The sequence below is a fragment of the Cryptomeria japonica genome, chromosome 2 (genome assembly GCF_030272615.1).
Source record: "Cryptomeria japonica chromosome 2, Sugi_1.0, whole genome shotgun sequence".
NCBI classification, from domain to species: domain Eukaryota; kingdom Viridiplantae; phylum Streptophyta; class Pinopsida; order Cupressales; family Cupressaceae; genus Cryptomeria; species Cryptomeria japonica.
Window position 1 is genome coordinate 427770983 of NC_081406.1, and position 144179 is coordinate 427915161.

Genomic DNA, 144179 nt, shown 5'->3' on the forward strand with positions numbered 1-144179 from the left:
TGAATATTTGTCATCACAAGTTTTTTAGGGTTGCTGGGGCAAGCCTTAGCCCAGTGAGCTGGTAACATGTTAATGTTACTATTAATCAATATATATATTCTATGTGATAAATAAATAAATAAATATATATATATATATATATATATATATATATATATATATATATTGCTTGCTTCAATCCAAATGAGGCTACATCCTTAACACTCCCTCTTAGAAAAAGAGGATTGAATTTCATAATTAAGTTTAAGGAACAACATTCTAGATATATATTCATTTGGCATGATCATATACATTCACTCAGTAATTCTTACCAGTGAGATACTTCATATCTCAGGGAGATATGAATTATCTGATATCTAGCACTCTGGGACAACAACTACATGAAGTCTTATCAAATAACAACCTTGATCCTAGTGACAACTATAAAATTGTCATTATCACAGGTGCAATAATTTTAGTATCATGACATCCAGCACATTCTAGGACAACAAATTAATGTAGTCAATCATGATATGATTTTTATCATAATTTCCAACACATTTTAGAACAACACTTAATGACAACAAATCAATAACTCAAACTAACAAATTTAGTATCAATATTTTTATCACATTTTGGGACAATAACTTAATGTAGTCAATCTTGATAATAGATCAGGCTATTGTGGAGGTCGTCACCTTACAATAATGATCTTTACTCATACATCACATGATTGACCGTCACCTTTCATGACATAACACATACATGCAATATTGCATCCAAGATATTCATGAATATATCAAATTACATATGACTAAGATTCAATATTAGAAATTTCAATTATAATTTTGTCATACCAAGTTTACCTCTAAAGTACTCCACTTTCAACTTTGCAAGAGGTTTGGTGAATATGTCGACACTTTGCTCTTCAGTGCTAATGTAGGTCAATTTGATAAAATCTCTGTCTACCATATCTCTTATGTAATGGTAAGGGATTTCTATATGCTTGGATCGACTATGAAAAATTGAATTTATAGAAATTTTGATGCAGCTTTGATTATCACAGTGAATCATAGTGGGGTTCAGGGGCTTCCCAAATATTCCAACTAGCAATTTCCTTAACCACACTAATTCACGAGCTCCCATGGAGGTAGCCATACATTCGGCTTTAGTGGAACTCTAAGCAACTATTGACTATTTTCTACTAAACCAGGATATCATAGCTGATCCAAGACTAAAACAACACCTCGTTGTACTTTTACAATCAATGGAAATGCCTGCCCAGTCGGAATCAGAATACCCTTGGAGTTTTATCTCAACATTTTTATACTTCAGGCTAAGTCCAATAGTACCATGAATCTTCTTGGGTTCATACATGAAATGACTTAACACATTAGTAGCATAACAAATATCAGGGCAAGTGTTTACCAGGTACATAAGAGATCCAATAGTTTGTCTATAGTATGTAGGATATGTAGGTTTTGAATCTAGTGCTTCACTTTTGAGCTTATGAAGATTTGTTTCCATTGGAGTGGATAGAGGTTTACAATCCATCATACCAAATTTGGTCAAGATATCATTGGTGTATTTTCCTTGATCTAGGAAAATATAATTCTCTTTTTTCCATATTTCTAGACCCAGAAAATATTACAGAAGACATAGATCCTTCATATCAAATTCAGCCACAAGGTCTTGTTTACATTTTGCAATAAGATGATCTTCTCCTGTTATCAACAAGTCATTAACATAGAGAACAAGTATTAACATGTCACCATCCAATATTTTGAAGTATATGTTAGAATTTGCTTCATTTTTGGAATATCATAGCTTGGAGAGGTAACTATCTATCCTTTCATACCATGCCCTGGGAGCTTGCTTAAGGTCGTAGAGATTTTTTTTTAATTTACACATATAGAGGTTTCTATCATGTGTAGCAAGGCCTTCAGGTTGTTCTATATATACTTATTCCTCAATAAAACCATTCAAAAATGTGGTCTTTATGTCCATTTGATGTATCTTCCACCCTTTAGATGCTACAATGGCAATAATGGTTCTTACAGAAGCATATCAAGCAACTGGAGCAAATATCTCTTCGTAATCAATTCTAGCCTTTTGAGAAAAACCCCTGGCAATGAATCTGGCTTTTTGTTTTTCAATACTACCATCTGGTGCATATTTGATTTTGAATAACCACTTTGAAGAGACAACTGATTTGTCTTTTGGTCTAGGTACAATATCTCAGACATCATTTTTTTAAGAAAGATTGGTATTCCTCAATCATTGCATCTTTCCAAGCTTTTATTGTTAAAGCCTCTTCAACATTTTATGGTTCATATTTTGTAAGCTCGATCATGAGTGCAACATAGCATGATTGACTTCTTGTTTTCTTAATTTCTCTGAAGATTTCATCAGGTTCCACATTATTTTATTCAATCATCTTTCTTGCACATAGTGGTCTTTTCTTGTTGTCATGATTTTCATCATTCTCAAAATTAGATGATTGAGGTTCATGATCTTCTATGTTTTTCTCCCTCTAATTCTCAATTGTAAGATTTTCATCTAATTATGTGGTTTGATCATCTTCTGCACTTAGAGAGAGTTTATAAGTAGCATCTTCTTCAAATTTGACATCTCTACTTATTTCAATAGATCTTTGTCCTGGAATATAGACTCTGTATCCTTTAGTGGTTTCACTGTAGCCAACAAATGTGCCTTTCTTCCTAGAGGGTTCTATTTTGGTCCTCTTTTCTTTAGGAACGTGAATATACACGTGACAACCAAAGATTCTTAGATGGCTTAGATATGGTTTATTCCCTATAAAGGCTTCTTCAGGTGTTATATTCTCTAAGATTGAATGAGGGCATCTCTTTTAAATGTACATAGTTGTATTTGAGGCTTCAACCTAGAATGAGATATGTATATTTTGATCATGCATCATGGCTTTAGTGGCTTCAATGATGGTTCTATTTTTCCTTTCTGTGACTCCATTCTATTGAGGATTATAAGGTATTGTACACTCCCTCTTAATCCCAACAGAAATGCAGAATTCTTTAATTTTTTTAGAGATATATTCACCCCCATTATCTAATCTTAGAGTCTTTATTTTCTTCCTTGTTTGATTTTCCACTAAGGCTTTAAATTCTTTGAATTTCAAGTTAGAATTTTTAGGCCAGAGTAGAAATTTATCTTCATTGAAGGTGACACGATATCCTTGATTAACTAGTCTTGAAATAGAGACCAAATTCCTTTTGATACATGGTATAAAAAGAACATCTTTCAATTGTAATGTAACTCATGTTCTTAATTGAATTGAGCAGGTCCCAATTCCTTTCACTGGATAGGTATAATTATTGCCTATTGTAACTTCTTTAGTTGAGTTCCCTTCAAAGGTTTCTAATTGATCTCTAAATCTGGTTATGTGTCGTGATGCTCCTCTATCGATTATCCACATATGTTTGTTTGAATTTAGTTTGCTTGATAAGGCTAAGAAGAATAGAGGATTCTCTACTTCCTTGAATTCAGCTATGGTTTCTTGGGCTTTCTTTCTTTCTTTCTGGGGAGAACCTATGAGTGTAAAAAACTACATATATGAGACCTAATCTTGACCAAGTCTTGGTACCTCTGCGAACTCAAACCCACGACCGATATAGGTCTGAAACTTGAGAAGAGAAAAGATGCAACATGCGTTCATTATCTAATTATATACCCACTGCCAATGTACTATCTTTCTTCTTTTCTTGGGCCTCCATAGATCGATCACCAACCAAAAATTGTGTGCCAGGGAAGCACCAGTCAAGCAGTGTATACACTAGACAAATCATTGCTACAGTCAAGAATGACAGAGAGACCACTTGATACAATAGTTGAATCGGTCTTCTGTTGTACCGTCACCAATAGAAAAGAAGCCATCGTAAAACAACACTTATTCCATGCCAAGTTTGGTTCATATGTCACAGTCGCCTCAAGTTGAATGGATGTCATGGTTCAATGCAAAGTCAGAAAAGCGATCGAGCCTATCATGAACAACTTGACTCAAGCATGGAATACATGTGATCCAATAAAGGGATCTAAAGCTACCAATTCTACAAACATAAGGAGCTATCCAATAAAAAAATGCCTCTATTCTATCTCACTTTTCTCTACTATTATCTTATCCTTGCTCTGATACCATGTTAAGGAATTTAGATCAAAGATAGAGAAAACAATAGTCTAATACTATATAGTAAGAACAAACTTTCAATGAGATCACTGATATAAATATATTGACCACTGATATATATATATATGATTTTGTCAATTAATATTTGATGAATATTATCGATCACTTGTTGTATCATGAAATTGCCATTTTTATTGATATCATCCCAACATGTGTTGATGTCATTGTATGTGTATAATGGTGAAAGCTCATGTCTACGTAGGGGCATGACTTCTATGTGGCTTATGCCACGTAGAGTCATGAACCTATGTAAACATAACTCTTCGTATGCATTGGTCATAATTCATTAGTTATTATTTATGAATCAAAACATTTACGGTGCTAGATACTATTAGGTTTAATAATACTTCGACTTTGATAGTCATCGGATAATGCAACGATGATAGTCATTAATATGTCGTAAGCAATCGGTAACATGTTGATGTTACTATCAATCAAAATATATATGTAATGTGATAAATATATATATATATATATGTGTGTGTGTGTGTGTGTGTGTGTGTGTGTGTGTGTGTGTGTGTGTGTGTGTGTGTGTGTACACACACACACACACACACACACACACACACACACACACACATATATATATATATAAATATATATATATATATATGTGTGTGTGTGTATATATATAGTGCTTTCTTCAATCTGAATGAGGCTACATCCTTAATAGAGAAGAACTTTGTTGAAGACATCTAAGGAGAAAGACATCAGCCAAAGGGGGAGTCTATTCAGGACCACATGTAAGTGCAGAGGTAAGGTAGTTAAGGTAGTAATAGTTTATGGTTCAATAGATAATATGGTGTCTAGGGAAACAATGGATAAACTGAACCTAGAAATAATTCCTCATCAAAACCATTACAAAGCATCTTGGTTGAGTGATACTCAATCACTTTTAATAGATGAATAATAATATGTTGATTTTCAGATTGGGGAGTATAAGGATAAGGTCTTATAAGATATTTTTCTCATGGATTGTTGTAACCTACTTTTAGGAAGGCCATGGCAATTTCATAGGCAATCATTATCTGATGGATATTATAACACATACACCATCAAGAAGGATGGAAGAAATTTTATGTTGACACCATTGCAGGAGGATGCTGAAGCAAAGAAGGTAGGGAAGATCATCTTGCTGGGTAAGAAAGAGTTTGTGAACACAAATGAAGAAGAAACAAGTAAGGTTGCTACTATTCCCATGATTGGGGGTACAAAATTAGAGGTTTTGCAAGTTGGTATAGTAAAAAAAGATATAGATCAGATGGTGGTGCCTAAGATGGATCAGAAGAAGGTCAAAGAGTAGGTTTACAAGCTATACAAATGTTGTGAGCAATGGTATGTTGATGTGAAACTCCATTTTGTGTAGATATAGTGTTGGTTTATGAGACACTATACATGTTATTGATCAATGTTTGCCACACACCAGGTCATGGGATAGTTCGGACAATAGCAGGATATTATCGGTGAGGATAAATTGCATCCTCAGATCATTGGGAGACAACTACCTGGGGTGATTCTATAGGTCCATTTGAGGGCTAGCTTTGTTGGATAGGGATGTCTACTATGATATGGAATGAGAGGTAAAGCATTATAGATCTAGGTTGTATAGGAGCATATGAATCTTGGTGGGATGCTCATCGACCGATTCCTCTCACCATTATAGGAGTTTTGGTTGTAGATGAGATAGCACCATTAGTGGATCAAGTGGTTGTTAGGGATCGAGATGGTGTAGGAGATGCATGAGGGGGGAGGAGATAGAGGTGGGTAGAGGGGAGGAAGGGTCCCAAGGAGAGGAGGATAGGTTTTTGGGGCATAGGTACAGGTACCTTATAAGTATAGCTTCTAGTTTGTGGCATTATCACCCATGCTACCATAGCCATAGCCATAGCCACAACCACAACTATAGAGACCAAAAATATAGGGACCATATGATTAGATGGTACCTTAGGCCACCCTTGATTAGGTTATTTTGGAGTGATACATGGAGAGGGATCAAGTAGCAGGCATGATGATGAGGTGGTGTAGGAGAGGGGTGGGGTTGAGGTGGAGAGGGATCAATAAGAGATCTTTCAAGATGAGGTTGAGAGAGAGAAAGCCTAGGTAGATGGGCTCTGGATTGAGAGGGATACTTTGTGGGTTTCTTTGGAGGCCATGAATGCGAAGCGGGATTCTTTCAGGATAGAGGAAAACACCACTATAGATATGCTACAACCAGTTAGAGGCAAATAGATGGAGGACATGAGGCAGATGGATGAGGAGATGGATTGGTTGAGGGCATGGTTAGTACGTGTAGAGGCAAATGTTACCTACCTCCAGAGTGAGAGGGATGTTGTGAGGCGGATATTGATATTAACGTAGATTATGCAATTATTTACTAAGGCTATAGATGAATACTAAGCTATAGAGAGGGCCCTCCAAGATGTACAATAATATAGAGAAGTGTATTAAGATGCTATCCCACCTTACCATTAAGTACCATCATTCGCGGAGAGGACCCAAACATGCCAGACACAATTACAAGCATCTGGGGAGTCATTTGGTATGTGAGTGTTGTAGCCACCTCTAGTAGGACCATCCAGGGGATGGGAAAACCTAGGGGCTGGTGATAGGGAGAGTACTGGCTAGTGCCATTATGGTGACTTTTTTGACCCTTCAGGGATGATTATTCAATGTATTATGACTGGACACATCATGTTTTGGCAGAGATTCATTGTTATGCTGTATTGATGGACATTTATTAGGGACTTTGATATATGTGATGATGATGATTCATGATTATGCATGTTTATTTTGTATGATGATGATGATGATGATCTATCTAACTTTTTTGTGATGTAAGGTGGATGGACACATGACTACATGATGCATGCTTATGTTTATAATTGGTTTTTTTATGATTTTGCATATGAGATGTTCCTATAATGTTATGGATGCGGGATGGATGCATTTATGATGTTTATGTGATGTATGTGCTATGATGACATAGATGATATGAATGTATTATGGGGATGCCTAGCTTATTATGTGTGCAGGATGTGTTATGGATCATATGAACTATTATTAGATGCATGGTGTGAAAAATGAAATGATGATTGAAATGATGTATTATGCATGATCTATATATTATGGATGAAAATATAATGATTATGGATGAATTCTATCTAAGAAGATGGATCCTAAAATGGTGATGATATGCAATCTAAAATGATTTATGAACAAAAAATAATTATGATATGCATAGTATAATGTTTGATAAGATATGCAAATGAAAAAGGAAGTAAAAATGAATCCTAATAAGATGCAAATAATAATGGATTGTAATGATATGCAAATGAAATGAATTATAACGATATTAAAATGACCCTTGATAGATGATTAATGAAATGGATTAATGATTATCAATTTTAAAACAAATATGCAAACTTATGTAATATGTAATGTATCCTAAATTGATAATGCAAAGAACCTAATTATGTATGCAATATTCAACTATAGGAAAATGAATATAAATGAGAATGGATTCTAATGTGCAATAGCTTTATTTATGCAAATGAATCTTTAAGATGAGATAAAATGCAATGTAATCTTAATGTTTATATGATCCTAAAAATGATAAGCCAAATTCATCTTAAAGTGTTGATGGTATGTACATGTTAATGAAATAATGTTGATGATGGAGATGAAATTGAAATGCATTAATGGATATGATTATGAAAAATGGAGATGGGAAAGTTTTTGTGATTTGCCAAACATAATACAATGAAATAGAATAGGGAGAAGAAAGAGAGGAGAGGAAAAATGAATAAATCAGAGTCTCCAAGGGAAGCAAATAAAATTGAATGAGTGGGTGGATCTAATTTCATTGTGTAGATGTGGAGAAAACCTAGTTTTGATATTGGTAGAGATCATTGACATCATTGATTAGAGGAATCAAGATGTTGTGAATATCCAAGGCATGGACTAGACTCTTAAACAATAGGTTATCTCACTGTATATGGGTTCGCAAGCACCAATGATGGTTTAAATGTGAGACTGTTGGATCATATATATTGGAGTTGAGAAATACAATACCACAGGAGCCTGAAGATCTTCTGCAAGTTGAAAAACCTGTTACAAGGAGAAGCAAAGAAGCAATAATATGAAGAACACACAAAACACAGGAAAAATATTCTCAAAAGATGAGAGCTCCAATTCACCAAAAATGTATTGTGAAATAATTATACAATGAAAAGAAAAATTAACCTCTAATAGGTCAATAAACCCTAAAAAGGGAAAACCCTAGGCTTGCACATAATAATTAATAAAATAATTAATTAATATGCACCTAATGTTAGCTTAAGTGTAAAAGATAATAGGGAACTTAAAGAATTAAACAAATATTGTTTAATTAATCAAGTAAAGACCCAATTACTCTAACAATATAGGAGAAACCATCAAACACACCATGCCACAAAAATATGCCCTAGTGTACACCAATCCAAGACATACTAAGATATAGAATGATCAAGGTAGCCCTAAAGAGGTATAGGTATAGGACACAAAATGAAAATCAAAGCGAAAAGATCAATCATGTAAACAAAATACATATGGTCAAATAATATCTCTTTCCAAGAGTAGGAGATGGATCTGAATAGAGTACCAGACATAGGAGGGATGCATCTCGATGGGAAAAGATGATGGATATGATTGAAAAGGTGACAACAAATCAAATGGAAGCACAAGCATATGTAGATAGGGACATCATCGCTAATATTTTCTTATCATAGTATGGATGAGTGTTTGGCTAACATGCAAGTCAAGAAGAAGCTCAAATTAATGGGAATAGGTCAAAATACAAGGGAAAGCTCAGTGTGATGAGATAAAAAAAGGATGATCCTTAATCATGATTTGGAGTATAGCTCATCATCTTAACAAGAGGGAGTAGGCTGGAGGACCAATGAAAGGATACTGGAGGAACAACCAAGGTGAAGAGTACCTACATGGATGGGAGAATGGTGAGGGGTATAATGGGAATGAATGATAGAAAATGATATGGATGTGAGATGTAAGTGATGCAATTAGGCACGATGAGTGTCTAAACAGATGTTGGATCCTACTTATTTACCTTGATGCCTTAAATTTTTTTTTCACTTAGGTACTTGATTATAGCACCACAAAGTGGTTTTCACTGATGGACAAAATGATTTTTATAATTTTTCTTTATTTTTGTATTTTTATGATTTTGGAAAACTGGCATAATTTGAAGACTAGGCATAGAATCTCTTTAGATGTGTGATGTTCATAGGCTCATCTAAAGGGCCACTTTAGGTGTGGCCAACTTATAAGATTTGAATCCATACTTTTTAATGATGACATAAGGCCCAAGCCAAATAGGCTCAAAATTGCCTTTTTTCCATTGTCCTAAAGATTTCTCTGATTCTCCATAAGTACAAGGTCACTAATATCAAATTCTCAGGTCCTAACTTTCTTATTGTAGTTGAGTCAGAGGAGATTCTAATAAACCTAGAGATGAGTCAATGCCTTGAGACATCATTCATCTACCAATTCCAACTCTTGTAGCCTGGCCACTCTATATTCTTCATTAGGGAGGATATTCTAGAATGAAACCTCAAGTGAAGGGATCTTGATCTCAAGGGGGAGGATGACTTCAAAACCAAAGATTAGGGAGTATGGTGTAGCACCTATAGGGGTACAAATGTTGGTGTGGTAGGACCAAAGGGTAGGATGAAGTTGCAAGTACCAATCATAGCCAGCTTCATTGACTGTCTTTTTAAGGATTTTGATAAGAGTTTTATTAGAAGCCTCAGCTTGACCATTACCTTGCAGGCACTATAGAGTGAAAAATAAGTGTTGGATGGTCAATTTTTGGGATAGCTCTTTGACATATTATTTCTTGAAAGGCTTTATTTTGTCTATAATGATAACCTAAGGGATTCCATATTGACAAATTAAGTAGTTTATAATAAATTTAGCAATTTGTTTTCTAGTGGTGAAGGTGAGTGGTATGGCTTGCACCACCTTAATGAAGTACTCTATGGTGATGATTATAAATTTATGGTCATTAGATGAGATGAGATTGATTTTTCCTATGAGATCAAGCCCCCACTACGAGAATGGGCCAGGGTGTAATGGATGGTTGTAGATCTTGAGACAATGCATGTATCTTATCACTAGTTTTCTAACAAGGTAAAAATTTCTTGACATAGTGATATGCATCCTATTCCATTGTGGGTTATTAGTATCTAATGCACAATATCTTCTTATCTAGAGTGAATTTTCTTGAGTGAGTCCCAAAAATACCTTCGTGTACCTCACATAGTGCTCATTCAGCCTCTTCTTTGTCCAAAAATCTTAGGAGGGTTCTATTGAAGTACCTTCAAAATAGGGTATCTCCAAGGATTGTATAATAGGTGGATCAACAAATGAAGGTTTGTTGTTGTATTTTAGTTAGGTGAGGGGGAATGGTACTATCACAAAGGTACTCGTAGGTTTCTTGATACTAGGGAGTGTTGGGACCAACAAGGACAGACACCATGTTGGACTTCAGGGCGTCATATGCTAGGACAAGAAGATGCTCAGCCAAGAGTTCACACTTCTAATTGTTTTCCATCATCTACAAGAGGGATTCAATAGTAGCCATGGCATCTACCACTCTATTGTTGGTCCTAGGAATCTTCTCAAACTAAATGGTAGTGAAGTTTTGTTTGAAGCTTTCTACCATACGATGATAAGGAAGCAACTTGTCATATTTGGTTTAGTACTCATCATTGACTTTCTTAATGACAAGTTGGGAGTCTCCATAGACTTGTAGATTAGTGATCTTGTTAGGTCCTAGAGAAAACTGAGAGGGGGGGGGGGGGGGGTGAATCAGTTGTCCAATAAATTCAACTAAAATTAACTTAACCAAAACTTAATGCTTAATACCGATAAACCAAACTTTATGCTGGTAGACAGTCTTAACAGTTAATTGCAGTACCGGTAAAGATTAATGTATGAAACAGAAAGACAATAACATCCACAACACATAACACAATTATTTGTACGTGGAAACCCTGTAAGGGGAAAAACCATGGTGGGAAGCCTTACCCACAATCAAATGATACTACTGCAGATAGTATGTGTGTACAATATAGAATCTACACAAGTAGAAAGGCCAATTGCCTAGAGCTCACTACTCAATCACAAAATGAGAGTCACATTGACTACAATTGGATGGTTAAATCCAATGATAATGTACTGCATAAAATAGCATCTTCATATGCTGGATTCAGTACCGGTTTAGTTTTGATTGCCTTCACAAAATCCTTCCTTCAACCTTCAAATGATGTCTGCATGTATAGCTCTGCTTATTTTTGTATATACCTTATTGCAATCCTTTTCACATTCACATATTAATCTCACAAATGGGATCTTACATTTATACCATAACCTAAGACCAATTGAATAGGTCTACTCACTAAAAGATATTACAATAAAATCAATTACAAGTAAATCAATATCCGATGCATGATGTTGGCTCAATGCATTTACAATAATAATAGATCATCTCAATAACATGTCGTGCTGATCTAGAATAGATATACCTATTGGTGCTTATCCTAGACCTATTTGCCGATAACAAAAAATATGCAAACCCGAATAAACAATTAACCAAATCACCAAAACCAAGTGATCGAAGAATGTCTTCAACATAACCAAGTAGTCTCCAAGTTATTCTAAGTGTCGGCGAACAATATAATCTGCTAGTGAACCAAATACCAGTGACTTTGCATAAGTCTCTGACTTGCTGGTGAACATAACCAAAACCTCCAAGTGTTGATAAGTGTTGAAAAGTGATGACAAGTGTTGACATCAATGACAAAACCATATCAACATATCCAAAATGCCAACAATCTCCCCCTTTGACATTGATGGCAACACAAGATGGAAAAACCATCAAAGTGCCAAAATAGAAATGCCAAAAACCAAAAACCAACAATCTCCCAAAGAGATCATTACCCAGAAATAAAAAATACATAATATCTCTCCCCAAAAGAAAAAGATAATGTGTTTTTCCCATATCAATCTCTCCCCCTTTGATGCTAAATGCCAAAGCAATACAAAACCAAATACAATTAGTTCAAAGAACTTATCACAAAATACCAACTCATTAAACCAACTACTCCCCCTGAGAAGTATCTCTCCTCATCAAAGCCGGAATAAAGATTTCTCTCTTAATTCTACCGGTTGATGACAAACATCAACTGTCTAAGTCTCTACCAGTGGGGGTAGGACTCCAAGTTGCTCTCTGAGATACTCAAATGTTTCCTTAGGAAAAGGCTTTGTAAAAATATCTGCAATCTGCTCTTTAGTATTCACATAAACCAATTTCAATTCTTTTGCTTCAACATTCTCCTTTAGAAAGTTCAGTTTGATAGAAACATGATTAGTTTTAGAGTGAAGTATCGGGTTCTTAGATATATCAATTGCTGTTGTATTATCATAGTAAATAGTTATAGGTTCCTTGCATTTTACCTTTATGTCCTTCAACATTTGCTTGATCCATAATACCTCTGTATAATTAGTTGTTGTTGCAACATATTCTGGTTCAGTTGTTGATACACTTGTACAACTTTGTTTCTTGCTCAACCATGAAATTAGTCTACTGCCAAGAAAAAATGCTCCGCTGGTGGTGCTTTTTCTGTCATCCACATCTCATGCCCAATTAGCATCTGTGTATGTACATAAGTCAAAAATTTCATCTCTAGGATACCATAAACCAAGAATTGTAGTGCCTTGTAGGTACCGGAAAATCCTTTTCACTGCTAATTCATGTTTTTCTTTAGGATTACTCTGAAATATTGAAATAATACATACTACATTCATAATATCAGGTCTTGTTTGTGTTAAAAATAGTAAACCTCCTATCATAGACTTGTATCTAGTCTAATTAACAAGTGTTGATTCATCCTTCAAAGATAATTTATCATTTGTAGTCATAGGTGTGCTTACCGGTTTACAATTTTCCATGACAATTTTTTTAGTAATTCCTTTAAGTACTTACATTGACATAGGAATACACCTTTATTAGTCTGTGAAATCTGCAATCCTAAAAAGAATTTTATCTTTTCAATCATAGACATTTCAAATTCTTGTTGCATTTTGTTAGAAAAGTCTTTACACAACCCATCTTCTCCTCCAAAGATTATATCATCAACAAAAAATTCAATAACCAAGATGTCATCATTAGTCACTTTGTATTATAGATTGTCGTTAGCATTACCTTTAGTGTATCCAAGCTTCAAAAGATATTTGTCCAATCTAGCATATAGAGCTCTAGGAGCTTGTTTCAATCCATATAAAGCTTTCCTTAACCTACAAACCATGTCTTTGTTGTCTGTCAAAGAAAATCCATCAGGTTGTTCAATATAAACTTCTTCTTCAAGATCTCCATTTAGAAATGCACATTTAACATCCATTTGATATACTTTATAGTTCTTGTGTGCTGCAAAATCCAATAAAAGTCTGACTACCTCAATTCTAGCTACCGGTGCAAAGGTTTCATTATAATCAATTTCTTCTTTTTGAGAATATCCCTTACACACTAATCTTGCTTTGTTTCTAATTACCATTCCATCTTCATTAAGTTTATTTCTGAAAACCCATTTAGTTCCAATTACATTTTTATCTTTAGGTTGGGGAACTAATGACCAAGTGTTATTCCTTTCAATTTGTTCCAATTCATCTTCCATAGCTTTAATCCAATATTTATCTTCACATGCCTCATTAATTGATGTAGGTTCAATTTTAGAAATAAGACATACCTCCTCATTTACCAATTTTCTTCTAGTCATAACTCGAAATTTGTTTCCAATTATCTGATCTTTAGAATGATTCAATCTTACATACTGGGGTGTTTTTACTTGTTGTTGTTCTTCAGTGACTATTGAATCTCCAGATGATGCTAGTGTAATTAGATCACCATTCTATACCAGTGTATTCATAATAGGTTCATTTGTGATTATCTCTATTGTCAGTTCAGAGCTTGTGTACATTGAATTTCCTCTAAACTGTTCATCAATCTTCACATTTGCACTCTCAACAATTTTCTATAATCTCTTGTTAAAACATCTATATGCCTTGCTCTTAGATGAATAACCAACAAATATTCCTTCATCACTTCTAGGATCAAATTTTCCAATATACTCATCTCTTCTAATATAGCATTTACTTCCAAATATTTTGAAATATTTAAGAGTAGGAGTATTACCAAACTATAGTTTGTGGGGTCTTACCGATTTCACCTCTAGTGTGAACTTTGTTGAATGCATAAACAGTTGTATTGACCGCTTCTCTCTAGTATATATGAGGTAGATTTGCTTCTAATATCATATTTCTGGCTGCATCCAAGATAGTTTTGTTTTTTCTTTCCACAACTCCATTCTGCCGGGGTGTCTGGGGTGCTGATAACTATCTTCTGATCCCATTCACTTAATAGAATGTATTAAATTCCTTAGATGTGAACTCACCTCCTTGATCTAATCTCAAACATTTGATTTTCTTGTTAGTTTCGTTTTCTACCATTACCTTGAATAGTTGAATTTCTCAAATGCTTCAGATTTCTCCCTGAGAAAAGTAACCCAACACATTCTAGAATAGTCATCAATGATTAGCATTAAATATCTATCACCTTGTATACTTCTAGTTCTTGTTGGACCACATAAATCAATATGAATTAAATCAAGAACATTGTTAGACTTCTCTGGAACACTCTTGAAATTTTCTCTAACTTGCTTTCCAAATTGACATTCCTTACATACCGGATTGTGAGGTTTAACAATCTTAGGTAAATTTCTAACTGCCTTAGTAGTACTAATTTTCACAATGCAATCAAAATTTATGACAAAGTCTCTTATGCCATAACCAACTTTCATCAATATGAGAAGTCAAACATGCTTTCTCATTATTGTTCAAATGAAAGATATTACCTCTAGTCTGATTACTAGTTGCAATTTCCAAACCAGTTCTGTTTAAGATTTTGCATTTACCATTCTTGAATTGTAACTGAAATCCTTTCTCAACTAATTGACCAACACTCAAAATATTATGCTTCAAACCTTCAACATAGTAAACATTATCAGTATTGTGCTTACCATCAAAATATATAGTGCCTTTTCCTTTGATCAAGCAAGCTTTATCATCTCCAAATCTTACTAGACCTCCATTGTAATCCTGAAAGGTTAAGAATTTACTCTTATCTCCAGTCATATGATGTGAACATCCTTAATCAATAATCCATTCATCCTTATCTTCAACTTTAGCTACCAGGGCCTGCTCTACCGGTTGAACAGTAGGTGTCGATTGATCTTTTGTTATAGCAACAAAAGACCATCCATTGTCTGCCAGATCCTCATCAGAATCATCAATAACTCCTTCATTAGCATAAGAACAGGATTTGTCTCTATTCTTCTTAAACTTGTATTTCTGATAGTCAGGGTTAGGCTTATATGTTCTTTTAGCTTCTTCTCTTAATCTTGCATGTCTATCAGGACATCTAGAAGCCATATGACCAATCTTATTACAGTTAAAACATTTAAAGGGTGCTTTACCTTCATACTTACTTTCAATTGGACCTTTAGGCATTTTCCTTGCAAATAGTGCTTCAAGTTCTTTAAGTTCTTCATTTTGGCTCCTGCTTTCTTCAAGTTCTCTTGCATAGAAGGCTTTCCAATTAGATTTATCATGTGAGGATTATGATGTTGTAGTTGATGATGATGCCTTAAAAGATAGATCTTCCTTGATAGTAGTAACATGACCAAATTCCTCAAGCTCAAAAGATGAAAGTTTTCCAACCAAAGTGTCTCTAGATACTGATGCATTAGGCATTGTTCTTAATTCATTTATAGCAGTAAATTTCATTTTATATGCCGGTGATGAAGCTCTTAAAACTTTAGAAAAAATCTCATCTTCACTTAAGGTTCCTCCACAACATTGTATACCCAGAACAATTTCATTTACTCTTTCCATAAAAGCAGAAATAATCTTCTTCCATTTTTAGACTTTCATACCTGACCCGGAAGCATTTGAGTTTTGCAATTTTGATTTTGGAATATCCTTCATTTCATGTTTCCAATTTATCCCAAATAGCTTTAACAGTAGATCTATCTAACAATCCCATGACTTGTTGATCTGACAATGTGCTCAAAAGTGCTTCTCTTGCTTTGCAATCATTTTCCTCATCTTTAACCAAGTTAGGTGGAATAGGTTGACCCTGAGTAGGAGCAATATAACCATTCTTTGTAACATCCCATATGTCCTTTCCAATGCAATTCAAATGTGTCTCCATCCTGATCTTCCATATGCCATAGTTAGTTCCATCAAGTTTTAGATTGTCCTTCCTGAAATAGTTAGAAGACATTGGATCTCCTCAAGCTGTTAAACTTCTGCAAAAAGAGGACTAAGCTCTGATACCAATTGTTAGGTCCTAGAGACAACTGAGAGGGGGTGTGAATTAGTTGTCCAATAAATTCAACCAAAATTAACTTAACCAAAACTTAATGCTTCATACCGATAAACCAAACTTTATGCCGATAGACAGTCTTAATAGTTAATTGCAGTACCGGTAAAGATTAATGTATGAAACAGAAAGACAATAACATCCACAACACATAAAACAATTATTTGTACGTGGAAACCCTGTAAGGGGAAAAACCACGGTAGGAAGTCTTACCCACAATCAAATGATACTATTGCAGATAGTATGTGTATACAATATGGATTCTGCACATGCAAAAAGGCCAGCTACCTAGAGCTCACTGCTCAATCACAAAATGAGAGTCACACTGTCAAAAAAAATGGAACAACAAATTTTTTTTTTTGACAACATGAACTCGCAACATATCCTACATTATAATAACTTTATTAGAGTTTTGTCTTATCTAGGATGTAAATAAAATTGTTTACTAAGTTTGGGATTAATTAGCCAACTCGAACGAGCAACTTTATTTGGTGGAGATTAATTAGTGTCACGGATTAGTTAGCTAGCTCAATTACCTTAATTAAGTTGTCGCTAATTAAAAACGAGGGTTAATTGGTTATCTAAATGTATTAAATCATTCCCAACCATAAAATGATAATGTTATAAATTAATTGATGCACACGCAAATTTATTATTTAAATCCAACCGATAAGGGTTCGAATTCCTATAATGCCATTTGCCCACTAAATCCGATATTAAGCTAAAGCTAGTTCTAATTTCCCTAAACCCTTAATTTTGACAATTTAATTAATCCGGCCAATGCCGGTCTCAAAGGCTTATGGTTCATAAAAATTAATTTACAATCTCCCCTATTAAATTTTCCCCATTTACAATATAAGCTAACACCCACAATTAAATCGAGGAAAATCTATTGACTAATTAAATAAATTAATTTGATTTAGTGTATAGTGTTTCCAACTATATTAACTCTTCATTTTTAAACCCCTTTGAATTAACTATATTAAAATTTTAATTCTCTAAAGAATATAAGCATATAATAATTCAATTATTTAAATAACCCTAATTATTAATTAAAATATTAAAACTTAAAATCAAATTTCAAAATTCTTTTTAAAAGAAATTCCTTAATTCATAAAATGCTAACCCTAACCCAAAATTGGGTTAGGGTTGCATTTCTATTTATTTCCCACTTTTATTTTATTTTCTTAAAAATTTATACCCTAACCCGAAATGGTTTAGGGTTTATTATACCACTTTTTGTTTAGAGTGTGTGTGTGTGTATGTGTGATTGCAGGTACGGGGACGGATTAGGGCACGACGGCCATGGACAGCGGAGGGGTTTCGAAGAGGGAAGGAGCAGTGGTAGAGGCGCAGGCTCCCCCGGATGCCATTGTGCATACACACAGTGGCGGGCAGCATTACCGCCACCCACTGTGTATACACACAGTGGCGGGGCACCGCTCACTATGTGTAGCACAGTGGCGGCCGCGGCTATTCCACTATGTCTACACACAGTGCAGTGCCTCCTGCGTCGCCCACTGTGTGTAAACATAGTGGCTCAGCCGTGAGCCATCCACTGTGTTAACACACAATGGCTCGGCCGATACCCCTGATTTCCCTTATTTTATTTTTTTTATATTTATATGTATATATATATATATATATATATATATATATCAACCTAATAGGGTTAGGATTAGGAAGCTTATTTTGAATAATTTTTAACACATAAGCACGCAACCCCTATAGTTTTTGTAACAGAAATACACAGATCCATGATATTTATATATATTTTTTTGTTTTACAACTTGCAGGAGTGGGTTAAATACTAGCACATTCACTGAGTTTAAATCACATTTCCTAGGTGTGATTTATCTTAATATACAACATTCAGGAGTTATTAATATTTTTAATTTTTTTTTCAAAATAGCTATGCAACATGTTTTCTACAGCAATGTTTAAATACTAGTTCTTTTTCAGCTATGCCTAAACAGAGTTAAAAGTAACAAAATAACAGTAAATAAACTTTGCAAGTAAATACTCAAACATAATGCATTCTTCTCTTTTTTTCTATTTCCTTAACTTAAATTTGCAGAAATAAACATGGCAAAAGAAATATTTTTTTTTTTTTTTGAGATAGAATTTGATACAATTTACAACAACATAATAAATGTTCAGAACTTAAATAAAATTTACTTTGCTTACAGAATATTTAATTACAATGGCCCATATTTAAAATGGGTGAAATAATCCAACCAGTCTCTCATTCTTAATGATGAGGACTTGATTAAAAGAACACATTTCTTTAAACAGAAATAAAAGAAAACATCTTAAAACTCTTTCTAATATTTTTCCTGGAACAAACACATGGTATCATTTAGTTTTGATTTTCTGCATCTGAATAAAAATCTGTATCTGAATAAAATCTGCAACCAAACAAATCTGCAACTCCTAGATTCTTTTCCCAGCAACCTGCATATAAAATTTTAGGGCTGTGACCATGAGGTGCTCACCTCCCAGCCTAGGCTTACTAGAAACCACCCCCGAGCTTGGAGAATCAAGACCTAGACGGGGTTACAACCAAGCAACACAACAAGCAAAGGGGAAAAATCAACACAATAGACACATCCCTTCCCAAACTGAAATTCCATCACACAATGTGATGTCTTACTAGGGTGGAAGTGGACCAAGTACCCTAGGGGAGAAATCTGCTAGATAGAACTTACAGCCAACTCATGGCATCCATGAAAGAATAACCAAAAATCATCCTTAATCCCTACACCCTTATGATCCCCAAAAAGGCAACCATGCCATATTTGCACCCCCTTATGACCCCGAAGTGAAATAACACAAACAAAAAGCAGCAAGGGTCTCATGGACAGACCCTTGAGATCACTCTCAAAATGAGAGCCTCTCACCCTAATGGTTGTCAAGCTCCTTCCACCCCCAAGACCAATCTTTCCTCCCAAGGAAAGGATGGTCTTGAACACTCCCCAAACACAGCAATACATAAAACAGAAATAAGCAAGAAATCACATAGATTTTTACAAGTACAACACAAATAAAGAAATAAAACAATTTCCATTCAAGCATTCTAGAACATTTTTAAATTTACATAAGAGGGAAAAGTAACACCAACCTTGACCTGCCAAGGAAAATCTAGGGGAAAGCGTGATGAAGAGCTGCCCAATCCTCAATCTTTTTCTGCAATTCCTTAGCCCCAAATTTACTATTCCTAAAACTGGTTTTCCTCCAAAATTTCTCCAAAAATCTCCAAGGATGGAGAGTGGGTGATTAGCTCACTAAGCTTCCATTCCTAGCCTAAGAAGGTCTCTCTCACTCCTTCCAACCTCTTGGATGGAGTGAGGGATCCCCCATTGGATTGGTCTTCCCTAGGTCTTACACACTCCCTAACCTAGGTACCTAGAGAAGGGAAATGGAATGGGGAAGAGGGATTACTCCCTTCAAGAAGGTTATCCTACCAAGGATGGCACTCCTATAGATGGAATTCGTCCATCTTGGGAAAACCACTTTTTTGGGTGGTTAAACAAGTCTTAAGGGAAAGACACATGGCCAATTTTGGCCTTCACCCATAGGTACCCCATGAGGCCTAATAGAAATGCTCTAAAATTGACTCTAGGAGTTGATTTGACCCTCAAAAAGTCCACCTAAAGTTAACCTACGGGTCAACTCTGAGTTGACCCTCCTTGTGGCTCACTAACCTAGATTTCTTGGTTCCTTCAAGGATAATTAGGAGATATAACAATTAACAAAAATAAAACTCTCCAAAAAGGTGACATGACAAATTGCCAACACAACATACTACATAGGTGTCAAGTGACACTACAAAATAATTCCACATCATAATACACACGTGGCAATTGTCCCTTAAACGATTTAAACAATTCAATAAATACAATTTACACTCATGCAACATTTTACATTTACGAATAAAATACAACACATACGGGGTGTTGCCTCTCCAAATAGACAACCCCTGGTTTTACGTACGCACATAGGCCTAGGCTTGATTCTCCATAATATTTCCATGGTCACATAGATAATTTCCTACACATCTCAATTTAAACATTAGTACTTCCCAATAGCCTCATATAATATAAAACACATAATTAGAATACAATACATTCATTCTGCAAAGACTTGTCATTATAAAATACGATTTGTCACAAATCAAAGCAATTCATCATAATCCTCAAAATTTGATCCATCTATAAGATATGCAAACATATTTCTAGCATTGTAACAAATCTTGAAATTCAGATAATAACATACATCATCACAAAGTTACCCTAATCTAGAATCATATAATATTCTATAACCACAAGGCATAGAAATGAAGCATCAATATATATCAATATTACCAAAATCGTGGGACCATATAAATTTCTATATCCATAGTGTGTCAAAACTAGCATCCAAAATATTTCCAATATGAAAATAACTGAAGAGATAGGATGGGTCGGGGTAGGGCCTCACACCCTCCCCCTCTAGGCATGAACGTCCTCTTGGAGTTCATCAAAAAGATGAGGGTACTGTGATCTCATACGTGCTGCATCCTCCCATGAAGCTATAACCTCATCATAGCAATCCCATTGGACCCTAACCTAGTCCAGCTCTTGACCTCGAAGGGCCAACATCCGGTGAGCCAAAATGTGAATAGACTCCAAATCTAGCTGCCTGTCTGACTCCACCTGCAAGGCATCCCAATCTAAAATATGAGACTCATCATAGATATACTTTCTCAAAACTGACACATGAAACACATCGTGGATGCATGACAGGCTAGGTGGCAAAGCTAGGTGATAAGCAACTGGTCCTATCCTCTCAAGGATCTCAAAAGGTCCGACAAAGCGAGGTGTGAGCTTAGAACCCTTTCCATAGCAGATCGGACTCTTATGCGGTTGTACTCTCAGAAAAACTCTGTCCCCAACCATGTAACTCCAGTCTATCCTCTTTGCATATACATATTTCTTCTACCTATCCTGTGCCTCTCTAAGGAGCTATCTAATCAAAATTACCTGCTGCTCCATATGATGGACCATCTCAGGGCCTATGGCCACTCTATCCTCAATACGGTCCCAACTCAAAGGTGTCCTGCATGGTCTGCCGTACAAAGCCTGAAAAGGTGGCATCCCCAAAAAAGTGTGATGCCCATTATTATAGGCAAATTCTACTAAATGCAGGTACTCCTCCCATCGGTTCTGATGATCCATGACGTACATGTGGAGCATATCCTCTAACACCTGGTTAACCCACTCTGTCTGTCCATCCGTCTCTGGATGATAGGTTGTGCTGAAATTGAGCTTGGTGCCCAACGCCGCCTGTAATGCCTTCCAAAAGGAAGAAGTAAAGAGGGAATCCCTATCAGAAATAATCTTGCGTGGAACACAATGAAGCCTGACAATGTCTTGCAAGAACACCTATGCCACTACTGGGGCTATGAAGGTAGTTTGGACTGGTGAGAAGTGGGCCACTTTGGTCAATTTGTCAACTATCACCAAGATAGCATCATGACGACGAGATGACATGGGAAGACCAATGATGAAGTCTATGGATATAGTATCCCACTTCCACTCTGGTATAGCATGGGACTGGAGTAACCCACCTAGATGGCAGTGCTCCGCCTTGACTCTTTGACACTCAAGGCATCGGGCTACTAACTCGGCGATAAGCTGCCACATTCCTGGCCAATGATATAACTGCCTCAAGTCAACATGCATCTTCTTAATCCCGGGATGCACTGCATAAGGAGCTCTATGAGCCTCCATGATAATGAAATCTTGCAAACCCCTAGGAGAGGGTACATAGATGCGCCCTCTATGGCGTAATAAACCATCGGACTCTAAAGAGTAGTCCACAAACTTCCCCTCCAGGGCCTCCTGAGTTCGGATCCTCTGACAAACCTCTAGATACCATCCATCCTCTGGTAATCACTGCAAAATATGGTCTCTCAAATCTGTGCTCATGGATATGGTGTAAACCTCATGTCGTCTCCTACTTAGGGCATCTGCGACCATGTTCTCCTTCCCTTTGATGTAGTGGACATCAAAATCATACTCACAAAGGAACTCCATCCATCTCCTCTGACGTGCATTAAGGTTAGGCTGGGTAAAGATGTACTGCAAACTCTAATGGTCTGAATGAAGCTTGAAGTGATGACCTAAAAGGAAGTGTCTCCACCTCACAAGTGCATGTACAACTGCTGCAAGCTCTAGGTCATGTGTAGGGTAGTTAAGCTCATGAGTCTTAAGTTTCCTAGACTCGTATGCTATAACCGTACCCTCCTACATAAGAACTGCTCCCAATCCATCTAAGGAAGCATCTGTGCATACCATGAAGTCGGCCATGGGGTCTGGCACAATAACAATAGGTGCACTAGTAAGTGCCCTTTTCAGATCCTAAAAAGCCCTCTCACACTTCTCTGTCCACTCGAATTTCTTCCCTTTTTGCTAGAGGGATGTGATGGGGTGTGCAACTCTGGAAAATCCCTCAACAAAGCGTCTGTAGTATCCTACTAAACCCATGAAGCTCTTGACCTCTGTCACACTGGTAGGTGCTAGCCAATCCATAATGGCTCTGATCTTTGATGGGTCAACTAAGATCCCATCACCGGAAATAACATGCCCTATGTACTTGACCTCTGATCTAAAGAAAGCACACTTTGACAAACTGCCGAACAACTGGTTGTCCCTCAAACACTGCAAAACCTGCCTCAAATGCTCCTCATGCTCCTTCTCATTCCGGGAATAGATCAATATGTCATCGAGGAACACTATCACAAATCGGTCGAGGAAGGTGCAGAATACCCCATTCATGAGACTCATGAATATAGCTGGAGCATTCGTAAGACCGAATGGGACCACAGTGAACTCGTAGTGGCCATATTTGGTGCGAAACACGGTCTTGTGGATATCACTTTCCACAATCCTCAACTGATGATATCCTGACTTCAGGTCTATTTTGGAAAACACTTTGGCACCCTGAAGCTGATCAAACAAGTCATCGATCCTCGGTAAGGGATAGCGGTTCTTGATGGTTACTTTATTCAGTTGCTTGTAATCCATGCACAACCGAAGGGATCCATCCTTCTTCTTCACAAAGATGACTGGTGCAGCCCAAGGGGAGATGCTAGGATGAATGTGACCCTTCTCTAAGAGTTCCTCTAGCTGCATCTTGAACTCATTAAGCTCATGAGTGGTCATCCTATAAGGTGCTCTCAAAACTGGCTCGACTCCCGGTACCAAATCTATGTGGAAGTCAATCTCTTTGCTAGGCGGCATACTAGGTAGCTCAGCTGGAAACACATCTGCAAATGCCTCAAGGATGGGATGATCATCTATAGAAGGCTCCTTCTCATTTTCTTCCTCTCTATCACTGATCATGATAGCAAACAACTGGCATCCCTTCTGCATGCTCCGCTTAAGCTGCATTGCGGATATCATACGAAGAGACACGGGTCTCTGAATCCCAGTGATTACTATGGGAGCACCATGATCATCCTCACACTCGACCTTTTTCAAGCGACAATCCATCTTGGCTCTGTGGGCGTAAAGCCAATCCATGCCAAGTATGACACCATAAGATCTGAGTGGCGTAACTCTAAGGTCTACTAAGGTGTTGGTATTACCAATCTGGAGCGGACATCCCCTAACCTCTGAATCCACTGACACTCTAGCCCTTGAAGCTAACTCCACTTCCCAGCTGACACTTTGCCTTACTGCCACTAGCTCGCAACGCTCCACAACCAATGGAGATATAAAGGAGTCAGTCGCTCCTGAGTCAAATAATATAGAAATACTACTACCTCTGATCTTACTTGCAGCCTCGATGACTGTGGCCTGATGCTCTGCCTGGTGGTTGTCAACCACTGCGAAGACTCTATGGGACTTGCCCATATCCCCAACTGTAGGCTCTGATGTTGCCATCCTCTGATTTTCTGTCATCTGACCCTGTGGACACTCTCTTGCCATGTGCCCCATGGCTCCACACGTGAAGTAAGCACTATGTGCCTGGAACTATGCGCCCTGAGGCCTGGAAAAAGGATGCCCACCCGTCTGGCTAGAACCACTGTACCCACCCCTAGAGGACTGCTAAGCCCGTGCCGAGGGTGTGTATGTACCCTGTGCTCTTTGGTCACGCCTAGGACCCTGTGACTGCCACTGCTTAGGCCTGGAGCCCTGCTGTCCCTGAGGGGGCCTCTATCTCTGACTCTGCTGTGACTACTGCGGAGGAGGGGGTTTATAGGACCTCGAAACATTTCTGTGGTTGACTTTCCAATGGGGGTTCTGAAACCCAAAAGACTGGGGAGCCGGGTTCCGGTTCTAAAACTGATCCCTCGTGTCTTGTGGCCTGATCTGAATCTCCTCAGCTATAAGGGCCTTCTCTACGACAACCCGAAGGCTTCCTGGAGTAGCCATCCTCACTAGTCCCGCTATCCCAGCATTAAGTCCCCTGACAAATCGGTTGACGAGCAGCTTCTCGTCCTTCAGGTAATCTACATAAGGTAGGAGCTCAATAAACTTACTCTCATACTAGGTCACTGAGAGACCCTTCTGCTAGAGGTCGTGGAACTCATCGATCCTATGCTGCCTGAAGTGCTCTGACAAGTACCTCTCTCTGAACCTCTCTGTGAAGATTTCCCATGTGATGGTATCTGCAGTGAGTCTGCACTTGAATTCCTCCTGTTTCCACCCTGTGGAGGCTGTCGATCTCAGAAGGTGGGCTGCAACTCGTGCCTTCAGATTGCTTTCATAAGATCGCAATGTGAAGCACCGATCTAGGCTCAAAAGCCATGCCTCAGCCTCTACTCCATCAGTAGATCCTCCAAAAGATGGTGGTTGGAGGTGCAAAACCTCTCTAATCAGATCTCCTGGTTCCTGATGTGCTCTCTCAAAGTACACAGGTGCTGCTACTGGAGGTGGTCCGGGCAAGTGAATGGACTCCAGCTCATGCTCTGCCTCGCCCTCTATGGGATTAGGAGGTGGACTCCTACTCCTTTCCCTATCTACTGACCTATGACTCCCTGAGTTCTGATTGTCTGCATGACGGTCCACTGCTAGAAGCCTATCCTGCACGATCCCAATCAAGTTCTGAAGAGCTAGCAAGATGTCTCGGTTAGGGTCAACTGGTGGTTCGAGAGGCACTTTTGGGTTCCCTTCTGGAACCGGTTCCTCCCTATCAACATCCTCACGTGCCATACGTATACGCTTAGGACCCCTTCCGCGCTTGCGATCTTGTCGCATAGTCAGATGCATCCTAATGAGAAAATAAGAATAAAATAAATAAATAAATAATTTAATTTTTTTATATTTTTTTTGGGAAAATTTTTGATTAATTTAGATAATTAAAGCAAAACGTAATGGAGAAAGGTTCCTAGTGTTGGAAACTTGGCTCTGATACCAAAATGTCATGCCCAACTTTCGGGCAAAAAAAATGGAACAACAAAAAAAAAATTTTGACAACATGAACTCGCAACATATCCTACATTATAATAACTTTATTAGAGTTTTGTCTTATCTAGGATGTAAATAAAATTGTTTACTAAGTTTGGGATTAATTAGCCAACTCGAACGAGCGACTTTATTTGGTGGAGATTAATTAGTGTCACGGATTAGTTAGCTAGCTCAATTACCTTAATTAAGTTGTCGCTAATTAAAAACGAGGGTTAATTGGTTATCTAAATGTATTAAATCATTCCCGACCATAAAATGATAATGTTATAAATTAATTGATGCACACGCAAATTTATTATTTAAATCCAACAGATAAGGGTTCGAATTCCTATAATGCCATTTGCCCACTAAATCCGATATTAAGCTAAAGCCAGTTCTAATTTCCCTAAACCCTTAATTTTGACAATTTAATTAATCCGGCCAATGCCGGTCTCAAAGGCTTATGGTTCATAAAAATTAATTTACAATCTCCCCTATTAAATTTTCCCCATTTACAATATAACCTAACGCCCACAATTAAATCAAGGAAAATCTATTGACTAATTAAATAAATTAATTTGATTTAGTGTATAGTGTTTCCAACTATATTAACTCTTCATTTTTAAACCCCTTTGAATTAACTATATTAAAATTTTAATTCTCTAAAGAATATAAGCATATAACAATTCAATTATTTAAATAACCCTAATTATTAATTAAAATATTAAAACTTAAAATCAAATTTCAAAATTCTTTTTAAAAAGAAATTCCTTAATTCATAAAATGCTAACCCTAACCCGAAATTGGGTTAGGGTTGCATTTCTATTTATTTTCCACTTTTATTTTATTTTCTTAATAATTTATACCCTAACCTGAAATGGGTTAGAGTTTATTATACCACTTTTTATTTAGAGTGTGTGTGTGTGTGTGATTGCAGATACGGGGACGGATTAGGGCACGACGGCCATGGACGGCGGAGGGGTTTCGAAGAGGGAAGGAGCGGTGGTAGAGGCGCGGGCTCCCCTGGATGCCACTCTATGGCAGGTAGTGCCGCCCACTGTGTGCACACATAGTGATGGATGGCATTACCGCCGCCCACTATGTATACACACAGTGGCGGGGCACCGCTCACTGTGTGTAGCACAGTGGTGGGGCACCGCTCACTGTGTGTAGCACAGTGGTGGGGCGCCGCTCACTATGTGTAGCACAGTGGTGGCCACGGTCGTTCCACTATGTCTACACATAGTGTGGTGCCTTCTACGTCGCCCACTGCGTGTAAACACAGTGGCTCGGCCAGTACCCCCGATTTCCCTTATTTTTTTTTTCTTAGTTTTATTTTTATATGATATTTTTTTTTTTTAAATATAAAAGTATATAAATATATATATATATATGTATATATATATGTATATATATTTATATGTATATGTATATATATTTATTTATATGTATATGTATATATATTTATATATATATATATGTATATATATATTTATATATAAATGTATATATATATTTATATATATATATATATAACTATATATTTATATGTTTATATTTATATATATATATATATATATACACTGCCATGACCAGAATATATACATATATCCTTTTTTTTAAAGGTATCCATTGAGTATGTTTTCAGATGCAGGGATATATATATCAACCTAATAGGGTTAGGATTAGGAAGCTTATTTCGAATAATTTTTAACACATAAGCATGCAACCCCTATATTTTTTGTAACAGAAATACACAGGTCCATGATATTTATATTTATTTTTTTTGTTTTACAACTTGCAGGAGTGGGTTAAATACTAGCATATTCACTGATTTTAAATCACATTTCCTAGGTGTGATTTATCTTAATATACAACATTCAGGAGTTATTAATATATATATATATATATATATATATATATATTTCAAACTACAGCAAAGTTTAAATACTAGTTCTTTTTCAGCTATGCCTAAATAGAGTTAAAAGTAACAAAATAACAGTAAATAAACTTACAGAATATTTAATTACAATGGCCCATATTTAAAATGGGTGAAATAATCCAACCAGTCTCTCATTCTTAATGATGAGGACTTGATTAAAAGAACACATTTCTTTAAACAGAAATAAAAGAAAACATCTTAAAACTCTTTCTAATATTTTTCCTGGAACAAACACATGGTATCATTTCTTTTTGCTTTTTTGCATCTGAATAAAAATCTGTATCTGAATAAAATTTGCAACCAAACAAATCTGCATCTCCTAGATTCTTTTCGCAGCAACCTGCATATAAAATTTTAAGGCTATGACCATGGGGTGCTCACCTCCCAGCCTAGGCTTACCAGAAGCCACCCCCGAGCTTGGAGAATCAAGACCTAGACGGGGTTACAACCAAGCAACACAATAAGCAAAGGGGAAAAATCAACACAACAGACACATCCCTTCCCAAGCTGAAACTCCATCACAAAATGTGATGTCTTACTAGGGTGGAAGTGGACCAAGTACCCTAGGGGAGAAATCTGCTAGATAGAACTTACAGCCAACTCATGGCATCCATGAAAGCATAACCAAAAATCATCCTTAATACCTACACCCTTATGACCCCCAAAAAGGCAACCATGCCATATTTGCACCCCCTTATGACCCCGAAGTGAAATAACACAAACGAAATGCAGCAAGGGTCTCATGGACAGACCCTTGAGATCACTCTCAAAATGAGAGCCTCTCACCCTAATGGTTGTCAAGCTCCTTCCACCCCCAAGACCAATCTTTCCTCCCAAGGAAAGGATGGTCTTGAACACTCCCCAAACATAGCAATACATAAAACAGAAATAAGCAAGAAATCACATAGATTTTTACAAGTACAACACAAATAAAGAAATAAAACAATTTCCATTCAAGCATTCTAGAACATTTTTACATTTACATAAGAGGGAAAAGTAACACCAACCTTGACCTGCCAAGGAAAATCTAGGGGAAAGCTTGATGAAGAGCTGCCCAATCCTCAATCTTTTTCTACAATTCCTTAGCCCCAAATTTACTATTCCTAAAACTGGTTTTCCTCCAAAATTTCTCCAAGGATGGAGAGTGGGTGATTAGCACACTAAGCTTCCATTCCTAGCCTAAGAAGGCCTCTCTCACTCCTTCCAACCTCTTGGATAGAGTGAGGGATCCCCCATTGGATTGGTCTTCCCTAGGTCTTACACACTCCCTAACCTAGGTACCTAGAGAAGGGAAATGGAATGGGGAAGAGGGATTACTCCCTTCAAGAAGGTTATCCTACCAAGGATGGCACTCCTATAGATGGAATTCGTCCATCTTGGGAAAACCACTTTTTTTGGGTGGTTAAACAAGTCCTAAGGGAAAGACACATGGCCAATTTTGGCCTTCACCCATAGGTACCCCATGAGGCCTAATAGAAATGCTCTAAAATTGACTCTAGGAGTTGATTTGACCCTCAGAAAGTCCACCTAAAGTTAACCTATGGGTCAACTCTGAGTTGACCCTCCTTGTGGCTCACTAACCTAGATTTCTTGGTTCCTTCAAGGATAATTAGGAGATATAACAATTAACAAAAATAAAACTCTCCAAAAAGGTGACATGACAAATTGTCAACACAACATACTACATAGGTGTCAAGTGACACTACAAAATAATTCCACATCATAATACACACATGGCAATTGTCCCTTAAATGATTTAAACAATTCAATAAATACAATTTACACTCATGCAACATTTTACATTTACGAATAAAATACAACACATACGAGGTGTTGCCTCTCCAAATAGACAACCCCTGGTTTTATGTACGCACATAGGCCTAGGCTTGATTCTCCATAATATTTCCATGGTCACATGGATAATTTCCTGCACATCTCAATTTAAACATTAGTACTTCCCAATAGCCTCATATAATATAAAACACATAATTAGAATACAATACATTCATTCTACAAAGACTTGTCATTATAAAATACGATTTGTCACAAATCAAAGCAATTCATCATAATCCTCAAAATTTGATCCATCTATAAGATATGCAAACATATTTCTAGCATTATAACAAATCCTGAAATTCAGATAATAACATACATCATCACAATGTTACCCTAATGTAGAATCATATAATATTCTATAACCACAAGGCATAGAAATGAAGCATCAATATATATCAATATTACCAAAATCATGGGACCATATAAAGTTCTATATCCATAGTGTGTCAAAACTAGCATCCAAAATAGTTCCAATATGAAAATAACTGAAGAGATAGGATGGGTTGGGGTAGGGCCTCACACACACTGACTACAATTGGATGGTTAAATCCAATGATAATGTATTGCATAAAATAGCTTCTTCATATGTTGGATTCAGTACCGGTTTAGTTCTGATTGCCTTCACAAAATCCTTCCTTCAAACTTCAAATGATGTATGCGTTTATAGCTCTACTTATTTTTGCATATACCTTATTGCAATCCTTTTTGCATTCAAATATTAATCTCACAAATAAGATCTTACATTTATACCATAACCTAAGACCAATTGAATAGGTCGGCTCACTAAAAGATATTACAATAAAATCATTTGCAAGTAAATCAATATCCGATGCATGATGTCGGCTCAATGCATTTACAATAATAATAAATCATCTCAATAGCATGTTGTGCTGATCTAGAATAGATATACCTATCGATGCTTATCTTGGACCTATTTGCCGGTAACAACAAATATGCAAACCTGAATAAACAATTAACCAAATCGCCAAAACCAAGTGATCGAAGAATGTCTTCAACATAACCAAGTAGTCTCCAAGTTATTCCAAGTGCCAGTGAATAATATAATCTGTCGATGAACCAAATACCGGTGACTTTGCATAAGTTTCTAGCTTGCTGGTGAACATAACCAAAATCTCCAAGTGCTTATAGGTATTGTCAAGTGATGACAAGTGTTGACATCAATGACAAAACCATATCAACATATCCAAAATGCCAATAGATCTTCTATTGGATAGGCACGTAGAGTCTAGTAATGAGAGATTCATACTCCATGATGTTATGTGTGCATACAAAGGCTATCTTGTAGGACTTAGATATGTGTTCACCTTGAGGGGTGACCAATAAAATGCCTAACCCTGATCCATGTTGCATGCAAGAGTCATAAAAGTACAACTTCAATTTAGTAGATTGTGCAAGTGTCATGATATAATCATCCAAAAGAAAATCAATGAGGAAATGATCTTCTTGTAGAGGAGCGTTGACCAACTAATCATCTATTACATGGCCTTTGATTGCTTTTTGGTGTACATACTCAATGTCAAATTCGCTTAGTACCATAACCCACTTATTAGTGCATCCTGTGAGGGTAGCCCTTGATAACAAGTACTTGAGGGGGTCAATCTTCACAATGAGCTTGGTCTTATGGTTGAGCATGTAATGGAAAATATTATAAGTATTAAAAACCACTACAAGGTGTGCTCGTTCTATTGGAGTATAATCAATCTCATAACCTACTAGTGTTTGGTTGATGTAGTAGATGTCACGCTCTTTACCTTGGTCATCAGGTTGTAAAAATAATGTCCCCAAGGCTACTGAAGTAGTTGATATGTACAAAAGAAGTGGTTGTCACAGAATAGGAAGCATTAAGATTGGATGGTATTCCAAGTACTTTTTAAGTTTGTCGAAAGATTTCTGGCACAAACAATCCCACTAAAACTTTGTATCCTTGCATAGGAGATGGGCAAACTTATGGAACTTGTCTACAAGTTATGCTCTAAACTGGTAGATGGATTGAAGCTTACCCTATAGAATGTGAATCTACTTGATTATACTAGGAGGAGGCATTTTCATGATAGCTTTTACCTTTCCTAGATCTACTTCTATTCCTCTGCATGACATAATGAATCCCATCAGTTTTCCCGATGTGACTCCAAAGATAGATTTCTTGGGGTTGAGTTGTAGCTTTTACTTTTCCAATCTCTCAAAGATTAGTCTTAAGATGGGGATGTGTTTTCACGTGTTTTTGATTTGCCCAGTAGATCATCCACAGTCTTCCATGATGTCATGCAAGAGATCATAGAAAATGGTCGTCATTGCTCTTTGATAGGTGGCACCTACATTTTTTAGTCCAAAGGGCATGACCTAATAGAAAAATGTTCCCCATGGAGTAGTAAAGGATATTTTATGTTGATCTTCCTTAAAAATTTTGATTTGGTTGTACCCAAATAAACTATCCATTAAGGAAAGAATCCCATGCCAAGCTATAAGATCAATAATAATGTCAATGTTTGGTAGGGGAAAAACATCCTTAGGACATGCTTTGTTGAGATCCTAGAAGTATGTACAAATGTGTATGCCCCCATTAGGCTTGCCAATAGGTACAATAAGGAGACCTGGTATGGATAATTGATGGATTTGATGATGCCAACATTGAGTATCTTCTAGAATTCTGCTTTGATAAGTAAGGAAATCTAAGGGTGCATCTTATAAAGTTTCTATTTACCGACTTTGCATCTGGTCGGACTACAAGCTTGTGCACTACCAGCTTTGGATCTAGGCTAGGCATGCCAATGTAAGACCAAGCAAAGTTGATTTGTGTCTCCTTAAGAAAGTTTATAGTGTTCTACTTTTCCTGATTTGTGAGGGTCTTAGCAATAAGCACATTCTTTGAATTATCTTCAGGACTCATATTGATTGTGTCAATCTCTTCAATGAGGAGTGATTATCTTTTTGGCAATGTGGGAACATAGCAAGCAAGTCAAGTCTCTCATTTTCTAGTGCTTGATCCAAGTTTTCACTAGAAGATACATCTTTGTTTTTACTTTTTCTACATCTAAAGGTGCCTCAGAGAGGTTTCCACTAGGGGAGTTTTGATTTTTCTTTTTGTTTTCACTTTTCTAACTAAGAGAGTTGATCTGACAACCAAATTAAGCCTCCTTAATGAGTTGGATTCCATTCATAGTTGTGTGATCTTCAAGGTCTTGTATGCTTAGCAATGCCAAGAGGGCATTATCATTAGCACAAATGTATAGAGTTGGTGGCCCTTGCTAGTCCCAATGAATGAATTTTGGGTATATAGTTTGTACATCTAATGAGGTGGAGGGAGTGATAGGCATGATGATGTTTAAAAAAGTAATGAGCAGAAAGCTTCTAACTCATCCCAAAATTGGTATTAATCACTATCCTCTTTACTTCCCTACACAACAAAGATAACCCTTACTTCGTGGAAGTACTCATGATGATTTATAGAAGCATCAAGCTTATCCTCTTTCTCAACCTTGGGATCTTCCTCATATTCACATGATCCACTATGCTCTTCAACATTTTCTTGCTTCTTTAAAACTTCTCCTACTATATAAATGGAAAACCTTCTTCCTCATAGTTGATAAAGCAAGGAAGTTCATCAAATTAGAGGATTAAATCCTCTTCTTCACTTTTCTCCCTTATTCGGTTCATACCTTGTTGCTGCAGTTTCTCACCTTCATTTTTGTTTGGTGCTAAGGCCAATTCTTCAACCTTGTAAGCATATAGAAGCTCACAACCAGCACATTGTTCCTCTTCTTTTGTCAATTTTTAAGACCAATCGACCATCCAAACAACAGGTCCACCCTTGAAAAGTGAAATGGTATCAGGGATAGAGAGCCAAGGGGGAAAGCTTTTTTGCAAAAGAGCTTGAGGGGGATCATTAGAAGGCATTGTTGGACACAAGAAGTCACTGAGAGGGTGGGTGAATCAGTGATTTCCAAATTTAGCCCTTTTCTAACCCATGTATATAAACTAGTTAACATTTCTAACATAAAGTAGACATACCAGTTAGAAGGGAGAATGACACAAATGCAACCACACATAGAATGGATACCACATAACACCATATGTATGAGGAAAACCCAAGATGGGAGAAACCTGGGTGAGAAATGTTGTTGGAGGTTACTGCTCCAATCCAACCTCACAATAAAAATATGATTACAATGTTTAGGGCACCAACCCAATGAGCACCAACCCCTGATTTAGGGCACAAACCCCTGCACTAAGCTCCAACTCAGTGAACTTCAATGAACATAATCAATTACAAAAGTAATAGCCTTGTTACAAAAGGAGCTTTTAAACTCTTATGCAAATCTCTCCACTGGTTCTCCTCTCTCCAATTCTCTATCGGTTCTCTACTCACCTCTTCACTGCAACCCTATCTCTTGATGCAACTTACTCTCTATTGCACCTTCATCGGTTCAGTCTCTTCTTCTTCTTCTTTGTCGGTTCTTCTCTCTGCTGGATCTATTTTCTCTCTGCCACACTGCTGCTATCCACCACTGGTCTTTATAACTTAGTCAGATGTCTACCATCTGATTCCTACTGGTTCTCATCTTTCCTTCTTTGCAATCTTCTGCAACTCTTCTCTACTGGTTTGGTCAACACCAGTTTACTCCTCTATCAGACTCAATGGTCATCTACCAGTTGCTTCATTGTTGCCAATTGAACTCTTCAACCCATTTCTCACTCACACACTTAGTCTCTTTTCTGATTCCCGTTGAGTACTTGACTAATTTTTTCTCTCATGCAGTAGCCACACTCTATCATTCAGCATCACACTTTATCGATTTTGACTTGCATATTTATCAACAAGCCTTCCCACCAAAAACCAATTTAAACTTCAGGTGGTTAGGTTTTCTTCATCGACCTTGAGGCAAACCAAATTTAATCAGATCTTGTTCCAAAGATTTACCTCCCACAATGGATCAATCAACTCCACCAATCATGCTTCCTTCAGCACACATTTTCTATATTTTGCAAACATGACAACCTGCATCCTCATATGTCATCCTTTTATTTTGCCGATTATCATGCATGATGCAGTTTCCTTCACCTACTCTAATATGCTCGATCAGTGCTTCCTAGATCTCCCATGTTCATTTGATCTCGAGCCACAAACCTCTGCTGCACATCCCATGAATCATGCAATCAACATAAATGTTGACCTACCACCATCTAACTCACCGACAAATGCTTCATAGACACACCACGTTGACCTGTGTATGCATGCTAGCCACTTCAACTTCACGTGGTCACTTTGTTGACATCCACCTTTGTTAGGTTGGTTATGTCAGTTTGGATAGGATCACCGACCAACTGACACAACTGGGTTCATCTACAGGTTCACAGAACCTACTGGTTATACCCTAACCAGTCTTCTATCATGCACCTTTCTTCTCTTCTGATGGAACATCTTTACTGGTCATCACTCTTGCCAAAACACCTCATGCACATCTTCATTAGATGAGGGATTAATATTTCTACACCTTGTCAACTCTACTTATGGACATACTTACCGATAATCACCTTGATGACACCTATGTCATCAACCTTCAACAAAAACTCCATCTTTAATCCAACAATGTCCTCTGTCTGTAGTTGTTCCAACTTTTCCTTCTTCATCATTTGACCGGTTCTCCTCTTAACTAGTTTGTCAAGGTGGTAGACTCATTTGTCTAAGTGACAAACTCATCATTCTTCATCTGTCTCAGAAACCCATCATGCCTTCTCTGTCGGTTCAGTGCATATCTTTGATTTCATGCTCTTGAGGCATCTTTGTGATTCATCAATAGATTTGGTGTGAGCCTTCAATCACCTGCCTTTAACTCTTTTGTCTTATCTCGGAGAACTATGATGTACCCCTTGCATAATAGGAGATAAGCTCCACTTACCGATGGGAGTGGATCCTTGTCATCTGCATCTTGCATTACACCAATGTTTGAGAAGCATATCTTCAAATAGGCACATGTGATCCTGTTTGGGCACACTCACTGTCAGTCTTCTCTTCATCTAGTGGGAGTCCTTTAGATTGACATCCAATAGTATACCGGTGAACTACACATACTTCTCCTCTAGTGTTGATGTGATTCTTAACAACATTCCCCCTCTTCATCACAATCAATAACCCAACATTGCCAACCTGTCACTTACTGATCTGGGGTCCATATCTTCAACATAGGTCAAAACTAACTTGTATACTTGTGATTCCAATGACCATTCTGCTAGATGACATCAATGGCACTATATCTGGTATTCATCAATGACAACATTGCTCATCAATCTCCCATACCGGTTTCCATCCTATACTGATTGACATCAATGACAACACAATGACAACAGGCATCTCCTGTATGATGCTTGGGATTTCTAGTTGAGGAGTTCTAGTGGTTAATCTATCATTTTGCACGAGTTGCTTTTTCATGGTCACTAGTCATGTAATCTCTTCTTCCCTAGCAGAAGCTTGCATTGCAAGAAACTACTCTTATTGTTTACTCAGAGCCTTTGCCCGCTATTGCTGAAGCTGGGCCTAGTAAGAAAGCTAACCTTGTTGTAGGAAATATTCTTTCTTCAAATCAATAGCCTTCAACTATTTTTTAAAACTCATCATTATTTCTGCAATGCTAACAATTTTCATTTTTCACATTTTGATGTTGGGGAAGGGGTTGACATGTTGATGGGAGACATAATAAGCCTCTACCCACTGCTGGTGGGAATATGTAGGCTACCAAAAAAGCTATGCAAGGGTGGGTGGGAGGAAAGCATTGGGAAAGTGCTCATAACTTGTTGTAGTAGGGGAATATGAAGCAAAACTGGAAGCATGGCCAACTTGATATTGTTGATAGGGAGCTGGAATGCTTGTATTTTTGTGGAAGGGAGGTGGAAATATGCACTATTCATAATATTCCTCCATACTAAAGCATAAGGAAAATAGAGCATCTGCAGATAATGTTCTAAACAGGAGAAAAAGGTTTGCTCAAAATAGAGAATCAGGTACACCAATTAGAATCACCCAAATGATTCAAACCTGCAGAGTCGCTAGGTGCTTGTAGAATACCTCCTCAAGGCTGAAAATGTTGAATAATGCACCAAATATCTAGCAAGCGATGTAAAACATGAAATTCGGTCCCACTGGGCATGCTAGGAAAAACTGTTGATCCCCAAAATCAACTTTCGCCAACTTTCAAGGGTAATTCGGGAAGTTCATAACTGTGGGACCATATGTGACTTGTGAAATGACCCCTGGGATTTGAGAAGTTGGCTCTTTGAATTTTAGAGGGGATGGAAAGGGGAAGAGGAGATACATAAGTAGGTCTAACCTAAGGTGATGTGCCAAAGGTTTTACAACACTTTAAATCCCATTTATAAATAACATGAACATGTGATCCCAAAGGATTGAGTGCAGAATGCCATAGACTCTTAATTGGTAGAAAGAGAACATAATGCACAAAGTGACATAGACATAGGGATAAAAATTTAGATATTTCCACGAGAAGCACCCGCTAAGGCTCGTAGGGGGTATTCCTATTATCTCGCTATGTAACTATTATTCCCCATGGATTTTTCTTACCAAATGGCATAGTATAACTTAAAACCATAAATTATTACAAATGATAGAAAGAGTAAAATGTGATTCAACAACCCATGCATCTATGATAAAATTATAAAAGCCAAAAACCATAACAATTAATAGCTACATTCATTTGAAATGACACAGAGCTACACATTCATCCATAAAATAGAAATAAACATGCAATAAAGGAAAAATGAGGACAATCTGATATATTCTCTCTTTATATCAATTGACCAAATTGCAATGCCAAGGTCTGAACTAAATTAGTAGCTATTTTCTGAGTGTTCTTCTTCTTTAATTGGTAAAACAACTTGGACCTCTTTTACAATACGCCCATAGTCTTATATAGTGAAAATATATTTGATTAGAAATCATGATTTGAGCCAAATAGGCTTCTGCATGCTCGTCTCGTGTCCACCAACATCATGGAGTTTGTTGCAACTATCATGAGCTTGATCTTTGCATCACTATTTTGTTTGATGTGCGTGGCATGGTTGCCACCTGGAAATTCACTTTTTCTATTGCAACCACTAGATCACGTGAGTTTTTTTATTTTTCTTCATTCGCACCCTCTTATGTTGCCACATGATGCCTCCTGCAACCTTCCACCATTGAAACAAACAATGGTGTGCTTTTGAAATCTCCTCGGGCTCAAAATATCTATGGGCCTACGCTTTGTCGATACATGACATGCTAGTGGAGTTTTTAGATACTCCCCTCCCTTTTTTCTTAGAGAACCTCATGATACTGACACGTGTTTCTATCGTGTGCCTTTGGAAGAGAAGGAATCTGTGGACCTGCTAGAAACTGTGCCATGCTGACATGTGACACACTCATACCTACTCTATGTGAATAGCAACAAATTGGTATTGACTTGTAGGGATCATAGCTTTCTGCTTGGTGCTTGAATTATTAAGCTACTTACATAGTTGCAAATTTATTCAATTGATATTAGTTTAAGTCACTCAACATCATGCCTTTGGCCCAAATTTTACTCCGAAGGCCTGCAAAAATGCAAAATACTGAAACATAGGAGAAAAACCAAAAAATAGATTTTCAGTTTTTCGCACCTCTGATTGGTCTGGATCTCTGTCGGGCTGATTTTGACATGTTCCCATAAATTCCTTGATCATAAACCCATGAAAGTGTAGATATTATCTATAGTTCTTGGTGGCTCATGGGGGATCTCTGCCTATGAAGGTTGAACTCTAAATATTTGGTTTCATAGACCAAAATGCCTTATACATACCAAAAGGGAGCTTCCACCTTGCTGATTCATTCCAGATATCTCAAATCGACTTTCAATGATGAATCATAAGGGTGCATAAATGTCAACATTAGAAAACTAGTAGCCTTAACTATCCATTGGGAATAGAGTCACAAAAAGGGTCCACAAAACATGTGCACTATTGCATTTGGAGGAAACTAGAAATTAAAACATTCATGCATTATCTTAAGGAGAATGTAGAATGAGAAACCACACTTCTTAGAAAGGAAAAAAATCTAACAATTATTTACATGATCTCCAAACTCTATAAGGAAATCAAAAAAAGCCATTAACTGGCTTATGAAAGTTCCTTCCCCTTCTGACCAACTTCTGATGCTTCACATTTTCTTGGGAAATCAAGCAGAATGGAAAAAATAATAAGCATCCTACAAACTGTTAGAATGCCTCCCACAATTCAGGAACAAATAATCTCACTCATTCTCAAATACTATCTTCCTATAGTGAATAAGGGAGCTGAAACTGCTCTTCTTGGTACTCATCTTCATGCTAAGAGGCAAGCATGACAAGGGGCAACTTGTAACTCTTGAACTGAGCTAGATATCCGATGGGGCATCCTCGTGAAGGTATCAAGACCAGAAAATCAATGTTGGACTTGCAGTCATGCTCTGCTTCCTTCAGGTCTTGTTGACTAACAAGGTTCAATCCTGATGGTTCATCTGATAGTATGAAAACCTTCTCTTGTTGTGCATGCTCATAATGATCCTCATGCTTAAGAGAGGATGGATTGATTTTAATAGATGAGTAGAAAGTTGCTAACTCATGCCAAAATAGGTATTAATCACTCTCATCTTTTCTTCCCTCCACGATAGAGATCACCCTTACTTCATGGGAATACTCATGATGATCTATAGAATCATCACTCTTGTCCTCCTTCTTGATGAATACTAAGAGGGGGGGTGAATTAGTATACCAAAAAATACTGTACTCAAACTCTTAAACAATTTAGCAGATAACCGGTACAACAAATTCACTAATAAACTGGTTAAGATAAATGCAAAACCAAATAGCAAACAATGCATTCACCCACAAGAGCATAATCACCATAACACAAGATGTTTTGACGTGAAAACCCAAATGGTAAAAACCATGGTGAGCAGAAACTCACAAGTAACTATCTGCATAATAGAAACCAAACCAGTTAAGGTTGGACCGGTTAAGGTCATACAATGTTCTCCACCAGAACAGATCCTGTTAGGAATATTGATCTTTGTTAGGAGATAAGTCCTGTTAAAGACTACCTTGTGAGAGGATTTCAGATCCACAGTTGTGAACCACCTTGTTAGAGGATTTACAAAGGCTTTTCTGGGCCTACCCGGTTAAGGGTTTCAGACTTATCGAAGATGTGAGTAATCAACAAGTGAGTGATCTAGTTACTAGCACAATATGCTTGGTTAGATCCTTGATATCTCATTGTTAATGTATTTCAGAATTACTTCAGTCTTCAATATCTCCACACTCTAACTCTTCACACAGACCTAATCTTCTCTTCTATGATTTCACATACAAACCCTCATCATCATCTAAAACCTTAGACATGATGTCCTTATAAAGGAGTCTGATTTCATGTCGGTCCAATAGGATTAAATTACAAGTTCCTAGGTTCAGTGCATCTAGACACATTTGGTAACACGACACAAAATCACCGCCAAAGTGTCGGTGGATGATAACTCATCACAGAAATACTAGTTGGTAACTCATCACAGAGTAATACCAGTTCATACAATTTACCGATTACTCGTTGTCAAAAATGAAGACTGGAAAATGTTAACTACCATTTTGTTCCTTCGTACCACTTGAGATCCTCAAACCTCTTGAAGTCTTCATACCGCTTGAGATCTTCAGTCAATTTGTGACCGTAAACATTTTCTGCAAAACATTGATAGTCTAAAGACTATAATACATAATACCGGTTGGAACAAATACCAGTTGAGCATAACTCATACATCAAGAAAGTATACACAAAGCAAGTGTGTGTCCATCAATGACAATCACAACATCATCAAAATGCCAACAATCTCCCCCTTTGGAATTGATGGCAACACTTAGGAAAATTTTGACATCTAAGTGTTTTTACAACAAAAATATGCCAAAAACAAAATTACTCCCCCTAAGCATATACACTATCCCTTTTGTAGAAATTACAATGTATACTACTCCCTTAAAGAGGTAACATGAAAGTATACATGAAATGGTAACATTCACCAAAATTTTAAATACTACTCCCCCTTTGCCAATAATGACAAAGTACTGCAAAATAACCCATGTTTCTCATTATCATTAAAATTGAGTAAATGTCTATGACAATAAGGAATGAAACTTGTCAAAAACAGATTTAAAATCCTACATAAAAGTCTTCATGGCCAATGCCCATGACTCAAGTAATGAGGTAGCAACCTCACTTTCAGTCTGCATCTGAGATACCTATTCTTCCATGGCATCAATGGTACTCATCTCTTGAGTTACCATTAAGGCTTCCAGATTGAGAAAGCACTTCTGAAGAATTTGTAGTCTGGGTAATAAGACCAGTTGAAGCTCCTGCAAATCTCTTGACCGGTTGTTGATCTCCAATTCTATCCTGGCAATCTGAAGATGATAAAGATGAACTGTTTGCCCATATGTAGTGAAGGAATCATATGGCATCTTGAAGTTGCTTATATATGCCTGCAAATCCGATTGGAGTTTATCTTTTTGTGTGAGCACATCATCACAAAATAGATGGGGTTGGTTAATTTTTCTCAATAGTAGTTTTCCTTCATCCATAAAAACACTTATATCCTTTTGTTGTTTCAAAAGTTGAGACCAAAGCTCATTCAATTTCTTAACTAAGGCAGTGTTGAGTTCCTTTTCATGCTTCTTCTTTGCATTTTCTTTAGTAACTTCTTCCAGGCATTGTACCTGGTCTTCTACAATGGTACACAAAAGTTTAAGTTTAGATAGAGAGGAATCGGTACTGGGGAGGTTAGTACCGAGAATCAAACTAGTAAGGGTGTCAACTACATTTTGAATGACATCTTGTTCCTTCTTCCTCCTTAATACTTCCAATCTTTCCTGTGCAAGCTTTATGCTTTGAAGCAGCTCTGATTCATCTGTGGATTGGAGATCAATAGGACTGGCAATGTCAACCGGTTTGGCTTGACCACCGGTTGCCTTGGGAGTCTTCACTTGTTTAGCTTTCTCTACTTCCTTCTCCTCTACTGCTTTTTTCTTTTCCTCCTCTTTCTTCTTTTGTTCCTCTTCTTGTTTCTTCTTCAGTTCTTCCTTCTTCTTGTTTTCTTCCTGCTTTTTCTTTTCTTCCTCGTTTCTTTCTTCTCCTCTTCTTTCCTTTTCTCCTCTTCTTCCCTCTTCACCTCTTATTTCCTTTTCTCTTCCTCTTTTCTCTTCTCCTCTTGTTTCCTCTTCTCCTCTTGTTTCCTCTTCTCCTCTTCTTTCCTTTTCTCCTCTTCTTTCCTCTTCACCTCTTCTTTCCTTTTCTCTTCCTTTTCTCTTCTCCTCTTGTTTCCTCTTGTCTTCCTCTTTCTTTTTCTCTTCCTCTTTCTCTGCTTTCTCTTTATCAGCCTTTTCCTTGTCCTGTTTCTCCTTCTCTACTTTTTGCTTAACCTATTTTTCCTTCTCTATGTCCGGAGTGACATCTTCAACATCCAATGCATCCACATCAATAGTGTCAACCTAATCTATAACTCTTTCTCCTTCACTATTAAATGCCTCATCCGGTTTGGCTGATGATAGGTCAGGTTCTTTTTCGGCCTTCGTGTTAGCCTCAGACACTTGATGTAACCAGACAACATCTTTTGCATGTAGATGGGTGTCCTTCTCCACTTCAGAAATTTTGCCTTCTAGCAGCCTGAGTCTTCTTCTTCTCATGAAGAAGATACCTTTATTCTTGTCCATTATCTCAAACAATTCAGAATTAGAGGCATCGGGAAAGTATTGAGCAAAAACTTTTTCCCTTATTTCCTGTTCTTTCTCAATGGCAATGCACCATTTATTGTCCAAAAAATTGTATAAAGAATCAGGTGTGACCAATCTGATTTCAGATGGTGACCAGTCATTGACACACAAATATCTAATAACTTCTTGTTCTAATTTTTCTTTCTCATTATCAGAAAAATCATCAAAATATTATTTTATGTCATCAAGCACCTTTCTCTTAATATTCTTAAAAATTTCTTTGACAATGTGTTATAGGCTTATAAGAAGAGATGTCAATATTTACCGGTGTTAACGTTGTAGGTGCACTACCGGTAGATTTTGCCTTCTTTCTTGATTGCCTGGTTTTCTTAGGCTGTACTTCCGGTTCAGTATCCTTTGACTCCAGTGAGTTGTTTTTGGTCTTTCGCTTCCTTTCAAATACTTTAGCGGGAGAAACTTCTGGTTTCTTCTTGGCAGGTGACTGCTTGGTAAATTTTGGACTTGCTGAGGTAACCAGTGCCGATACCGATGGCACCGCCTTGCCCTTTTTCAGTGTAGGATCTTCAACTGGTGTTACTCTCTCCAAGTAGGTGTCATTTCAATTTTCTTAGCATCTAGAGGTGAGGCAATCAGGGTAGAGGCATACCCATCCAGCATGTCATACATCACTTCATACCCCATAGGTTATACCACTTCCTTTCTTGGCTCTATCACTTCCATTATGAATTCATCTACCTTTATGATAAAGCAGATGTCATCTTCATATTTCTTTACAATATCTCCATAAATCCTCATCCTATGGTTCATTTTTTGCTTGAATTCATCAAAATATTTATTCAGAACCTCAGGATATCCGGTTCCCACCACTTGGAGACTTTCCTTGATTTACTTAGTGACCGGTTGGTCAGCAGACCATTGAATATCACCTACTCTAGGAAAATAGCCTTGAAAGTAGAAAAATAGGCTGATCAAAAGTTGTCCAAACCTCAACCTTAGAGCATTATCTTGTTTGATGGATTTCAGGTTCAATAGCAGTTGCTTCTGCAAACAGGTACATAAATCAAAGGAGGTGTCTTCCTTAATCATTCTATAGGCGATATTCACCGCAACAGCAGGGATAGAGTTTAATCTATTGGCATAAAACACCCAATAGTAAATCACCATGCAAGTATACTTAACCAAATCATCTTTGATGGTGTTGATAGTCATTCCCTGTTGGTCACTCAGAGAACCAGTGAGTTTTGTCATTTCAATTTTAATGACCTTCCTTAGAGCTGGCACCTCTCCAGTGTTATAGAAATCGGTGACGACATGAATTGCTTCTAGTGTAATATCATGCGACCTCTCGAGATACATTTTGTCACCATGTATTCTGCTTAGGATGATGCAGATGTGATCTTTAGTGAACTCTTCAAGAAAATAAATAGCATTGTGCAGTTTCTTCCTCTCTAGGATGCTATATTCCTGTTTGATTTTCTTGTCATCCCCGTAGAATAGACCTAGCTGAGAATGGATCACTAGGGATCCTAGGTCTTCCAATTTGCAATTGATATATCCTGAAATATCTTCCTCAACTATAACTCTAGCGGGTATCTAGGATAGGGCATTGTATTTCATCTTCTTTTGATTAAAATCCACTGAGTCTATAGGTGCACTAGAACTAGAGTGCGATGCAGAAGCCATGATTAAATGATAGATAAAAAAATTTGAGAAATACCTTCACACTTCGAAATTTAGGGTTTTTTAATGTCGCTCACAACACACCACTTTAGTTGCTGGATTACCGCTTGGTTTTCTTCACTTGATTGATTGAAAACAATCTTTGGATTCTTCTATAAGATTTTGAATTCACTTTGAATCTCTAGATGAATCGCTCTTGTCGCTTTGCACTTGAAAATTCTTCGCTCGAAAACAGATAAGTGAAAATGGCATCGAAAATCCCTTTTAAACAATCTTTCACCTACCATAATAAATGCTCCACCACTAGGGTACAAACCCTAATTTTGCCTTTTACCACTTCAAAATTTTCTGTCGATTGACAGGTAATGTATACCGGTTAAGGTCTTTACTAATATAAATTGGGGGTTCAAATATTTCACCAATATGCTCCCCCTAAGATTTTCTGAAGCTCAGTTTGTCAGTTCAGAGACTTCCACACTAGGTGCAAAAACCGGTTCATCTTGTGACACTTCTTCAGATTTCTTTTTTCGGGTTTTATTCATTCCTGTTTGAATAGTTTCAACATCATTCTTCCCTTCTGGAGTGATCGGTATATCATCTGATAGGTTCTTTCTCACTCTGCAGGTTCTGGTAGTGTGTCCCAGTTTGTTGCAATGATAGCATACCATTCCAGGTGTTCTCCATGGTCCATTGTTCATACTACCATTCTTCCTTCTGCATGCTACAGCAGTGTGACCACTACCATGAAAGATCAAACAGGTTGCTCTCCAACCAGTTGCCACTTGATAACCACCTGAACGATGGTCATAGGTATTGTACTGGTTGGGATTCCTGTTCATAGAGGGTTCCAGAACAACTCCTTGAGTTCTTGGAGGATAGCTCCCAATGTTGTGTAAAATAGACCCGCATTCAAATTCTCTATGCCCAAACTTGTTGTATGCATAGCAATTTCCATTGAATCTAGTGGATCTAGGCTTATTGTTTAGAAAATAAGGAAAATTATTGTAGGCCTTTCTTCTACATACATTAGTAGTATGTCCTTCCTTGACACAATTAAAGCAAACAGGTTTAAACTTTTTCTTACCTTTATCCTTGGATATTGGTTTCTTCTTTGATGCTTCAGGTTTTGTTCCAGAGGTCTCACCTTCCTCATACCCAGAGAAACCAAGTCCAGTGGTATTCTTTACTAGTTTTGTTGATTCAAGCTTTTGCTCTTGCTTAGCAGTACTCTGATTGAATTTGGCAAGTATCTTTTTTGACTCAGTGAGTTCTTTATAAATAGCAGCATTGGATTCCTTCAAGGTTGCATTCTCAGAAATAGCCATGTTTAGTTCACCTTGCATTTCTTCTTTTTCCACTTTACTCTCTTGGAGATGAGCGGTAAGTGTACTGATTTCTTGCTTCAGCTTGGAGATCTCAGTATCTTTGTCTTTTACCAAATCTTCATCTTTCCTTCAGTTCTCAAGCTATTGACACATTTTGATAGTCAGTCCTTCCAGTTCCCTTCTCAGATTGGCATTAGATTCATTCAGTTTTTCAACTTCTTCAACTAGGGCATCCATGTCTGCTTCATCAAAAGAACTATTTTCAGTAAGCTCCATTAGTTTCTCAGCATGCTCTCTTCTTTTGGCCAGAGAGGCTTTATACTTGACTTTGAGTTCATCATAGGCTCTCTCGGTCTGAGTGAGATGATGAGTAAGTTCTCTCATAGTGTATTCCCCCATACCTCCTTACAAGTGGTTAGACTTATAGAAAGGTTGGCTCCGATACCAATTGATGAATACTAAGAGGGGGGGGTGAATTAGTATACCAAAAAATACTGTACTCAAACTCTTAAACAATTTTGCAGATAACTGGTACAACATATTCACTAATAAACCAGTTAAGATAAATGCAAACCAAATAGAAAACAAAGCATTAACCCACAAGATCACAATCACCATAACACAAGATGTTTTGATGTGGAAACCCAAATGGGAAAAACCACGGTGAGAAGAAACTCACAAGTAACTATTTGTAGAATAGAAATGAGACCGGTTAAGGTCATACAATGTTCTTCACCAGAATAGATCCTGTTAGGAATCTAGATCTATGTTAGGAGATGTCCTATTAAAGAATACCTTGTGAGAGAATTTTAGATCCACAGTTCTGAACCACCTTGTTAGAGGATTTACAAAGGCTTTTCTAGGCCTACCCGGTTAAGGGTTTCAGACTTGTTGAAGATGTGAGTGATCTAGATACTAGCATAGTATGCTTGGTTAGATCCTTGATAGCTCATTTTTAATGCATTTCAGCATTACTTCAGTCTTCAATATCTCCACACTCTAACTCTTGACACATACCTAATCTTCTCTTCTATGATCGCACATACAAACCCTCATCATCATCTAAAACCCTAGACATGATGTCCTTATAAAGGAGTCTGATTTCATGTCGGTCCAATAGGATTAAATTACAAGTTCTTAGGTTCAGTGCATCTAGACACACTTGGTAACATGACACAAAATCACCACCAAAGTGTCAGTGGATGATAACTCATCACAGAAATACCAGTTGGTAACTCATCACAGAGTAATACCGATTCATACAATTTACTGATTACCGGTTGTCAAAAATGAAGACTAGAAAATGTTAACTACCACTTTGTTCCTTCGTACCGCTTGATATCCTCAAACTACTTGAGGTCTTCATACCACTTGAGATCTTCAGTCAATTTGTTATCAGTAAACATTTTCTGCAAAACACTGATAGTCTAAAGACTATAATACATAATACCGGTTGGAACAAATACCAGTTGAGCATAACTCATACATCAAGAAAGTGTACACAAAGCAAGTGTGTGTCCATCAATGACAATCATAATATCATCAAAATTCCAACACTTCTCAACCTCAGGAGCTTCCTCGTATTCATGTGATCCATGTGAGGCCTCACCTCGACTCAGTTTGACATTCAGTGGATTTTATATTTTTTAGACTACTATGGATACTTTGTTTTGATGCATTTTGAGACTTAGAACTTATATGATTTCAGGATATTGGATAACATTGCTATGAATTGATGTTTTACTTACATGCTTTATGAGATAGAACACTACATGATTATTAGATAGAATGATATTGTAGTGATAGATGTCATTAATGAATTTGCAGGACTTTACTTTGAATATAGAACTATGATGTATGTTTAGTTTATGTGAATTGGGATGAAAATTGTTTATGTGAATTTGCTTGACAAAAGATGTATTCAATCTATGCAGATGAAAATTGTATGCAAGTAATGATGTGCATTGTTGTATTATTGAATTATATTTTATATGAATATTTGGGAGTACTAATGTGTAAATTGAGATGCGCAGGAAATTTACCATGTGACCATGGAAAATTACGGAGAATCAAACCTAGACTTATGTATGTTCGTAAAGCCAGGGTTTGTCTATTTGGAGAGACAACACCCCGTTTGTGTTGTATTTTATTCGTATCAGTATATGCTGCATGTGTGTTATGTGTTATTTAAATTTATTGTGTAAAAACCTCAAGAGACAATTTCATGTTTATTTTTGTAAAAGTATTTTATTAGTGTCACTTGACACATGTGTGGATTTAAATTTAAATATTTTATCTTGTCTCTTGATGGGAAAGTGTTAATTATTATTAATTTTAAATAAAATAATGTGTTGTCAAAAAGATATTTTGAGAATATAATATTTGGAGTGGTCAACTTATGTTTGACCCGAAAATAAACTTCAGAGGGGTTTAAAATGGGTTAAATAAACACCTAGGGGTAGTTTATTAGGGTTTCCTGAAGCCCATAAGGTATACCTAGGGGTTAGGGGTAATTTTAGGCAAGTTTCTACTTTATAATGATCTTTTTAATGCTTTAAAAATTGGTTTTTTTGAGTTGAGCGAAAATTGGAAATTGAAGTGAAAATCAAATCAAGATTTTCCCTCTTGGAAGGAAAGTCTTTTTGCATTTTTGCTTTCTTCCTTCTTTTTGTTGATTTTTTTAGAATCCTGTGAGAACTCAGAGAGTGAGCTTCTTAAGGAAGATTTTTGGGAATAGCTGGTTAATCACCCACTCTCCATTTTTGGAGACAGAATAAAATTTGGAAGAAAAATAATGTTATGGGATAAAGAAATTGATTAAGGAAAATAAAGAATTGTGGATTGGGCAGCTCTTCTTCAGATATCATTATAACCTTTGGGCAGAATAAGGTTGGTTTCATTTTTACTTTTAATGTCTAGTTTTTGTTTATTTCTGAAAGTTGTTAAATAAGAAAATCTGTATTCTTGAAAATGAATGTTTGAAAATCTTTTGGTTTTGTTTTATGAATGAATGTGTTTTGGGAGTTTTCTCAAGATCTCTCTTTCTCTTGGGAGAGAAGAGGATCTTGAGGGTGGTAGCAGTGACAACCCTCGAGTGAGAGACTCTCTTTAGAGAGCGAACACAAGGGATCTTTGTGTGACCCTTGCTGCATGGCCTGTTTGTGCAATGGGGGTCATAAGGAGGGTTATAAGGCTAGAATGCCTTTGGGGGGCATAAGGAATTTATGGGGTTGAGATTTTGATAGGTTATTTGTGCCATGAGGTGGCTTCTTGTTATTACATACTTGCAGATTCTCCTCAGGGTATTTGGTCCACTACCACCCTTTGAAAATGTACACCACCAGAGTGTGGTGCTGTGAAAGCCAGGTTGGGAATGTGTCTGGAATATTTGTATGTTTTGTGTTTCTTTGTGTTTGCCTGTTTGTTACCCGTCTAGGAATTGGTTCTCCGAGCTCGGGGGTGGCTACCAGTTAGCCTAGGCTGGGAGGTGAGCACTCCATGGTCAGTTTTGTGTTTTCTATTATGCAGGAAATCCAGAGCAAAGAGGATAGAAATTCATGAAAGTTATTCAGAAGATGGAATTTGAAGATATTTGAATTCAGTTGCAGATGTTGTTTTAAAGTTGTTGTGAATAAATGCCTCATTCAAAAGAAAGGAGAAGCAAGTTGTAATTTTGTAATAATAGATTTGAAGTCTTATTGTTGTGACTGTTCAGAGAAAACATTGCTGTAAATTTGGTAGTATATATTAGAGATGTTTTAAAGAAAGAGAAAAGGCTTGATTTTACTCCTAGAATAATTGAAAAAGAAAAGTAAATTAGTGATGCATGCAAAGCTTCTTGTTTTATGAAAGAAATAAAAAGTCTGATTTCATTTAGATTTTTACCTATATTTTAATTGAGTCAAATTAGAAGTTTATTTAAGCTGAAAGCTTTATAAGTATTTTAGTTGGAAAGAAAAATTGTTTTATGTGAATAATCTAATTAAAACAAATATTAATGGATTTCTTATTACAAAAAAAAGGAAACGTATAATGTATCTTTGTGAAATACTATAAATTGTATTTTTTGTTAAACATTGATTTAGAAGCTCGTTTTATAGATGCACTTAAATATATATATATATATATATATATATATATATATATATATTATTGATTTAACTTAAGGTTATCTTTTCCTTTATTATATTAGCTTAAAAATTTGCATGTAATAATTCTCTTTTAAAATGTATATAAATTTTATTTGGAATTAAATTTATCTTTTTATCTATGCATGTTAATTTATGTAAATACCACATATATATATATATATACATATATATAAATATATATACTTATATATTTATATATATATATATATTATTAAATGTTATTGTTTTAAAAAAAAAAAATAATAATAATTTGGGGACCCCGCGGGCTCCACTATGTGTTCACACAGTGGACGACCGCGCGGCGCCCACTGTGTGCACACAGTGGTACCGCCAGCGGCGCCCACTGTGTGGGCACACAGTGGTGCCGCGGCGCCACTGTGCGCTCACACAGTGGTGCGCGCGGCCAGCCGCCACATGAAACCTCCGCGACCTGCAAGTAAATATGGACATGGCCGCCGTAGAGTCTTCGGCCCGGCATGAATCCTCACCTGTTAAAAAAAAAGGATATGGGTTAAACCCTAGCCCGATAGGGGCTAGGGAAGTTTAGTTTTTAAAATATTAAAAAAAAAAAAATGTATTTTGGGTTTAGGTAATGGTTAAATAAGAATTTAGAACCCTAATTAGGGTTGAGGAATTAAGAGATGATATTTAGAAAGTTGCAATGGATTTAGGAGGTTAGGATTAAAATATTGGTATATAAGTAGAATATATATATATATATATATAAATATATATGTTTTCATATATATATATATGGGAATATATATATGTATATATATGTATGCTTTTTGAGCTTTATTGATTTAATAAATTAAATTATTGATATACAAAATATATGCATAATCTATATGTATATATGTGCATTTTATATGTACACAATATTGATTTGGAAAAAAAAAATTGTAAAGAAGAAATTAATTAAATTGCTAAGACTATATAGTCATAGTGGGAAATAAATTAAGATATCTCTCCTAATACTTTTAGTTTGTTTAATATAATAGAGCTATTAACTAAATATCTTTTGGAGATAGAATCTAAACCAGTAGGTTTTCCCGCAATTAAAATATAACTTTTTAACGAAGCTTAGTTCGTTCAAAATTAGTCAGAATTTAATAATGAAATTTTCTTTAACGCTTGTCGCAAGAGTGTGTTTATTAATTAAATTAGTATCTTTAAAAAAAAAAATTTGTTCCGTTTTGCCCTAAATTTTGGGCATGACAATCCACTATGCTCTTCAATGTCTTCTTGCTTCTTTAAGATTTCTCCCACTGTATAAATGGAAAATCCTTCTTCCTCATGGTCAATAAAAAAAGGATGTTCATCAAATGAGGAATAAATCCTCTTCTTTATTTTGCTCCCTTATCTAGTTGATGCCTTGTTGTTGTAGCTACTCACCTTCATTTTTCTTTGGTGCCAAGGTCGATTCTTCAACCTTGCAAGCATATAGAAGCTCACAACCAACACACTATTCCTCTTTTTTTATCTAATCATAAGACCAATTGGCCCTCCAAACAACAGGTCCACCCTTGAAAAGTGAAATGGTATCAGGGACAAAGAGTTGATGGGGAAAGATGTTTTGCAAAAGAGCTTGAGGGGGCTTGTAGAAGGCATCCCCTATATGATGATTGCAATTTCTAGTTTAGGAGTTCCGGTGGTTGATCTATCCTTTTGCATGAGCTACTTTTTTATGGCCACTAGTCATCTAATCTCTTCTTCCCTAGTAGAAGCTTGCATTGCAAGAAATTGCTCTTGTTGTTTCCTCGGAGCCTCTACCCATTGTTGGTGAAGTTGGGCCTGGTAAGAAAGATAACCTTGTTGCAAGAAATATTCTTGCTCCAAATTAATAGACTTCAATTATTCTTGGAAAATCATCATTATTTCTCCAACAATAACATTTTCCAAGGTTTTCACATTTTGATGCTTGCGAAGGGGTTGACATGTTGATGGAAGACATAATAAGCCTCTGCCAACTATTGGTGAGAATATGCAGGCTACCAAAAAGGTTGCACATGTGTGGGTGGGAGGAAAGCATTGGGAAAATACTCATTACTTGTTGTAGCAGGGGAATATGAAGCAAAATTGGAAGCATGGTCAGCTTGATATTGTTGATAGGGAGTTGGAATGCTTGTATTTTTGTGGAAGGGAGGTGGAAATATGCACTGTTCATAATGTTCCTCCATACTAAAGCATAAGGAAAATAGTGCATGTGCAGATAATGTTCTAAACAGGAGAAAAAGGTCTGCTCGAAATAGAGAATCAGGTACATACCAATTAGAATCAATCAAATGATTCGAACCTGCAGAGTTGCCAGGTTCTTGTAGAATACCTCCTCAAGGCCAAAAATGTTGAAGAATGTACCAAATCTCTAGCAAGCGATGTAAAACATGAAATTCGGTCCCACTGGGTGTGCCATAAAAAGATGTTGATCCCCAAAATTGACTTTCACCAACTTTTAAGGGCAGTTTGGGAAGTTCACAAGTGTGGGACCAGATACGACTTGTGAAACGACCTCCAGGATTTGAGAAGCTAGCTCTTCAAATTTTAGAGGGGATGGAAAGGGGAAGAGGAGATACATAAGTAAGTATAACCTAAGGCGATGTGCCAAAGGTTTTACAACACTTAAAATCCCCTTTAAAAATAACAGGAACATGTGACCCCAATGGATTGAGCACAGAACACCACAAACTCATCATTTGTGGAAAGAGAACATAATGCATAAAGTGACATAGACATAGGGATAAATATTCAGATCTTTCTACGAGAAGCATCTGCTAAGGCTCGTAGGGGACATTCCTATTATCTCACTATGCAACTATTATTCCCCATGGATTTTGCTTACCAAATGACATAGTATAACTCCAAACCATAAATTACTACAGATGATTGAAAGAGTAAAACATGATTCAATGACCCATGCATCTATGATAAAATTATAAAATCCAAAAACAATAAAAATTAATAGCTACATTCATTTTAAATGACATGGAGCTACAAATTCATCCATAAAACATAAATAAACATGCAACGGAGGCAAACTGAGGATAATTTGATATATTTTCTTTCTAGAAATTGACTGAATTACAATGCTAAGGTCTGAACTGAATTAGTAGCTATTTTTAGAGTGTTCTTCTTATTTAATTGGTAAAACAACTTGGACCCCTTTTACAATACGCCCACATGCTTATATAGTGAAAATATCTTTGATCTAAAACAATGATTGCAGCCAAATAGGCTTCTACATACTCGTCATGTGTCCACCGTCATCATGGAGTTTGTTGCAATTGTCGTAAGCTTGATCTTTGCATCACTATTTTCTTCCATGTGCACGACATTGTTGCCACCTGGAAATTCACTTTTTCTATTGCAACCACTAGATCACAAGAGATTTTGCTTTTTCTTCATTTGTGCCCTCTAGTTTTGCCATGCGATGCCTAATGTGGCCTACCACCCTTGAAAGAAATAATAACATGATTTTAAAATCTCCTCAGGCTCAAAACATCTCTGGGCCCACCCTTTGTCCTCATGTGGCATGTTGGGGGACCTTTTAGGGCCTCCTCTCCCTTTTTCCTTAGAGAACCTCATGATGTTGACACATGTCTCTCTCGCACGCCTTCAGAAGAAAAGGAAGCTGTGGACCTTCTAGAAATTATGCCATCCTAACATGTGGCATGCTCATACGTACTCTACACGAATAACAACAAATCATTCTTCACTTGGCGAGATCATAACTTATTGCTTGGTGCTCAAAATATTAAGCTGCTTACACCTTTGGAAAGTCTTCAAAAGATATAGTTTCAGTCTGTTAACACCATGCCTTTAGCTATTGAGTTAAGGGATTGAGAATAATTTTGACCCAAAATTTCTCTCTGAAGGCCTCCAAAAATGCAAAATACTGAAACATAGGAGAAATATTAAAATTTGGATTTTTGGTTTTTGTCACCTCTAATCGGTCTAGATCTCCTTCAGGCTGATTTTGACATGTTTACATCAATGCCTTGATCATAGACCCATGAAAGTGTAGATATTATCTACAGTTCTTGGCGACTCATGGGGGACCTCTGCCTACAGAGGTTGAACCCTAAATCTTTGGTTTCACAGAACATAATGCCTTGTGCCAAAAAAGAGCTTCCACCTTGTTGATTCATTCCAGATATCTCAGATCAGCTTTAAATGACAAATCATAAGGGCACACAAATGTCAACATTAGAAAACTCGTAGCCTGAGCTATTCATTGAGAATAGAGTCACAATAAGGGTCCACTAAACATGTGTGCTATTGCACTTGAAGGAAAACTAGAAACTAAAACATACATGCATTATCTGAAGGAGAATGCAGCATGTGCAATCACGCTTCTTGAAAAGGGTAGATATCTAGCTATTATTTCATGATATCTAAAATTTGTAAGGAAATCAAATAAAGCCATTAACTGGCTTATCAAAGTAGCTTCCCCTTTTGACCAACTTGTGATGCTTCGCATGTTCTTGAGCAATCAATAAGAATGGAAAAACTAATAAGCATCCCACAAACTATTGTAATGCCTCCCATAGCTCAAGAACAAATAATTTCACCCATTCTCAAATGCTATCTTCCAGTAGTGAATGAGTGAGTTGAACCTCCTCTCCTTGGTACTCATCTTCATGCTTAGAGGCAAGCATGGCCAATGGTGACTTGTAGCTCTCAATCTGAACTAGATGTCAGATGGGGCATCCTCGTGAAAGTATTAAGTCCAAGAAATCAACATTAGACTTTCAGTCATGCTCTACTTCCTTAAGGTCTTGTTGACTAACAGGGTTCGGTCCTGATGGCTCATATGATAATATGGAAACCTCCTCTTATTGTGCATGCTCATAATGATCTTCCTACTTAAGAAATGATGGATTGATGTCAATAGATGCAAAAAGAGTGTCTAAATCATCCCAAAATAGGTATTCATCACTCTCCTCTTTGCTTCCCTCCAAGACACAGATCACCCTTACTTTATGGCAGTACTCATGATGATCTATAGAAGCATCAAGCTTCTCCTCTTGCTCAGCCTTTGGAGCTTCCTAATATTCACGTGATCCACTATTCTCTTCAATGTCGGCCTACTTCTTTAAGACTTCTCCCACTATATAAATGGAAAATCCTTCTTCCTCATGGTCAATAAAGTAAGGAAGTTCATCAAATGAGATGAATAAATTCTCTCATTCAATTTTCTCCCTTATCTATTTGATGCCTTGTTGTTGCAACTACTCACCTTCATTTTCCTTTAGTGACAAGGCCAATTATTCAACCTTGAATGCATATAGAAGCTCACAACCAACACACTACTCCTCTTCTTTTGTCTATTTGTATGACCAATTGACCCTCCAAACAATAGGTCCACCCTTGAAAAGTGAAATGATATCAGGGATAGAGAGTTAAGGAGGAAAGATTTTTTTCAAAAGAGTTTGAGTGGGCTCATTAGAAGGCATCCCCTGTATGATGCTTATGATTTCTAGTTTAGGAGTTCTAGTGGCAAATCTCTCCTCTTGCACGAGCTTATTTTCCATGGTTGCTAGTTGTCTAATCTCTTCTTCCCTAGAAGAAATGTGGATTACAAGGAACTACTCTTGTGGTTTCCTTGGACCCTCTACCCATTGTTCCTAAAGTTGGGCCTGGTAAGAAAGTTGGCCTTATTGCAGACAATATTCTTGCTCCAAATCAATAGCCTTCAACTATTCTTGGAAACTCATCATTATTTCTCCAACGCTAACATTTTCCAAGTTTTTCACATTTTGATGCTAGGGGAAGGGGTTGACATGCTGATGGGAGATATAATAAACCTCTACCAGTTGTTGTTGAGAATATTTAGGCTGCCAAAAAGGTTGCACAGGGGTGGGCAAGAGGAAACTGTTGAGAAAATGCTCATAACTTATTGTAGCAGGGGAATATGAAGTAAAATGGGAAGCATGGCCAGCTTGATATTGTTGATAGGGAGCTGGAATGCTTGTATTTTTTTGGATGGGAGGTGGAAATATGCAACGTTCATAATATTCCTCCATACTAAAGCATAAGGAAAACATAACATCTGCAGATAATGTTCTAAACAAGAGAAAAAGGTCTTCTCACAACAGAGAACCAAATACAAACCAATTAGAATCACCCAAATGATTCGAACCTACAAAGTCGCTAGGTGCTTGTAGAATGCCTCCTCAAGGATGAAAATGCTAAAGAATACACCAAGTCACTAGCAAGTGATGTAAAACTCAAGAAATTTGGTCCCACTGTGCGTGTCAGAAAAAACTGTTGATCCTCAAAATCAGCTTTTACCAACTTTCAAGGGTAGTTCGGGAAGTTCACAGGCATGGGACCATATGCGACTTGTGAAATGACCTCCGAGATTTTAGAAGTCGGCTCTTCAAATTTTAGAGGAGATGGAAAGGGAAAGAGGAGATATATAAGTAAGTCTAACCTAAGGCGATGTGTTAAAGCTTTTATAACACTTTAAATCCCCTTTATAAATAACAAGAACATGTGACCCTAAAGGATTGAACACAGAACACCACAGACTCTTCATTGGTGGAAAGAGAACCAGATGCACAAAGTGACATAGACATAGGGAAAAATATTTAGATCTTTTCATGAGAAGCAGCCACTAAGGCTCATGGGGGACATTCCTATTATCTTGCTACAACTATTATTCCCCATGGATTTTGCTTACCAAATGGCACGGTATAACTCCAAACCACAAATTACTATAGATGATTGAAAGAGTAAAGCATGATTCAACAACCCATGCATCTATGATGAAATTATTAAAGATAAAAACCATAACAATTAATAGCTACCTTTATTTGAAATGACACAGAGCTAAAAATTTGTCCATAAAATATAAATAAACATGCATCAAAGGCAAACTGTGCACAATCTGATATGTTTTCTCTTTCTATCATTGATCGAATTACATTGCTAAGGTCTAAACTGAATCCCTAGCCATTTTTTGAGTGTTCTTCTTCTTTAATTGGTAAAATAACTTGGACCCCTTTTACAATATGCCCAAAGGCTTATATAGTGAAAATATCTTTGATATGAAATGATGATTGCAGCCAAATAGGCTTTTGCATACTCGCCACATGTCCACTATCATCATGGAGTTTGTTGAAACTATCATGAGCTTGATCTTTGCATCATTATTTTCTTTTATGTGCATGGCATGGTTGCAACCTAGAAATTCACTTTTTCTGTTCCATCTCCTAGATCACGCGGGCTTTTGCTTTTTCTTAATTTGCACCCTCTGTTTTTGCCACGTGATACTTCTTGTGGCCTTCCACCCTTGAAATAAATAATAGAATGCTTTTGAAATCTCTCGGGCTCAAAACATCTATGGGCCCACGCTTTGTCGACACATGGTATGCTAGTGGAGATTTTAAAGCCCCCCCTCCCTTTTTCCTTAGAGAACCTCGCAACACTGGCACGTATCGCTCTCGCACGCCTTAAAAAGAGAAGGAATTTGTAGACCTACTAGAAACCATGCCATTCTAACACATTGTACACTCATACCTACTCTGCATGAACAACAAAAAATTGGTATTTACTTGGCAGGATCATAACTTTCCACTCGGTGCTCAAAATCTTAAGCTACTTACACCATTGGAAAGGTCTTGAAAATATATATTGTTAGTTGGTTAACACCATGCCTTCGGCTATTGAGTTAAGCGACTACTCAAATAATTTTGACCCCAAATTTTTCTCTGAAGGCCTCAAAAAATGAAAATTACTTAAACATAGGAGGAATACTGGAAATTGGATTTTTGGTTTTTCTCACCTTTGTTCGGTCGGTATCTCCTTCGGGCTGATTTTGACATTGTTCTATTAATGTCATGCCCAAAATTTAGGGCAAGAACGGGATAATTTTTTTTTTTAAATTCCAACGTAATAACATTAAATTACCATTATGAAATGTACTATCAAGTTTGTCTTAACTAAGTGTGAGTTAACTCTAACCACTACTCGAGTAATAAATATAATTTAAAACAAATGCGGAAAACTAAAGTATTTAATTTATGAATTCATCGATTTTAGTCATTACCTAAATTAAAACAATTAATTAATGAAGATAGAATTAATCTCCCATAACCAATATCTGATTGGAGAAACTAATTAATTTAATTCTAGCATATAGTCTATGAACTAAGTTGTTAACCTTCCTTTTTGAATGAGAGTTCCCTTTCCCATTCTCTCCTACCTTTCCTTTTTAGTTTTTAGAAACTTGTGAGAACTCTCACTAGGGTCTTCTTAAGCAAGAATGAGAGATTTTGGGGGTAATCACCCACTCTTCATTTTTGGAGACAAAGAATTTTGAAAAGAAAAAGATAGATTTGGGATTTAGAATTTGGCTAAGTGTAGAAAGAAAAGACTTGTGGAATTGGGCTGCTCATCCTCAACAAAACTAGCATACCTTTGGGCAGTTTAAGGTTGGTTCTACCTTTCTTGTAACATTTTCTTATTGCATGTTGTTTTGAAAAAAATGCTTGTGTAAAAGACTAGTTTTCTTGCATGTATTTCTTGGAAATTTATTTGGTGTTTGGTGCTTATGTAATGTATGTGTTTTGGGAGTAATCAAGACCTCCTACTTTTGGGAGAGAGGATGGTTTTGTGGGTGGTAGAAGTGACAGCCCTCAAGTGAGAGGCTCTCTTATGAGAGTGATCACAAGGGATTTTATGGGACCCTTGTTGCATGGCTTGTTTATGCATTGGGGGTCATAAGGAGGGAAATAAGGCATGAATGCCTTGGGGGGCATAAGGAATATGGGGTTGTTATACTTGATGTATTTGGTTTTCCATGAGGTGGCTATATGTTTTACCATACTTGCAGTCTCCTCAGGGTACTTGGTCCACTACCACCCTTGAAAAGACATCACAATGTGTGGTGCAGTGTAGCCTTGGTTGGGAATGTGATTGTGGTTGTTTCCCTTGTTTGTTTGTGTCTGCATGTGTGTTACTTGTCTAGGGCTTGGTTCTTCAAGCTCAGGGGTGGCTACTAGTTAGCCTAGGCTGGGAGGTGAGCTCTCCATGGTCATAGCTTTTGATGTAATTGCAGATTGTTAGAAGAAAATAGCAGGACAAGTAGATGTGGCTAGAATTTAGTTGTTTCAGAAAAATATTTGGATATGTATTTATTACTTTCCTCATTTATTAGAAATGAGAGTCCTAATTGTAAAGAGACAAGAGTATCTTGGAGATAAGTTTTAAAGTTTTGTAATAGTCATTTAAGTTATATTGGAGAAAAGAAAATGATTACTTCTTATTTTAGTTCCTAAAAGTTTTGAAATAAATATTTGTGGTGTATAGGATGTGATGATAAGAAAGAAATGTATTCATTCCCTTTTTGCATTTAAAATAAAAAATATTTGAAAAGAAATGAATTAGATTGCATGCATGCAAGAGGCTGAAAATAAAAGCATTTAGATCTGCACATGGAAATGTAAAAGTTATCTTATTTAAATCCGTGTCTTTATTTTATTTGCAATTTTATATTATTTGCAGAAAATAAAATCAAATATTTTATAGCCATCTCTAAGGTTTTAAATTAATAGATTATAGATTTATCTAGTTGCTGCTATTTTTTTTTTATTAAAATTTGTCATGTAAATAGTTGCTGTAGAATTCTCAAACTCTGTCATTTATTTATTTCAGAAATAAATTCTATAGTTAATCAGATTTAATGGAAATAAATAAATTCTAAAGATGTTGTTCTAAATATATCTAATGGTGTAAATTTTCTTTATTTTTTTTTACAGAAAGAAAATCTATATTTAGTTAGCCAAATTATTTCCTTTAGCAACTAGGAAATTAATGAAAGGAAATAAATTAAAAGAGATAGTATATCTTTGATTTATGATAATTTATATACTTAAAAAAAAAAAAAAGAGGTTGACCTAGATTTATTATGCAACAAAAATAAATTTATACGAATAAATTTATATACATATAAATTTATGTTTATTGTTTTCATCCTTAAAATATAACTATTATATAATATAAATATATATATATTATATTATAATTAAAACTTACCAAAAAAAAAAATTAATTAAACAATTTTTTTTTTAAAAAATAAATAAAAAATTAAACTTAAATTTTTGGGGGACTCGGCCCCCCCCGCACCGTGGGCAGCGACCGCAGCCGCTACTGTGGGCCACAACCCATAGTGGGGAAGGCTTTGCCCCCCCCCCCTCTGTGGGCGGTGCCCCTCAACAGCGGTGCTGCCGGGCTGCGGGCCATGTCCCACAGCGGCGACCAAGGCTGCCACTATGGGCCGAGACCTACAGGCTCGACAGTAGCCACCCTGCGGGGAGCCCCCACCGTTCTCCTTCATCATGACCTGTAACATGAAACCCTCCACCGTCGTTGACATGGTCATCGCTCCTCTTCACCCCTGCATAATGCAAACATACAATCACAAGAAAATAAAACCCTAGCCGGTTAGGGCTAGGGTAAAAGAAAGGAAAAAAAATAAAAAAATAACAAAAAAGGAAAGATTTTAAAGAATTGAAAAGAAAAGGAATGAGGGGGTATGTTTTATAATAAATAAAGAATTAGGGTTTTCATGGTAATTTTTGATATGGAAAATTTTATATATATATATATGGAGAGAGAGAGAGAGAGAGTTAAGTTATTATTAACTAAGTTAGGTATATTGTAATAATATTTGTAAGGAAAAATATATATAAATAAATTATATATATATTATAGATTTTTTATAAATTAACATACATAGTGATGTTTATTTTAAATTATACATTTACTAATAATGTTGTTTAAAGGCAAATTTTAGATTAATTATTTAACCCTTTAGCCGAATTTGGTTAAAATAGTAGTGGTTAGAGTTAACTCACACTTAGTTAAGACAAACTTGTTAGTACATTTCATAATGGCAATTTAATGTTATTACGTTGGAATTTAAAAAAAAAAAATTATCCCGTTCTTGCCCTAAATTTTGGGCATGACAATTAATGCCTTGATCATAAACCTTTGAAAGTGTAGATATTATCTACAACAGTCTTAGTTTTGCCATGTGATTTACCAAGTTTTCTCAATTCAAAAGCAACAAGGTTGCCAACTAGCATATCTCTTGTCATAGTTGTCATAGTCCAAATTTCATCAATAGAAACAACCTTGTGCTTATAAGCAGGAGGAAAAGATCTCAACACTTTAGCCATAATATGATCCTCTTCAAGGATTCCACCAACACATCTGATGTTCAGAACAAGATCATTCACTTTAGCCATTAAAGATAAAATATTCTCATCTTCTCCCATTCTCAGCAACTCATACTTTCCTTTCAAGCTCTGTAGTTTAGCAACTTTCACATGTTTATCTCCTTCATACAGGGTGTTTATCTTCTCCCAAATCTCATGAGAAGTCTTCTATCCCATCACATTAGTCATCTCTGCATCAGTCAGGGAACTCAACAATGCTTCTTTATCTCTTATTTTATGTTCAACATCTTTGATCTCAGCTGCAGTAACATGAGCATTCGAAGGAACAATGTATGCATTCTTTGTGATCTTCCAATAATCTTCTCCAAAAAAATTCAAGTGAACTTCCATTTGGTTCTTTCATATAGAGTAATTATTTCCATCAAATATCAAACTCTTCTTCTTGAAAATACAAGCTGCCATCCCAGATGGTGCTTTGAACTAGGGAATCTTGCCCTTAAAGAAAATCAAAGAAACCTAGCAGAATGAGAATGACCAGGGAGATTTGAACCTAACTAGCTGGGACCTTTCATGATAACAAGTGTTGTTGGCAATGAAGTCTATGGTTTAAGCACAATGGCGGTCAAGCTCCTTCCAAAGGATCTAGCTCTAATACCAATTGTTGGTAGCAACAATGCAGTAAAACTGAGTGGGGGGGTTGATTCAGTTTTCATAAAACTCAACCAAATTAATATCAACTTTAGATCTTATCAAGAAAAAACAATAGAAAAGATAAACACCATATCAACAACACACATAACACATGGATTTTTGATATGGAAAACCTAGTCAAGGGAAAAACCACGGTGGGAACCTACCCACAATATGATGATACTCTGCAATAGTATGTGTAAATATCACATTGAGAAATGCATATTCATTCAAGCACACTACCTAGATCTCATTGCTCAAAACAACAAAGGGCAACAACCCTAGGAAGGATCACTACCTTATAAATATCGAACAATAATCCAGATTACATGAACTAAAAGAATAGCATCTCCAAATGCCTAATTACACTTTTGATTAAGCACACTGTCTGCACAACAACACTTATTTTCTCTTCTCCACTACCAAAAGATAAATTCTCTTGTTTTCACATACAATGCTCTTATAGATCATAGATACCACCATAAACAAACATCTTATATGATTACAACACTTATTTATACAATTATCAATCTTAACCTTAAGGTTGGCTTAACATATAAGACCTAATTACAAAATTATACCACAAAATATATAAATCCATATGCAGACCAATACAATATTGACAAGGACATAGCATGGACCTAAATCAAATCTTGGAACATGCAACACCACCAAATAATTTGCCAAGATCATCTGCAACACATTAAACCACTGAATATGTCACATAACACGAAGAATACCACCAGACCAATAAAATCTTCAATAACTCACACCACAATCAATGCGGACCTCCAAAATGCATAGAACACAATCAGAAAACATCAATAAGCAATGTGAATTCCACCACAGTAACTACAATAGCTTGGATAACTAGAATCACCATTATTTCATCATCAAACCTCAAGAACACCAATTGACAAACTAAAAGATATGCTTGTGAGGTTCCAAATCATGAACCACCTAAACTGAGGATACACATGAATGTCCCAAACACTTCAAAATCCACACAACATAAGGAATCAATTCTGGAGCAACACAATCTAGAAATCACAACTCTGCAATAAAGAACTAATAGAAAAACCAATCACCACACCAGATCACATAAGTTGACCAAATCACCTTCTAGAACACTGAAACTCATACTGAATCAACTAGAGATAAATATATCAAAACCCATTAATTTGCATCAACACATCTACAACCAATCCAACTCAACTCTCTACAACAAACTAATTCTCTGTAATACAAGAATATGTTGGCATCAATTACAACACATTCCAACAACTCTAATATCCAACAGAAAGATGTTCTACTCTAACTAGATTGTTTGTATAGCACAAAGACTTTACTTATTATCCTTTAAATGAAACTCAATAGATAACTTGTAAAAGCTCAAAGACTTAAAGCAATCTTATCTCAAATAATTCCCAATTTCTAAATTTCCAAAGAAATTCAAAGATTACTTGTAAACAATCAAAAGTTCTTCAATATTCAACACCAATGACTATAACCAACTTTAATCATTCAAGAAAATATGATACCAATGACATAAGAACATCCATACCACATAAATTATTGAACTCAAAACAAAGTTTGAATGCCAAGCTTATCTCCTTGATTAAATTTCAAATTAACAAAAAGAATACAAAGTCTCAATTTTTTTTCACTTGGGCAGAGTTTTGTTGCATAAACATAGATAGAAAAAAAGATCCTTTTTACAATAATAACCCTCATATATATAGAAGAGGGATGCAACATGAAAATAGGAAATTATAACTAATTCTAAGAATAAGTCAAAAGAAGAGTTCAGATTGACTTAGGACTTGTGAACTCAACAGGTGCACAAGAGTAATTACATAAAGACACTTGAGGCTGATGGTTAAAATGAAATGTCACTGGGAAAAACATGAAAATGACTAAGTGTCATTTTCCCTTAAGCTGAATTTCACTTATGGAACTCCTCAAACTTCTAAAAAGCATTCTTCATTTTAATTCCATCAGAGCCCTGGGTATTGCTAGTTATGACCTTGACCTCGGTGATGGAATCTTCCAATTCGATGCAACACTTCTTGTGCTTTCTAAAAATAGTATCTAGTAATCCAAAAAGAACTAGAGATCAACCAATTTATCAATTGAGGATAAAGATAAATCCTCCATATCAAACTCAATAGTCATGAGCAAGCTGAATTCTTTGATGATTTCATCCACATCAAGTACTTTTCATTCTCATCAAGGAAGGAACATGTAATCTCAAAGATTTTTACTGCAATATCTTTCTTCTTATCCACACATTCTTTTAGGGCCTTCCTCATATCCTTGACTAGGTGCTCAAGAATATTCATCTAGTGTTCCAAGGCCTCTTTTTTCTCAATGTACATGCATCATGAATGGAGGTCACTATTTTAGATGATATCATATGAATCATAATCTTCAAACTTCAACTAGGCTTCAAAATCCTTCTCTTGTGTTTCAAGCTCTTGGGAAAAGACTTCTATGGTGTTATCTATCTCTACCCTCAATGCATCAAGGTTACTGAGGATGGTGTAGGCTTAACCTAAGAGTCATGTGCCCTAACTAAAAAAATGATACATCCATTCTCCTATAGCTCTGCTTTGTGATGTTGCTTTCTCAAAATTTTTAACAACCTATTCATCCAAGGATGAAGCTACTGGTTCAACAACTTCTGAAGACTTAGTTACATTAATATGAATTAAGGTGAGTTGATCAATTCATGCTTTGTATTGATCTTTCTTGACCTTATCTTTCTCATACCTTGCAACAAGAGCTTCTAAATCTGAAATGACATCACCTGAAGTAGAATCATGAGTTTGTTTTCCCAACTCAATCATTTGAATGATATAGTCTACATCTTAGATTTGACTATTAACTACATCTGGAGGAGGAACAACCTCAACATACTTGTTCTTATTCTTGTTAACTTTTACCCTTGACAAAGTTTTATCTTTCTTAACAATCTTGGGTTTGAGAAGAACAAGCTGGTTGAAATCAAGATCTTTAGGAGAGACAACTTTCTTCTTTTTCTTTGGTGCATTAGAAATAAACCAAGGTGGTAAAGTCAAATCATCATTCTCACCTATTACCACATTCTGAGAGGGATTGATAAAATCCTAAATGATGGTGGTTACTATAGGTGATGTCATTGTAACAACATGGGAAGGATTTTCAAGGGATGTGACTCATTGGATCTAGGAGCTGACTCATTCATGAATTTATCAAAAACATCCATTATAGTTGCAAATACTTCAAACAAAGAAGGAAAAGCTGAGAAGAAATTCTCAATATTGTCATGGGGTGTGTCTAAAGCAGACTCACTAGCACTAGTGAAGAATACATGAATATTTATGGGAGAAACACAAGTAACCACTAGAGGCTCGAGTATAGAGGTAAAAACAAGAACCTATAACATAGATGAAGTAGGAAATACCTAAGGTAAAGATTCAACTGCTTGTAACGACTCTTCTTCATTAAGTCCACCTTGTTCTTTATTATCTTCTTTCTCTTCTTCTAATTTATGAATGTCAATCAGTTCTTCATTAGGATGATCATCCTCCTCTTGTTCATTTGGTGCTTCAGACTCTTGTATCTCATGAACATTAGAGGTTGATGGCTCTTGTCATGCCCAAACTTTTGGGCAAAAATGGAACAACAAATTGTTTAAAAAAAAAAACATAAATTCATTAAGTAATCTACATTAAAATGGAATAAATAAGTTTTGTCTTAACTATGGGTTAACTCTGGGTTAAAGAATGGTTTACTAAAGTTGATTTAATTAACTGAATCAATATGGCGACAATAATTAGAGAAGACTAATTATTCCCTAAAAGGGGTCATCACAACTTAATTAATTTAATTAACTAAATTAATTAATAACCCCTAATTGAAATTTTCTAACAAGAATCGAGAATTATTAATTACCTCATTAGTATTTAAAATACTCAAGGCTAAATAAAATAATGATAATGTTATCTCATATTATAATTAATTAATTGAATGTATGCTATTTCACTTTTAAATTATAACTAATAAAGTTAACTAATTCATTTATGATATTTGCCAAATAAATATATTTTATATTAAAGTCAAATTTAAATCCCCTAAGACATTTAAATTTCAACTATTAAATATTTGGCTAATAATGACTTCATAGGCTAGAATTTTACATAAAACAACTAATAAATTTCATTAATAAAAATCCCCCAAAAGAATTTTAACCTAGCATCCATATTTAATTAAATATGAAAAATAACTATATGATATTCTCATTAATAACCCTTGTTAGTAAAATTTAATCAATTATGCGAATAATATAACTATATAAAAATTAATCCCCAATTTTAAATAGACCTAGATAATAAAGACTATATTAAAAAAAAATCAATTTTCACCCTAGTCAATATTAGGAGTTAATTAATCCCACATATTGACTATAGTTAAATGGGGGAGGAAATTCTTTTTTTTTTTCAATTTTTAAAAACGAATTCCCCCTCATTTCATTTTAATATAATTTAATTATAAACCCTAACGAGGGTTAATCTATTCCTATAACTTAACCTATTCTTTTTAAATGTTAACCCTAACCCGAATATGGGCTAGGGTTGCATATCTTAACACATCTTTTATTTTAAATGCTAACCCTAACCCGAAAATGGGTAAGGGTTGCTTATTTTATCATATCTTATTATTTATTTTTTTTACTTTGCTTTTGGTGTGTGTGTATTTTTGCAGGGTTTCATGGCGGTGATGGAGGGAGGCCGAAAGCCATGGAGGAGGATGGAGGGTCAGAAGGCATGGCGACGACAACCATATGACATGGTGGTGGCACCGCTGAGGAGGCCACCACTAGGGGTTGCGGCCCGCAGTGACGTCGCGGCGTCCCTGTGGGACATGGCCCGTAGTGGTGCCATGGGTGCCCCTGTGGGTCTCGGCCCACAGAGGGGGCTCGAGCCACCCAACTGCAAGCTCGCAAGGGCTTCGGCTCCAGGGGGTTTGAGCTCCCTCTCTTTTTTTTAATCAATTTTTTTTTTAAATTTTTTTTTTTGTTAGATAAAAGATGAACTTTATATATATATATATATAAAATCTATGTAGACATGCATGATTTTCATATAACTCAGAAAATTAAAATGACAGATTATAAGTATATTTCATTTCCAAATTTTACGTATACTTATTATAGGTTTATCATATATATATATATATATATATATGATATGCCTATACTCATGCACAACCTATTTATTATGTTTTGAATACTCTGATATATATTTAACTTGAATGTATAATTGTTACAGAATATATACTATTTCTTTTTTTTTTCAAATGACATATAGCTAACATTTAATTTAAATAACTATAAGTAGATTTATTTACTGCTTTTACAGAATGTACAAAAATGACAGAATAGTAAATGACAGAATAGTACATTACAGAATAGTAAATTTTCTTTTGATTTAATAACTCTATATCTAGGTTTATATTCTTTTCACTAACATGCTATTACAGAATAGAAGAAGATTAGCAAAATTTTAATTTATTTACAGCTGCAACTATTTTTTTTTTTTAAAAGAACATTTAATACAATAAGCTGCAAGATCTAATGCATTTCTTTTTTTCTTTTTAAAAAAATACACTTAAAGATAGAATATTATATCATTCTAAATCTTTCTTTTCTAGCAACTATATCAACACAGAAATATTCAACAAATGTAATTCCCTTTTTTCTTTATTGAAATAAATATAATAATACTTCAAATTTAAAATAAATTTTTTTTTACATGGAAAAATCTATTCCAATAGTTCATTTACTTTTCTGCAACTAAATACAATGAGACATTTCTTTTTCTTTTCTTTGATGCTACTAAAATACAATAAGAAATCCTTTTGCAAATAGGTAGATACAAAACCTAGCCTCTCATTTCTATTAAATGAGGACTTCCCAAATACATATATTTTCATAATACAAATAGAGATAGGATCCACTCAAAGCTTTTCCTTCCAATCCTTTCCAAAACAACCTGCAATAAAAAGCTTGAGGTTGTGACCATGGAAGCTCACCTCCCAACCTAGGCTTACTAGAAGCCACCCTCGAGCTAGGAGAATCAAGGCTAGACGGGAAACACACAATCAAACACATATAAGAAGAAAACTCATGACAACAAAAGACACTCTCACTCTAAGGATTACACAACAAAACATATGTGACTTTTCAAGTGGGGTGAAGGTAGACTATGTACCTTGAGGAGAATTCTGCATATATAAAACATAATGCCATAACAAGGCTGCAAATAACACATCCACAAGTTCCAAACTTGTCCCAATAATCCCTTATGCCCCCAAGGCATACAAGCCAACAAAACTCCCCTTATGACCCCCATTGCATAAACAAATCATAATGCATCAAGGGTCACAAAATTCCTTGAGATTCACTCTCTTCCAAAGAGAGCCTCTCACTCAAAGGCTTTCAAACAACCCTTCACCCCAAGGCCACTCTACCCTCCCAAGGGTGAGTTTGGCCTTGAAAAATCCCAAAAATAAAAACATAAAAACTCAACCAAAACACATAAGGAAGAACTCTACTTCTTCCTACACATAAAAAAAACCAGTTATGGAAAAACAATTACAACCATAATCTTTTCAAAAGAAAACAACATCATACAAGAGATAGGAGTTCAACCAACCTTAAATCTACAAAAAGGGTAAGAGAAGTTGTAGGAGATATTCCCAAATCCACAACCTTTTCCTCTCAAGACTTAGCCAAAAATACTCCAAAACTTACAAAAAATTGCTCAAAAATCTAAGTTTCCAAAATGGAGAGTGGGTGATCAAACTTCTCCCTCCCAAACTATTCCCTATGAAGACACTCCTCACTCTTTCCAACCCACTTGGGAAGGGTGAAGGATGCTCATTAGTTTGTCTTCCCAATACTTTACACACTCTCTAATCAAGGCACCTCAAAAAGGGGAAATGGAATGGGGAAGAGAAATGACACTCATGAGGTGGGTTGGCTAACCTAGGAAGGCTCTTCTAAAGATGAAATTCAGCCAAATTAGGAAACTAAATTTTTGGGGAGGTTAAATAGGCCCTAGGGAGTGGACACATAGCTAAATTTGGCCTTCATCCATAGGTACATCATATGGACCACTAAAAATGCTCCTAAACTTACTTTAGGAGTTGGTTTAACCCCTTGAAAGTCCACCCAAAGTTTACCTACGGGTCAACCTTGAGTTGACCTTACTTATGGCACCCTAACCAAGACATTCTTGGGACCATTTAGAATAATTGAAAATATATGCATTGGTAAAATAAATTTCCTCAAAAAGAGACATGACAATGCCAACTCATCCTACAACATGTGTCAAGTGACACTACAAAAAGAATTACACATCACTAAATCACACATGGCAAATGTCCCCTTTTTTTTTGGAATTTATAAATTAAACAATTTTCAAATTAAACACACATCCAAGCATAACATTTACAAATTAAAACACATTTACAAACGAGGGGTTGTCTCTCCAAATAGAAAACCCCTGGCTTCACAATCGCACATAATCCTAGGCTTGATTCTCCGAATAATTTCCATGGTCACATGGAATAATTTTCCTGCACATCTCACTTGCACATTAGTAATTCCAAAAATCACATATAATATAATAAAAAAGAATACAATTTAGACATCGCATAAAATTTCAATTATAAAATCAAGTATCCAATTATCTAATAACATCCACATCCAATCATCTACTAAATGGCATCATCCTCATAAACATGGAATTAAATCATTTATAGAGCATGCATCCATAATTTCTAGTATAAAAATGAAGTACTGCAAATCAAAGTAAATGACATAATCATATCAATGTTCTGATTGAATGAAAAACAGGTTTTACGGACCCGAAACCATTACAACATAGTTAAAATAAAAAGCTGAGAAAATAGAGTCCTCATACAAAGCGACTAGTCCAAAAAATCAGCGAATAGAAAAAACAGCTAAAAAACAAAAAACAACTAAGAACCCAAGGAGACACTACATAGTAATTTTCTTCAGTAGATCCTCTGCCTTAGTCACCAGCTCGTCATAGGTCGCCCCAACTGCTTTTAGCTCCTCCAGGTCCTTATTCACTTTCTTTTCCTTCCTCTTTCAACAGGTGCGAGTTCTGGGACCTTGGGCTTCCCCGGTTCTTTATGCATCCAGGTCAATTTCCTGGGTTTCCTTTTCATCATCGAGCTTGCTGATGAGGGTATGGGTGTTGTTGGCTGAGATTTTCAGAATGCTGAGACTCTGCTCCGCAATGTTCTTGAGGCACTCCTCTATCTTGTCCACTTTGGCAACTGTATCCAAGAGCATTTTTTTGTTAGTTTCCTCCAGGGCTTTTCTATCCTGTATCTCCTTTTCAATTTTCTCAAACCAGGGATTAAAGGCATCTCTGATGTCTTCCACTTTGGCAATTGTGCTCTTCAAATCTTCAATATAATTGGCCATAGTGTTCCCCTCTCCAATATTAATGGTCTCCAGGATCATGACTCTATTGCAGAGTTTTTTGTATTCATCCACAGTATTCTTATTCCCATAATAAGCCATTCAATGGTTTTCATAAAACCCTTCAAGGCCTCGGGGTGAGGACCAGGAGAAGGAGTAACTTTACCAGGGGTTATCTATTCATCTTTAGCAATATGGAGGGCACAAATAGTGTTAACGGCCCTGAGGGTCTCCTCCATAGTCTCCATCTCCAGGCTTTGTTCAGCTTCCAGGGTTCTTTTTTGCTTGTCCTCTTCCGGTTCCTTGCCTGTGTCCTCTGGATCTTTGCCAATCTCCTCTATTTTCTTTTGCTTCTTCCTAGGTTGGGCTTGGATTTTACTTTTTTCCTTCAGCACTCCCTTAGGGTTCTTCTTCTCCTCAGGGAAATCAGAGTCCTCTTCTTCCGAAGAAATACTAATCAAGGGTTTGCTTTGGGGTTTTTTACTCTTAGAAGAAGAGGGTCTTGATTTCCTCTTCTTGCTCCTCTCATACTCTGAGTCGTCAGAGCTTTCCTCATTTTCAATCGAGGAATCATTATCTGAATCCTCCTCCTTTGAGAAATCAAAATCAGACATTTCTTTTTCCGAATCCATAGAGAGTTGCATTCGATTGATTTTACTGGCCTTTAGATGATCATAAATGAGGACCATAAGTCCCTGGTGCATTGCAGTGTCACCCTGAGCATTTTCTTTATATGCTTTTAGGGATGCATTCATAGAACAGAGCAAGAAATAAGGGAAATTCACCTTATCATTATGCCTAAAATGATTTAAGAGGACAAAGTGATATCCATATACTTTTGTAAACCTACCATCTAGAGTTATATACCTCATTAAAACAAAGAGAATTTCTCGCCAGGGCTTTGCAAAAGCCCTAGGCAGGTAATAGGTTTTGCTCAACTTTACCAGTCTTTTCTTCTCTTTCTCTGTGACCAGGTACCTTTCAATGGCTTCCCTACTGACCTTCTTGTCTCTGTAGAAATTGCAGCCCTCCCTTTTGAGTCCTGTAGCTTTAGCTATTAACTCTTCATCAATTTCCACCATTTGGTCACCCATTTTAAGCTTGCCCTTCTTCCAATTTTTTTAGAAGAAGCTGGTTATCTTTCCATCACGACCATGGAGTCTCTCAAGGAAGCTCGAAAGACCACCCTTCTGCAAAATTTCCCACACCTCTTCTTTCTGTTTCCACTCCTTACAACTTCCTGGCTCATATCTTCTCCTATTTCCGCCCATGGTGTCGTTTCTCATAGTCAAGTTCAGGTTACAGAGTTGGTGAAACAAAAAGCTTTTCGAAGCTAAAACAAAAGCCCAGAAAGCATGCATAGCATTATTGATTTGACAAGTTATAATGCACGTTCTGCTAACTTTGATGTTATAATGAATAATTCCCTCATTATCGAAGTAACTCAAAGAGCTTACTTCAGTACATATAATAATTGCCTTGTCAATCAAAATTCTTTGGGGTACTTCAATATCTTTCATTTATTATGATTTGTCTTACATCTCTGGGAAGACCACTCTCACCTGTCCACATGGTTATTATATCATTCTTCACTGCCACGTTTGCAGCCCAATCAACAGAACAGTTGGCCTCCTGATATATATGGGATATGTGGCATTTTTTGAAGGTTCTGATGATGTCAATGGCAGAAAAAATTATATTGTGGATCGACCAAGAGGGCTGAGAGGTCCCATTGAGACACTTAATAATATTGTTGGAATCCCCTTCGATCCAAAGATGGATACAGTTCCATTTTTTGGCTAGAATAATGCCTTGAAGGGCTGCCATAGCTTCCACCTTATGATTGGTTTGAATGCCAATAGGGATAGCAACCATACCTTTGCAAATGCCTCTGTCATCTCTGAGAATAGCTCCATAGCCTGAAGGACCTAGATTTCCTTTGGCTGCTCCATCAAAATTGATTTTAAGCCAACCATGGGGAGGGGTTTGCCATTTAACTTCAAGCCTTTTATTGTGGCTGATATTATGACCATCAGTGATCTTTATATTCCAGGCTCTTAAGATATTTGACTCCAAAGAGTTGTTTGAGTAACAAGAGACCTCCATAGTTCCCATATTTTCCTGAATAGCCCTTTGAATTTTCTGAAAAACAATGTCTTGATTTAAGGACATATTCCTAAAAATTTGGTTGTTTCTTTCCTTCCAGAGACCCCACAGAATGTGAGGCAGAGAGAGCTGCCACATACACCTCAGAAAAGAGTTGGTCCAATGAATTTGCTAGGAAGAGAACAAATCTCTGATGTTACTAGGAAACACCCAAGCAAGACTAAAGCTTTTGAGGAAGCTTTCCCAAACAGAGGTTGAGAAAGAACAGTGGAGGGCAAGATGGTCCACTGAATCTTCCTCTTGAAAGCACAACACACACCTATTTGGAAGGACAAAACCTCTGCATTTAAGGTTGTCAACAGTAAGGATCTTATTCTGGAGAATAGTCTAGAAGAACATATTGATTTTAGGAGTTAGCCCTTTTAACCAAGCTTTAGACCAGAAAGGATTCATAGGAGGGGAGGGGGAGAGGATAAAATACATCGCAGATACAGTAAAGGTACCTTTGGGGTTATATCTCCAGATCAGGGAATCCTCTTCCTTATTCAGCCAGATAGCAAATAGCTGGGTTTTGAGCTTGGAGAGACTGGGATGAATACTATCAATGTTCTGCTAGTTGTTCCCATCCCAGTAATCTGCCACTAAGGTACCAAAAGAGTCAATACAAGAGGGGGCATGGGAAGCCCACTCATAGAAATCCATCAGGGGTTTATCAAAAAGCCAGGGATCCTCTTAGAATCTCACTTTTCTACCATTTCCAAGTTTCCATGTCACACCTTTAGCAAACACCTCTTTACATTTAGAAACATGGTTCCAGATATGAGATCCATTTATACTAAGATCCGAATTAAGAAAATAAGATAGAGAAGAGGATAGAAGAGAATACTTACTTCTCCAAATTTTGCACCATTTAGAATCAGAGTTGAACCATCTCCAAACTTGTTTTGACAAGAGAGCTTCATTTAAAGTGTGAATCCTCCTAAGCCCCAACATAATCATATCAATGTTATTCACAACACGAGATCATATAAAATCTATCCAAAATGCATCACAATATAGTATCAATAATAGGTCCAACATGAAAATAACCGAAATTCTATGATGGCTCAGGGTAGGGCCTCACAGCTCTCCTTGAGATTTTCCTTTCTTAGTTCCAACTGTGAACTTGAATTGGGAGATTTGGCTAGAGTAGTGGGATCCTGTCTATTCTTGGTTCTATTTTTTTATCTTTTTCCCATTGGGCCAGCAATGTCTCATCAGAACTAGAAGAGAAGGATTTCATTGGAACACCATGCAGGGTCAACCATATATTGGTATTTGTAAGAATAATTAGGAACCAATCCCTGATGGAAGTACATTCCTTTCACGATCATTGAATGAGATGAAAAGGAGTACAAGAAACTTTGTTCTTCTCATATGTAGGATCTAAGACATCCCTATATTCCTCAAGATCATGGGGAAGATTAGTGAGACCAATATTTTCAATATGCTTAACTGTCAACCGAGAAGAGTCAAGTTTTCTCACATCATGCTCAGATTTGCAATCAACCCAAACATCCTCAATTTGATACACATGAACATATGCCTTCTTGAACTTATTTCTCATTCCTTTGTAATTGAAGTCCTTCCTACCCTTGAAGAACCTCATGGTAACTCTCCTCATCTCCTCTTCCATTGCTCTATCTTTAAAGATGGAATTAATGGAATATCTACCAATGGTAAGGGAGAATTTCAAACCTATTTTATGAGAACTTGTTTGAGCCTCATGTACTACATTCATTTGATGAGCTAACTCCATCAATACAATCTTATCAGAGAGATACCTAGGGAGCATGAAAGTCTCACCAGTGAAGCAACCAATGCTAAGGTATGTGAAGGCTAGGAATTGAAGGAACATGCATCCATATTGGCTCACCACCTCTCAAGCATGATCAGATACCCTTTTTTGTACAAGTTACTATTCAACATAACCATGTAATAATCAAAGAATGTATCATTTACTCTCCAGAAATGACTATGACTATTTTGAAGAACCAACCAGGAATAATATTTTTGTACCTCAATTTGCCTCCTATCACCAGTTGTAGACAATCTAGGGAAATGTCTCATTAAATTCTCAATGTACACCAATTATGAATTCATATAAAACTTGAGTTTGGTAGGTACCTTGGTGAGCTTCTCGCAGATACCATCACTGATTTGTTTTCCCCAAAATATCTTCGTTATTTTTCCTGATCACATAAATGTATTGATACATACATTTATAGAAGGTATTGGAGGTGGGAAGTCCTGTAAATCTACTCAAGAGAGTTATCAAATCATTGAATTTTTCAATGAAGTCACATCTGGGAAGAGTTTCCGACCATCTTGCAATGGTAGGTCTTGGGGTCTTCAACCAATTATCATTCATGTTCTCTCTACACTTGTCAAAATTTCTATCAAAATAAGCTATGGATGATTGTATTGTAATATTTTGAATATTCCTCAATATTGGGACACTTAAAGACTGAATCAAAGAATTACTCATCAAGTGTGATCAATATCTTCCCAATTTTGTCCTTTACAATTTTACTGACTGGATCAAAATGGTTTGCAATTGCCACAACAAACTCAAGATCTTGAGCAGACATTGGAAAAGAAACAACCAAATGAATTCCATTGTTGATAACAACTTTTATATTACAATATGAAGGTGGTTTATCAATTCTCTTAAGAAACTCGGCTAGGTCAACATGACCTATCTTTGTATCTCTTATATGATCAATGTTTGAACCGACTGAAGAGGATGGAAAGATCAGATGAGGATTTTGCTTCTTGAATTTCATCCCTCTCTTGTTTGGAGAAGCTTCTATCATTGATATAATAATCACACTAAGAAAAAGACATTCATCAGTATTGTTGGCATATTGGCATAATTGATAGAGATGATGATGTACCGGTAAAGGATGTGGATGATATATTAAAGGATTGTTGGTGATGATATATTGATGGACTGTTGGTGATGATATAACTGTGATATGATGTTCTATGATCAGTTATTTGTGTTGCCATTGATGGCAACCATGTTTGTTTATATTTGGTATATCATCTAATTTATCTAAGTTATCTATCCTAACCAGTAATGGAATGTTTTCTAAGTTGACAGTGAACTGGTAAGCAGGAATAGTGAAGGAGATGATTGCGCTAGAGATCAATGTTGAGTTAAGCGTTAGGGCTTGGAATATATTCTTATGACATTATAATGAGTCTATGAATGGAACCACATCATGTTTGGAGAACTGGAAGTCATGTTTGTAATTAGCTATTGTTTATTCAGTGTAGGGTTTGAGAACTGGTGTCAAGATCTTTGACCGATGATGTTTTATGGTTTGGTTGTGAATCTTATCATGAACTTATCTTAGTGATGATGTGTCAGAAATCATGGGTGATGATAAGATTGCATTTAAGTGCCTACAAGGATTTAATTTCTTAGCAAACAATGAAGTGCTTAGCAGAATGTGTTAAGGGTTTGACAACTTATCAAATCGATGTGCAGTGATGTGCTATGATCATTCAACAATTGTAATTGTCTTGAAATTTGTTATAATGATCTATAATAATTTGTAATGATATGATATGATTTATGATGTAAATTCAATGTATTTTGAATTTGGTTAGGATTTGTAACTGACCTAATTGTAAAGTGTATATAGGTCAAGTTTGAGAAGGTTTAGTGTGTCAGTGATCAGAGAAGGAGAGTTTGTCGAACTAGATTGAGATGTATGCATGTGTGAAGAAGATTGGAGCTGAAATGGATTGGTACTAGAAAGAAGAGAGTGCATTGATCAAATTACTTAGCTGTTGTTTCCTAACAATTGCAACAGTATTTAAATCCCTTAACCAGGTAGGTCCTAATAGGCCTGATCTTGTAAATCCCTTCACCGGGTGGCTCATTAATTTGGGTTTATATCTTTTAGCAAGGTTACTCCTAATAGGGTAGATCTCCCAATAGAGCTAAGGTTAAAATCCCTTCACTAGGTGACTCCTAACAGGGTCTTCCTTTAATCAAACATTATTGTAAAGCTCCTAACTAGGTTAGGCCTTTAACAGTGTGCATTCCAAAAGAGTACAAATATTTTCTGGGTACCAATTCCCACCATGGTTTTTCCCATTTGGGTTTCCACATGAAAAATCTATGTGTTTATGTTCTGGATGGATGAGTTATTCATTTGATGTCTTTACTATATTTACTTAATGATGAACACTTAAGTAGCTACTGATATTGTTTTGGTAAATATGATTTGAAGACATATTGATCAGCTACCAGTACTGGTTATGAACTATTTTTGTGAAGTGTTTTCAGATTGGTGAAAGATTGTAGTTTATTATTGTTAGTGATTCACCCCTTTGCTCTCAATAACAACTGGATCCTCACATTAACAATTGGTATCAGAAAATTAGGTCCTCTTTGTGTACAAGCTTAACTGCTTGAGGTAAAGATCCTTGAGGATAACATGGGGGTAGGTTCAATGAGTAAACGAGATCTTTCAAACAAGCTTGCAAAATCTAAAGAAGATTATGATGAACTAAAAGTCAAGTACAAAGCTTCACTAGTTAAGAGAAGAGAGTTGGTTGAGCAGTTGATGGAATTCATTGAAAGCAGTTCATCTGATGAAGCAAACATTGATGCTTTGGTTAATGAGGTAGATAAGCTGAATGATGATAAGGAAAATCTAAGGAGAGAAATGGAAGCCCTTACCATCAAGATAAGTCAAGAGTCGGAAGATAGAAGGACAACTGAAGACAAAATAAAAGATAAGGAGCATGAGATCTTAAAGTTGAACTAGGAGATTGGTACTTTGCATGCACAACTTCGTGAGGAAAAAGAAGAGAAGGAGGAAATACAAGCTGATTTAGACATGGCTATGTCTCTTAGAGAAAGTCTTACAAATAAGAATGAAGATATTACCAAGGATTTGGCTGATGGTAATGAGTTACTGGCTAAATTCAACAAGAGCACTGCTATGCTTGATGAGAAGATTCAGTCATAGAGGCAAAATGGAGATACATATGGCTTGGGATTCACAACCTTTGATCAAGGAGAACCATCTAGTACCAAGGATATCATGCATGAAACCCAATTTGCACCAAAGACCAAAAAGAAGAACACCGGTAAGAGAACCTACAAACCAACATGTTTTAACTGACATAAGCTAGGTCATACTGCTAATATTTGTAGAAGTAGATACAATACTTTTGATGGATATAGATCTAATACATATGAAGGATATAAGCCTAGAACTTTTAATAGATATTGCTTCAATTGCAACAAGTATGGGCATAAAGCTATTAAGTGCAAGTCAATAGTGAACAATCTAAGATCTTACATGGGTCAGAGGTCTAATGGTGAATGGAAGAGATCATACAATGACCGAAGGAACCCTACTTGGTAGAGACCTTATGTAAACCGGTCTAGTCCATATAAAATGGAGAATAGATGGAATGTGACTTGTTCAATCTTTCACAACTTTGGACATGTTGCTATCAATTGCCAAAGAAGAAATAGTAGAGGCAATGCTACACCCTAGAACGCATGTGGAATGACATGTTTCCATTATCACAAACTGAGACACCTTGCAAAGTTTTGCAGAGCTAAAATGAACAAACTGGTTAATCAGTCTGTTGACCAGAAAGGAAAGAAGCAAGTTGATGTGGAAAAGAACAGAAGCGAGATGAACAAGATTTGGAAGAAGAAAACTGAGGAGATACCATCAGAGAACTCCAATTCTTCACTTAGTGTGGAGAATTCTTCATCAATAAACTAAGCTATGATGAAGCTTAGGGGGAACATCTTGTCAGATCCATTTCCGGACCCCCTGAATAGTGTGCGGTAAGTCAAATCTACATATTTTGATGCAATATGATGTTATGAAGTAATTTTTGAATCGGTTACATCTTAAACTGGTAATTTGAATGTGATATGTGTGTTGGTATCAAATTTTAGAGTTGAATAGTAATTAGGGTATGTTCAACCGGTATGATAGAAGGCAAATAAAAGGTCTTTGATAGTTTCATTTTTCACTTAGTATTTTTGAGAGCACATCTGGAGAGAAATGGGAACATAGAAGAGCATTTGATTGCTACTTTGGTGATATTGATAGTTGATTGTGAAGATTGTGGAAGATCATTCAGACCAAAAACCCTAGTTATAAAGAAGTTGATGAGTATTTTGTCAGATGTAATGATACCAACAAGTCTAATGCAGTTGAAGAACAAAAGATAGTAATTATTGAACTGGAGATTCAGATTGATGCTGAGAAGAACAGTGTGGAGGATACTGCTCAACCGGTAGATGAAGAAGATGAAGATGATGAACAAGTAGAAACTTCTATACCTGAACCGGTTATTCCTAGATATGTAAATTTGAATCACTTAGTAGATCAGATAATTGGAGATAGGAATACTGGAGTTAAAACAAGAAGAAAGATCAGAGAAAGTGCTTGTCTGATTTCCATAGTTGAACCAAAGATGGTGAGAGAATCTCTTAAGGATGATGGTTGGATAAAGGCAATGAATGAAGAGCTTGATAAAATTGAGAAAAAAAAAACACTTGGTCACTTGTTCTTAGACCTGATGATAAAAATGTGATTGATACAAAGTGGGTATTTGGAAACAAGCTGAATAAAGAAGGATAAGTTATTAGGAATAAGGCAAGACTAGTTTGCAAAGGGTATGCACAAGAAGAAGGTGAAGATTATGGAGAGTCCTTTGCACTGGTTGCTAGACTTGAAGGAGTTAGAATGTTACTTGCATTTGTAGCCTTTAAAGGTTTTAAATTTTACCAAATGGATGTAGAGTTAGCATTTCTGAATGGTATTCTTGAAGAAGAGGTGTATATTGAACAACCAAGTGGGTTTGCATTGTTAGAAGACCCTGGTATGCAAACTACATAAAGATTTATATGGATTAAAGCAAGCACCAAGGGCATGGTTTGAGAGATTTCATGCACATCTAATAAGGATAGGATTTTAGAGAACCAATGAGGACAAAAATATTTATTTGAAGACTAAAGGAGACAAGATGTTGATTGCAAAAGTATTTGTTGATGACATCGTATTTGGAGGAAATGATGATATGAGTATGAATTTTGTAGATGAGATGAAGAAAGAGTTTGAGATGTCTCTGATAAGTGAGATAAAAAAAATCATTGGTTGGTAGGTACAATAGATGAAAGGTGTTTTTTTATCAATTAGTCTAAGTATGTGAAGGAAGTATTAAAGACCTTTGTAATTGAAGACTATAAACCGGTTGGAACACCTATGGTTATCGGTTATAGATTGTCAAAAGAAGACGATTCAACCTCAATTGATGAGAAGGAATACAGATCCATTATTCGGAAAATTCACTATGTTGTTCATAGTAGACTGGACATTGCTCATGCAGTTGGTTTAGTAGCAAGATTTTATAAGAGCCCTAAGGAGACACATATGACAACAGTGAAGAGAATATTCAGATATCTTAGAGGGACAGTTGATTATGGATTGCAGTATCCATATAGAGGGAATTTTTCTTTGCAGGTATTCACTGATGCAGATTGGGCAAGAAATGTGGATGACCAAATGAGCACAACTGATGGTGCATTCTTTCTAGGCGGTAGACTGGTATCTTGGACCAATAAGAAACAAACTTGTATTTCTCAGTCTACAATAGAAGAAGAGTATGTAGTTGCATCCATGAATTTCACACAAGCTATATGGATGAGACATGTCTTGGAAGTATTCAAGCAGGATATGACAAAACCGATGATCATACATTGTGATAACACTAGTGCTATAAACATTTCAAAGAACCCAGTACTGCATGCTAGGACTAAACATATTGAATTGAAGTATCACTTTCTGAGAGAAAGAGTATAAGAAAAGAAAGTGAGACTGGAGCATGTGTCAAGTAAGGATCAGTTGGCTGACATATTTACCAAGCCATTACCTAAGGCTACCTTTGAATATCTCAGAGGTAAGTTAGGGGATATACCCTTACCCAAGATCAACTAGGATTATAGTGATGCATCAATCCAGTGGACTTCTTGAATATCTTTCACTCTCGATTGATGAGAAGAGGGATACTCCTCAGGGGGAGAAACAAAGATGAAGACAGAATATGCCTTTGCACCTTTGGTATTGTTGTCAAAGGGGGAGAAGAACAATGACAGGGAGAAGTAATGCAAAGGAGGAGAAGATCAAGTGAAGAATAGATTAGTACAACATGTCATGATGAGTTCCTGGTATTTGTCATCCATTGATTATTTTGGTGTTGCATTCTTTTAGTGTTTCCATCAATGCCAAAGGGGGAGAATTTTGGCATAACTAATAGAGATGATGATATACCGATAAAGGATGTGGATGATATATTAAAGGACTGTTGGTGATGATATATTGATGTATTATTGGTAATGATATAATTGTGATATGATGCTCTAGGATCAGTTATTTATGCTGGCATTGATGGCAACCATGTTTGTTTATATTTGATATATCATCTAATTATCTAATTTATCTAGCATAATTGGCAATGAAATGTTTGCTAAGTTGACAGTGAACCAGTAAGCAAGAAGAGTGAAGGAGATGATTGCGGTAGAGATCCATGTTGAGTTAAGAATTGCGGTTGGGAATATATGCTTATGACATTGTAATGAGTCCATCACTGGAACCACATCATATTTGGAGAACCGAAAGTCATGTTTGTAATTGATTATTGTTTATTTAGTGTAGGATTTGAGAATTGGTGTCAAGATATTTAACCAGTGATATTTTATGGTTTGCGGTAAATCTTATCATGATCTTATCTTAGTGATGATGTGTCAGAAACCGTGTGTGATGATAATATTGCATTTAAGAATGTACAAGGATCAAATTTCTTGGGAAATAATGAAGTGCTTAGCAAAATGTGTTAAGGGTTTGACAACTTATTAGATCGATGTGCAGTGATGTGTTATGATCATTCAATGACTGCAATTGTCTTAAAATTTGTTGTATTGATTTGTATGATGATCTGTAATGATTTGATATGATCTATGATGTAAATTCAATGTATTTTGAATTTAGTTAGGGTTTTGTAATTGACCTAATTGTATAGTGTATATAGGTCAAGTTTGAGAAGGTTTAGTGTGTCGGTGATAAGAGAAGGAGAGTGTGCCAAACCAGATTGAGATGTCTGCATGTGTGAAGCAGATTGGAGCTGAAATGGATTTGTACTAGCAAGCAGAGAGTGCATTGATCAGATCATTTAACTATTGTTTCCTAACAGTTGCAACAGTATTAAAATCCCTTAACTAGGTAGGTCCTAACAAGCCTGATCTTATAAATCCCTTCATCAGGTTTCTCATTAATTTGGGTTTAAATCTTTTAGCAAGGTTACTCCTAATAGGGTAGAGCTCCTAACAAAGCTAAGGTTAAAATCCCTTCACTGGGTGACTCTTTATAGGGTCTTCTCTTAACCAGGCATTATTGTAAAGCTCCTAACCAGGATAGGCCTTTAACATAGTGCATTCCAAAAGAGTACACATATTTTGTGGGTACCAATTCCCACCATGGTTTTTCCTATTTGGGTTTCCACGTGAAAAATCTATGTGTTCATATTGTGGATGGATTGATGAGTTATTCATTTGATGTCTTTACTATATTTTCTTAATGATGAACACTTAAGTAGCTATCGACAACATTTTGGTAAATCGGATTTGAAGACTATTTGATCAGCTACCGGTACTAGTTATGAACTATTTTTGTGAAGTGTTTTCAGATTGGTGAAAGATTGCAGTTTATTGTTGTTACTGATTCACCCCTCCTCTCAGTAACAAATTGGATCCTCACATTAACAAGTATTACAATGATACATTTTATCTCAATCACTTTTATTCATATGACTTGAACAAATTTTAAAAATAGTGCAATTTGGCCATTAGGGTTGTAGACACCTAAAAATGTCTCATTAATTCTACACTAATTATTCATCTATTTAATTAAGTAATTCTTTAATTATTTGATTAAACTAACTATTCATTCTAATCATCACCATTATACACTTCTAATTATTCTATTTCTATTCTCAAATCATTTTAACTAGTTAACCCTATCTCAATTATTAATTAAATATCAATTATTTAATTAATTATGACATTTTCCTTAGTTAAATAATCTTTATTATTTAATTAATTCAATCTCCTAAGTTTAAATAATTAAATTAATTAACTTATTCTTCCAAATCCCCAAATTATGATTCCAATTAATTCCATCTAATTTCATTTCATATATCCCCAAACTCAAATTTTAATTAATTTCATCTAATTTCATATCATCAAATTCACATTTTCCCCAAATCTGAATTTCAGTTAATTTCATGTGCATTTCAACATTCGAATGACCAAATTCAAATCCAAATTGAAAATCAAAATCAAATGCAATTTCAAATTCCTACAACACATGCAAATCAGAACTGATTGATCAAGTCAGTTGTCTAATCATTTAACTCTGTTAACTCATCAATCATCCTTTTTAACTCTCAATCACCTTTGTATGACTAATCCATCTATTCAGTTTTCTAATCAATCAAGTGAGTCATCTCCTCAATCTATTCAGTTCACTAATTGATCAAGTGAGTTGACTAGTCCATCTATCCAGTTCACTCTTCAATCAATCCAGTTGACTAATCAATCAATCTTGTTAAAAAATCAATCAATTCAGTTCATTGATCAATGAATTTCAGTTATCTCTCAATCAACACTTGAGTTCTATTTCTCACCCCTTTTGTGTTGAAAATTTATAAATTCAACCTCTTTTCATCAATTCAAGCTAGCTTTTCTAGAACCACAGTCTTCAATATTGTTGCTTATCTTATGCAGGAAATCAAGTGCAATACCTAAGAGCCACCTACATCAACAACAATGGAAGCACAAGTGGAGAATAGGGAGTTTTTATTAGTTTAATCTTCTTATTTCCTTCATTTATTTCATTGAATTGTGTTTAGAATCAGTTTAATTAGTTAAGGATTCTTGTGATTCATCCTTTTAGTCTAATTAGCCTCAATTTTTTTATGATTTCAAGCATGATGACATTTTGTGAACCCGACGTGAAACACTCTGACCTTTAATTTTTGTTTTGACATGTTTTGCAGATCTGTACGGACATAGGAAATTGGACGTCACAATTGCATATGTAGAAATTTGCAATTGCCCATATCATATCGCAATTGCCCTGACATCATGTCGCAATTGCCTAAACAGATTGCAATTTCCCTAAAATATTGATAATTAAAAAATTCTTGTGTCATTTTTGCATAATTTTGTATTGCATATCTAACCCTGAAATTTTATCGAATTCTGGAAAATTTGATTTCTGTATATAAAATGTATCTAATTCAATGGCAAGAAAGGTGACATTCTGAATTTCAGGTGCAAGAAAGGCAAAGCGGAATAGGAGACAACAAAAAATCTCATCAGAGACTTCTAGAGGCTGAAAGGGAGCTCTGTGAGATCGAAGAAAGAGAGGAGATTGCTCAGTATCACATAACCATCCATCACTTTTTAACCATGTACAAGTTCTTTGATGAAATTGATGTGTTGGCTCGCGTAGTGTGGAACAATATCATTATATAATAACTCTTCTATCTTCTATCTTTTTCTTTTACTTTTTTGTTAAAAGTTCAAAAAAATAAATTAAATAAAAAAAATTCAAAATCAAAAAACAAGAAGAAGAAGTCGCAATTGTTATCACATCATATTGCAATTGATCAGTCATCATGTCACAATTGCTTACATAGTAATCTACAATTGATGGTTCATCATTTCACATTTGATTAGTAGGTTAGTCACATTTGATAGATTTAGTTTTTCACTTTATGTTTTATTACAGTTTTGGTTTTTACCAGAATACCTTTCTGTCTATGAAAAGACCGAACTCTGTAACCTGAAAAATTAGGCTGGATAGCCCACCGTGTGTTGAATAACATTATTATTTTTTTGCAGGGGTAGATTAGAAACACTTCTTTTTTGGTGCTTTAATAAATAACAAAACAAATTTCATCATTGCTATGCTGGTTAAAATGAACAACATGTCTGTGTGGAGCAACATCTCCACTTAGAATAGAAATAATTGCAATGAAGGGATAAAAAGAACCTTGTCTTTTGTGTTTTCAAAGAGATAGGTATTATGCTCTCCCCTTCAATGGGTGATCAGAAAACCAGACTCTCTTCTTTCATGCTTTCCTTTATTTTATGCAATTAAATCCTTTAGAAGATCCGCCCTCCTGAGTTTCCATTAAGGCCGGTGAGAGGGGAACGACCTAAGTGGCCAATGGTTAAAGCCAAGTAATCCAAGCCACTATAATCAAATGTGTATGTGATGAAAATCATGTGTGACAATAAGTGCCTATACGGTGTGTTAAAATCTATAGAGCCTAACCTATACAGACTGGGAGAACTCTCTCAATGGAGTGTAAAATGATGTTGATTATGACCACTTGAATGAAACCCTGTTTAAACACCATACAAATTAGAAGCCAAGCCGAGTCAGTAACCAGACACTTGTTTTATCATAGTGCAAGGGTGGGGAAGAATCTTCCCCCAAGACACTCACCATAAATCTCCCAGGATAAAGGACCAATTGAGGGGCAATCTTCTTTGGTCTATTTTCCATAAAAAGGCAAAAAAATGGGCGCACCCTAGGGTGTGACACAGCTGTTTGAGCTAATGGAGTATCAAGATGTGGGCTATGATAATACTTGTGACCTTTTGGCATTAGGAGAGTCTGTCTAATATCGAATTGCCCTTGAATACACCGAAAACAAAATGGGGTCTTGAAAAAGATTCCAACATTCATGGAAATCTGAAAAACTTTCCTAAATAATTGCTATATTCATGGTTTTATTCTTTTTGATGTGACTGTTGTGATATTTTCTATACTTCAACAAATTCAAAACATTGCAAGATTCAAATCAAAACAAAGTCAAAATTTTCAGTGTTCAACAAGATCAAAAACTTCAACAAGAAAAACAAGTGCCAACAACAAAACCAACGTCAAAACCAAACCTTTTTGCACAAATTCAAAGATGATGAAAATGTTACTTTCAAGTGATCATAGGTCCTAGGTACTCCATTCATGTAGAAGTCCCACTAGAGTCATCACACAAAGTCCTCACACAAATCATTTCACCAAAGTACCTTAGGAATAGTGTCATGTCAGATTATAGGAATCATACCTAAGTCCATGGGTATTAGAGGAGATGGATAATTCCCATTTGAACAACCGAATCTTGGACCAAACACTGACCAATTACAAATAATTGATGGTTTAGATAACCTTTCTTGGGAATTAAGAGTGATTCATACCCAATATGATACTATTTATGGTAAAAATGGAATAACAATATTGAGAGACTAAAATGGATTCAACCATAAAACCCTAGCCTAACAACAATAAAGATCCACCATAACATATGAAGATTACCTAAGACAATGTAAATCAATAAAATCACAAAGATTATACAATCACATGTCCAATAGGGTTTGAATCTTCATTCTTCCTATCTCCATTTATCTTGCTTGATATATTTGCTCTCACATTTTATGTGTGCACAAGAGCTCAACAAAGAACGAAAGTGTGGTTGTAAGTAGGATTGATTGCATATGAAAGTTCGAATGCTACTCCAGGATTGATTAGGGTTGATAATGAAGGAAGTATCTCCTTATATAGAAGACACTGTAGGAAATGGAGGAATAAGATTGAGAGGTGTAAAAGATAAATGGTTGGCTAGGATTAGAGGGTAGGTAAAAGAAATAAGAAAATAATGAGAGGGTAGGTAGTGTAGGAATTAAGAGATGAATGACATGTGTCATGGGTGGAAAAGGCTAATGAATTAATTAAATAAATCAAGATTTATTTAATTAATAGAAGAAGTGGGATCAATTAAATAAATAAAATATTTATTTAATTTAGGAAAATGATTATTTAAATAAATTAAAGTATTAATTTAAATGGGAAATAAAGCTAGAAGAGGATAAATGGATTAATTAAATAAATAAAGATTTATTTAATTAATAGAAGAATTAGGCTAAAATAATTAAATAAATAAAGATATTTATTGAATTAGACAGGACAATTTTAGGTGTCTACATTTTGCCCCTCTTTGAGACAATGAATCTTGTTGCGTTGTTTCAAAGAAGATAATATGAACTGATACAAAGTTGCCCCAAGATGGGAATGATATGCCCGCTCGAGAGATTGGTTGAAAATGTCTAGAAAGATCGCAGACAATCTCTCAATAAGAAAGAAAGGCTACAAAGGACTGACAAGATAGGATAGAGTGATAGAGTCACGGGATAAAGGAGACTGACTCGGGAGACTAGGGCTAGGGTAGTCTATAAGATAGACTATGAGGGAAAACATCCTCATCATCATCCACACACCTAAGAGATCAGAGTGCAGAGAGCAATCAATAACGATGACATTGGTGCATAGATTTGATCATGTTTTCCAATATCAAAGGCCAGCAAATGCAAGAGAGTCAATGAGTACCACAAAACCTCCTTATACCTTGGTGCATTAATTGTTGCCATAAATGCTTTTTAGTTAGGGTAATTAATGCACTCTAGGTTGGTTGCAAAAAATGTCAAGCGGGGTAAAAAATGCTAAGGTGCGTCTGCGTTGGTGCCAGGCGTGTCTAGGTAGGTTAGGTGCATCTATGTCAAGTTTAACCACATCTATGATTCTAATAGCATCTGTGCAGGGTGGGAATGTCTGTGAAGTATGCAAGCGCATTTGTTTCATGAATGTGCATTTATGTATTCAAGGTTGAATCAGCAGTTCTGTGATAAACATACGTTGTTGATTGGATAAGATAGAGTGAGGATACACTCAAGCAGGTCCTCTAGGGAAGACTAGGATAGAAAATAGGGATAGGAACATTTCCAATCAGGAAACTACTCAAGAGGATACACTCAAGCAGAGGCCCTAGGATAGGATAAAGCATGGCACTTTGTGATGAACAGGGAGTACCAAAGAAATTGACAATTTTGTGATTGAACATATGTTGTCAATTGGGTTAGGTTGAAATTGACAATTATGTGATATAACATACATTGTCAATTGGATAAGATACTCAAGAGGATACACTCAAGTAGGTGCCTTAAAAGATAGGATCAAAGAAGCACTTTGTGAGGAACAAGGAATTTTACTAGGATAGAAAGCAACACTTTGTGATGAACATGGAGTACCACTAGGATAAAAGAGCAACACTTTGTGATGAAAAGGGAGTACCACTAGGATAGAGTGCCATATGATATATATAAGCACCACTTTGTGATGAACAGGGAGTACTACTAGGGTTGAAACAATTGATTTTCTTGATTGCAGGAGGACCTACCTATGCTAGAGTCACGGGAGAGATTCTCTTCGACTCAAAGCTTACAACTAGAGCTGACATTCGAGGATAGAGCAGCAGTTGAGGCCATGGGCTTGCAATACATTATGTATGTGCCTAAGTTTTGGGCAAACATGGGGTTGCTGACTGCATTAGCGGAGACATGGCACTCAGAGACATGCACATTTCATTTGCCAATGGGTGAGATGACAGTCATCTTAGAGGATGTATATAGGATACTGAGGATACCGATCATTCTGGAGTTAGTTCCTTATGATCGAGAGGGAGATAGGGATGCACTGAGATAAGTTTTCTAGGATCCAGGAATGGAGATGAGGGTGGGACATGTGGCTTGTGATACCATGATAGCGACAGGATTGGCTCTATTGGCGGTGCTAGTAGGAGTGATCATTGGGTTCCTATGTCTAGACAGGGCGATACGAGGGTTGGCTATGGGATGGGGGAGGACTCTGGAGACATTGGTGACGAAGCATACCAAGTTTGCATGGGGCCCGTGTTTGCTGGCACACGTGTATTATGAGCTACATCAGTTTGTATATCATGGATTGGTAGGATTAGGATGCAGAGTGACATTGTTGCAGGTACGGGCATATGAGCATCTGTTGGTTAAATGGCCGATACATTTCAGAGGCAGAGGACATGGGCGTAGCTATGTACATTTATATGATATGATTATGTGACAGCCACAAATTGGGAGACCAGAGTATTGGCATTGGGTGATTGACGATATAGACAGTGTGGTATGGAGGCCATACCAAGGCTATGAGGAGTTGATTGACAGGGTATGTAGGCAGTTCGGTAGGATACAACAGATGCCACGGGTGTCAGGAATGTATGCATGGATAGTGAGGGATCAAGTGCATTTGGGGCCATTATTATCTTATGATCAGGTAGTGACACAGCTGCAGGAGATGGTTCCCATGCCTTGGGACATATGGGCATATGTAGAGAATGCAGGGATGGATGTAGAGTACACTGCATATTGGGTAGAGTATCCATTTCCACGGCTGACAAATCCAGAGGAGCCGATAGATGGAGATGATGGAGGTGATGGAGATGATAGTGTAGATAGTGGAGGTAGAGGTTGATGGTAGAGGTGGGGCAAAATGGCAGAGAGGAGAATGGCTCCGAGGAGAGAGGACGGAGAGGAGAGACAAGCTCATGTAGTGAGGGGTAAAGGTGGATTGCCGTTACAGGTGCCAGCAGCATAGGTTCCCAAATAGTTACAGGAACGGGGATAGGGACTGGCAAGACCTATACTATGGAGTGGTGTCACCAGATCAGTGGGCTAAGAGGTTCCGGAGACCATCGTGAACTATGATGACCACTGGAGGGAGAGACAAGAGACAGACGTCTAGTGGTGGGGTCATGGGTCCTCCACCACCACCAGCTAGAGGGAGAAGGAGAGATGATCCTGGGGTAGGTCCTTCCAAGGCTCAGACTCCATCAAGGCCAGCCGACTCCAAGGGAGGGAGTTCATCATAGCTTTAGAGGGCTCCCTTTGTATCAGTTTTGTACCATTTTGTGTGATGACACCTTCGGGTGATTATAGCCATATGTATTTTGACATCATTGTATCATGACACTTATGATTTTTGAGATATATATATATATATATATATATATATATATATATATATATATATATATATATGAGATGATTCATCTTTGTGACAGCTATATGCATGTGCACCTATGTGATTTTTCTTCTATGTGATGCTTATGATATGGATGAAAATATGTACATGATGAAAATGCAATATTTTTTTGTTCCTTTTTGTTTTTATATGTCATGCAAATGCCAATGTGAATGTATGAAATGAAGATGAATATGATAATGTACATAACTATTTACATGATGAGAATGTAAAATGTGCTAACATGTGTTGTGTGTAGGATGTGATGCAATTGTGATATCTATATGTATGTATGAAATGCTAATATGCTAACATGTGATGATGCAAGTGCAAACTACATGAAATGCAGATATTCTTTTGGCATGTCATTATACTTAGTCATGTGATAGTGGGGTACACAGACTCAGGAAGGACAATGGAGGTCAATCAAGAAAGGGGAATGGAAGATAGAAGATATGGAAGTGAAAGAGGTTCTTGTGCTATTATCATCATTGAGCTTTATTATGGCAAAATAGGTTATGACAATCGAGGCATATGTTTGACCCAGAAAGTCATTGTACCTGTTGCATGGAGATCAGATAGTTGCAAACAAGGAATGCCCCAGTTCATACTAGACTCACAGTATCCTCATGTCCTTGGACAGGTCATAGCATTACTAAGAGACAATCCACATACAACAAAGAAAAATATGTGACGATACCCTATCCTCACCTTTCTAGTCAAAGACATCCTAGAGATAAAATCTCTAGTCAAAGACATCCCGAAAAAGCTAAAAGACATGTCACCAAAAGATAAAATCAAAAGAAAACCAAGACTCGACACCAACATCCACTATAGTCCTCAAGTTTAGTGTCTTTTGTCACTTGTATAAGTCTATTTGATTGTGGTCACAATGTTTACTTTCACAAAAGGATAGATAGCACTGAACCATAATGTTTTATGATTCTGTTGAAAGATTTGATTTGTTGAAGCCCATTGTTGATGTTGTGTCTCATCTGAAACTGACTGAATCCATGAAACTGATACTTTATTGTAGAGAAAACAAAAATTTATTGCGGATTGGCGATGCAAGTGTTGCTTTATTGTGGATTGTGCACGGATAGGCTGAAGAAAATTGGAAGAAACTATACTCCTCAGAACGTGTGATTCTCTTAGTTCCACACCCATCATTAGATGTAGGATTTGCCTTAGCCATAGATAGGAGCTGATTTATTATGGATGGAAAGGGGTGAAAAAGAGGGATTATTATGAATGGCTAACCAATCTTAGGTAGATCAATAACAAGCCATGATGGGAATGGGTAAGTTTATTATGGATGGATAGGTTGTGAGTGTGTGCAAAGTGAAAGGATGAAATAGAATCCCAAAGGAGGGAGAAGTAATGTCTCTACACATGGCGTCAGTGACCCAGTTTTCACCATGGTACTTGCCCAGGGTGCCACCGAAGTAGTTTTCACCGTTGGATGAATTTATTTCTCTTTATCCCCCTTTTTTTTTTGATTTTTTTGTATTTTTTTAATTTTTAATTTTTTTTGTGTCACAAGGCGCTTGTTTGTCAGCTTTTCACCAAGTAATGATTTTTTTATTTTTATGATTTTTTTGTATTTTTTTTATTTTTGATAAATTTTTTATTTTTTTTGTATTTTTGAATTAGGATACTCTAAAGAGCTATGTGTAAAACCTATGAAGGTGCATGTTGTTGACAAGATGCTCCAAAGGTTTGCCCTATGTGGTTGAGAGCTGATATGCACCAAATCCATAGGTTGTTGTGATGATGTAAGGACCAAGCCAATTTGGTTTGAAATTTCCCTTCTTCTCTCTATCTTGCTAATTTTGGGGATTTTCTTTGAGAACTAAGTCACCTACCTCAAATGTGTGAGGCTTTACCTTGTGATTGTAACTACGACTCATTTGTTGTTGATAAGCCTTGAGATGATTAAAAGCAGTTTGTCTGTGTTCATCCAATAGTTCTAGTTCTTGTAAGCAAGAGACCCTATAGTCTTCATCATCGATAATGTTATGCAAAGAGACTCGTAAAGATGGTAACTCGACCTCAATAGGCAAGATAGCTTCAACGCCATAGACAAGTGAATAAGGTGTGGCTCTTGTAGGTATGCAAACACTTGTGTGATAAGCCCAAAGTATGGGGTTAAGTTGGATATGCCAATTTTGGCCAGCGTCATCGACTATCTTTTTGAGGATTTTAAGAATAGTTTTATTAGACATCTCAGCTTGACCATTACCTTGGGGGTAATAGGGAGTGGAGAAATGATGAGTGATATGGAAGCAATCACAAAGTTCATGAACATCATGGTTTTTGAAGGGACATCCATTGTCGGTGATGATGGAAAGAGGAATACTGTATCGGCAAATGATATAGTTGAGAATGAATTGTAGCAATCTGTTTTCTAGTGACTTGTGTGAGTGGCACAGCTTCAATCCATTTTGTGAAATACTTTGTGGCAGTGATAATGAATTTGTGGCCATTGGAAGGAGGTGAATCTTTCCTATGAGATCGAGTCCCCACTGACAAAAGGGCCAAGGAGTCGCAATCGGTTGAAGTTCTTGTGTTGGTACATGAATAAGGTCTCCATGAATTTGACATTGCTTACATTTCTTGACAAACTGATATGAATCTTTTTCCATGTTGGGCCAGTACTATCCAGTCCTGATGAGTTTCTAGGCTAAGGTAGGACCACTAGAATGAGGACCAAGTATTCCTTCATGAACTTCGTGTAATGCAATCTGAGCTTTGTCCCTTTCAAAACATCTAAGGAGAGTGCCATCTAGTCCTCGATGATATAGGATATCGGCTAAAATGACATATCGGGAAGATTGGTGAATGAAAGTGAGGCATTGGTTGTTGGATAAGTCATCTATCATTTTATTGTAAGGCATTAATTTTTTGTCCTTTGTTTGGTAGTCATCAGTTGCTTGACGAATTACTAGTTGAGAGTCCCCCAAAAAATGAAGTTCTTGGATCTTCCACTGAACTAAAATCCATAGTCCAGTTGTTAATGCCTCATATTCTGCTATGTTATTAGTGCAAGGAAATGACAATCGATATGATTTTGGAATGGAATCCCCTTGAGGTGTGATAAAGAGGATGCTAGCTCCTGCACCATGCTACGTGTATGAGCTGTCAAAGTACAATTGCCAAGGCTTTGTGTGTGATACCGTCAAGATGGATTCATCTAGAAATTGTGAAGTTAGAGGAGCATCATCTATCATGGGAGCATCGGCTAACTGATCTATGATATCTTGTCCCTTTATTGCTTTTCTGTCCACATATTCAATTTTGAATTCACTTAAGAGCATCACCCATTTGGCTAGTCTGCTAGTAATCGTTGCCTTATTGAGAAGGTATTTTAATGGATCGATCCTTGTGACCAACTTAGTTTTATGAGTTAGCATGTAATATCATAATTTCTGAGAAACAAAAACCACAGCGAGACACACATGCTCAATTGGTGTGTAGTTTAGCTCATAACTGACCAACATACGGTTGATGTAGTAGACTGCCTTTTCTTTGCCCTCAGCATCTTGTTGCACTAGGAGTTCCCCCAGTGTTGTTGATGTAGCTGATATGTAGAGTAATAGGGGTTGTTCTAGGACTGGTGGCATCAAGACTGGTGGATTCAGAAGATAATCTTTGAGTATCTGAAAATCTTGTTGACAGTTATCATCCCATTTGAATTTGATGTTTTTGTGTAGCAAGTGCTGAAAAGGATGACATTTATTTGCATGTTGTGCTATGAATCATTTTATGGACTGGAGTCTTCCTTGTAAAGATAGAAGTTGACTAATATTCCTTGGTGGTGGCATTTCTAGGATCTCTTTGACTTTTGTTGGATCGGCTTAAATCCCTCTTTTTGAAAAAATGAATCTCAGGAGCTTCCCGTAGGTTACTCCAAAGACACATTTCTTGGGGTTTAGTCTTACTTTGTATTTTTCCAACTAATCAGAAATGACTGAAAGGATGTCCAAATGTGTATCTTTGTCTATTGATTTTACCAAGAGGTCATCAACATAATCTTCTACAGTTACGTGCATGAGATCATGAAAGATAGTAGTAATGGCTCTTTGATATGTAGCATCTGCATTCTTTAGCCCAAAGGGCATGACATTCCAAGAGAAAGTTCCCCAGGGACAAGTAAATGTTATTTTGTGTCGATCCTCAGATGCAATTTTGATTTGATTGTAGCCAAATAATTCATCCATCAAAGATAACATTGAATGACCTGCTGTGAGATCTACGATCAGGTCAATGTTTGGCAATGGAAAGTCATCCTTAGGACAAGCTTTGTTAATGTTTCTAAAATCTGTGCATATTCTGATGCTGTGATCTGGCTTACTGACTGGTACCAAGTTGGAGATCCATTCAAGATAATCAATTGGGCGTATGAATCCGACATCCAATAATTTTTCAAGCTCTACCTTGACTAATAATGCCACTTGTGGATGCATCTTTCTTAACTTTTGTTTTACTGGTTTTGCCCCCGGTTTGACTGTCGAATGGATTACTAAATCTAGATCCAGTCCAGCATATAGGCATATGATCATGTAAAATTGATTTGTCGCTCTATGAAGAACTTATGAGCTTTGATCTTTCTCCCTCTGTCAAAGATCGTGCCAGGAATATGTTATGTGGAATCTCTTTTGTACCAATATTTATTTTGATGGTCTCCTCTACTAACATAGATGATTTTTCTTCATATGATGTCGGGAGAATGTCGAGCCTTCCATCTTCGGGTGCCTCAAAGAGGTTTTCACCTTCAGATACATCCTTTCTTTTTACTTTTTGGGGTCAGAGAGTACCACAATTTGGTTTTCACCGTAAAACCCTTGATTTGTTTTTATTTTTTACATTTTTGTGACTGGAAGACCCAACACCCTCGCCAAAATATGCCACGATGTTGAGTTATATAGTGTATCCTACCTTATGGTCCCTAAGTGGAAGATCACCTTATATGCCTAGATAGTTGATAAAGGCTTCATCATTTTGGAATGTGTCAAACTATACAAGTCCTTCATGGTCCTAGTCAATTAGTTGGTGGTGAACAAGGGGAAGGCCTTCAATGTTTTTGAAGTCAGTGGGTGTTAGGGTGCAGATATAGTTATATTCAGGTATGTCAAGTAGATGTCGAGGTCATTGTTGGCACTCTCCTCATCTATCTCGATCATGAACGAGTCCAAATTGTCATTACTAAAAGCGCATTCTGGAATTGGTGTCCTCATCCTTCGTAGTGACTTAGGTTCTATAGGTAGTAGACTGAACTAAGTGACTTAGGTTTGATTGGTAGTCGATTGAACTAAGTGACTTAGGTTTGATTGGTAGTTGATTGAACTAGGAATTGTTATCTAAGTGACTTAGGTTTGATAGGTAGTTGAATGAACTAGCTGAAAATATGATCGACAAAATCATGCAACACAAATGGCAGAGGTACACTATCTTGATCTGTTTATGCTTAGGATGATGATAACCAGTATTATGTTTGTTGTAGACTTTTTGAGGCAAGTTTGATTGCTCTGTACAGTAAAAAAATAGAGATTCGTATGACAGGATTTACTGAGTTGGACGACAATTTAATAACTTCAGGATGACAACAGTTTTGTTACGTACGAGTTGCTTCCTAGTACCGTACGACAAATGGGTATGTCCAGAATGACAAAAGATTCAGTGCAGTTTTGTTTCGTACGACACAAGATTTAGCTTTAGATGAAAGACTGTTGGGTTTCGTACGACAGAGGATTGAGCTCAGATGACAAATTATCAGGCTCATACGACACAAGATATGGTGCAGGATGATAAATGATTAGATTCGTATGATTGTTAATAGGGTAGAGACTAAAATTCTAAATTTTTTGATAGCCGAGTACATGAGAACTGAGTATGAACAATTCTAAGATAGAGTGATTTTTGACCAGGATAGACTAGTTTTGGATAGAATTTTGACTTAGGATGGACTAATTCTGACACAGACAGAGTTTTTGATCACTGAGTTGTTTCTTGTTTTCTCCAGTTTTTGGTATTTCAGTTTTTGTTTCAGGGATGAAAACATAGAAAACACTTAGTATAAATAATATCTCCAATCACAACATGCAAGCGCTACGATATTTGGTAAGAGAAGAAAACCTTTGCTTGTAGACTCACGTACACACCCAATAGCTAATCAGAATACAGCCGCTGAGTCTCACACAATGGATTCTGAACATCATATTATCCGACTCCAAACGCTAATGGGGGCACGAAATGACAAGTATCTTGGGAGAGTTACTATCTCTCTTGCACAAAGATTATCCCCCTTTCGGAGGTGAACCAGGTAGCTTCTAATTTTAATTGGATCTAATAAGGGGTCCATTCAGTACATCGAGGTATAAACTCAATTAAGAGGTCTCCCAGCCTTGAAAACCAAGACCTTTAATATACCCAAAGGTACGGAGGAGAGCTATTCCCGAGCACTGCCATTGACTTGATTTTCATCAAATGACATTTATGTTATAGTGGGTTGGAGTACTTGGTTTAGCCATTCCCACTTAGGTCGCTCCCCTCACACCGTCTGTAAAGGCTGTAAGATTTTTTTAAGCTCCTCAGGAGGGCAGGCTTGCTAAAGATGTACAGATCTCAAACAAAGAAAAAGCCTTAAGGGTCTAGATTTTTGATTGTCTAGAAAAAGACAAGAGCATACTCTCCTACCTCTCAAAATCTTCTAAAAACATGAAAGACAGATTTGTTCTTTAACCAGATAGCAATTTAGGTGCCTAAAAATGAATTGAAAGAATACACGTTGTTTGGTCGATTCTCCTCAGGCAACCTGCAAAGACAATGAATCAGTAGTCATATTGTCTTTGTGCGACAAGCACATTCTTCGACACGCGTTCTGCAAAAACTGATTAGGCTATGAAAAATTCTAAGATAGATAGATAAACAACCAGGGTCAGTCATCAGTATAACCAATCTGAACAGAAAACCAAAATCACAAAATTTGTTTTTTTGTCCTTTTAACCAAAAAAACACAGAATCGTACGACAAAGTTTAAGCTCATATGATATAGGATTCCATCTTGTACGATACAAGATTCCTGTTCATATGACACCTATAATTTGTCATTTCAGCCTGTGAAAATTGTCGTACGATATGACGCAGAGGCTGTACGACCGAAAATATGAAAAGTTGAAAATCTGAAAAATAAAAAAATAAAAAGTCAGTCTTCGAGGTTGAAAAATGTAGTCTTCGGCCCCACGGTGGGCGCTAGAAATGTGTGTGTGAAAAGTGGAATAAGGATGTGTAGCTATAGGCACAACACTTTAATCAAGTCATTACATGTATGGTTAGAAAGTTATAAGCATGAATAATAAACCATAACAAAGCAAATAATTGCCTTCTAAAAGATGTGAGTATAAGATTGCTCCCAGATTTTTATAGGCAATACCAGTGACTAGACTACACCAAGATGAAGGATTTAATCTATATGAGCATGATATTAAGCTAAAATGGATGCAAGATGGATGAATAATTCAAGAAATAATGAATTCAAGCAATAAGAGATTCAAGCAATATGAGTAAACTAAATATGGATGCAAATAATCTAAAAAAGCACAATATATTCAATGACTCCAAAGAAAAAATCAGTGTAATAATAATCTCCAAGCGTGTTCTCAAAAATCTCTGGGGTGATTTTGATATATCTCTGGGGTAAATTGGATGAGAGCTGAAGGCTAAATTTATAGAGAATTACAAGACAGATGATGAAAAAGCTCAATTTAGGATTAATTGAAAATAATTGAGAAATCATGTTCAGTTAACCTTGAGATAGATTCCAATTATAGTTTAATTGAAATGCATTTAAATTAGAAATTCAAGTTGCATTAGAAAATAATATTAAATTAATTCCATGCATTTGTGATAAAATTAGATAATTCTTTGATTTATTCAAGAAAAGAGTCTTTTTAATGCAACTGAACTTCTTTTTCTGAAAAGCTTTGAGTTCTAATTTTAGAGAATAATTAAATAATTCAATTAATTGTTTTTCTGATTTGAAGTTCTAAATTTAGAAAAAGAAATAATATCTCAAGTTTGATTTCTCTCTCAATTCAATTCTTTTATTTTATTTTCAATTCAACTCTTGCTTTGTAATTAATTCCTCTTTTGTAATAAATTAATTCTTTTTTTGCATGATTAAATGGCAAATTTATTAATTAATTAAATATGCAAAGATATTTAATAAATTAAACAGGATAATTGATTAAAATGATTTTCTTGGAATGATTCAACTAATTAAATGAATAGTTTATTAATATTGAGTAATTGACTTGCCATGCAATATTTGATGATTAAAGAATTAATAATGTGCTCAAAGTTGATTTAATTTCCTTTGATTAGGACCTTGGTGATGTTGTCGAGATTAGGGGCCCATGGTTTAGATGACCAATTTTAGGGTATTACATTTGCCCCTCTTTGAATTAGTGTGCGAGCAGCGCGTTGATTTAAAGAATATGTTGATGTCTAGGAGATGCCAGTTCTGAACTTGATTGATCATGAACTAGATAAAGAGCAAGATGTTTAGCTTGATTCGAAGTGATGAAGCTAAATGAAGTCTGATTAAAGCGATATTAATCCCAAACTTGATTGAACTGATGAACGATAGAGAACAAAGATACCGAACTTGAACTTGATTGATCAAGAAGCAGATCTTACTGATCTAGAACTTGATTGAACTAGAAACAGTGAGCGAAGATAAAAATTGACCTTGAACTTGATTGATCAAGATATGATGAGTGAAAAATAAACTATCCAGCTTGATTCAATGTGATGAAACTGAACACCTACTTAGATTGAGTGTGTGATCGAAGATACTCTTTAAACCCTTGATTGAGTTTAAACGAATAATCGGCTTGATAAAAAGCGATGAAACTGATTAACGTTAAGAGATTGATTGAGAAATAGACAAATATTAGTTTGATATGAAGCGATGAAACTAATATGCCCCTAGGGATTGATTCAATTCAGATGATCGAGAGATCTCAACTTGATGTGAAGAGATAAAAGTGAGATGGCCCTTAGCAATAAGAATTTGATTGATTTTCTTTAGTTAAAAAGATTTTTGGTCAACTTTTGATGAAGATTTGAAAATTTTCTCGACTTTGAAGATGTGGGGTCATAAGGTCATGAGTATGCCCCCTCGGGAGTGAAATCGAAAGATAGCGAGGGTACATTATAGGCAATTTTGAGTGATGATGATGATTTGAGCACAAAGAATAATTCTGAGGAATTTTTAAAAAAATTGGTGTTAATTGAGAAGTTGAGCGCAAAGTTGTTTTGTAGAATTAAATTGAGATTCAACGTTGATTGATGAGAAATTGAGCGCAATTTGAAGAAAGAATGAGCTTTTGATAAAAGGCGCTAAGTGGTCCAGAATATGAAATTGACTAGGAAAATGATCTTAGATTTTGATTTTGATCCTAAAAATGGAATCAGAACGGGTGAATTAGCTAAGGGTACAATTTTCATGTACATCAGAGCAAGTTGAAAAATTAGGGTTTTGGCTATATAAGGGGTAAAAGTGTCATTTTCAAATCATTTTAACCCTCCAAGTTTGAAAATTCAAAAAGCCTTCTGCGAAAAAAATGGTGTTCCCTACTCGTGAGCATCAATTCGAGCGCTAGAGATGACATAATCGACCTCGACACTATGAGCCAGTGGTAAGTGGTCAATCTTAAGTCTCTTTATGTTCTCAATTTTCAATTTTTTTGTTCATTTTTCAAATTTTGGCACGTTTGAAGTCGGCCCTTCTTGTTTTGTCATGCAAGATAGGATCTTGTCTCATATGACAACCTATTGAAGTTTGTTTTATCATTTTAGGCTATTAGATTTATCATTCTAACCCCACCATTCTATCGTACGACAACATGCATGAAAGACCATTTTGTCGTCCAGGGTCTAATCTTTTATCGTATGGGGTTCTTTTGTCGTACGGAGCCCAATCCTGACTCGTATGAGTTGTTTCCCTTCTGTGTTTTGTCATTTGGGAAATAGTGAGCATTTTTTAAGGTCTAAACTGGAAATTTTGATTTTGCAATGGATGTAGTTGGATTTGCGTGATGTTTTACTTCTCTTCTAGGCTTATTTGGAATATTTTTTGATGCTTCATTGTTGTTGTTTTGTAGGTTTGATTGCCTCATGTGCTCTTTAGATGTGTTTATCCTCCTACCATGACATTAGTGTGGTAGTTATCAGAGGTTGAGTAGGCTCATATTGATTTATGCAGCTTGACACACCTTCTTGGTTTACTAGACATCTGTGTGAATCATAGAATGCTCACAGCATTGGTTAAGTGATTCCATTCAAAGCATAATACCTTCCATTTGCCAGTTGGGGAGATGACTATCACTCCCGAGGATGTATATAGGATCCTCCATATCCCTTTTCCTGGGGATAAGGTAGATTATGATGCAACGATGTTACCTGGATTACAGGCAATCAGGCATGTCTTCAGGGATCCTGATATTTTGACATGTTCCATCAGTTAGGACATCATGATGAGTAGGTATAGTGAGAAGTTTCCTCTAGCGTGTGTTCTAGCAGGTTTTATCAGCTATTTTCAGATTCTGGATAGAGGACAACAGGGATTCCAGTGTGGTTGGGGTAGGATGCTAGAGAGATTGATGGAGACCCCTCAGAGGCTTAGTTGGGGTTCCTACATATTATCCCACACGTATCGTGAGATGCATGAGGTTGTGTATAGGGAGGGCAAGAGCATGGCCCCTGGAGTTTTGATTTTATAGGTTTGGGCTTGGGAGCACCTCCTAGTTTGTTGGCCGATTGTTGACGATAGTAGAGAGCCTGGGCAACCGATTGTATATAGGTATGCAGGTTATGTTATGCAGCCCCATCTGGGGAAGACTAATTTTTGGTGATGGTAGCTAGATGACCTTATAGCCGTGATATGGAGACCTTATAGGGGCCTAGAGCCATGGGATGACTGGCAACTGGTATGCAGGGATATTTTTTTATGCATCCACTTATCGACAGATCACAGACTATAGTAGAGCGATTTGTAGTTTCTCGAGTGATGAGGCAATATGGCAGGCCTTAGGGGATCTCATAGGAGTACATAGCATATGTGAGATATGCCAATGAGGAGAGGCTGGGATGGTCACTAAGGTTATCCTATGCCTTGAGTATGCAAGAGTTGACTGGTTTACAGTGTCTTAGATTGGATTACATGGATGATGTTGCAGATGCGAGGGTATTGCCCCAGCACATGGATTGGTTCCAACAGCATCCATTCCCCAAATTCACAGATCTAGCTGAGTAGGCTCCTCATATTGAGGAGATTGAGGATGATGCCCCTGCACAGGGACAAGGACAGAGAGAAGAGGCTCCAAGGTAGGTAGGTGGTGATCCTGGTGCTAGTAGCAGCAAGGTTCCAGCTGGGGTTGGATAGTAGAGGAGTGAGGGCAGATCCCTTGGGAGGATAGGTGTTAAGCTGGGTGGAGCTAAGGAGGAGAGAGCAGCGTCGAGATAGGTCCGACAGTAGAGGGAGGAGTAGGATGGAGTTGGAGGTGGAGATGGGGGTGGATAGCCTGCGAGAGAGTAGGGGAATGATGTGGGATGGCTGATGAGAGAATGTCTTGTGGAGCTGTAGTCACAGCTGATAGTGGCTCAAACTCAAGTGGAGGAGCGAGACCAATAGCTAGCAGATCTTAGGGCTAATCATGATCATCAGATCGCAGAGATGAGAGTAGAGAGGAGAGCAGAGACATATGCTTTGTGGTAGGAGGTCCTTCACCAGATGAGTAGGGTGGCATACTATGTTGTAGCATACAACGTAGCAGTTCTAGTTGCGAAGCAGGTTGCCTCCTACTCACAGTACATGGCACGATCAAAGGGATCTCGGGCACCTAGGTAGGATCCCGGTCAGCAGGCTCCTCCTCCTCCACCTAGTGATGAGGGAGAGGCCAAGAGCTATATATTCATTTTGTATCTCTGATATTTTTTTGTAGACATGCCCATTTTTTGTAGCCTTTACGATTCTTGCTCCAATGGGAGTTAGTATATGTCATTTGACATCATTTTGTACTCTGAGACTTTATATGATATATATATGCAACATCGATTTGACTTCATCATACTTATGTTGATTTGTTTATGAGATGATTTTTATATGCTTTATTCTATATGTATGCATTTCTTTTAGTATGGATGTATGTAATGTAAATGATTATGGATGTATATTTTTGTTTCTTTTCATACGCAAATAAATGATGAATGAAAATAAATAATAAGTTATGCAAATTTTTATTTTTTTATGCAATAAGATGAATGCAAATGAGTAATAATGAAACGTATGAATCTAAATAAAATGCTTATGTATGCAGCTAATATCTCAAAAACACAAGTATTCAATTGGAGAAATGATGAAAAATAGACCACTTAGCTAAGAAAACGATGATGCATCCAACTCTCATAAAATAAAGAGATCATTATTATCACACCGAAATCACTCTAGATTCACAAAATACAGAATGAAATGCAAAATGATATGCAAAATGCAACCTAAACCTAGTCACTAGATTTAAAATGCTTAAGATTCATCACCGAGCATAATGAACATAACAGGCAGATTAGAGTTCCTTTATTTTTCAATGTGCAATATTTATTATCTTGTCCGCAATGACCCGTTTTTCGTTCATATCCTTGGACAGATTTCATAGGGAACCGAATTGCATCATAAAGAAATTCCCTCAAAATAGACAAAGAAATGATGTAGACCTCCCTACAACATTCAAATAAGCGGAGTTAAGGTATGTGAGGTGATTTCACCTTGATGTGAAGGCTTTTATCACATACACCCAACTAATTTTATGTTTCCAGATCATTGGGATCATTCCTACAAGCAGAAAACAAAGAAAATATTATGCCCCCAATCCTTGCTCCTCTTAGTCACGATAGACTTCCTCGAGTTACTCAAAGGAAAACCAATATAAAAGGCAACACAAAAAAAAAAATTCATGCATAGCTCAAACTGTTTAGTGATTGTTTTCCATTATGTTGTTTTGCTTGTTTACTCAATGATAAAACTTTTTAGTAGTCAGGAGATAGGTGACTAACTCGGAGTGGAAGACCAAGTTTCACTGACGGAAAGATGACTTGGTTGATACTACTTAGGACATGTAAATTGCTCAGTCGATTAACCTAAGACTAGGACATTGATCAGTTTCAAGCCATGAGGGTTCCAACGAACCAGGATGTCACGAAAGTGATTGAAATATATGTACAAGCGAAAGAAAAGATGCAGGAAAATGGGAATGCCAACGTTGCGTTGTGGATGGAGCACTTGAGTACAAGAGGCGCCTATTTACCAGGTTTTCACCTACTTGGCAGGGATTCTTTTTTTTCTTTTACCAAGGTGCTTGTTTACCAAGTTTTCACTAGGGCAATTTCTCTCTTTATATTTTTTTTTCTTTTTCTTTTTTTTTTTTTTTCAAGACTTTTTCAGCTATACATGTTGCTAGAGCAAAGAATTCTAAGTGAATAATTTTTTCAAGTGGATGGTGTTAATCAATTCATGGAGTTGTTCTCCTTCCAAGTTTAAGAGTTGATAGGCACTAGAGCTGAATACTGCAGTGATGATGTAGGGACTGAGTCAATTGGGTTCAAACTTCCCTTTGTTATCTCGAAATTGCTGATTTTTAGGATTTTTTCTCAGAACTAGGTCACCAACCTGAAATTCTCTTTGTCTAACTTTCCTGTTATATCCTCTGGTCATTCTCTTCTAATATACTCTGAGATGATCAAACGCCACTTGCCGATGCTCATCCAACAATTCGAGTTCTTGCAATCTAGATATTCTATGATCTTCATCAGTAACAAGACCTTGCAAAGAAACTCTTAGAGATGGTATTTATACTTCAATAGGTAATACTACTTCGGACCCATACACCAAAGAAAAAGGTGTAGCCCTAGTAGGTGTTATGATACTTGTTTTGTAAGCCCATAGTGCAGGATTGAGTTGCAGATGCCAATCCTTCCCAGATTTGTTCAATGTTCTGTGCAAGATAGTCAATAGGTTTTTGTTAGATGCCTCGGCTTGTCCATTACCTTGAGGATAATATACTAATGACCAATGTTGTTTTATTTTAAATTTCTCACAGAGCTTGTCTAGGTATTTATTCTTGAATTGTCCTCCATTATCAGTCACGATGGACAAAGGTATCCCATACCTACAGATGATATAATTTAAGATGAAGAGAGCGACTTGTTTACTAGTTGCTTTGATGAGCAGAACTACTTCTACCCACTTGGTGAAATACTCAATGACAGTTATGATGAATTTATGTCCATTAGATGAAGCAGAATATATCTGACCAATGAGATCAAAAGCACATTGCTGAAAAGGCCAATGTGTAGTGAAGGGTATGAGATCCCTTGCTAGAGCATGTAAGAGGTTCCCATGTAGCTGACATTTTTCACAAGTCTTAGAAAATTTAATAGCATCTCTCTCCATGTCTGGCTAGTAGTAGCTAGCCCGTAGTAGTTTCTGAGCTAAAGTAAGACCATTCGAATGAGATCCACAAATACCTTCATGAACTTCCGATAACGCATGTCTAGACTCTTTAGTTTCTAGACACCTAAGCAATGTATCATCCAAACCTAATCTAAATACATCATTAGCAATGATAACATACCGTGAAGCATTTTGGGTCAGGTTTCTTTTCTCATTATGGGTAAGATTTTCAGGTATAATTTGGTCTCATAGATAAGAGTAGATGTGGATGTATCGAGATGAGTCATGTCCAATAATAGGCCGGGTAATGTAACTCTTCCAACAGGAATTCAAAGGGAAAATTGGATTCTCGCAACTCAGGTATAGATGCCAAGGTGGCCATAGCGTTTGCTGCTCTATTTGCAGATCTAGGAATCTATTGGAATGATACAAAAGCAAAATATTTCTTGAGATCATCCACCATCCTCTTATAAGGCACCAGTTTCTCATCTCAACTCTGATATGTATCATTGATTTGATTTATGGTCAGCTGAGAATCTCCATAGATGTGTAATTTTGTAACCTTCCATTCAATAGCTAGCTTTATCCCATTCATCAAAGCTTCATGTTTTGCAATGTTATTTGTGCAAGGGAACATAATCTTATGAGACTTTGGGATTGTATACTTCTGAGGAGTAATAAATAGTATTTCAGCATGAGAACCATTTTGAGGAAAAGACCCATCAAAGAACATCTTCCAGGGTTGTTGAGTAAGATACATTATTGATTCATCTGGAAACTCTATATGCAACGGTTGAGTGTCTTCAAGTGGAGCTTCAGCAAGTTGACCAGCAATTACCTATCCTTTCATGGCCTTGCATTCCACATACTCAATATCAAATTCTGTAAGTATCATGACCCATTTTGCCAATCTTCATGTAACTATTGCTTTGCTGAGAAGATATTTGAGCAGATCAATTTTAGCCACCAGCTTAATTGAATGTGCTAACATGTAGTGTCTTAGTTTTTGTGATGCAAAGACTGATGCCAAGCATGTTTTTTCTATTATAGTGTAGTTCATTTCATAAGACACCAATGTTCTGCTGATGTAATAGATAGCTCGTTCCTTTTTATTGTCATCCTGTTGTGCCAGAAGTGCCCCCAGTGATGAATCAGTTGTTGATATGTACAAGATCAATGGTTTATCTTGAATAGGTGGCATCAATATTGGTGGATTTGATAGGTACTCTTTGATTTGTCAAAGATGTTATTCACATTCCTGATCCCAATTGTATAATACTCCTTTCCTCAATACTTTGTGAAAGGTTGAGCTTTGTCTACTAGCTGAGAAATGAAGTGTTTGATTGATTGGAGACGTCCCTATAGACTTCTCATTTGACTGATGTTCTTCGAAGGTGGCATTTCCATTATGGCTTGGACATTCTCAGGATCAACCTTGATTCCTTTGTTTGAAATGATGTAGCCAAGTAGTTTACCAGATGTCACTCCAAATGCACACTTTTTTGGATTTAACCGGAGTTTAAACTTTTCCATTCTGTCTAGTATAGGACCTAGCTCTTGAATATGTGTTGATCTCTTCATAGTCTTCACTAAAGTGTCATCAACATAATCTTCCATATTCTTGTGCATCATGTCATGAAAAATAGTAGTGACTGCTCTTTGATAGGTTGCTCTTGCGTTCTTTAGCCCAAATGGCATGACATTCCAGCAAAAGGTTCCCCATGCATAGGTGAAAGCTGTCTTTTCTTGATCTCTAGGATCTATTTTAATTTGATTATATCCAAAGAATCCATCCACTAGTGAGTACATCTCATACCCAGCAGTCATGTCAACTATCATATCAATGTTTGGTAATGGAAAGTCGTCCTTCGAACAAGGTTTGTTGAGATCTTTGAAGTTAGTGCAAACTCTGATAGATTTGTGTGCCTTTGACACAGGTACTATGTTTGAAATCCATTAGGCATAATCTATAGCTCTAATGAATCTAGCTTTTAGCAATTTTTCTAGCTCAGCCTTGACTAACAGTGCCACATGAGGGTGCATCTTATGGATTTTTTGCTTGACTAGTTTAACTGCTGGTGTGATAAAAAGATGGTGCATGATGAGATCAGGATCCAGGCCTAGCATATCAGAGTACATCCATGCAAATTTTATTTTATTTTCTGAGAATAGATGAGTGAAATCCTTCAATTCTTTTGCTGATAGTGATTGAGCTATATGAATTATGTGTAGTGTCTCTTGACTCCTAATGTTCATTGGCTGAGTTGGCTCGATCAATATGGAAGATCTCTCTTGGAAGTGACTTGGCAGTATATCAAGTATCTCACCTTCAAGCGCCTCAGAGAGGTTTTCACCCTTAGGTACGTCCTTTATTTTCTCTTTTTTAGATTCTGACACCGCCACAATATGGTTTTTGCCATCAGATCTTTTATTTTTATTTTTCTTGTTTTTGCAACTAAGATACTTGATATCCGATTCAGTCATCTTTTCACTTTGTTCACTGGTGGAAGAGTCCATAGGTTCAATTGCATTGAGATAATAGGCTAATGTATAGTCATTGGTAAAAGTAAATATACACATCAGTTGGTTTTGTAAAGTACAGTCAATTAGTTCTAGATGTAGTAAGGATAAATGTTAGATAGGTTCGAGAGTGTTCATGGTATTGTCATCACAACTATAGATCAAAAAGTTGAGTTCTAGAAGGATACCTTGCGTAAATGTCTTGAGACCAGGAAGAGTCAGAACATGATAATTAAAGTTCACGTTAATATTTAGTTCATCTAATCCAATATACATACTTGTAGCATTGTTCCCCATGCTAGACTGGATGTCATATCATGGTTTGACAACAATAAGATCAGTAGACAGATCTTCATTATTTACATCAAATGATTCAGAATTTGATGCTGAGTAGATATTGTCCTGAATAGGACTGTTGTTAGAGTCATCAGAGTCATCGGATGAAGTTTCTGAGGCTTCTTCAAGTGATTTAGTGAGTATATCTATGGTATCAACACCAACATCTTTAATGCTGCAAGTTCCTTCAAGATTTGTCTCATTTATCATTTGTATTTGACATACCTATTGACATGATCTTACTATTTATGTGATTTGTTGTCGTATACTCCATTCAGCTTCTTCTGGACTGATAACTAGTTCTTGTTTTGTAGCTTCCAACTCTTCTTGTGTAGTGCTATACCTAATTTGTTCTATCTTAGTATAGGGGTACATAGATGAAAATATTTCCGGTATTCTTCCTTCCTTTAGTCCTTGTTCATAGTATGCTTATCTTCTTAGTCTGATTTCCTATATTTCCTTCTCTAGTTTTATGCGCATTAGTTCTTGAGTATCATCTATGATACCACTAGACTCTTCTAGAGTTTTTGTAATGGATGTATCTGAGAGGTGGTCAGGACCCCATTCATACTCGTTTGAGTCAGTCTCTGAATCATCTACTTGCTACCTACCAGTGTATGTGACTGGAACTTTTAGTGGTGCAAACAATTCTCTGACTCTTACTACTAAAGATTTTATATCCTTTGGGATCTCAACTCATTGCATTATTGTAGATGACACCATTAGAGCTTGAGTGTTGATTGTTTCTTCTTTCTTGACTATTGATTCCTCTTTCTCTTTTACACACTGCTTGAGTTTGTTGAGCATTTGTTTCCTGTAATGTTGAAGGCAACATCTTTTTCTGCCACTTAGACTTAGAAGCATGTTTTTGATCTGATGTCTTTTTTGGATTGTACCCCAATCCAGCCTTATCATTTGTTAATTTTGTTTGTAGCTGAATTGGTTCAATGATACCCTCTTGATATTTTCCCAGGGGACCACTACCTAAATATCCCATGTGTTGAATCATCTTGTAGCTAGGACCATATTGGGTTGAGGAAATCTCACAATGTCATACCTCCTCATTTTGACTATCTTCCTTGAAAAGCCAGTTAAGAACAACATCCTCTTCTATTTCATCTTCCAAGGAAGTAGAAGACTGTACAAAAAGACCATCTATGATATTCAGAGCTGAATTTTGTGTTCTGATAGCCTCTGATGGTTTGCCCAACTATTTTGGTGATGGAGGGAGAGAAACTAATGAGAGTCTGGTTCTATCTTGTAGCCATCCATGCCGATATTTGTAATCTTCAATTTATTTTCTAATTATTTCATCAAAGATTCTGGATTTTCATTTGTAGAGGCTGCCCTATTATGAGGTACAAAAGTAACAACACCTTTTATTAATACATTATAGGTCACATTTGTATCAGCAGGAATGCTGACTTCTGTTCGATTATAAGGAAATTTTAAGCATTGATGGTATGTTGATGGAACTGCCTTCATCTCATGAATCCACAACCTGCCGAGTAAGATATTGTATGACAAAGGAAGATCAAGTACCTAAAAAAGGACATCTCTTTCTATAGGTCCCACCCTGATGGTAATGATACCAGAACTTGAGAGGTCCTTTCTTCTTCATCATAGGCTTTAATTGTTATTTTCTTGGCGAGATCAATGACATTTTCAGAGAATCCTAGTTGTGTAAGCAGACTATAAGTATAGATATTCAACCCCGCACCTCCATCTATCAAAACAGGTTTGACTCTGTGTTTATGGATCATGGCTTAAATATGCAATGGTTGATTATGTGGATGATTTAGCGAGTTGTCATCTTCTTCAAAGAAGGTCAGATAGTGAGGTGAAGTTAGATGACCCACCATAGACTAAAACCGATCAATATCTAAATCTTTGGGAACATTAGTGGTGAGAAATGCTTTGTCTAGGATCTCTTTGTGAGAAGACGAGAGTTTTAGCGATTCAAAGATTTAGATCTGAGCATTTGTCATTTTTAATTATTCCACAATGCTATATCTAGAGGATGATGTTGAATTTAGCCTTTTAAATTTATCCAAGGTTGATTCTTTTTGTTTGTTTGACAAGGCTAGTGAGTTCGATGTTGCTTGAGCCAGGTTGGAAGAACTAGCTCCTTGGAGAGTGACTTTCTTCTGAGAATGGGTCAGAGCTCTTGCATATCATGATGCATTTGGTTTGTCTTGGACTATAATCACATTGCAATATTCTGATTGGGAAGGCTTGATCATGTTGATGATGTTGTCATTGCTGGTATAAGTATAATTTACTTTGGCACCTCCTTTGGTCTTTGATGAATCACCTTGTTTGTAAATAGGTAAAGGGTCCTTAAATGCTTTGTGATCAGCATTGGTCAGGTGATTCCCGACAACAATTTTACCAGCGTCTATGAGATCTTGAATCTCATGTTTGAGCTTCATGCAATTGTTTGTGTTATGACCTTTATTCCGATGAAAGTCACAATATTCATTTTCTCTCCACCATTTTGGTTTGATTTCTAGATCATATGGTCTGGAGTTATCTGGTAGCATTATCAAGTTGTTTTCCAATAGAGTTTTGAAAGTGGATTCATATGATTCTTCAAGAGGAATAAAATCACGCTTAGGTTTGGAAAGCCAAGGTTTCTCTTTGAACCATTCTTTTGTTTTCTTTGGAGGATTTTCTATTGCAGCTTTGAGGGCTTGTGTGCCACTAGCCAAGTTGAATATTGTAGGCTTTGCGTTGATTTTAACAGTGTCTACTACTTCATCATTAACAACGTTCTTATTGTTGTCTTTTCCATATTTCAAATACTTGTTTTTCTTTTTAGAGCTAGATCCTGGTTGTGTTTCTTTCCAAGGTGAGATATCCCCCTTCTTAATGAGCACATCTTCCATTCAAATGGAATTATCTACCATTTTGTTAAATGATGGGTGTACTTGCATTTGTATACTATATTTCAATTCTGGAACCAAGTTGTTGACGAATATGTCCACTTTTTCAGGATCTGGGATAGGTCTTGAATACCTAGAGAACATCTTTCTCCAACGTTGGAGAAAAGTAAGGAAAGGCTCCCTTGTTTTCTATTTAGTATTGCAAAGCTCAATCATAGTCACAGGATGTCAAATTTTGTATGAGTATTGTTGTAAGAATAGGATTAGTTCTTCAAACATTTTTATTCCTTTAGGTAGACTTGAGAACCATTCCATGGCGTGTCCTCCCAAACTCCTTGGGAAAAGGTGCATGAGATACATTTGATCATGCATGAACTCCATACAAGCAGCACAAAACTCTCTAACATGATCTTGAGGATCTGAGGTACCATCATATTTATCAAATTTTGGGATCTCAACTCATGAAGGGAATGGAGGCATGTATATATTCTTGTCAAATGGAAAAGGGCATATTGTCTCTAGAGAAAATTGTTTTGGGGACTTATCCTTATTCTTCAGTTTAGTGATCTCGGTCCGTAAGGCTAGTAATTGTTTGTGTACCATGAGTATAGGTGATTCTTCCTTTTTAGTAACGAGTGTCTGAACATCATATCTAGTAGGAAGCTTGGCACCTTGTTTTGCTAGTTCTAAGAAATAGTCTTCCTTTTCTCGAGCTAGGATAGCTTTCATCATTTTTTGGAAGTCTTTATCCTTTTGACAATCACAAATTTCTTTTTCTAGAGGTTCAGCATCTTCTTCAGCTTCACTTGATGAGGAATCATTATCAGTTTCGTGAATATTAAGGTTGTCTATGTCATTGTATTATGTCTCATGTATGGTGGGAGATTCAAGTTCATCAAAAATTGGTACCCCTGATGATGAAGGTTTATTAGTGAGCGGGTCCTTCACATAGTATGGGTTATCTTGATATGTGAAGAGTTTTCCTTTGCCTTTGCCCTCTTTCTTATGAGAAATCCTAGTTTGAGTAGGCATTTTTATGGATTAGTGTGACCTAAAACTGTTTGTGATGTAGAGATCAAGATCAATTTCAAAGCTAGTTGTTCAGTTAACGTATTTGTTTGAGAAAAGTAACTGAGATTTAGTCTGGTTTTAGGAAAGATCTATCTTGTATAAGATGTTTATCTAAGTTGATTTGAGATTAGTGACTAAGATTTGGTCTGGTTTCAGGAACAATCTATCCTGTATAAGACATTATCTAAGTGACTTAGGTTTGATAGGTAGTTGATTAAACTAGATGAAAAGATGATCGACCAAATCATGCAACACAAATGGCAGAGGTGCACTATATTGATTTGTTTATGCTTAGGATGATGATAACTAGTATTATGTTTGCTGTAGCATTTTTGAGGCAAGTTTGATTGCTCTGTACTGTAAAAAACCAAACATTCATACGACATGATTTACTAAGCTGGATGACAATTTAATAGCCCCAAGACGATAACAGTTCTATTTTGAACGAGTTGCTGCCTAGTACCGTATGACAAATGGGTATGTCCAGAATGACAAAAGATTCAGTGCAGTTTTGTTTCATACGACACATGATTTAGCTTTAGATGATAGACTGTTGGGTTTTGTACGATAGAGGATTTGAGCTCAGATGACAAATTATCAAGCTCATATGACACAGGATATGGTGTAGGATGATAAATGATCAGATTTGTATGTCTGTTAATAGGGCAGAGACTAAAATTATGAGTTTTTTGATAGCTGAGTATGAGAACTGAGTATGACCAATTCTAAGATGGAGTGATTTTTGACCAGGATAGACTAGTTTTGGATAGAATTTTGGCTTAAGATGGACTAGTTCTGACACGGACAAAGTTTTTGATCACTGAGTTGTTTCTTGTTTTCTCCAGTTTTTGGTATTTCAGTTTTTGTTTCAGGGATGAAAACACAGAAAACTCGTAGTATAAATAATAACTCCAATCATAGAATGCAAGCCCTAAAAAAGTTGGTGAGAGAAGAAAACATTTGCTTGTAGACTCAGGTACACACCCAATAGCTAATCAGAATATAGCTACTGAGTCTCACGCAATGGATTCTCAACATCGTATTATCTGACTCCAAACGCTAATGGGGGCACGAAATGACAAGTATCTTGGGAGAGTTACTATCTCTCTTGCATAAAGTGTTACTATTTACTAAGTTGTCATTAGTTTTATGTCCAAAGTCATCCTATATACTCTAGTTGGTTAATACTACCGAAATATTCAGTCGATATGTACTAAGGTTGTCGGTTATAGAAGAAAGACTAGTCACTGAGATGAGATATACCAAGCTACCTACCGAGTAAAATTCCTATGCCTACCGAGCAGCAAAGAAGGTATAGCGAGTTAATATGAACCGAGTGGAAACGTGTTACCAGATTCAATGAACCTGGACACATATGGGGAAATGTGTTACAAGATTCAAGAATAGGGAATCATTATTACATAGGGAATTGCACTTAAAGATTTTGTATGATTTTGAGGAAGTTGAGCCAATGAAATAATTTCTATGTTTATTCGTTCAATAAAACATGTTTGTATGATTGATGTATGAACAGATCACCGCCTCAAAGATCTATATATACAGAGTGATTTGAGTATCTAAAAGAGAGAGGGAAGATTGATGAATTGATGATTTGAAAATGAAAATCATGAGAGAAGATAAGATGTGAAGAGTGATAGAGATATTCAGAGGTCACCGAGAAGGTTTTTCAGAAAACAGTTTAAGGGACAAAGTATATAGAAGAGGTCACCGAGTTGATTTATCAATTACCGAGGGATGCTATGAGCAAGGTAATTTCATATTGAGCACAGAGTCTGCTATAACATTTCAGATGTAAAGTTGCAGATATTTGTAAAGATTTTGATTGAATTATTTGAGTTGTAATAGAAACCTTTAATAGGGTAAAAGACTCTAACAAAGTCTATAAATTGTAAAGCCTTTAACCAGGTACAACATTTTGTAAAAGTGTTTGTAAAATCCTTTAGCAAGGTAGATCTAAAGATCTTGATACTCCTAACAGGGTAAGCTATCAGAAATAGCTAACATGTAGCTCTAACTGAGCAACCTTTATTATTGCAGTAGTGAAGTTGTGGGTGCCATCCCCACCGTAGTTTTTCTCTCTAAAAAAGAGTTTCTACATAACCAAAATCTTTGAGTTATGGAGTGAAATGTGTATGAATGTTATTTCTATGATTATGTTTTAGCATTATATATTATGAGATCAGCTATACACAGTTTATGTTTATCGCTAAGATTGTTTTTGAAGAAAAGTTTTGAAGTACTGATTCACCCCTCCCCTCTCAGTACATTAGCTTTCCTAGTTGGACCTAAAAATTGGTATCAAAGCACTACTCTTGGAAAAGGGTTTTACTACCTAAAGAGAAAGATCCTATCAATGGAAGGCTATAAACAATCACGCAGAATTGTGAATCTTCAAGAAGAATTGGATCATGCTAATCAAGTGATTGCAGACATGCAGAGACAAACACAAAAATCACTGAAAGTTAGAAGAAGATTATCTGATGATTTACAGGACTCACAAGAGTTGGTGGAACAAATTGAGACATCATCTGAGAATAGGATATCAGAAGAGTCTGAAGAAATGATTGTAGAATTGAAAGAAAAGAACAAAGCACTGAATGATCAGCTAAAAGCAATGAAAAGGGAACATGAGTATTTTAGCACATAGATGACTGAAAATCTTGATGCATTGAGAACAACTAAAGATAACACAAGAGGTATAGAAAGAGAAAAACAACAGCTAGAAGCATTGGTGTCTGAAAAGAACGATGAAATCACAAGGATGACTGGAATCCAACATAATCTGTCTGATCAATTGGGTTATGCACATCATGGAGCAAATCTAAAAGAAAATGAGAATCAAGCATTGAAACTTGAATTATCAAGATTGACCAATGAACTTGAAGCAGAAAAGAAGTCAAAAGAAACACTGAAGAAAAGTTATGAAGCATCAAGAATGTTGGATGAGCAACTAAACATAAGTTCACCCATTAAATCTGTCGGACTCAGTTACAAAAGAAACAACTCTTCTGACAAAGGAATCAACACTATCAAGAAAGGAGAATCATCAAAGAAGGCTGGAAATAAAGATAAGTTGAAAGATAAGAAGCCTATTTGTAATTATTGTGGAAAACAAGGACATACTGCCAACATGTGTCGAATAAGAAAAGGTAAGCAACTGAATGTCACTAAGTCTGATGGTTATTGTTACAATTCCAATAAGTATGGTCACACATCTAATCAATGTAGGACAAAGTCTGTTAGCAATTATCAAAAGGAAAAATTCAAGGGGTTTTGCAAAAACTGTAATAGATATGGACACGATATTGAGAAGTGTTGGTTTAAGTAGAAAAACTATATGTGGTCTTCATATCAAGCAAATACTACAAGCTACCGAACTCACACAGATCTTAACCGACAATATACTGCAGTACCATGGGATTACAATACAAGGATATGGTGTGAATGATGTGGAAGATATGGACATATAAGTGCCAACTGTATGATAAGGTTTGGAATGAACAATCGGAGATCATGGAGAAATCCTGGAATGACATGTTTTCATTGTCACAAAGTTGGACACTTGGCTAAAGATTGCAGAGATCAACCCAGAGGAGATACTAAAGAGATAAGAATCAAATTACAAAAAATATGGAAAAAGAAGGAAAATGGGTCAAATAATGAAGAATGCACCTTACCTACCGAGTTAGGTGCATCTACTTTGAATTAATCAATCTTTTGTAGTACCAGAGAAGTCGATAAGTGCAGAAAACCTGTCTAATCAGTAAAAGCATAGAAGGAAGATAATTGGTTTAGTAGAACCGAGTGCATTTAATGCTTATCTTACCTAACTGCATGAAGCTCAATAAGGTAAAGGGTGTATTTAAAGCTCTTTGTGCGGTCATTTTACACTTACCAGTTTTCAAAGAGAAGAGCTAAGCAAATCAAAGGCAATCAAACATTTCTAGAGCGAATTCAAGGTATTTTCCAACAATCTTAAATGCATTTTCAAGCAAGTCAACCAGTCAATGTCAGTTGTGAATATTTGCATTATATTTACTAAGTCAAAAGCATTTTCTGGTTCGTTAAAACCCTAATATTTTTCGTTAGTAGAAATTCAAGTTTGAAATGGCTCCCAAGATGGAGAAACCCATTGTAGTTGAGACTATTGAGAAGCCCTCACTAAAGTATTCCTTACCTCCCAAAGTGGCATCTGAACCAGATGAGAAAACTGCATTCTCTCTTATTCTGGATAGGGTTCTATTGGTTGAAGATGTCATATTTTATACTAAGTGTCATGTTGAAGAGATAGGTCATACCAAAATTAAGGATATGTATGATGAATTATGCACCGATGGAATCCTGGATAGTAAGTATGAGCATATCAAAGTTAAGGGATTGACCAAAGCCCTAACTTATCCTTGAGTTTTCAAACCCCAATGGGTCAAATTTGTCTTGTGCAGAGTGCATGATGACTTTATGTGGTTAGAGGAGCAACCGTTCAAAATCACCAAGGAGATTATTCACATAATAACCAGATACCCTATATTTGACCATGCTCGAGCATAGAAGATGATTTCACATAAGGAATTGATAACTTTAACCGGAGTTGAGTCTAATTGCAAAGGTCTTAAGTTGATTAATGTAACTGATGCATAACTAAAGTTTGCAATTAGAGTTATTGGTTATTGTTTCTTCCAATTGGCAAGAGAAAATAGTGTATCATGTGCAGCTATAGATTTGGCCTATAAAATTATGAAAAAGGGTATGAAAGTTGATTTATGTGAAGTATTGTTGAAGAATCTTTTTGAAAATCTCAACACAATAAGGAAACCTAAGAAGAATAACACTGCTAACACACTAAAGTTTGGGTCACTCTTAGTGTGTATGTTCTTCTATTTTAAGAAGTTATTTGCTTCAGTCGGTAACATTGTTTGGGAATTACACCGACCAATCACCCATCAAATAAATGATTTTATCAATTAGCTAGGTGATAATTTCAATGAGATAATGGATGATTACTTTAACAAATTTCATGACAAGATGCATAACAGTTACAGGATCCCAGCTCAGCTAGTGGAAAAATATAAGGATACTATATGTTTTGAAGTGGACACCGACTACTGTTATGTCATTGCAATAGATCCTAGAACTCAATCTTTACTGCCTATGGGTTATGAGATTGATTTTGATATTACTCAACAACAGATAGATGCCTTTTTGGCACTTCCAAGGCACTCGACTGAGATCAGGTATGGTACCTATGAAGAGGTAAAAGAAAAAGTAAAAATGAGTATTGTGGTACCAAAGGCCACTAGAAAATCCACTAAAATGATCAAAGTTTTAACTGAGAAATTTGGAGAAGGTTCTACCTCCACACCTACTAAGCCAGCAGGTAGGAAAAATGATCAACTTACAATCGAGGAAGAATCTGAAGCTCAAGAAGTCGCAATTACACTAAGAACCGAGTTGCCAAAGGGCAAAATTTTGAAAAGAAAGAAACAAGATACAACTAAGGTATCACCGACTCCACCAATTAAGTGACCTAACACTAGATCATATTCTGTGTCACCCGGTAAGAGGCAGAAAATGTTGAATTGCCTAAAATTACAAAGACTTATAGAAAGTCGACCAAAAGACTCATTTTGAATAAGGAGTCAAGTGACACTGAATCTAAAGATCCAAATAAATTTCAGATTGTTAAAAGCACAAAGGAAGATGTACACAGTGTTGACAATTTTTGTGCAAAATTGAAACAATATGGAGGATTTGGATCATTTAGGTATGTAAAATATGACTCTCGAATAGAAGAAGAGAAAAGGCAAATAAAAGAATCAGTAGTGTGTACACTTCTCAAATTACAAGTAGTTCCATTGGAAGTAACTAATTTTCTTCCAAAAGCATTGTACTCTCATATTGACAACAGATGGAAATATGCTATGGACTCAGAGAAACAAATTAGAGAAAGAGTTTTGGTACATCTCTTTCCAGACATGTCGGTAGATGATATAAGAAAACATTTGAAAAACTACTAGACAAATTTTCAAGTAAAGCAAAGGGCCTTGAAAATGATGAATGGCCTTTATCTTGAAGTAGAGAAGGAAACTAAAGAAAAATGGTAAGAAATTTTTTGAATTCAGACTGAAGAGACTCAAGGTGAAGTGGAAATAGTTGATGTCACCGAGCAAGATCCTGCTTCAACTATTTAACTAGATGAAGATGTCATGGACACTGAGGCACATGAAGAAGAGATGATAGAAGGATATGCCTATGCCAAACTGATATAAAGTGAATCAGTCTTGGAACAGTTTAAGTCCTATCCTCTGGTAACTCAACAAGTGTCAATTGAGAAACCTCAGGACATAGAACAAGGTAAAGAGGATCAAAAAGCTACACAAGGTGAATCTATCTCTTAGGCCACAGGCGAGCCAAATTCTCAAGCACCTGCAAACACTGAAATTGTTGCCACTGAGACCCCAAGCAAGGAAACACCGAAGGATACATCAGAGGCTATATAAACTGACATAAGTGTTGCTTCCACCGAGCAACAAACTGAGGAAGAACAAGACTCCAAAGCCATTGTACTCATTCAACCAATGAAGGCATCATCATCCAAAGAGAAGAAAGCAAAGAAGCACAATTTTAAGATAGATCTGTCGAAGCCTATTGTGCTGCCGAATGTTGACATTTCAAAACTAAAAGGGCAAACACTTATTGAATTCAGAGAGCTTTGTAAAGCCAAAGCCGAACAGGAAAAACATATAGCTATTTAGAAGAAGAACCAAGTACTACAGAAGGTCAAAGCATTATTGACAGACATGCTACCTGAAGCTACCGTAAATAAAGATGTTTCCATCCATATGCAACTAGATGAACTACTCACTCAATTAGAAGCATCAGGAGTAGAGGCATCAGAATACCTTAGCAAATTAAAAGACAAAGAGCTAACTGCCAAGATGATTGAAGAAGTGTAGAAAGCAATTGCTATTGGTAAAGTCAAGCTTGTTGGATTCATTGTTGAGTTGTCCCCTCAACTCAAGCACATTATTTATTTATTCCAAAAGTTATGTACATTTTCATTCTTTATTAAATATATCAAGCATAAGACCGAAGTCATTGAAAAAGAGATTACCGATCTCTCAAATAAACTGACTACCGAGCCAAATTCTATTCAGAATTTTTATACAAAGCTACAAACTCTTATGGCTAAGCAGTTAGAACTTTGGAATGAAGAGCACAAAATAAGGATGGATATCATGACTCTTCAAACATTATTTATTCCCTATTTATCATCCGTTCAAGAGTAGATCAACCGAGCTACACAATTATCCACTTAAACAGAGGGAATCACTTTAGATGGTTTGATTTCATTGTCAGCTAATATTATAGCTTAGAATTCTTTAATGGAAAGTGTCAAGGATGCACCTACCAATGCTCTCACTGGCGCTCGTACTAAGTATAAATCTATTTTTGACCAGTTGCCCCCACCTAATGGTAACTAGTTTTGATGTTTGTTAAAAAGGGGGAGTGTACCAAGTATACAAAGTACAGAGTTTACAGAGTTTTATACTATCTACCGAGTGCACATATGACATTGACAGGGGGAGCATGGAACATCAGGAGCATGCAAATAAAGTTATGTACAACATATTGATAAGGGGAGTATGTACTTGAAGAATGTATTTGAACAAATGTATATACTATCATTTCAATCAAATTTTGTAAGTATATAGATTTTGTGTTATGACTTTGAAAGGAGTTTTGTCAAACATACCAAACTAATGTCAAAAGGGGAGATTGTTACCATTTACTAAGTTGTCATTAGTTTTATGTCCAAAGTCATCCTATATACTCTAGTCAATTAATAGTACCAAAATATTCAGTCGGTATGTACTAAGGCTACCGGTTACAAAAGAAAGACTAGTCACTGAGATGAGAGATACCGAGCTGCCTACCGAGTAAAGTTCCTGTGCCTACTGAGTAGAAAATAAGGTATACCGAGTTAATCTCAACCAAGTGGAAATGTGTTACCAGATTCAATGAACCTGGACACATATGTGGAAATGTGTTACAAGATTCAGAACAGGGAACTGTTATTACATAGGGAATTGCACTTAAAGATTTTGCATGATTTTGAGGAAGTTTATCCAATGAAATAATTTATGTGTTTATTCATTCGATAAAACATGTTTGTATGATCGATGTATGAACAAGATCACCACCTTAGAGATCTATATATACGAAGTGATTTGAGTATCTAACAGAGAGAGGGAAGATTGATGAATTGATGATTTGAAAATGAAAATCATGAGAGAAGATAAGATGTGAAGAGTGATAGAGATATTCAGAGGTCACCGAGAAGGTTTTTCAAAAAATAGTTTAAGGGACAAAGTATATAGAAGAGGTCACCGAGTTGATTTATCAATTACCGAGGGATGTTATGAGCAAGGTAATTTCATATTGAGCACATAGAGTCTGCTATAACATTTTAGATGTAAAGTTTTAGATATTTGTAAAGATTTTGATTGAATTATTTGAGTTGTAATAGAAACCTTTAATAGGGTAAAAGACTCTAACAAAGTCTATAAATTGTAAAGCCTTTAACCAGGTACAACATTTTGTAAAAGTGTTTGTAAAATCCTTTAGCAAGGTAGATCTAAAGATCTTGGTACTCCTAACAGGGTAAGCTATAAGAAATAGCTAACATGTAGCTCTAATCGAGCAACCTTTATTATTGTAGTAGTGAAGTTGTGGGTGCCATCCCCACCGTAGTTTTTCTCTCTAACAAAGAGTTTCTACGTAACCAAAATATTTGAGTTATGGAGTGAAATGTGTATGAATTTTATTTCTATGATTATGTTTTAGCATTATATATTATGAGATCAGCTATACACAGTTTATGTTTATCAGTAAGATTGCTTTTGAAGAAAAGTTTCGAAGTACTGATTCACCCATCCCCTCTCAGTACATTAGCTTTCCTAGTTGGACCTAACACAAATATTATCCCCCTTTCGGAGGTGAAGCGGGTAGCTTATAATTATAATTGGATCTAATAAGGGGTTCGTTAAGTGCGTCGAGGTATAAACTCAATTAAGAGGTCTCCTAGCCTTGAAAACCAAGGTTTAATATACCTGAAGGTACAGAGGAGAGCTATTCCCGAGCACTGTCATTGAATTGATTTTCATCAAATCACGTTTATTTTATAGTGAGTTGGAGTACTTGGAATTTAGCCATTCTAACTTAGGTCATTCCCCTCACATCGGTCGTAAAGGCTTTAAGAGTTTTTTAAGCTCCTCAGGAGGGCAAACCTGCTAAAGATGTACAAATCTCAAACAAAGAAAAAGCCTCAAGGGTCTAGATTTCTGATTGTCTAGAAAAAGACAAGAGCATACTCTCCTACCTCTCAGAATCTTCTAAAAACATGAAAGACAGATTTGTTCTTTAACCAGATAGCAATTTAGGTGCGTAAAAATGAATTGAAAGAACACACGATGTTTGGTCGATTCTCCTCAGGCAACCTGCAAAGACAACGAATCAGTAGTCATATTGTCTTTGTGCGACAAGCATATTATTCGACAAGCGTTCTTGAAAAATTGATTAGGCTGTGAAAAATTCTAAGATAGACAGATAAACAACCAGGGTCAGTCATAAGTATAACCAATCTGAATAGAAAACCAAAATCAAAAAACTTGTTTTTTTGTCTTTTTAACCAGAAAAACATAGAATCGTATGACAGAGTTTAAGCTCGTACGATACAGGATTCCTGTTTGTACGACACCTATAGTTTTTCATTTCAGCCTATGAAAAATGTCATACGAGATGACGCACAGGCTATACGGCCGAAAATCCAAAAAGTCAAAATTCTAAAAAATAAAAAAATAAAAAGTCATTCTTGGAGGCCGAAAAATGTAGTCTTTGGCCCCATGGTGGGCGCTAGAAATGTGTGTGTGAAAAGTGGAATATGGATCTATAGATGCAGGCACAACACTTCAATTAAGTCATTACATGTATGGTTAGATAGATATAAGCATGAATAATAAACCATAACAAAGCGACTAATTGCCATCTAAAAGATGTGAGTATAAGATTGCTCTCAGATTTTTATAAGCAATACCAATGACTAGACTACACCAAGATGAAGGATTTAATCTATATGAGGATGATATTAAGATAAAATGGATGCAAGATGGATGAATAATTCAAGCAATAATGAATTCAAGCAATATGAGATTCAAGCAATATGAGTAAACTAAATATGGATGCAAATAATCTAAAAAAGCACATTGTATTCAATGACTCTAGAGCAAAAATCAGTGTAATAATAATCTCCGAGAGTGTTCTCAAAAATCTCTAGGGTGATTTTGAAATATCTCTAGGGTAAATTGAATGAGAGCTGAAGGCTGAATTTATAGAGAATTACAACAGAGATGACGAAAAATCTCAATTTAGGATTAATTGAAAATAATTGAGAAATCATGTTCAATTGACCTTAAGATAGATTCCAATTATAGTTTAATTGAAATGCATTTAAATTAGAAATTCAAGTTGCATTAGAAAATAATATTAAATTAATTTCATGCATTTGTGATAAAAATAGATAATTCTTTGATTTATTCAAGAAAAGAGTCTTTTTAATGCAACTGAACTTCTTTTTCTGAAAAGCTTTGAGTTCTAATTTTAGAGAATAACTAAATAATTCAATTAATTGCTTTTCCGATTTCAAGTTCTAAATTAAGAAAAAGAAATAATATCTCAAGTTTGATTTCTCTCTCAATTCAATTCTTTTATTTTATTTTCAATTCAACTCTTGCTTTGTAATTAATTCCTCTTTTGTAATAAATTAATTCCTTTTTTGCATGATTAAATGACAAATTTATTAATTAATTAAATATGCAAAGATATTTAATAAATTAAATAGGATAATTGATTAAAATGATTTTCTTAGAATGATTCAATTAATTAAATGAATATTTAATTAATATTGAGTAATTGACTTGCCATGCAATATTTGATGATTAAAGAATTAATAATATTCTCAAAGTTGATTTAATTGCCTTTGATTAGGACCTTGGTGATGTCGAGATTAGGGGCCCATGGTTTAGATGACCAATTTTAGGGTATTACATTTTGTATAAGTCTTCTTCTTCCATTTCACCCCACTTTTGGAAGATAGTAGGATCCCATTTTAGTATAATGATAGATACCCGTTTAGAAGGATGTGGTTGTCCATATTCTTTTGGTGAACTCATAACTTGTCTTAAGCACATGGTTTGATTCAACGTGTATTCACCCATGCCTTTGTCCTGATATTTCCCTTTAAGCTCACCTTGCTTTGATGTTGAAGGTTTTAATGATTCAGGGTCAATGTATGCAAAAGAAGGGATAGCTTCTCTATTAATTGGAATGATTGTCTCAGTTTTTGGTCTCAAGTTATTGTAGTATATAAATGGATTAGGATCACCGTTAACTATTACTTCGACTCCATTGTGAGAAAACTTAATGCATTGATGGTATGTAGATGGGACTTCTCTCATCTCATTAATCCAAGGATGCCCTAGCAATATGTTGTATGTGAGATCCAGGTCTAGGACTTGACAAACCACATCCTTCGTAACTGGCCCAAGTCTGAGATGCAAGGTGACTGTGCCTTTGGATGAATGATCTTCATCATTATATGCCTTGATGGTAATTTTGTTTGTAGCATTCACAACTTTATCTGGATATCCCAATTGTATTATTGTGTTCAAAGTACATATATTGAGACCAACTCCTCCATCTATCACAACTCGTTTTATTCAATGTTTGTGTAGGAAGGCTTCAATGTGTAAAGGTGCATTATATGGTTGGCTCAAAGAGGCATTGTCAGCTTCTATGAATGTAAGGTAGTATGGAATGGAAAGGTATCCTACCATGGCTTGAAACTGGTCCACATTCAGATCAGTGGGGATAGTAGTGTCTCTCAAATTTTTGTCAAGAATGGCTTTATATGCAGGGGATATGTGTAAGAGCTCAAGGATGGAGATAAGCACGAGTGTCTTCCCTAACTATTCTACGAGATCATACTTAGGTTTGGTTGATGAAGAAGTGTTTTTTTTAGCTAGAGCACCTTGCAAAGTGACCTTACCTCGACAAGTTGTAACATTACATTCAGAGGTAGGTTCAAAAGAAGATCCAATTCCTTTTAGGACAATTTTAGGTCTTTGGGCAGAATTTTTAGGTGTTTTGTCCTTTATGATAATGGTAGAGACATAATTGTCCATCAAAATGTGATTAACAGTTGAATCATAGTTATAGGATGCTCTGGTATAGTTAGTCTACTCATCTGTGGCTTTGGATTTTCCCTTGTCATGTTTATGGAATGGTTCCTTAAACATCTCATGTTCTTGATTGGATGAATATCCTTCTATCTCAATGTCACCTCTATCAATAAGATCTTGTATGATGTTCTTCAGCCGGTGATAATTTCATGTTTTATGTCCTTTGCTCTTGTGAAATTCACAATACTCATCATCATTCCACCAATTTGGTTTGACCTTTGGTTCGTATGGAGGATTGTCAGGAATTGTTATTATCTTGTTTGCCACTAGCTTCTTGAAAGATGAGTCAAGTGGTTCTCTCAATGGGGTGTATTTCCTTTGTGGTTTGGAAGTTGTTTGAGTATTCACTTGGTTATTTGTAGAGTTTGATCCAGAAAAAATGATTTTGGGTCACACTATATTAGCATCAACAACACCATCATTTATTATGTTCTTGTTCTTGTTCCAAAATCTTGGCTTGTCTTTTCCTTTAAAGTCCTCTTTGTTTTCTTTGAATATTTTGATGACACCTTGCTCAATTAGGACCTTCTCAGTCGCTAAACCTTTTTCAATGACATCCTTGAAAGTGGACAAGCAAGATTTCCTTGAATCATAACCAATTTCTCTGTGTACATTCTGTGTGAATGTCTCTACCATTTATTTTTTGTGGAATTTCACAAGAGCATCTGCTGGCTAAATTCCTCCATCTTTATAAAAATGATGAAAAATATTCTCCATCCTTTTGCTTGGTGTTGCAAAAAGTGGTGACTGATATATCTATCTCTATGTTGTATAAGAAATGTTGTATGAAAGCTTCCGCTAGATCACCCCAAGACTTAATTCCAGGTGGAAGTTGGGAGAACCATTCCATAGCTTGATCACCTAAGCTTTGTGGGAACAGTCTCATCAAGTATGTCTCTTCTGATGCTACCTCAATGCAAGTTGTGAAAAACTATCTTATATGTGTTAGGCCCAATATAGAAAGCTAATGTACTGAGAGGGGAGGGGTGAATTAGTACTCCAAAACTTTTCCTTGATAATAACCTTACTGTTATGCATAGATAGAATAGTGCAGTAACATAAAATAAAACTATAATCAACAGCTAACAATCATACATGATTCACTCCATAACACATATATTTTGGTCACGCAGAAACTCTTGGTTAGAGAGAAAAACTACGGTGGGGATGGCACCCACAACTTCACTACTGCAATAATAAAGAATGCTCGGTTAGAGCTACATTTAGCTATTTATGATAGCTTACCATGTTAGGAGTATTAAGATCAGTTAGATCTACCTTACTAAAGGATTTTTACAACACTATATAAGTGTAGCACCTGGTTAAAGGATTTACAATTTATAGACTTGGTTAGAGTCTTTTACCCTATTAAAGGTTTCTCTTACAACTTCAAAATATTACAATATAATCATTAAAAATATTTGCAACTTTACATCTGAAATGCTAAAGCAGATTTTATGTGCTCTGAATAAGATTACCTAGCTTGTAGCATACCTCGGTAACCCATAATGAAACTCGATAAACCCTTCTGTTTACTCTGTTCTTCGACTGTTCACTAATAACCTTCTCAATGACCTCTCTATGTCTCTGTAACAGTCTTCCTTCATGCATACACATTGCTATCTCATTGCATCTCATATCATATCATGTCTAACCCTAGAATCATGCTGTATATATAGATATCTTACAGCGGTGATTTGATTCATTGCTTCGATCTTACAAAAAGATTCTTCGAATCAATAACTAAACAAAATATCTCACAGGTTAGATTGGCCTTGTAATCATACACAATCTCCTAATGCAATTCCCAATGCAAAAACGGTTAGATGTGCCTCGATCTTGTAACACATTTTTATGTGCATGTCCAGGTTCAATGTATCTGGTAAAACATTTCACTCGGTGAATATCAACTTGGTGAGTTAACTTTACCACTCGGTAGCCATGAAACTTTACTCGGTAAACAACTCAATGAATACTATGTTCTGTGACTGCTTTCTTCAGTAACCGACTAGACTGTACATACCGACTTCTCTGTGTGTACCGACTGCATGATTCGGTAATACTAACCGACTAGAATATAGTATGACTTTGGATATGAAACTAATGGCAATTTGATAAGTAGTAACAATATCCCCTTTTGACATTAGTTGAGATGTTTGACAAAAACTACTTACAAAGTCATAACTCAAAAAACTATATACTTGACAAAATGACTATACTTGACAATATGTACAATAGTCAATAGTATATGTAGGTATACTCCCCTTATCATTATCTTGTACATAACTCTAAATTTTGCATGTTTGGTTCTATTCTGTACTTGTGTGCTCTGAATTCTCTGTATATTCTACTCGGTCTACTCCTCTTGTATACAATACTCAAAATTGTGTTATCAAAACTGTACTACTCTCCAAGAGTAGAATTACTCCCCTTTTGTGGGGCTTTCCTCTATGTAGTAACATAATATTACTCCCCTTTTTTGACAAACATTAAAAACTTAATTTGCATCCAGAGGCAGTAACTGCTCAAAAATAGTCTTATACTTGGTCCGGGCATCAGTGATGGCGACTGAGAGTGAGTCCTTGAGACTTTCCATTAATGAGTTCTATGCTTGAATATCAGATAAGAGTGATATCAAGCCATCAAGAGTGCTTCCCTCTTGTGTAGTTGATAAGCTTGTAGCTCGATTGAGCTGCTCTTGGATTGATGAGAGATGAGGAAGGAATAATGTTTGAAGGGTCATTATATCCATCCTAATTTTATGCTCTTCATTCCTCAGTTCTAACTGTTGAGCCATGAGCTGTTGTAGCTTTTTGTAAAAATTCTGAACTGAATTAGGCTCAGTGGTCAACTTGGATGAGAGATCGGTGATCTCTTTCTCAATTGCATCAGTTTTATTTTTGATGTCTTTAAAAAATAAAGAAAATGTACACAATTTCTGGAATAAATAAAGAATGTGCTTGAGTTGAGGGGACAACTCAGCAATGAATTTGACAAGTTTTACCTTGCCAACAACAATTGATTTTTGGACTTCCTCTATCATTTTTGTTGTGAGCTCTTTAGCCTTGAGCTTGCTTAGGTACTCGAATGCATCAACTCCAGATGTTTCTATCTGATTAAGGAGTTCATCCAACTGAATATGGATGGCTGCATCAGTTGACACTGTTGCTGATGGTAACATTTCTGTGAGTAGTGTCCTAACCTTTTGAAGTACCTTGTTCTTTTTCTATATGGCCAGTTGCTTCTCCTATTTAGCCTTTGCTTTACATAGTTCACCGAATTCAGTGAGTGCTTGCCCTTTTAATTTGGAAATGTCGACATTGGGCAACATGATCAGTTTAGATAAGTCAAATTTAAAACCATGCTTTCTCACCTTCTTCTCTTTTCCTTTGGTTTGTGGCACTAAGACAAGTGTTTGTGAGTCTTGCTATCCCTCAGTAGGTTGCTCAGTAGATGCAACACTTTGGACTGTTCCTCTAACATTTATAGTGTCTTTGGATGGCTCGGTGCTAGGGGTCTCAGCTGTAATATTTGTTGTGCTTGTATGTGCTTGAGACATTTGATCTTTGGTTGTGTCTGCTGCAGCTTCAGATTTGTTACTTGTATCTTCTGTAGCTTCAGATTTGTTACTTGTATCTTCTGCAGCTTCAGATTTGTTACCTTCGGTAACTTGTTTGGTGTCCTTGGGAGCTTCGGTTGGGACTGGTGGCTTCACTGGCAGTTAAGGCTGAACTTGTTCTAAGACTGATTCACTAGACACAAGTTTTGCATAAGTGGTGCCTTCAATCATTTCCTACTCCGGTGCGGCTTCATCCATTACATCTTCATCAATTTGTATAGTGTCAACTGGGTCTGGACCTTGCTTGGTGACATCTGGATCTTGCTCGGTGACATCAACAATTTCAATTTGAGATTGTTCACCGACATCCTTTTGTTTGAAGATCTCCTACCACTTGGCCTTAGTCTCATTCTCCACATCAATATATAGCCCATTCATCAATTTTAAGGCTCTTTGTTTCACAAGAAATTTTTAATTGTATGTGATCAGATGCTCCTTAATTTCAGCTACGGACATGTTAGGAAATAAATGGACAAGACTTATTTCTCTTATTTGTCTCTCCGAATCCATTGCATATTTCCACCTATTATCAATATGTGAGTAGAGTTCACTTGAAAGTGACTTTGCTAGTTCTAATGGTGCTAACCGAAACTTCAGAAGTGTATATATGATAGCTTCTTCAATCTGTCATTTCTCATCATTATTCCTAGTCTCATACTTAACATATCTAAATCCTACAAATCCTCTGCATTCTTTAAGATTGGCACAAAAGTTTTCAACACTGTGAATGTTTACCTTTTTGCTCTTCACAATCTGGAATTTATTTGCATCATCAGACTCTGTATCACTCGACTCTTTTGCCAAAATGAGTCTTCGAGTAGATTTCTTGTAAGTCTTAGTTACCTTAGGAGTGGCAATAGTCTTTTGCTTCTTGCTCAGTGATGCAGCTAATGCTCTGGTGTTGGGTCTCTTTGTTGGTGGAGTCAGCAAGGCCTTTGTGATGTCCTGTTTCTTTCTTTTTAGAACTTTTCCCTTTGGCAACTATGTGCTCAATGTTATTGCAGCCTCCTGTGCTTCTGATTCTTCCTCAGTAATGGCAAGATTTCCTTTGACAGGTGTAGATGAGGATTCTTCTCTGAATTTCTTAGATAAAGCTTTTATCATCTTTGTAGCTTTTCTTGTAGCCTTAGGAACTACAATGCTCATTTTTACTTTCTCCTTCACCTCTTCATAGGTTCCATACCTTAATTTAGTTGCATGCCTTGACAGTGATAGATAGGCATCAATTTGTTGTTGTGTGATATCATAATCAATTTCATAACCCATTGGTTGCAATGATTGAATCCTTGGTTCAACAGCATTTACATAGCAATAATCAGTGTCGACTTCAAAACATATATTGTCCTTGTATTTTTCGACCAGTTGTGGTGGGATCCTGTACCTATTGTGCATTTTCTCTTGGAATTTGCTAAAATAATCATCCATGATATCATTAAAGTTATCTCCTAACTTCTTGATGTAATCATTGATTTGATGGGTGATAGGTCGGTGTAGCTCCCATACTACTTTACTGACTGAGGGAAAGAACTTTTCAAAATAGAAAAACATACATACAAGTAGTGAACCGAACTTTAGTGTGTTTTCCGAGTTGTTCTTCTTTGGCTTCGTTATTGTGTTCAGGTTCTCAAATAAGTTCTTTAGTAGCACTTCACATAAGTCTACTTTCATTCCCTTCTTTACTATTTTGTAGGCCAGGTCCACTGTAGCACATGGTACACTATTTTCTCTTGCAGATTGGAAGAAACAGTAACCAATAACTCTGATTGCAAATTTTAGTTTAGCATCAGTGAAATTATTTAATTTAAGTCCTCGGTAATTGGATTCTACTCCAGTTAGACTGATTAGCTCCTTTTGTGATATCATTTTCTGTGCACGAGCATGATCGTAGATGGGATATCTGGTGATCAGGTGAATGACCTTCATGATCTTGAACGGTCACTCTTGTAGCCACATGAAATCATCATGTACTCTGCTAAATACAAACTTAACCCATTGGGGTTTGAACACACGAGGATAGACTAGGACTTTAGTTAATCCCTTGATTCTGATATGTTCAAATTTACTATCCAGTTTTCCGTTAGTGCACAGTTCATCATATGTGTCACTAATCTCTACATGACCGAGTTCCTCAACACAGCACTTGGTAAAGAATCTAACATCTTCTACCAATAAGACTCGATCCGGGATGAGTGAAAATGCAGTTTTATCATCTGGTTCTGAGGTGACTTTAGGAGTTAGGGAATACTTTAGAGATGGCTTCTCCACATTTTGGACAACTACAGGGTCTTGGATCTTGGGCGCCATGGTAGATCTTGAGTAAAATTTGACAGGTTATCCTTAGGGTTTACAAGTGACTTACTCTTCACACTCGGTAGACACTAGCAATTTGACTAGATTGGAAACCAGCTAAACATTGTGAATAGATTGATGTAAATACCTTGAAATTTGCTCTGAATGAAGTTTGATCACTTTGATTCACTCTTCTCTACTTCTTGAAAACTTGGGTGAATGATAATGACTGCAAAAACACTTTTAAGTACTCAAAAATACCTTATCGGGCTCCGTGCAAGTTAGGTCAAGATATTAAATGCACTCGGTTCACCTTTTACTGATTTACTCCATTTTTTGTTTTCACCGAGTACCCAACTTTCCTTTATTAACCGACTTGACAGGTTTCTTGTATACACTGACTTGACAGGTTTCCTATATACACCGACTTGACAGGTTTCCTGTATAGTATGCAAACTGACTAATTGCATCTTAACTATGCAGATTTTGAATTCTGTTCATAATAAAATAGGAACTGCTATGATTTAACTTTTAAAGAATGTAGTCCCTTCATATCTTTTCTTGACTAATTTGAAATAGGTGCACCTAACTTGGTAGATAAGGTGCTTTCTTCATCAAACATAATTTCTTTCTTTTTCCAAATCATCTTGAATTTTTCTTTTATCTCCTCAGTGTCTCTTCTTAGTTGATCTCTACAATCTCTAGCTAAATGTCCAGCTTTGTGACAATGAAAGCATGCCATACCGGGATTTCTCCATGATCTCCGGTTGTTCATTCCAAACCTTATAAAATAGTTGGCACTTATATGTCCATATCTTCCACAACATTCACACCATATCCTTGTATTGTAATCCCATGGTACTGCTACATATTGTTGGTAAGGATCTATGTGAGTTCGGTAACCTCCAGTGTTTGCATGGTGTGGATACTTCATGTAGTTCTTTTGCTTAAACTAGCACTTCTCGGTACTATGTCCATATCTATTGCAGTTTTTACAAAACCCTTTGAATTTTGCCTTTTGATGGTTGTTAATAGACTTTGTCCTACATTGATTAGGTATGTGACCATATTTATTGCAATTATAACAATATCCATTGGACTTAGAGATATTCGGTTGCTTACCTTTTCTAATCTGGCATATGTTGGCAGTATGACCTTGATTTCCACAGTAGTAGCAAATAGGCTTCTTCATTTTGATGTTATTCCTTTTTCCAGCTTGTTTTGATGATTCTCCTCTCTCGGTAGTATGAATTTCTTTCTCGATAGAGTCTTTTCCTTTGTAACCGAGTCCTCCATCTTTGTAGAGTCGTCTTGTATTCAGTTGCTCATCCAACATCTTTGATGCTTCATAAATTTTCTCCAATGATTCTTTGGATTTCTTTTTTGTTTCAAGTTCGCCAGTCAACCCTGATACTTCAAGTTTCAATGATTGATTTTCATCATTCTTCAGAATTGCTTCATGATATGCATAACCTAGTTGATCTATCATATTTTGTTGAATACCATTTAACCTTATGATTTCATCATCCTTATCAGACACTAGAACTTCAAGTTGTTGTTTCTCTCTTTGTAGATCTCTTGCTTTATCCTCAGCTATCCTTAATGCATCTAGATTTTTAGTCATTTGTGTACTGAAATGTTCATGTTATCTTTTCATTGCTTTTAGTTGATCAGCCAATGCTTTGTTCTTTTCTTTCAACATTCCAATCATTTCTTCAGTCTCTTTAGATATACTGTTCTCAGATGATGTCTCGATTTGTTCCACTAGCTCTTGAGAATCCTGCAAGTCATCAGATAATCTTCTCCTTACTTTCAAAGATTTTTGCATTTGCCTCTGCATGTCTACAATCACTTGATTTGCATTATCCAGCTCTTCTTGAAGATGCACAATCCTTCGAGATTGTTTGTAGCCTTCCATTGCTAAGATCTTTCTCTTTAGGTAGTTAAACTCTTTTCCAAGATTTAAGCTCTAATACCAATTGTTAGGCCGAATATAGAAAGCTAATGTACTGAGAGGGGAGGGGTGAATCAGTACTCCAAAACTTTTCCTTGATAATAACCTTACTGTTATGCATAAACATAATAGTACAGTAACATAAAATAAAACTATAATCAATAGATAACAATCATACATGATTCACTCCATAACACATATATTTTGGTCACACAGAAACTCTTGGTTAGAGAGAAAAACTGCGGTGGGGATGGCACCCACAACTTCACTACTGCAATAATAAAGAATGCTTGGTTAGAGCTACATTTAGCTATTTCTGATAGCTTACCTTGTTAGGAGTATTAAGATCAGTTAGATCTACCTTACTAAAGGATTTTTACAACACTATATAAGTGTAGCACTTGGTTAAAGGATTTACAATTTATAGACTTGGTTAGAGTCTTTTACCCTGTTAAAGGTTTCTCTTACAACTTCAAAATATTACAATATAATCATTACAAATATCTGCAATTTTACATCTGAAATGCTAAAGCAGATTCTATGTGCTCTGAATAAGATTACCTAGCTTGTAGCATACCTCAGTAACCCATAATGAAACTCGGTAAACCCTTTTGTTTACTCTGTTCTTTGACTATTCATTGATAACCTTCTCGGTGACCTCTCTGTGTCTCTGCAATAGTCTTCCTTCATGCATACACATTGCTATCTCATTATATCTCATATCATATCATGTCTAACCCTAGAATCATGTTGTATATATAGATCTCTTATAGTGATGATATGATTCATTGCTTCGATCTTACAAAAAGATTCTTTGAATGAATAACTAAACAAAATATCTCACAGGTTAGATTGGCCTTGTAATCATACACAATCTCCTAATGCAATTCCCAATGCAAAAACGGTTAGATGTGCCTCAATCTTGTAACACGTTTTTATGTGCATGTCCAGGTTCAATGTATCTGGTAAAATGTTTCACTCAGTGAATATCAACTCAGTGAGTTAACTTTGCCACTCAGTAGCCATGAAACTTTACTCGGTAAATAGCTCGGTGAATACTGTGTTCTGTGACTACTTTCTTTAGTAACCGACTAGACTGTTCATACCGACTTCTCTGTGTGTACCGACTAGAATATAGTATGACTTTGGATATGAAACTAATGGCAATTTGATAAGTAGTAACAATATGTGCCTTAGAGTCTCATTTTCCTCTATACTTATCAAACTTTGATGTCACGAAATGTGTAGGAAAAGGAGGCATTGGAATTCTTTTGCCAAATGGATAGGGACATATATCTCTCATTGTATAAGCTGGGTTTGGTGTATTTATGTCCTCCATTTTCTTTTGTAAGTCCTTGATTTGTTGTTCCAAATTTCTCTTAGGTGGAGATCGACTTCTTGGACCATATCCCATGCCTGAGCCACCAGGTGGAGGAGGAGCATACTGCATATATGGATGATATTGATCATACACATATTCATATGGAGGAGGTCTATAGTGATGTTGTGTATAGGGACCACTTGGTATAGAGTCATGATGAGGAATAGAATATCTGTTTTGTCCATGTATACCATACTCTACAGGCATGTCATGAGTTTGTTCTAGTGTGTTGCCCCCGAATTTGGCATAGGGTTTCCTTGTGTCTAAATTTTGAGCATGCCTTTGGATATCCAATTGCTTTGGTGGTTGGTCCTTAGCATTGGTATGTGATTGAGTATATTTTTTCTGCATAAGACTTCCATAATGGTCTATGAAGGTGAGTATCATATGCTTGACCATGTGTATGTAGGACCTCAAGTTTTTGAAACAAAGATGATGGTGATTCAGGCACAAGATATGGTCCTTTATTGCCTCCACTATTAGGCCTCCTTTGATCCATGTTAAGTTGAGGTTCTTGCAAAGGTCGATTTTCCATTATTTGAGACATGTCAAAATCATGAGGGATCTTGGCTCCACTTTGTGCCATCACTTGTATAAAATATTATCTCTCTTCTCATGATTTCCTCAACCAATATATTAAAATGGGGGTCCATAATAGAGTCTTCCACTCCTACTGAATTTATTGAAATGTTTTCCACATTGTCATTGTGTGTATAATTGTTGTTTGTGTTATCCATGTTCTCAACATTGTGAATGTTTCTAGAAGTGTCCATGTCAGGTAATGTGGTATGATCAGTGTGTACAGGAAAAGTGGTGTGATGAAACGGAAAATACGAATTCAGGACTAGTCCACACACCAATGGGACTCTTGGTGCAAGTTATGGAGTTATATGGAATAAATCAGCTTCCCAAAGGATGTTCCATTGTTCTCTATCTCAAGACCTCTCAAGCCAATGCCTTTTCTCTCAGATCACTAAGAAAAGTGACTGAGGGATGACAATCATGAGAATGAGGGATGTTTGATCAATCTAACATGAATGCAATCCTAAATGTGCATGATTTTAACAAATATGAGTTAAACTAGCATGTATATGATGATAAGATGAAAGTATTAGTAAAAGAACTATCCTAACATGATACACTAGCTTAATATGATTATTATGATAATGGAAATACTTCTAAAATGCTTAGTTTAGATGATTTCTATTCAAAGAGAGACTCAATTCTTTATAAAAATGTGTATAGATTAGATGCATGAAACTTGGATGATGAGAATGAGAGAAAGAGGGCTCTATTTATAGAAAAAACAAGGTAATGGATGGTCAGGATTGGATGATCTTATCAAGGGCCAAGATTGAAAGTTATCAATCCATGCACTCAATTCTCACCAGTGAAATGGTGATAATTGTCAATAAGAGAGTGCTTGAGAGGGGATGTAAGAAGCATTAAATTCTTGAGAAGACCTCATGGTTACCTTAGGAGGTAAGGGTTAAGGTTAGGTTAGGGTTATCCAATGGATAAAGCTTTTACCTAAAGGATAAACTCTTGTGCAAGGGTTAAAGGGATAACCAAGGTTAAGGCCATCAATGCTTGATGAGACCCTTGGGTTAGATGAGGGTTGAGTTAGAGAGAAAGTATCTAATCATGCAAGAGGGTTGAGTTAACCATTAATGGTTTGGAAGACTTTCAAGGTTAACTTGTTGAAGATATAAAGCCTTTAATGGTTTTTAAAGACTTTGAGGGTTTGAGAAGTGACTTCCCTTTGTTTAGGGATGTGACAATATCTAGTAGATGGGTTAGGCTAATTTAGAAGTGATTAGAATAATCTAGAAGGGGGGTTAGAGAGGCAAGTGGGAGATGTAGGAGAATACAAGTGGATGGAGGGGAATTTTAATTAAAATAAATTATTTTATTTCAATTAAAATAGATGCAACTTGCATAAATACAAGTGGGGGTTTTAAAATAAATAAATTAGATTTATTAACTTGCAAGGAATAATTTAAAGAGGAGAAAGGGAAATTAATTAAATAAAGTAATTTAATTAAAGGATATGAAAGGCTTAGGTGAATTTAATTAAATAAATTGAATAACTTATTTAATCAAATAGATGAATGTGAATAATTTAATTAAATAGAATTTAATTAACTAGAGGAATAAGGTTAAAATGAATATTAAATATTCACTTAAGAAAGTGGTCATTTTTATACGTCTACAATCAGAATTGAAAAAGACATCATTGTCATACTCATAGGAACTCATGTTTGCGGACTCTTGAGCCTCTTTAGCTTCTCTCCTAGATTTTTGGGAATGGGTTTCAACCATGAACTAGGACTTGACCAAGATGTGTGAGACTAGATGAAAATGGAAAGAGTATGGAAGACCAAGAGTTGGATGGAATGTAAATGAATCTAAGGTGTACTTGCAATGTCCAAAATGTAAGACCAAGTATGTATGTAGTAGAGTAGGTGTGGCTTCCAAAAAGATGATAGATTCTCTTGATTAGGTAAGTTGACCTTGACTCTAAGCAAGACCAAATGAGACCCAAAGGTGATAGACCTTGATGAGGGACCACTTAGCAAAATGTTGTTGTATGTAGTGTGTTGACAAAGCAAGATGAGGACAAGCAAGTGACCTTTTGACTAAAGTTTAGACAAATGTGAATGTAATGCAAGGTGTAAAGCAATGATGAACTTTGTGAGAAAATAGGTTGAATTCTAGATGAAAATGGGGAGAAATAACCTAGGAAGCTCAAGAATTCTGAAACTGATTTCTCTTGTTTGTTGGACTGTGATTTTTTTTCCAATACTGAACACAGACATACCTATATACTTTACAAACGTGGTTACCTAACATAGACATGACTAGACACTGCACAGACGCATTTCTGAGATTTTGTGAATGCAATTTACTTATGATAATACAGACGTGGTTAAAGGACACAAACATGTTTCTATCAGACACAGACGCGTTTCCAAAATCTGAGTGAAAATTTTCCAATTTGTAAAGTTATTTGTTGTGACCAAATCTAAATTTTTGACCATTTTTCGTAAAAAAAGGACACAATGTTGATGAGGACTCAATGTTTCCAAGTCTGTAGACTCAAAACTGACTCAAAAATGACTCCAAAGAAAGTGTGTTGTTTGATGTAAAAAAAATTTGCATACACTTGAAGACACAAAAGATACAATGTTTTGATGTTTGATCTTGAATGTTTGAATGTTCAACAGAAGACAAGCACAATTCTTATGGCTGGCCAGGACAATAGTTGTTGATCCCACATGGGGTTTCCCCTGAGGCTACGCTATTCAGAGCAGATACTTAGATGCTTGACCCCACTGGCTCCACCCTCGACACTCACTTCTTTGGGGCAGCCAAGCATCAGTCCCCATGAAAACTCCATGTGGTGAACTTTGTATCTCTACTAAGAACCATATGTGTGTGGGCCACTCCAGAGGTCCGACCTCCTACCCCAACAACTAGAATTATTTTGGCTTTCTAAAATAAAAAGGTGCTAGTAAGGGCATCCGCTCGTGTGGCCATACATGCGGCACTTTTAGCTCTATAAATACAGAAGGCTCCCAGCCGGTAGGGGTTATGCCCTATAACTGATCAAATAAATTCAATCAAACGAGTTTATGGGGAAACACAGTGTCGGTATGAACTAATCAGCACACTTTACCCATGGCTTTCATAAGGGATACAATTATTTATAGTGGTTTGAAAGAGGTGAGTTTTCCTTGCTACCACTTGGGTCATTCTCTCCTCACTAGTAGTCCTAATGACCACACGAGGAGATAGGCCCTCTAGAGATTAAACAAAAAGAGCCTATTGCTCAAGACACAAAAGACACTAGTTCAATTTTAGTGCACCAATTGAAGTGTTTAGTAATCTATGAAAACAAGGCACACAATGAAGATCAATAGAAAACCCTTGCCAAAATTTCTGCAACAAATATTTGTTAATAATTGTGCAATAATACCCCTCCTGCAAGCACACAAGTTAGGTAAATTTTAGATCCAAAAGACTTTGTGAAATAGGGGCCTTCGACAAGACGTTTTTTTGATAGATTCGAAGATCTGATTTTACATGAGTTATTTTGCATCACAAAAAACATACCACCTGTAAAATTTCAAGATATTTCCAGAAATGTAAGAAAATCCAAAAAAGTTTCTAATTTGCTCCAAAAATTATTTTTTTATGAAAATCATAAAAAAATCATAGAAAATGCAAAATTGATCCAAAAAATCTAAATTTTTTACTGGAATCTCCTGATAGCATTCCACACATGCATACAAAAATTCCTGCAAAAAATCCACGCAGTTTGTGAGATATGAGCAAAATAATGCAAAACCCTAATGTTCAAATATCTGATTTTTTAGGAATTATTTTGCATCAAAATTAAAATCACAAAGAATAGATTCTGTGTATAATTCCGAGAGCTTTCCAAAAATGTAACAAAATCTAAAGAATTCTCTAATTTTATCTCAAAATTATTTTTTTATGAAAATGCATAAAAAATTCATAGAACATTCAAATATGATCCAAAATATCTGATTTTTTTACTGGGCATTTCGGCTACTATTCTTGACTTGAAAAAAAAATTGGATGTCAAAATCCAAAGCAGTTTGTGAGATCTAATCAAAATAATGAAAACCCTAATTTATAAAGATCCGATTTTTTAGGAAATATTTTGTATCAAAATTAAAATCACAAAGAACAGATCATGTGTATAAATTGGAGAGATTTCCAAAAATATAAGAAAATCCAAAAAATTCTCTCATTTCCTCTCAAAATTAATTTTTTCATAGAAAATACAAATATGCTCCACAAATTTTGAATTTTGGATTGAGAGCTCTTGATACTGTCTTCAACCTTCCAACCAAATTTGGTGCAAAATTTCCAAGCGGTTTGTGAGATCAGATCAAATCTCTCCAAGATCTTGATTTTGTATCCAAAACCCTAGCTGCACAAGGTTATTCTCCAAATTGTTTTACAAAACAACAATATAGGGATAGAAAAACCTGCAAAAAACATAAATCTAACAAAAATCCATGTCCCACGGGGTGTGCCAAAATGTTTATGGTAAAAATGGAATAACAATATTGAGAGACTAAAATGGATTCAACCACAAAACCCTAGCCTAACAACAACAAAGATCCACCATAACATATGAAGATTACTTAAGATAATGTAAATCAATAAAATCACAAAGATTATACCATAACATGTCCAATAGGGTTTGCATCTCCATTCTTCCTATCTCCATTGATCTTGCTTGATATATTTGCTCTCAGATTTTATGTGTGCACAAGAGCTCAACAAAGAACAGAAGTGTGGTTGTAAGTAGACTTGATTGCATATGAAAGTTCGAATGCTAGTATACGAATGATTAGGGTTGATAATAAAGGAAGTATCTCCTTACATAGAAGATGCTGTAGGAAATGGAGGAATAAGATTGAGAGGTGTAAAAGATAAATGGTTGGCTAGGATTAGAGGGTAGGTAAAAGAAATAAGAAAATAATGAGAGGGTAGGTAGTGTAGGAATTAAGAGATGAATGACATGTGTCATGGGTGGAAAAGGCTAATGAATTAATTAAATAAATAAAGATTTATTTAATTAATAGAAGAAGTGGGATCAATTAAATAAATAAAATATTTATTTAATTTAGGAAAATGATTATTTAAATAAATTAAAGTATTTATTTAAATGAGAAATAAAGCTAGAAGAGGATAAATGAATGAATTAAATAAATAAAGATTTATTTAATTAATAGAAGAATTAGACTAAAATAATTAAATAAATAAAGACATTTATTTAATTATATAGGACAATTTTAGGTGTCTACATATACAGTTGAGGCCGTCATAGATGATGAAATTCAAAAGTTTGTTTGCCTTGATGAGAAACTAAGGAAAAAGATACAAAGAGAAGCTCAAAAAGAAGCCATTAGACAATTGGTAGAGAAAACCATAGCAACATTCCTCAACCCGTGTTAGAAAAAGAAAAAAGTGTCCATCATTTTACGTATCATTCATTCATTCTTAGAGTCTGCATTGTCTGCATATTAATCTTCAACGCATGGGTCTAAAAGGAAATGATCAATTCCCATTTGAACAACCAAAACTTGAGGCAAACAAGACTCAATTAGAAATAATTGACAGTTTAAATACCCTTGCTGAAGAATTGATAATTGATCAAAACCAATATGACATATTCCGAGCTATCATAGATGAAGAAGTTCAAAAATCAATATAGATAGACATAGACCTAGAAAACTGAATTAAAGAAGAGGCAAAATTTGAAGCTTTCCGGCAATATGCTGAAAATCGCATGTCCAAATTTTGAAATCCTAGATAGCAAGTCATCATCATAGATCACGTTGTCTACATTTTAGAGTGTGATAGAAACATATTTAGTTGAATTTAACCAAGTCTTGCATACACATATTAGAGAGTCAAGATTACTTTGAAGCAATATTCATGCCATTAACGTGTACTCAAAAGGCAAAAAATCAAATGGATCCTAACAACGACCCCTTAGTCAACCCAACATGGAATATGGATCTATCCACACAACAACAAACACAGGGTTACACACCCCCAACAATGTCAACCAACCTAAACAAGATGCCTTCCCTTGATGAAATACGACATAATTTGACAAAGGATGAGCTTGAAGAAGCCCAACAAGATCATGCAACATTAATGATCCTCAACACTCGTTAATAGTGACAGAGATAGGTATCTCACTCTCTTAGTACAAGATGGGGTCAAACTATCGCTAGGGGTAGATATTTCAACAATATTGCCACAAGGAATGACATTAAGCCAGAATATACCTCAAATACCCATTACAACGCAGACACAAGCAACAATTGCTACAATAACACAAGGTATATCTCAAAATGCAAATATGGCTACAACCTCAATACAATCAATAGTGACACCACCATGTGCCAATCTTACAACATGGGAAACACCAAATATGGCTATAAACTCAATACAATCAATAGTGACACCACCAAGTGCCAACATTACAACATGGACAATGCCAAATACGACGCTACAAGCTCCAATATCTCACACCACTACCCCGAAAAATATATCTCAACCAGCAGTTTCAGTTGGTTTCTCCTACAATAGTCAGAATGTGAATCTAGGGATAACAAGCTTGGCTCAGCCAAATGCTACTCCGCAATTTGCATACTTCGCGTCACCTGCTAGGACTTATGGTACACATTTCAACAAGCTCAAAGGTACTCAAATACTATTCCTTTTGTAGGGAACATTCATCAAGTCAACACACCAATAACCCAAATAGAACTTCTGACTCAAAAATGGAGAACCTACAAAAGAAAATGGCCAATATAAAAGTAGGGAATGATAAAAAGAGATATACCATGGAAGATCTTTGTCCTTATCCTTTTGACAAGAAATTATACATGCCACCTTTTCCCCCACATTTTGAAATGCCAAAATTTGACAAATATAGAGGGAAAGGAGATCCTTGAGATCATATAAGAGAATTCTTCACGGAATGCATTGAAGTAGCTCACAATGATACATACTTGATGAGATTATTTTCAAAGAGCCTAGGAGGGACAACACTAGAATGGTTTTTGCACCTTCCACCAAAAAATACTTCATGGGGAGAATTAGCTGAGTTATTTATATCCAACTTTGCCTTCAACATAGATAATCCAATCACATTAATGGATTTATGTGCAATGAAAAAAAAGGCAAGACTTTCACTACACTCTTACAAAGGTGGAGAGGCCTATATCGTAGATGCCTCAGTCACATCCCTGAAGCAGAACAAGTAGACATCTTTAATGAAAATATTGTGTCTTCGATTAAATATCCATTACAAATGCAATGCCTGAATAATTTCAAAGATATAATAGAAAAAGGCTTCGAATGTGAGAAAGGCCTATTAGAACAAGGGATATTGAAACACCAAAAGGATAGTGGACCAACCACAAGCACAAGCAATGAAAGACCAAAATTTTGGTCTAGAAACAAAAATGTCACAAACAACGGAGTTGTTGACGCACGTATTGTGAATGGAGCTCAACCAGTAATATCTTAACAAGGGCCAACTGATAAGAACTAGTCTCAGACAAATGACACCAATGTGCTATAGTCAAATAATCCAAGGCCTTCAAGAATAGGCGCACCTAGAAGGAACTTCACACCCCTTAGAGAACCTATTGAATTAGCACTGAAGAAGTTGATACAGAGAAATGCTATAACTTTACCAAAAGCTAGGCCATATGAACCAAGTCCATTTAAGCCTGCTTGGTGGAATGACAATGACTTCTGTGAATATCACCATAATAAGGGTCATAAGACAGCAACCTGTTACAAAATGAAAAACCTCATCCAAGATCTCATAGATCAAGGTGAGAATACAGTGGATAATAAAGCAACAAATATAAATCATACCATTTTCAAAGATCCTTTGGTCAAACATGAAAGGGAAAGGCTTCTAGTTCTAATACACAAGACAATACTGCCATTTATACCAATGTAGCATTTGAATATGCCATTAACATGCTAAGTGAAGGACATAAAATGTTAGCTACAATCACAGTGAATCCTAGAAGCAAAGATTGTGTCATCATTACAAGAAGATCAAAAGTGACATTACAAGGAGTACCTCTGAACTAGCCTTCAATAACTAGCAACTATAATATGGTGGATCAATTTAAGAGAACGCCAGCCCAAATTTCATTATTTGAGTTGTTGCGCATATCATCAGCCTATAAAGTAGTCCTAGATAAAGCCTTACAAGATTCAATTGTTGCTAGGGACATTGATGAGGACACATTTCAATCAATGGTGGGAAACTTGTCAGCCTCAAAGGTCACATTCACTGAACAGGATGTTCCTGCAAACCAACTCATGCATAATGTTCTGTTGCACATAGAAGCTTTCATTGAACGAAAAAGGTTCGAAGAGTACTAATAGATGGTGGCGCGGGCCTCAACATATGCACTCTAAATTTGATCAAAGCTCTGGGATATTATGAACATTATATTGATTCTACTAAGAGAATAAATATTAAATCCTATGACAATGAGGAACACCCTTCCAAAGGTATGGTGACTTTACCAGTACAAGTGGGACCGACTACAACAAATATCTCCTTCCAAGTACTAGATAGAGAACTCGGGTACAATATATTGTTAGGTCGCCCATGGATACATAGAATGTAAGAAGTACCATCAACTTTTCACCAATGTGTAAAGTTACCATACAATGGTATAGAGATCACTATCCATGGTGACTCGAACCCTTTCCAACATTGTAATCATTTAAGGGAAAGCTTCGACAATCAGGTACCAAACAATCAGGAAGCTCCTATTCAACTACAAATGGAATCATTATCAATTAAAGAAATAGAGAAAAATACACCAACTACATCTTATTTGCATATTAAAGAAGTTGGTTGTGGAGAATATTCCATTCCAAGCATATCAAATAGCAAGCAATCATCATTTTCTCCAAGGTCCTTTGGGAAGCCTCAAAACACAACAATGAAGCAAGATAAAGGCAAAGAAATAGTAAAATATTTAGTCTTGTTCCTTCATTAGATGGGGAGATCTACAAGAAGAATCTGTAAATGAAGATATTAATCACTAGATATATAGAGAGGAGGATGACATGGTAGTACCCAGGATACCTCTACATCAACATGGAAACAACTTCATGATGTTACAAAAACACAGATATGAAGGCACCATAGGATTAGGGCTACAAAAGCAAAGAATATTAGAACCTATTTTTCCAAATGAATGTTAGAGTAATCGGGTCTTTACTTGATTAATTAAATGATATTTGTTTAATTAATTAAGTTCCCCTTTATCTCTTTTACACTTAAGCTAGCATTAGGTGCATAATAAACAATTCTGGTATTAATTATTATGTGCAAGCTTAGGGATTTCCCTTTTAGGGTTTTTTTTACCTATTAGAGGTTGAATTATTTTCTTTGTATCATTAATTCTATTACACATTTTTGTGAATATATAGCTCTCATATTCTTGAGCATTTTTCTTGTGTTTATATTTTTCTTTGTTGCTTCCTTGCTTCTCCTTGTAACAAGTTTATTCAGCTTGCAGAGATCATTTGGGCTCTTGTGGTCTTGTATTTATCAACTCTCACATGGTACTAGGGCTTCAGATCTACAGCTACCTGTTGTTGTTTTGAGTTTTTTTTTGTATTGGAAGCAGATCTTGGATTTTAGAAGTTTTTTTGTGCACCTAGGGATAGGCCTTTTTTCCAGAGCACTTTGGGCCTAAATGGACCTCACCACCATGCTCAGAAGGCCCAAAAACCCCTATGGTCATATAAATCTTGATCATTTTCGACACCTGAGCCTTTGAGGGTATTTTTTTGTTCTGTACCAAGTCGTACGGCCCTAGCACACAGTTCAAGAATTATTTTTTTAAAAAATTGCATTTTTACGACATACAGGCCAAAATTAAACAAAAATCCTTTCAAAAAATTTGGCAAAATAAGTTTTTTAAAAAAACAAAAAATCAATTTTTGGGGTTTAACCCACGGTACGCAGGGTATTGTGGGCCCCCTGGCCTGCAGCAGGCCCCGCCACTATCAACGCTGACAAAGCAGGCTCCACCGCCATTGGCCCCCGCCCACCGGCCCCCACCCACTGGCCCTTTCCCTCGAGTTGCCGCCGCTGTGCCACCCGTCCACCACCGCAGCTCAGTCGCCGCCCCCGCTCTGTCGTCGGAGCGCCGCCCCTGGGCCACCTCCACTCGACCCTGCCACCAGACAGTCTCCCTCTTGCCTTTAAAGGGGGGTTTGGTTTTTTCTTCATATCTTGAGCATATGGAGTCATTTTTTCGAAAATGAATAGGAATCGAAAAGCTAGTTCCTAGCCGAACCTCACACTATTGGAATTTTTTTCCAATTTTTTTGTTTGACTATACTTTTTTTCAGTCAAAGTGGGGTCACTTTTCTGCACTTCCGAGGCCATAGAATGTGCAAATGGACTCCATTTTTAAAAAATGAATAGGCATTGGAAAGCTCTCAACATGCTCTATTAAGATATGTGATCTTATTTCTCAGATATTTCATCAAGTATATGGGATTTCAGTTTGAAGTTTTTTTTGCTTATGCACTGCTTCATTCTCACTAGTATGTACTAGGGTTTGGGTTTATCTCTTGTGGGGGGGTGTTTTTTTCTCACTTTCTATCATTTATATCATAAATATAGAACACCAAAACTCTCAAAAAAAAAAAACCCTTCTGCATCTTCTGTCTATTCTGAAAGATCACATAATAAAAACAACACAAGCAGGTACAGGTGCAAAGTTTCATGGCAGATTCTTCAGTTGAGTTGTTGACATCACACAACTATCACACCTGGAAGCCTCACATCACGAGGCTTCTTAGGGAATGAGTGTTGTGGTCTTGTTTGGATGAGGTTCAGCCTCTGTTGCAGTGTCCTTTTGAGATTCTTCAGCACAGAAACAAGATTGATGAGGCCATGGGTTTGCTCTCATTGCATGTTTTCGATAGTCTTTTGTTTCACCTTGATGCTTTTCTCACTCCTCGAGCTATGTGGTTGAAGTTTGAGACTCTCTTTGGCAAAGTTAATGAGATCCAGGCATTATAGATTGAGGCCAAGTTGGTTTCCTTGTCACCTGATTCATTTCCCACCATTGAGGATTTTTTGAACAAATTCAAGACTACCAAATTTGTTCTCCAGGGGTGTGGAAAGATCAAGACAGACCCACAGTGCATTCACTTGATCCTTTCGAAGCTTTGGGGTCCTTTTCAGTTCTTTGCCCCTTCTTTTTACTCCACCATGGATGGCTTGGGTGCTTGTTTTACCATGCCTACCTTTGATGTGTTTTGTGAGTGTTTGTCTCATGAGCAGTCTCACCTTTCTT